At 37.0% G+C, this 121896-nt stretch overlaps 7 protein-coding genes across 10 annotated transcripts; 3 read left to right on the top strand and 4 right to left on the bottom strand.

Moving 5' to 3' along the window:
- Positions 1 to 4513: 4513 nt before the first annotated feature.
- Positions 4514 to 6631, bottom strand: elovl8a (ELOVL fatty acid elongase 8a). Its single transcript, XM_067362161.1, has 8 exons — positions 6555 to 6631; positions 6329 to 6395; positions 5885 to 6072; positions 5698 to 5778; positions 5537 to 5593; positions 5325 to 5439; positions 4822 to 4949; positions 4514 to 4744 (listed from the first exon to the last, which is right to left on the bottom strand). The coding sequence occupies exons 1-8, from the start codon at positions 6555 to 6557 to the stop codon at positions 4577 to 4579; spliced, it is 807 nt and encodes a 268-aa protein (XP_067218262.1). The 5' UTR covers positions 6558 to 6631; the 3' UTR covers positions 4514 to 4576.
- Positions 6632 to 7881: 1250 nt separating this feature from the next.
- On the bottom strand, positions 7882 to 11221 carry selenop2 (selenoprotein P2). Its single transcript, XM_067363424.1, has 5 exons — positions 11196 to 11221; positions 10812 to 11060; positions 8958 to 9170; positions 8657 to 8765; positions 7882 to 8565 (listed from the first exon to the last, which is right to left on the bottom strand). Exons 2-5 carry the CDS (start codon positions 11030 to 11032, stop codon positions 8308 to 8310), a joined length of 801 nt encoding a protein of 266 aa, XP_067219525.1. The 5' UTR covers positions 11033 to 11060; positions 11196 to 11221; the 3' UTR covers positions 7882 to 8307.
- Positions 11222 to 14726: 3505 nt separating this feature from the next.
- Positions 14727 to 19594, bottom strand: si:ch73-382f3.1 (uncharacterized protein LOC100151273 homolog). Its single transcript, XM_067363785.1, has 4 exons — positions 19224 to 19594; positions 18948 to 19101; positions 15842 to 16014; positions 14727 to 15753 (listed from the first exon to the last, which is right to left on the bottom strand). The coding sequence occupies exons 1-4, from the start codon at positions 19371 to 19373 to the stop codon at positions 15379 to 15381; spliced, it is 852 nt and encodes a 283-aa protein (XP_067219886.1). The 5' UTR covers positions 19374 to 19594; the 3' UTR covers positions 14727 to 15378.
- A 778-nt stretch (positions 19595 to 20372) lies between these two features.
- On the top strand, positions 20373 to 24754 carry toe1 (target of EGR1, exonuclease). Its single transcript, XM_067363252.1, has 7 exons — positions 20373 to 20845; positions 20935 to 20975; positions 21054 to 21150; positions 21235 to 21393; positions 21486 to 21745; positions 21836 to 21998; positions 24110 to 24754. The coding sequence occupies exons 1-7, from the start codon at positions 20732 to 20734 to the stop codon at positions 24752 to 24754; spliced, it is 1479 nt and encodes a 492-aa protein (XP_067219353.1). The 5' UTR covers positions 20373 to 20731.
- Positions 24755 to 25275: 521 nt separating this feature from the next.
- On the bottom strand, positions 25276 to 52214 carry tesk2 (testis associated actin remodelling kinase 2). 4 transcript variants are annotated; one of them, XM_067363729.1, is made up of 12 exons: positions 52162 to 52189; positions 50835 to 50907; positions 48819 to 49112; positions 43946 to 44067; positions 39509 to 39557; positions 33954 to 34100; positions 32877 to 32959; positions 31605 to 31689; positions 31425 to 31508; positions 31187 to 31273; positions 30278 to 30419; positions 25276 to 27241 (listed from the first exon to the last, which is right to left on the bottom strand). In XM_067363729.1, exons 3-12 carry the CDS (start codon positions 49038 to 49040, stop codon positions 26325 to 26327), a joined length of 1938 nt encoding a protein of 645 aa, XP_067219830.1. In that variant the 5' UTR covers positions 49041 to 49112; positions 50835 to 50907; positions 52162 to 52189; the 3' UTR covers positions 25276 to 26324. The 4 variants fall into 4 exon arrangements, with proteins under 4 accessions (XP_067219830.1, XP_067219829.1, XP_067219831.1 ...); XM_067363728.1 differs by lacking the exon at positions 52162 to 52189 and adding an exon at positions 51644 to 52155; XM_067363730.1 differs by lacking the exon at positions 50835 to 50907 and having other exon boundaries at positions 52162 to 52214.
- A 1242-nt stretch (positions 52215 to 53456) lies between these two features.
- On the top strand, positions 53457 to 59512 carry tmx3a (thioredoxin related transmembrane protein 3a). Its single transcript, XM_067363558.1, has 16 exons — positions 53457 to 53481; positions 53635 to 53689; positions 54071 to 54110; positions 54229 to 54352; positions 55113 to 55158; positions 55258 to 55338; positions 55449 to 55548; positions 55801 to 55878; positions 55970 to 56036; positions 57586 to 57681; positions 58004 to 58061; positions 58164 to 58217; positions 58326 to 58382; positions 58519 to 58648; positions 58753 to 58821; positions 59022 to 59512. The coding sequence occupies exons 1-16, from the start codon at positions 53460 to 53462 to the stop codon at positions 59229 to 59231; spliced, it is 1287 nt and encodes a 428-aa protein (XP_067219659.1). The 5' UTR covers positions 53457 to 53459; the 3' UTR covers positions 59232 to 59512.
- Positions 59513 to 59514: 2 nt separating this feature from the next.
- Positions 59515 to 65130, top strand: dsela (dermatan sulfate epimerase like a). Its single transcript, XM_067363557.1, has one exon. It carries the CDS (start codon positions 60632 to 60634, stop codon positions 64214 to 64216), a length of 3585 nt encoding a protein of 1194 aa, XP_067219658.1. The 5' UTR covers positions 59515 to 60631; the 3' UTR covers positions 64217 to 65130.
- The last annotated feature ends 56766 nt before the right edge of the window (positions 65131 to 121896 follow it).

The raw sequence follows: 121896 nt of genomic DNA, 5'->3' as shown, positions 1-121896 counted from the left end.
AATATTACTTGAAACTGTCTTTACTAACTGATAAAAGACTATTTATTAGGTGCACTGAAAGGAATAATATTATGCTGCGTTCACGTCACCTCGTTTTTACCGGAATCTTGAGATGACAACACGTGACGTTATATTCGGAGCTGTTCACGTCCTTTTGGTCCTTGGAATGGGAATTATACGTTTCCATGGCACCACTACCAACACCTAAATGAATCTACAGCGGCCACATGGTACATGTGGGAGCTCTCAGAAAACTCCCAGCTTACAAGCTGTAATTACGAGCTCTACGAGGACGTGAACGCTTGTTACAACCAAAAAAAGGTTGAGATAAAATGTTGAGATTAAAGTCATTAAAGTACGAGAAAAAGGTTGTTAAATTGCTAGTAAAAATTCGTTAAATTATGAGAAATATGTCATTAAATTTCGAGAAAAAAGTCGAGATAAAATGTTGAGAATAAAGTCATTAAATTACGAGAAAAAACTCATTAAATTACGAATTTGTTCTCATAATTTAACTACTTTTTTCTCGTAATTTAATAACTTTATTCTCATAATTTAATGAGTTTATTCGCAACATTTTATCTCGACTTTTTTATCGAAATTTAACAAAATTTTTCTCCTAATTTAACAAATTTGTTCTCGTAATTTAACAACTTTTTTCTCGTAATTTAATGACTATTCTCAACATTTTATCGTGACCTTTTTCTCGAAATGTAACATTTTTTTTCTCGTAATTTAACAAGTTTATTCTCAACATTTTATCTTGACTTTTTTCTCGAAATGTAAATTTTTTTTTCTCGTAATTTAATGAGTTTATTCTCAACATTTTATTTCGACTTTTTTCTCGAAATTTAACGAGCGCAAATAATTGGCCCTCTGGCTTGTCAATCACTGTCATGGCGTTCCTTGTGAGAGACGTGCGCGGTTGCGCGCTCCAGTAACTTTCCACACTCCACAGGCACCGCATGCAATGCTTTTGTCCGGAGACAGGAGTAACAACTGCAGATTATGAGTTACCTGCGGTGAGTCCGACATAATGAAACCACTAACACCACACAGCAAATTCCAGTGGTAAACACTCGTGTTCCAATACGAGTGTTTATGAGTTTTGGGAGGCATTCCCTCGAAATGAGCTGTGAAGGAGGGGGATTGTTCTTACGCATGCGCTCATTTCAAAAACTCAGTAACAGTCTTTGGTTTCTCAGTTGACGAAAAGATCCTCTTTATCACCTTTAATATATTAGGTGTTTTATTAGACAGGTGAGCAACTGTTTGGATATATTCATCAACAGAAAACATATCATTATATAGCTCAAAACAGTAAGTCTTTTTGTTCAAATCTCGATTTCTTGATTTTCCGTGAGTACCATGTTTTACCATGCCTAATATCGATCTAGCTTACTGCAGTGTGCAACAAGTGTCTCATAGTAGCCCCCGAGCAGCAGAGAGTGGCACTTTAACAACTTTCAACACACAAATGTATCTAATATGATAAAACAGCGCTGCATTACCCCATATACGCATGGCTGGAAAATATACGTCTGTGCCATAATAAAAGCTCCACTGCTCTTGAGCTGCATGTCGCGCTCGTTAGCAATCATTAGCAATCGCTCCAGACACCTCGTTCCGCTCCAATGGCTTTCAGCCACACTCTGCTTCATACTACTGCAATGTTAATAAATCTTTAATACATTTGCTCATCCATGAATATGATTTCTGCCTGAGCCCCATCAGATACTTTTCCACTGGCTGTAGATGTGAAGACAACACCTCCCATGATTCCGCGGAATCAAGGCGTCATCAAGCTATGCCTTTGTTTTGAACAAGAAATTGATATTGAACACAGGTGATGCATTCTGGGAAATGGAGTGTCCACAAAGCTTAATTTATTAAATCAATCAATCAATCTATAAATTTGAATTTTGAAACTGTTATGTGCCAAAAAGTAAGATGCTAACATAAAGACTACAACTACCATCTTCCTCTGCCATCCTTTGCTGCTCCTGAAGCAGAAAAAAATCTGGGGAAAAAAGTGTGACTGTCAAATGCAAAACAAAAGAAAATTGAAGGAGGGAGGTGAATAGATTCCTCATATTCTTTTCATCTTTACAAGCACTTCCATTTCTGTCAGTGTGCACGAGAGGCATTCTCTTCTTTCTCTTTATATGCCTTAACAAAGAGAGTCAGAGGAAAGAATGGATGCGACTTAAAGTGACAGCAACATTAAAGGATGGCCTTCATCTGGCATCTTGCAGGGAATGTGACATTTAGAGGTGCACAGTCTGTTTACTGCACTGGCCTATGGAATGCATGAAGAGTGGCCATTTTACAACACATTGATGGCACTGTGGGGAACGTAAACTTCAACAAGTGAAATGCTACCTAGGTACATTCTGTCAGAAGACTGACATGTTGGAGAGGAGCTTGTGCCGCTTTTATTTGAATGAGAGACAGGCAAAAGCTTTCACATATTAATGCGGATGCAGTGAAATCCTCAAACTGCATTAAAGCTGGACCTGAGGAACAAAACTATGCCTGTTCTGTGAAAATGTATTGCTCACAAATAAAATGCTATTTTTGAGATGCTATCAGTAGAACAAATAATAAAACTGAATTACATTTAGGAGGTAATTTGAAAGAGCACTGCAATTTTAGATGTCTGTAATGTCTAATTTTATTCAAGAAGCTAGAATGTTCTAGTGCAAAATAGTCTGCAATTCCATGCCATTACCTTCCCCTGCAATGAAAGGACATTTGCACTGTTTTGACACATGTCACTCAGGTGACAGGGTGCTGCCCAGTATTTTTGGAGTAGGCCTACACTTGCTATTCAGAGCTGGCAGGAACAATTTTTCAGGAGAAATCTTCTCGCTACACCATTGATTTTTTTTTCAGCACGATAGGCACGCCTGTGCACCATCCAAAATGTATTTGAGAAGGCCTTTTAAATTCCAATTCAATTCATACATTTGAAATGAGATAGAAAATACAATGCAGAATTGCAGTTTGATTTAAATGTAAATAAGTAAAATTAAAATGAACTGAAATTCAAAGAAGTGTACCTTTGGATAGATAGATAGATAGATAGATAGATAGATAGATAGATAGATAGATAGATAGATAGATAGATAGATAGATAGATAGATAGATAGATAGATAGATAGATAGATAGATAGATAGATAGATAGATAGATAGATATTTTGTAATAAATGTAAGTAATAAACATTATGTATTTTATAATTACATTTTACTATGGAAGAGGATTAGGGCCAAATAATGAAAAAAAAAATAAAACCATCTCGAGATTAAAGTTGTTAAATTTCGAGAAAAAAGTCGACATAAAATGTTGAGAATAAACTCATTAAATTACGAGAAAAAACCTGTTAAATTTCAAGAAAAAAGTCAAGATAAAATGTTGAGAATAAACTCGATAAATTACGAGAAAAAAATCTTTAAATTTTGAGAAAAAGGTCACGATAAAATGTTGAAAAAAAGTCATTAAATTACGAGAAAAAGTCGTTAAATTATGAGAACAAATTTGTAATTTAACGAGTTTTTTCTCATAATTTAATGAGTTTTTTCTCAACATTTTATCTCGACTTTTTTCTCGTAATTTAACGTGTTTTTTCTCGTAATTTAACAAATTTGTTTTCGTAATTTAACAACCTTTTTCTCGTAATTTAATGACTTTATTCTCAAAATTGTATCTCGACTTTTTTCTCGTAATTTAACGTGTTTTTTCTCGTAATTTAATGACTTTATTCTCAACATTTTATCTCGACTTTTTTCTCGAAATTTAATGACATTTTTCTCATAATTTAACAAATTTGTTTTCGTAATTTAACAACCTTTTTCTCGTAATTTAATGACTTTATTCTCAACATTTTATCTCAACTTTTTTCTTGAAATTTAACTAGTTTTTTCTCGTAATTTAATGAGTTTATTCTCAACATTTTATCTCGACTTTTTTCTTAAAATTTAACATGTTTTTTCTCGAAATTTAACAACTTTAATCTTGAGATGGTTTTATTTTTTTATTATTGCTTGGCCCTAATCCTCTTCCGTATTTTATGGATTAAATGTTTCTAAATATATTTAAAACAAAATATTTTAAGATGTTTGTGCCTTTTAGAGGTAACATTTAAAAAGGCAGAGGTACTGTAAAAGAGAGCAGCAGTAGAGAAGGCAGGGCCCTAAATAAGACACTCCCCCCAGCTACACTGTCATTGGTCAACCTGATCCAATGAGTGGTAAAACAAATGAAGTGTCACTGTGGGAGATTAGATAAATAAGTGAGTGAGGAGCAGAAGGTGGACTCGGGTTTATTTCAATTTGGCCAGATCACTAGAGCGTTGCAGGGTCTCAATCCCTAATGACCAGAGGGGGATGGGGGTATAGAGATTGTATGGACTCTGTTTGGAGGAGGGGAGAATACACAGACAAATGGATCTGAGATAAAGGATTAAACAGTCCTTAAGACAGACACAGCCGCCACATTCAGTCTGAGGGATCAATGGACACGTTTTTATTCAAACAATCAAAGTATACACATAAATATGTTCCATCTCCATGCTATCATGTCATCTTGGTCTTCTTGGAAAGGTAGCTCTGATAATAAAAGTTACTAAACAGAGCGATTAGGCTTAGGGAGTAACCGAGAACCACCATATTCATGGAGTCAGGGAAGTCACAGTCAGCATAGAGGTTGAACGCAGTGTGAATGGTCACAATAAAGAACTGGAGCTGAGGTGGACAAAGAAAGACAGTGACACAAACCCGACTGATATTATTTCTTTAAAAGATCATAATGAGAGTCTCACCAGCTGGAGAGAAGTGAGGTAGCGTTTCCACCACAAGTATTTCTGCATCTGGGGGCCCAGTGCTGCCAGGCCATAGTACATATACATCACCACATGCACAAAAGAGTTTATGAGGCCAATGAGGAATGCTGAGGAAGAGAGAACATCTTTAGTAAATCATTGTCTGCGTTGACACTTTAGAACATGTCGTTCTGAAGCAGATAAAATGGCAAACATCCATGAGATTTTTGCCATTTTATCAGTTGCCTGACATCAAGACAACACCACACACATTTTTCAGAATACGTTGATTGTCTATTTCTGGAGCAATATATCACCTAGTGGTGTCAGAGTGACACTACAACTAAATCAACCCTGATATGTTATTTCTAGGGTTAAAGTATATTTTAAATGTCGTCTCAGATTAATCTAATAGTCACAGTCTTGTTTGAGAGTATGGCATTGTGCTAAGTGGACTGCTCTACGTAAACACAATACTTTAACTCCGAGGTAATAACACTTACACTGCCCTCCCGCAACATACTTGACCCCTGCCCACCAGTTGAAAATCATGGTGCCGTGATGATACACATGCAAAAAGGTCAGCTGATTGTTCTTCTTCCTCAGAATGAAGAACATCTGATGATAATGACATTTACTTATTAATGTAATATAACATCATAAGACATTCATTAACAACGTGATCTGATATCAAAGGACTAGATCATTTACGTACAGTATCAGTAAGTTCAATAACTTTAGAGAAGTAAAACCACCAGCACACTCTGGCCATCTGCATGGGATCAGAATGGCACAACATTAACAAAGGCAATAATTGCAGAAATATTAACTTGTTTGGAAAAATGCAAATCATTTATATAAAAATAATTTGCTTACCCGCATTGCAAGGGGGTTTTCAGAGTAGTCCACAGGCTGACACAGCAAGCTGTAATTTGCCAACCAAGATGATGCTGTGAACTAAAAGCAAAACATACATATACATATAAAAATACATATGAATGAATTTATACAATGAATTAAATACATTATTTAATAGACCTATGTTAGTTCACTTGGTCCATACCTCATAAAACATATAAGCGGAAAGGCACACCATAGAAAAATTGTAAATAACAAGAAGAGTTTTGATGTTGACTGGTTCTCTACAAGCCATCAGTTTGGGGCCAAGCCAAATGATGACAAGGTAACACACGAAGATGCCACCGACAGGCAGAGGAGAATAAACCAATAGCCATCCATCTGTCCTCTTGTCTGTTGGGAATGAACGAATTGCATCATTAGCTCGTTAAATTGACTAATATAGTGGTTAAAGTAGTTTATAAAAGTATTTTAATACTGGTTTCGTAAAGAAGACCAATGTAGCCTACACCGTCGAGGTAACTGTGTAAAACAAAACTGTTGTAGCCTACAACTTGCGTTTTATGCATGTAGTTCATTAGCCTGTCGTATGAACATTTTAAAGAGCAGATATAAAGTAAAAGGTCCGATATAATTCCTTGAAAAATACCTCCGTTTTCTAGGACCCATTGGTAAAGTATCCGGAGCCTTTGCCATGTCGACGGTGATACGGACACCTGAGCAATTAATAATGGAGATGAAACGTGTTAATGTATACGCATATTGTAAAAAGAAAATAAAAAAACAAACAAACGAAAGCCAAACCCTAAAGTATTTAGTCAAGCTATCAATATCTGAGAAATGATATCTTCTTTAATTAAGCGTAAATGGCTTACCATTGCGCTTGATGTTCATTCAGTAATGCCCAAATATCGCCATCTATCGGTTTCCTTTAGGAACAGCGCGAGAGTTCGTTGCAGGGTGTAACTTCAGGAGTAACTGCGTAAAAATGTCAATTATGTTCGCTATTCAGTAGAGAGAGAACATGATGTTGTCAAATGAATTACGACACAGAGCTCTCGTTCAGCATAAATCAGAGGCTCAATGATGAGTTAAGGAGTTTACACATGGCATCCTCCCCGAGACGGATTACCAAAATCCCCTGGATAACTTTATTCCTTATCCTGAGCTATTTTGAGTGTACCTGCAAATGATTTTTAATTATAGAAATAATTTAAATATATATGGTGAATTACGTAAGAAACGTTTTTTGTTAGATTCGTGATGATTTGTAGCCTATAAAGAAATTCATTATATCCTTCATAAAATCTACCCTTTTAATTCATCTATTTCTAAATATTCTGATATTGATGAAACTTGCTCCTTCTGTGGTTTTGTTGAAGAAAAAGATGGCCATTTATTTTATGATTGTAATTTAACCAATACATTTTGGGCTGATTTAAGTTCCTATATTTTTACCCATACAAATGTAACCCATACCTTCACCCTTAAAGAAGTAATTTTTTACTATGAAAAACCAAAGCTGCTATCCCTTGAATATTTTGTTAATTTTTTTTTATCTTGTATGCAAAATTCTTCATTCACAAACAAAAGTGGCTTAAATATACCCTATAAGCTTTCTTCTTTTTCTTGATGAATTTAACTCCTTTCTTTTATCTCTCAGACTTATAAATAACAAAAAAAAAGTTTTTGATGCATTATGATGATTTGTTTAAAGATGTGATTTAACCTAGTTATTGTGCTTTTCTTTTGTTTATTATTTCATATTGATGTATGCAAACTCAGGATATTAGTTTTTTTATTCTTTTAATGATTATTCATTGTAACAGACACAATCACACTTTATTTCCCATATGTTCAAATTTTGCAATAAAAAATATCATGCACAAGTGACATGACACACACAATATATATATATATATATATATATATATATATATATATATATATATATATATATATATATTTTTTTTTTTATTAAAATAAATAGATTTGTGATGATGGAGCACTTATTGCTTTATTGGGTGTATCCTACCAGGTAAGTCCTATAGCCTCATCTTTCTATATCATTTTACAGTCTGGATGACCATAAATGACAGCTAGCAACCATGTAAAACCAGTAGCCTACTAATTTACCAAACAAATGAATTCGTAAGTTTAGCAGTGCAGCACAAGCTGAAGGTTTTGACAGAAAAAGTAGGCTAAACACATCAGATTCTGTATGAGATCATATGATGATGGAAATTAATTTTATTCAGCTCTTTACATCTTACACCACTCTAGGTGAACACATTCTCATAACATATCACATAGATAACATATTAACAAATACAAAGCAGTTATCATAATAAAGAGAATGCTTTAGTTCAGCAATGTCACATATTCCTTAAAAGGAAGGTGGAAAACTGAAGTAATGTAAATGACTGCTTTGCTCAACATCCGTATGCAGACCCCTGACTCAGGTTTAAAGTGCACACTTCATTAAGAACAATGAGATCCAACTTAAATCCCCCTTTAAGGTCAATATATGACAAAGCTCTGTATTACAAAAAAAAATCATTTTTTTTTTTTTTTTCATTTCAAATATCAAAATACAACAATTATTGGAAAACAAAACTGTTCTAAGATCTAATGTTCATGAGATGAGACATGAGAATGGTGGGTTGGCTCTTTTGGTGCTCGGGTCACATCTGTATAACCTGTTCTGTTTCTGTTATTTGAATAATGATGGTGATGATGATGCACATGTTGATGATGATGCTCATGTTGATGTTGATGATGATGATGATAATGTTTCTCATCATATACAGGCTCTGTATTGTTAGTCTGCTTGTTGTTCTCTCCTGTGGGCTCATTTGCATTGTTTTTGGAGAAGTTGGCATTTAGCTGAAAGAGAGTTTAAATAAATGAACATTTGCAAACATTTAATAAATATGGCACTTTCTGAAACTGTACATTGTCGAATATTGTCACTCACTGAGCAGTTGCATATATCTTTGTGGTATGTAGCCCTAATGGCAGCTTCTATATAAGGGTAATGAAGAAAGCTGTAGGGCAGGACAATGTGGAAGGTGAGATATCCACATCTATGCAGAAAAGAAAAACAAAAGAATGACCATGACAGTGAACACAATAAACAAGCTTGAGAAAATAACTCAGAAATTCTTTCTTTTGGGGAGCCTGCATATGAATACATAAAGAACCATGTGACCTTAAAGGGAAACTAGTCAAACTGGTCATATTAGTGTGTACTGGATTTAGAAGTGTTTTGTTCATACCTGTCATACACTAAGAAATCATCCTTGTCTCCCTCCAAGAGCTCCCAGACGTCGTTTTGCAGCGGGCTCTGCTGATACACAGGGATGCCCTCCGCCGTCCTCCTCTTCAGCTCCCAGTACATGGCTCTGGACTGCGCATCCTGCTCGTTGACGACCAGGAATGAAATGTTAGTCAGCTTGCCATTGACCAGCTTGTCACGCAGGTCTCCCAACCTTCCAAACCAACAGGAAGAGAAAACAAGCAAGGATTTAGTTGACTGAGAAATTTACCAAGATAATTTATAGTTCTGTTACAAAACAAAACTGTCCCCTTAAACGAGGAAATGAGGAAGGTCAGTCAACACAACGGCTGTCATTTGTGTCCCTCATATACATTTGCGTGAAAAGAAAAGTTTGTTAAAAGATAAATGTTATCATTGATATTTATTTATTTAACAGATTACAAACACATAAAACCAGAAATATAAGAAAGAAAAAAAGGGGGGAAAAAGTCTTATCCAGCATAAAAATAAAAAATCCATAAAAAATTCATGTTTCCTTAAGGTATCATTCCAATAGGTTTCTAAAAATATTTAAAGATGGGAGTGCTTCTAACATCATAACACTGCAAGGCAGTTTTGCCAAACAATTTATTATCTAGAAGAAAATCTAGTCCTATAATTAATATATATATATATATATATATATATATATATATATATATATATATATATATATATATATATATATATATATATATATATATATATATAGCCTATATATAGTACAACAGATCTTTCTGGTTCTCGAATCTGATTGGCTGAGAGCCATGTAATATTTTATTGATAACAGCACTCCCACCTTTTCACTGTTTGTATCACTCCGCTTGAAGCGACTGTCATGGCAGCCGAGGAAATCCACCATATTTTTTTTAGAAATACTACATTTGTTATACCTTGAACTGTAGCTTTAAGAGTTTTTTAGGCAATAATGTACTTGTTTAGACCTGAAATATGTGACTCATATTTAATCATAACACCTATTTTACAATTTGTTTAGACGTTTTCGGAGATGCGAGCTCCAGGCCGTCAGCAGCCGGTCAGTGCTCGTGTACCCGCCGAGAACAGCTTCATCTCGGCCAGTGTTTCGGGGATTTGCTGCTGTCTCTTATAGTAGTTAAACATGAGATATAATTCATTTTGGGTACATAAAACTGGCGATCTTTGGTCTTGTTAATCTATTAGTTGTTCCTGAGCAAATCGAATTGGGCTATGTTAAATGTAATAATAAGACTGAATTGTACAATTGTGTTTATTTCCTATTGTAATTTATAATGGCTATTGTTGTTAATTTAAATATTGTTGTTCAATAAATATTATTTATATAAATAATATATTGTATTTGGTTTTGAGAAAGGGTCCATTTGAGCGTCCAACAAAAATTCTACCACTAGTCCATCAGGACAATCTAATTCTGACAATATATATTTTTTAGAACAATGTGATGATATGTGCTGTCTACGAGAGTGATATTGCTCATATACAGTATATATATAGTATATACAGTATATATACAGTAAAATACATTAATAGATTCATAAATAAAATATAAAGATAAAACTATCCCATTGTTAATAAAACTGTAATAATTACATCATCATCCTTTTTCAGAATGGAACATTAAAAGTCACCTATTTTATTACTTATATTTCTCTATCTCAAAATGTTAACCTTGTTACAATGATTTTGTATAGTAAACAATTAAAAAGTGTAGAAATATCAGCATTAGGTCTAATAGCACCTTGTAGTTTCTTTCCTTGTTTGCTTAAAATTTGCCAAAAAATTACACGAAATTTCACAGCACAAGATTTCTCACTTGGCAGCCTGCGTGAGACAGAAATGTCAGCTCGCTTTAAGAAGAGCCACAACGACTACATTTCCCACAAGGTCCTTCATCGGAGTCTTGCCATCGATCTCCCACTGTGGGGCAGGCTTACAGATCCTGGAGCCGGTGCTTTCCTTCTCCACAAACAGTGGTGAAGCTCCCAGCAGAGCTGGAAATGCAGACAACCACAGAGCCCAGAGAGCCTGCATCATGCCTGCTGAACTTCACCCACTGCAACAGCTACAACAATCAGTTCCTCAAGTTAGCATACTAAAATACTACTTTGATGTGTCATTAGTTTGACATCTTAATTTTATCGCATACAAACACTAACAAAAAAGCAAAACTGACAGGAGGACATAGAGTTGCACAAACCTGAAGCTCAGTCTCTAAGCCTTCTCTGGAACAAAAATACAGAAATGAGGAAAAGTTGACTGTCCACACTTTTAAAGGTCTTTTCTGGACAAACCCTCCCCCTCAACAAACAGAACAAACCAGTAGGAGAGTGGATTTTTGGACTGGCGTACTACAAAGTTTTCTTTCGTGTGTGTGGGTGATCTAAGACAAATAAGATACACAAATACACTCTGGCTGATAAGAAACAAAATATTTTAGTGACATCTTGAGTGTTTTTATATAGAAAACATTTTGTGTCATATGCTGCATGGGTGAATAATATATAACATCAGTTAATAAAAGATTGCAGTTTTCTGTATATGCTTTTACAACATGGCTTGGGAAAGTTGAAAATCATGTTGGATCAGTCATATTTCCCTATGAACCTATAAAAGTGTCCAAATGCCATTTTAACGCTGATGCAATGCTTTGACGGACCTCTCGGATTACTTTAGTTTAAGGAAAGATTTAAATTAAAATGCAAGAGTGTCTTAAAATCTTAGGGTCAGTTCACGAGTGTTGTATAATTTCTTTCTCTCTGCCAAATGTCACTGTTTGCTTGAGCTAAACATTCAGTGATCATATCATCTGAAAAACAAGTGCATGTCTGTAAATTTGATGATGCAATGGATCCTTCAGTCTCCAATGTTTACCAATTACTATACAGCTTTGTTGAAAAAGTAATTTAGCAAGGATATTATTAAAATCTATAAGAATATACTTGTCTGCTCATACCTTTCCTTTAAAAATCATAAGAACATCACAGGAACTGCAGCATACTAAATAAATAAATAAATTAGAGGCTTTTTGTCTAGCTTCACTGTATGTACACAAACGTAAACAATCTGAACACTTTACACTGAAGAAAACAATCTTGAAAGATCTTATACCATCTAATGGACAGAGGAATTGATTTTAGTTTTGCAAACAGCAGTGCTTCATCCTTGAAATGATTGGGCCAAAGTACACACTTTAATCCATGGAGCAACAACCTTTAGTACACATTTAAAATATCTGAGCAGAAATGAGCACCAACACAAAAAAATAACTCTTAAAACACATAGCCCCAGTTTCACAGACAACACTTAAGCCTAGTCCCAGATTAAAATGGATTTTGTGCTGTTTTAACTAAAAGCAACCTGTACTGACATATCTTAAAATCCTGACTTAATCTAAGCCTCGTTTGTGAAAACAGGCCACCTTATTTTTTTAACGTGGAGGTAAGGTGTTTTCTGTGAGTGTGCGAGACTTCCGATTTATTAGCCGCTATAGGGAAGTAATGAGAAGAATATCAAAGTGCTGTAAACTGTAACCATTCCACTGAATGGGACATTGGACATTGTATGTATAAATATGTCTGAAAATTAACTCTAAAATACATTTTATTATTAAGCAAAATGTCCTGAACATCACTCTAACTGCAAATTTAAAAAGTATAATTTAAAACATTATTAAAAACTACTCAGAACACTAAAAAATAGCATTTGTTGCATGTCCCCACTATCTAAACCTAAACTTTATCATGAAATATAATCATTAAAATCTTTCAGAAATCTTATTATTTTTGCATTGTTGTGTGACTCCATATACTATCTTTGCTAAACAAAGATACATTTCATGAAAAATTCATAATATATTTTATAAAATACACATTTTAGTCATGTCCCTATGTTTTCACTCAGTCCTGTTACCTTCACACATTGCCCCTTCTTAAAAACTTGGAACATGCCCACATGACACATTTTCAACAGGAAATTGCATCATCTGGATCATAAGACCAAAAGTAAGTCCTCTCATTTTAATTTATGTATAATTGATGAAATTGTAACTATGACTGAGAAGGTCAATCTCAACGTACTGTCCTGATACCTAAATTATTTCTTAGATGTTATTTGTTTATTTTAATAATATTAACTTTAGGTAAGTCACTAGCATTTGCCACACTCCATGTGGCCATATGTCATGTATTTGATCATTTTTTGCTTAAAAACTCAATCCTGTTACTTTCAGTCCTGTTACTCATATGAAAAATAACAGGAGTGAGTAAAAGTAAGAGGAATTAATAGTTTTGTTGATTTAATTGTGTGAATATTAGTTGATATAACCTGTATCATGAGTTTACAGTTGAAATTACTTAAATTTTAGTCTTTTAGGATTAGATTTACAGTGTGAATACCATACTTGCAGGGAGCCACTCCACCACAAAGTGACTTAATCTTTTTGTCTTTCTCTTTCTTATCTTTTGTAGAAGATGGAGAGAACCTATACTATGCAGTTGCCAGAAACACCCACCCATAGCATACTGCAAGGGAAGGAGGGAAACACACCCACAACCCCCCCCCCCCCCTTTTGTTTTTCCTTCCCTCTCTCTCTTCTCCTATCTCTCCTTCTCTTTCCACCTCCTTCGCTGTGATGTACTACTAGCACATACTGTAGCACATCCCTTCAACAAAGAAATCTCACTCACACACATGTACATATGTACACACTCTTTCTCACACATGGACACTCATTCCTGTTACCCAGTGTTCATTCCTGTTACAAAGTGTTCATTCCTGTTACTAAATTTATTTATTTTTCTAAAAAAATAAAGTTAAACCACTGTTTTTGTCAGTTTTATTTGGTCCATCATTTATACAACTGTTAAATAAATTAAATTATTTTAGGTATACTTGAGGCTTCTGTCTTATTTTAAATAACATTTTTTGCGTTTTTTATTAAAATACACCTTGCCTTAATATAAAGTGATTTTTTTTTTTGTCACAAATATAAGTTATTTGAACAAATAACCAACCATTTCTTCAAAATAAACACTTTCTTGAGGTGAATACAAAGGAATTAATTGACATGCTTTTAAACATGCTTTTTAAATGGCACGAGTTTTGGTAACAGGGCTGAGAAAACATGCATCCATCTTCTGCAAGTTGCCTGAGATTGACCAATACAAATTTTGAATAGTTAAATATGTCTAGTATTAGATTCAGTGTTAAATAAATATAAAAAAATAAAGTTTAATTTTGAAGAGTTTCAACAAGCAAATGTTACCCATTCGGTGGAATGGCCCAAAACTATTTGCGCTACAAACCAGCGTGTTTATAATTAAGACAATACATTAAAATAATGGTAAGAAATACCAATTTGCAATATTAAGCAGCATAACAAGCGGTTTTGTAGTACAGCTGAAAATAACTGGAAGCGAATGACACCAGACGTCACACATTAAATTTACAAATGGCCACGCCCACTCTAACCTGAAAAAGATCGATATTCATTTTTTTTCCCCCATTTATTTAGTGCTTTAAACCCTACATGTTCCTCAAATCTCTTTAATAATGTGTTTGTGTGTGAACATCTCAGTAAAAAATGTTGCCTTAAAGGGATAGTCCACCAAAAAATAAAAAGATTCCGACACCATCTCGATCAAACCTGTATGACTTTCTTTACTGGAAAAAATAAGACACTTGACTAAATGAATACAAATGATAAAAACAGGAACCCTGGTTTGCAGACAGAAGTTTATTATTCAGATCAGTACTCTCTTTTTGGCAGCTGCATGAATCATTTGTGTGGTGGGTCTATAAATATGTGCAGTCTTTAGCTGCTAAATTCCTTCACTACACATCATAAACCAGATTTACACCACTTTAAAACAGCACCACTACCAATATACCAATTTAATATAGCTATTTTGACAGTCATATCGTCAATTATAACATTTACCAAATCTGATTTTTCACCTTCTTCTCACAGAAAGAAGCATGATCTTATCTAATATCTTTGTCTCAGTAGCAAAAATCAAGTTCAGAGTGACAACATTTGGATTTCAGGGCACATTTCATGTGTCTGTTGACAGCTGAAATTATTCCACCTAAATTTTCTCAAAATGTATAAAAGGTGCAATATTTGCATCAAGGGAGTGCAACTACACAGCCAGATGTAGCAAGATTGACATATTTCTTTCTTAGAGAAAAGAACACATTTAATAGTGAATCAGCTCCAGACTGTTGTGGCATTTATGCAAATGGTTTTAAAATGCAACAACAACAACAACCTAAAATAACTTAAACCAGTAAACAAACATCGTCTGTGAGTCCTGCCGTTGTTTCGCCTTTGGCTGGTTTAACAGTTAAGCATTAGCGCAGTTTCTTACAAACACCGCGTTTCAGGTCATGACCCCAATCAGTCCTTCATCGCTTGTCACGTTGCCCTCTGGACTGTCACAAGCTGTTATGATGCCCAGGCCAAGCTCTGCCAGTTCATCCTGCATACTTGTGGTCACCATCATTTTGGGCTCCAGGCGATTGCACAGCGTCCTGTAAGAAGGCAGGGGGTAGCCCAGTTCCCTGAGGTACTCATATCCTTTAACGCCTACTGCACAGCGGATTTTTCGGGCTGTCAGTAAAGTGTCATGGGACCACACTGCCCTCCGAGAACGTTTGGCTAATGTTAGGGCACGAATCTGATCCTCAAACAAGAACACCTGCAGCCCCTTTTCTATTTTACTCAGTTTGTAAAGACGTTTCTTCATCTCCTCTGCCTGTGTAAAAAAACAGAAATGACAAAATGTTACCAGTGTTTTCAATTGCTAATATTCTTATGACTCTTATGATAGGAATGACTGTTACCTCTCTCTGTAGTCTGACTGTGTGCTGCTGTTGCTGCTCTAGCTTGGTTTTATAATGCTGGCAGAGAGAACAGGGTCGCTCTTCCTCTGCCCTCTGAACTCCATCCTCCTCTGAATCCACAGGAGGCTGTCGGCGGGCATAACCATGATCCCCCATGTTCAAGTCCTTTTCCACTACAATAAAAACATAATTCATATTCATATGCAACAAAAAAAGTGACCTTAAAGGGATTGTTAATCCAAAAATTACTCATATTATATAAACAGTGCTGTATAAAGTTTAACAGATCACAAATAAATACAGATGCATTCACATCTAGGCATGTGACGGTATCAAATTTTGATGTTGCAATAATTGCTTAAGCTTTTATCACGGTATATGGTATCGCGGTATTGAAATAAGTTGCAAAAAAAGTTTTGTGATAGTATAACAGGTTTAAGAACTCTTTTTCTTTTATATATATATATATATATATATTTATATATATATATATATATATATATATATATATATATATATATATAAACTCTGAACATTTAAATACAATAACAGTACACAAATCATAAAGTAAAAAGTTTCAAGCCGAATAAAGTGCAAAATAATTATAAAGAACAACAGGAAACACTATATAAAGTCTCATTATTTAACATTAGTTAATGCATTAACTAAGATTAATAATGAGCAATAGCTACATTTGTTACAGAAGGTATTATTTTTTATTAATATTAGTTAAAAAAATACAACTGATCGTTGTTAGTTATAGCTCCATTAAAAATAATTACAACTTTTGACTTTAGTATTGTTAATAAACATTAACTAGAAATTAACATGAACTAAAATTGATAAATGCTATTTTAAATGCTATAATAAAAGTATTTTTTCATTGTCAGTTTGGTAATAATGAATTAACATGTTAACTATTGAAGCCTTATGTTATCAAGTGTTACTGAACAATAACAAATAATCAGAAAATTTTCAATCATTATAGGGCATGTTGTAGTATAAACATATTAAAATATAAATATGTTTAAGTTTGAAAATAAATAGCCAGTATTAAGTATTTGGTGCTGTGATGAACAACATTGCGAATACAAAAAAAAATGAATGGCTGTTTGAAGCATTTTAAATACTGTAGTACCGCAGCTGCTTTGTTAACAGGATTTCCGGGGTAACCGCTGCATTTCTGCTGTCAGAGAGTGAATGTGCACTTTCATTCAGCGCATCTCTTTTACTCGTTCTGCCATGTGCTTCTCATGCACGCTGGGTTTGTTTACATAGTGCGCGTGCCTCTTTGACGCCGCATACAGCGGTGTTGTGGATTTCATACGGTTGATAGGTAAAGTATTCTTAAAATGTAATATAAAAAAATAGAATAATTCGTAATAAATTATAATTCATGGCATTTTGAGTTGCCCACAATAGTAATATCGTGTATATTCATTATCATGATATATCGTATTACCGAATAATTCACATCAAAGGAGGTTTCCAAATATATACAAATAAATACATTTGTTGCTTTTAACATTTTTTTTTAAATAAAATTTTCAAGGAAATGGCTCAATTATACAGAGTCCTGGTAGAACATGAGGTGGGAGGAACAACTATTTGAAAGCTGGAAATTAATGCTGGAAACCATTGGCCCCGATTTATGTTTTTTTGTCAGGTTTTTTTTTATAATAGAGTTAAAGGTGCTCCAAGCGATCCTGGGTGGAGTAACTTCCTGTTGACGTTCGAAGTGTTGTCAAACAAAACAGAGGCTAGCTAGACCCTCAAGGGAACGCAATACTTTTGTGAAAGAATGCAAAGGTTTTAGGGCTGCACGATATATCGCATGCGATTGTCACGCGCATTTCGTCAGTAAAGCCGGTTCCCTGATTACCGCTAAATCGTCATCACCTGCTTTCAAATGGAGCGCCATTTAATAGACAGAGCCGTAGTTCACTGATAAGCCACGCAATATCGCGTTCATTATCGAAGGCGATTCATTTGCGATAATGAACGCGATATTGCGTGGCTTATCAGTGATCTACGGTTCTGTCTTTTAAATGGCGCTCCATTTGAAAGCAGGTGATGGCGATTTAGCGGTAATCAGGGAACCGGCTTTACTGACGAAATGCGCGTGACAATCGCATGCGATATATCGTGCAGCCCTAAAAGGTTTTGTGAGCGAATGCAAAGTTTATCAGGGAAATCCAACACTTTTGCTAGAGAAGGTAAAAGTTTTGCAAGTGAAAGTAAAAATTTCACAAGAAAATACAAAATATCTTGAGGGAATGCAATACTTTTTTGTGAGCGAATGCAAAGTTTCTTGGGGGAAACGCAATACTTTTGCGAGAGCACACAAACTTTTAATGCACGAATACAAAGTTTCTCAGGGAAAAGCAATACATTTGTTAGAGAACGAAAAAGTTTCGAGAACAAAAGCCAAGTTTCACAGTCAAATGTAATACTAAGTTTCGCAAGCAAACGAATCTCGAATGCAAAGTTACTAGGGAAAATGCAACACTGCAACAGTTTTGCAAAAGAAAGTAAAGTTTCTCAGGGAAATGTAATACTTTGCATTTACTCGCGAAACTTTTGCATTCTCAAAGTCTCTTGGCTGAAATTCAATACTTTAGCAAGAGAAAGCAAAAGTTTTGCGTGCAAAGGCAAAATATTTTGGGGGAACGCAATACTTTTGCAAAAGAACACAAATGTTTTGTGAGCAAATGCAAAGTTTCTCAGGGAAATGCAATACTTTTGCTAGAGAACACCAAAGATCTGTGAGTGAATGCAAAGTATTTTGGGTGATAGCAATACTTGAGCAAAGAATGCAAATATTTTGTGAGAAAACTTAATACTTCTGCTAGAGAACACAAATGTTTTGTGAGCGAATGGAAAGATTATATGGGAAACGCAACACTGCGAGAAAACGTAAAAATTTTGTGGGAGAACGCAACGCTTCTCTGGGAAACACAATACCCCCTATTTTGCGAAGGGATGCAAAAGTTTTGCCAGTGCAAAAATGACATTGCAGAATAGCATTGAAATATAATTTTTCCTCCAATCTCATATTTTTTTCTATTACATTGTCCCCTTAGGAGCACCATTATAATAACTTTACCTGGCTCATTTTTAACAGGTAGCACTACTTGAGGGGTGACAGGAGATGGAGGGTCGGGTACATTGAACAGTGTGGGGATTGCGTTTGGTTTGAGTTTCCTTCCCCCTGCTGGTGATCTGGCGATCTCCTCAAACTGGCTTTCCTCAAAGTGGTCCTGTCATGGAAATAAAGCTTTATGGCAAGAATATAGATATACAGTTATACCAAGAGGATACCAGAAGAATGACTTAATTGTTTTCTTCTGCAGAATTTAATACTGGCATGCTTTTCACTTGCCTGGCACAGTCTGGAGCAGGGAGTTGGTACAAAGTCACGCCGACAGTTTACAAGCCACTTTCTCATGCGCACGGGGTCTTTCGGGAAGCGAAAGAGCTGCTTTCCAATAGTGGTAGAGTTCGAGCAGTTTGGAGCGGAGCATCCACCCATTTTTATTTATATTCGCCAAATGTTTAACTTACCATCTGGCCAAAACAACAATGACACGTAGCGGTTTGCTAGCAGAGGACTTAGCAGGTGTATTATTAAAGAGACTTTAGACGTCAGAAAAAGAGATAGCAGTTGTTTTAGCAAATGCAAGCGATGACTTTACGGGCGGTCTCTTTAATGAATTGAGCAGAAAATGCTAGTATATTTTACTAGTAAGTGAAATGCAGAGTTTGTTTGAGCCAAAATGGCGCCGGTAGGCGACTTGATTACGTATTATGTGAGAGTTGACTTTAGTTTTGCCTGTATAAAATTCGTTCACATTTAGCAAATGTACACAAAGTAAATAGTTTTTTATGCGCAACACACATAAATTGTGACAAAAGTATATATTAATTAGTTAAAATAATATTTTGTCCAATGCTTTTTTTTAATTAACGATGAAAAACAACCGTTCAAAATAGTTTTTTACCATTGCAGTACACCATACATTCCTCATTTTAAGATCATTAATAGTATATTAATAGTAAATAGTGCTCGGATTAATAGTATTTTTTTATTGTATTTAGTTCAGTAATATCAGTTAAATACAGAAAAAGGTACCTATAACAGTTCAGAGAATGTGAACAACAATAAAACAAACAAAAAAAGTTAACACATGAGCAGTTACATAAATTTGAGAAGCTTTTTGTAAAACGTATTTTTATATTGTATTGTTTTTTTTATTTTTATTTTGTGTTCTTATGTTCGAAACGTACTCATTTTTTTTTTTTTTTTTTTTTTTACAGTATTACAGAAGGTAATTTATGACATGGCTAAACTTACATAGCGGCGAATGAGAGACTGCATTAAATATATATATATATGCTCCAATTTGCTCAAATAACAAAAGAAAAACAAAATATTGTTTTCAAAGGACCATTCAAAAGTAACGCTTCACCCCCAGTCCAGCAGGTGGTGGACACGAACATTATGGCAACCGCCATAAAGAATAGAAGAAACTGCAACCGGAAAAAAAACACACATGCTCACATGTTACACAGGCGATTGAACTTATGAAAGTTTTTGCAACACATTTACGAATTTGACGTTTAGAGTAGTTAATATAGAAACAGTCGGGGAAACGCGAAAGCCAAACAATTATTATAGTGGTATCAGATACATTATAGATATATTTGGTTATGTTTTGTTTGAATCTCCGTCTACAGTATCTTCATTGACAGCTTCATTATTTTGTTTCACTTGTATATAATGTATATGTTGACGTTTAGAGAGGTAATTTTCTGCAGTAAAGACCAATAAGAAAATCTGCTGTCTTCCGCAGATGTGTGGTATTGGTTAATTTATCAAGTGGACTTAAAATGTCATCCTCAATGATAGTCCCAGTTATAGATGTGCAGGGAAACAATTTCAAGGAGTTATGGGCAGCAATGGTGTTAGCCATTAAAACATCTTCATTCATCGCCATTGATACGGTGAGATTTTGTTAACACATTCTTTATTCAAAAACTCGTGTTTAATTCCCTAATGGAACAAGATGATTCATGTATGTGCTCTCTTTTAGGAACTGAGTGGTCTCGGATCAAGGAAAGCACTTCTGGCTGAGTATGTTGTGTTATTAAATGCTTATCCAATATAATAAATGACTGGAAAAGTGGTGATGTTTATTTTTTGCCTTTAAAGATCCATTGAAGACAGGTACAAAGCCATATGCCATGCAGCCCGCACACGATCTATACTTTCATTGGGGTTTGCTTGCTATAAAGAGCTTGACAACAAAGTAAGTATCTTTGATTAACATTTATTTCCCCTCTGAATTTATAAATGGATATTGCATTGATTCTTATTCATTTCCTGTTTCTAGGCTGACAGCACATACATGGTCCAGATTTACAATCTAACCTTGCTTTGCTCAGAGGAATACATCATTGAACCTCAGTCAGTGCAGTTCCTTGTGCAACATGGATTTGACTTCAACAAACAATATGCTGAAGGCATTTCTTATTACAAGGGGAATGATAAAGTGAGTATGACTGACTATAAGAAAAACGTTGAAAAAGATGCAGAGGTTTCAGCTTCAGAGACTTGAGTAGGTGTGTTTTGTGCTTCTTTTAGGGAGGTGATGCCCATGGGGTAAACATGCGGTCCTTGTTCGTAGAACTGCTTAGGGCCAACAAGCCCTTGGTGGTCCATAATGGGCTGATAGACATGGTCTTCTTGTACCAGTGCTTCTATGCCCATTTACCTGAGCGACTGGGCACCTTCACTGCCGATCTGTCCCAAATGTTTCCTTCAGGCATCTATGACACTAAGTATGCAACAGAGTATGAGCTGCGGTTTACAGCCTCATACCTGGAATATGCCTATAAGAAGTGGTATGTGTAATAATAATAATAATAATAATAATAAATTACATGTTTGTTCAGTACATGAACTTCAGTACTGTATTTTCTTTTCCTCCACAGTAAGCTGCAAAATAGCAGAGCCATTGAAGGAGGTGGTAATGGGAGTCATGTGTTCCTGGAGTTTTGTAAATATACAGGCAACATGCAGAGCTACATTGACTTCAGGCCTTGCTTGGACAGCCAGAATCAAGATGGTGCCCTCAACATCTGTGTTCAGTTCTCTGTGAGTTCCTCAGATTCATTGGGTTATACACTACCATTCAAAAGTCAGTAAGAACTTTTTTATTATTATTTGAAAGAAATTAATACTTTTATTCAGCATTAAATTAATGAAAAAAGTGACTTTAAAGGATTTTTATTTCATATGAATGCTGTGCTTTTTATGTTTCTGTTAATCAAAGATTCATAGATTAAATTTTTTCAGAAAAATATTAAGCTGCACAGCAGTTTTCAACATAACATAGCTTTACACAATGTAAATTGAAAATAGAATACAGTTATTTTAAATTGTAATATTTCACAATATTACTTTTTACTGTATTTTTGTAGCGTTGGTGAGCAAGGGACTTCAAAAACATAAAAAAAAAATCGGTCACACTTATATTCCAATACTAACTATTAACTATGACTTTTGCCTCAATAAACTCCTAATTACTACTTATTAATAGTTAGTAAGGTAGTTGTTAAGATTAGGTATTGGTTAGGATTAAAGTATTAGTTCACTTTCAAATGAAAATTAGCCCATACTCACCCACAAGCCATTATATGAGTATATGACTTTCTTTATTCTGATGAACACAATCAGAGATATTTTAATAAATATCCTGATGTATCCGAGCTTTATAATGGCATACTCCATATGGCTCCGGGGGGTTAATAAATGTCTTTTGAAGCAAAGTGTTTGTGTAAGAAAAATATCCATATTTAACAAGTTATGAAGTAAAATATCTAGCTTCCGCCAGACCGCCTTCCGTATTCAACTTGCGGAGAAAGTGTAAACTGGTCGCGTCAGTTACACTGTTTCTGTAAGTTGAATAGGGAAGGCGTGGGATGTATAAAGGCTAGCGTAAGCTTTTTGAACTGTAAGAGTTTTACACTTTCTTTGTGCATTGAATATGGAAGGCGGTCTGGTGGAAGCTAGATATTTTACTTCATAACTTGTTAAATATGGATTTTTTTTTTCTTTTTACACAAACGCATTTTTTCGCTTCAGAAGGCCTTTATTAACCCCTCTGGAGCCGTGTGGAGTATGTTTATGATGGATGTGGATGGAAACACTTTCTTCAGCTTCATACTCATTGATCCCGTTTACTGCCATTATGAAGCTCGTATGCATCAGGATATTAATATTTCTCCGATTGTGTTGATCAGAAAGAAGAAAGTCATATACACCTAGGATGGCTTGAGTGAGTATGGGCTAATTTTAGAATATGTTCATGCAGATAGTAATATGTGCTTTATACGTACTAATAAACAGCCAATATCCTTGTAATATGCATGCTAATAAGCAACTAGTTAATTGTGAGAATTGGACCCTAAACTAAGGTGTCACCAAATAAATCTTACAGACCACAAACAGTTACACTGTATTTAACACACACACATTCACACACACAAACACACAGTTGGTGGCCAAAAGTAACGTCCGGCCTAGGAAAATCTTTAGTTGGGCGGTCAATTGTTTTATTTTTGAAACAAGAAACATGCCAAATTTTGCCAACAATTTTTGACTAGGTTGTCATACAAAGAAATTATGAACACATGCAAAAATGAGAGAGAACTCATTATGTTGTAGCTTTTTGTTTTCTATGATTTTTGCATAGTAAAATAAAAACTGTAGCTGTAGTTTGCCTTTTTTGACAAATAATGTATTGTAAATAACATTTCGGTAACACTTTATTTCACAGTGTCCTTGTTACATCTTACATGTACTTACTATAATAATAAAAACAGTAAATTATGCATAATTGCATGTGATTAACCCTAAATCTAACCTTAGTTATATAGTAAGTACATGTTGTTAATTAATATTACTCAGTACTTATTTATATAATTTCACGGTAACAAGAACACCTAAAAATAAAGTGTAACCAACATTTCTTTAATGGCATCTTTTTATTGTCAATATTGAGTCCAGTTATTGTACTTTGCAGCAATTTAACATTGTATTTGAATGATATCATTTAGGGCTGAACGTAAATTATGTTATAATTTATAATAATAATTTTAAATAAAAAAAGTAATGAGAGATCTCAATTTTACTCACCCCTTCATGATCATATTCCTGACATTTTGTGACGTTGCTAATTGTTCTCTGCTCTTCTCTATTGCTAGGCTTATGGATGGTGTTCTAATGGCTCTTTGTGCACCATGTCACATGATACAGACCTTATAATCCAGCATGATGAGAAGATCAAAGAAGAGAAGAGGAAGAAGAGGAAGCGCAAGAACAAAAAGAAAGATTCTAAAGGGGCCTCTGAGGCATGCAGTTCCCCACAGGGCAAAAGGTTGTACTTTGAAGGGGCTGAACTGGACCAGGCGGTGCCCATGTCTGAACCAGCCCTCCCTGAACATCAGGAGAAGACGGAGAGCACAGAGCCAACAGATGCCACGCATGCGTTTGAACCTGGGAAAACAGCCAGCAAGAATGGAAATGAGGAATCTCAGCCAGAAACATCCGCCGAAGCTCCCGATAGACCAAAAGAGAAGAAAGTCGAAGGAGGAACTCACCGAGCAGGATTTGACGCTTTCATGACTGGGTATATTTTTGCTTATGCCAGAAATCTTACTAAAAACAAAGAAGAATCCAGCACTGCTTCTCTCATTCCCACATGTCTCAATAAGCTGTTCCTCAGTGGCAAGTCTGTTCCTCTAAATGTAGCCAAAAGCACCTTCTCAAAGTCTTCAAAGGCTCACGTGCACAAGATGGACTATGTTTGGGGGAAAAACACTGCCGTAAAACCTGAAGGAAATGCATAGAAACCTTTGATTTTAAGATTTCAATTTGTGTACATTTTTGGACAAATAAAATCTAAGTTTTCCTATGGTTTCCATTTTTTCCCCTTCTGATTTAATGTATATTTAGACTGTATCCTTAAAAGTGTGCTCGACCAGTTAGGCATTAGATATTCTCGCGTAGACTGACGGCAGAAGGTCGTTTCAATGTAAAGTCGATGTCCCTACAATAACAGACTGGCATGCAACTAATACATTCTCTTCACCTCCAATCATAAATCCCTTTAAGACTTAAGCGTTCTTCCATAGTCTTTGATATGGATCAGACGTTCAGCCAATGGTCCATGGGCATGACGTCTGAGGCTGAGATTAGGCATTAGACTTAATACTATATATATATTTTTTTTTTACAGTCTATCCTTAATACTTTGAAAGAACCATTTAAAGTGCCGCTGATGATGGTTTAGGTCTGCTACATGTTTAATGAATGCAAAGACAATAAAAATCAATTAAGACATTTTAAATTTATTTTTAACAAATGGGAATACACACATGCATTTAAACAATTAAAGCCATATAAATGGGGAAAACAAGTCCTGATCTGTCTTTGGTAGAAATATACATCTCTTTCTCATACATTTACAAATCTACAATCTAAAAGTGTTGAGAAAACAGTCAGGACTGAAAAAGCAGAAAAATATAGTTAAGAATAAACTAGCAAGAACTGACCATTTTCAACATGTACAGAAATCTCTATTCATCAGTTTATATAAACAACAGTTTAAACAGTTCACAGACAATGAAGACATAGTAAAATTATTTTTTCTCCTTATAAATATCAAAATAAATCCTCTCTATAAAACTATCATGCCTTGGTTAAATTCATTGCATAGAAATGTAGTGACATAACAGATTAAAAAAAAAGTTCAAACCATTAACTTATTTCAAGTGCAATTACAATTTTAAGTAGATACAGACATGGACTTTATTTTTTTATTTGAAGACCTGAGAGGTCAAAGTGTGAAAATTGTTCTGAAATTGCCATGGCACACACCGTTAGCGTAGGACAAAAACGGGAGCTTTTAAGATGCGAGACATGGAATGTTTGCTGTGGATTTTCTGCCAGGCCCATGCAGTGCAAAAACACACTCAATCACTTTTCTCAAAGAGATTTGAGCTCTGTTAACTTAGGAAAAACAATTCAAACACCTAGAAATGGCCAAAGCTGCTCACTTAAATATACACTGGATAAAGTTTGTGGACAAAATTTGTAATTAAAAAAAATAACTGTGGTGCAACCAATAGCATGTATTATACAGAAAAACAGAATGTGTCTCATCATTAGCCCTGTGCGAAGTGATGTCCATTTTATCTCCCTCTGAGTTCTACATAGTGTGATGGCAGACTTCTAACGCATGGACCGGATCAGTGTTTCACACCTCTGTTTCCTGCTCCCGTGTTCAGTCCAAGCCGCCCTTTTAGCTTAAGTTACAAGGGTTTCCTTCCCCCTCAAGGAACAACATATACAACTTATTACCATATTAAATATTGAATGAATATAATCTCTGCATGACCAAACTCCTTTCTAGGTCATCTAGATATCACATCTGGAGATGCGGCCTCCTGAAGATGAGGCTTTGCAGGCTGTGAGGACTATCGGACAGAGTTCCTCTGGCTCCACAGACATGCTTAGCGTGAGCGTGTTCTTGTTGGAGATCATCATGCCATCCTGGTCTTCAGCCTCCATGTCCTCGCAGAGGCCACCGAGGCTTCCGTTGTGAATCTGGCTGAGGATTGTGTCCTTTTCATCCGCAGGGCTTCCTCTGCTGCTAGAGCAGTCCATGGCCTCTGCTTCTCCTCCATCAGAGGGTATACGAGAAGACCAGTCCTCTGCCGCCCCGACTTCCTCCTCTTTGTCGGCTCGCGGCCTGTATGGAGGGATCTCGGTTACGGCGAACTTCTTAGCCCAGCTGCTTAGCGCTCTTTGCCGGCATTCACCGCTGGGCTGTCCGGCCTCGCTCCTAGACATGGGGTGAGATGAAAATAAGACTTCTGTGTGGGGGAGCTGGGGAGAGACAGGGAGCGAGCGGCATTGCCGACCGGGCAGCTGCCAGGGTTCTGTCCAGGAGGTGGAGCAGTTGTTCCCAGAGGCACCAGTGCTGATGTTGGCCTGAGGCTGGTATGAGCTTTGACTGCCGTGAGGCGAGTGCAAATCGAACATGAGCGAGAAGACCGACTTGCTGGGTACGTCGCAAAACTTGATCTTGCCACCTTTTAAGTCCTCTCTGGCACTGAAAGGGTTGACTTTCGGTAGCCCATGTGTGAAGCCCTTAGGTCCTGGGTTGTAGTAAGGGTCCTGGACGTTCACTTTGCGGGCGGGTTTACGAGAGAAAATGTCAGACTGGCTACGAGAAAGCCAGATGTTGCGACGTGGACGGGGGGACTTGGGTGGAATCTTGTCATCCTGAAAACCAAGAGGATTTAACCTCTTTATACCCTTTTCACCTGGACCTAAAACAACAATAAAAGAAGTTGAAACCACATTAGAATTATGTCTATGGTAACACTTTAGAGTTAGATTCTATATAATAACCTTAAGCAGTACATTAGGTAACAATATCAAGATTGGCTTGCCTTTTCGGAGATGGCAAGAACTGAGGGATTTGAAATGATGTACACATTTTATTACTCCACAGGTGAGTAAGCTAATTTATTGAGCAGATAAATTGCCATTTGTAGCTCTCTAACAGAGTTCATCGTAAAGAATTATCTATTGTGAAGGGTCATTATGGTTGTTGAAGCGCTATGCTGGAATTTATTTTCAAGGAAGTATCGTTTCTATTAATGGGTAGGGCAACAGTAACGTGTTCAGCTAGTCAGCTTAAGATCCTTTCCATCTAAACTAGTTATATCTCGTAAGCCTCGTGGTGAATGTTTTATGAGCAGTAGGATAACCAAAACAATGTTCTTCCGCAAAATGCATTGTATACATAGTATACCTTTAAGCACCAAAACTATTTTAAAAATTAATATATAGTAATATGATAATAAGAAATGCTTCTTGAGCAGCAAATCAGCATATTAGAATTATTTCCGAATGATCATGTGACAAAAGATTGTTAGCCTGGATGCCAGCCGAACTTAGCCCCGCCCACAACATTTTGAGGTCGGGGAGTTCGGTCTGGACTCGATCCGTAGAGGAGTAATTATGCCCGAACAGAAACTGTTCGGACCAATCACATTGTCAGGGCGATGATTGACAGATTATCACCAGAAACGTTATCAGTCACGTCACCAAAGAGCGCATGGGGAGTTTGATTGACAAGCGATCTAACCAACGCTGCATCCGCCATTTTTTCCGACAAAGCAGTCAGGAGTTAGAAGATTAACATCGGTGGAGTTAAACTTGAAAAATTGTGCATATTGACACAACATTAATGGACTAGTAGGAAGAGATGAGCGGTTAACGAGCCTCTTGAGCTGAGGCGCTACAGCAATCTGTCACGATCATGGTCACAACACATTAAAGAGCCACAAATTTTTTTTTTTTTTTTAATAACTACACAGTTTGAAAGCTGGGACTTTGTTTAATATCATAAGTAACCTGCTCTGTCTCGTCTGTCGATGTGTGGTCCGTATCCTCTTTGCTCCGCGATGTATTTTCCACTCTGTGGCGTGACAGCGCCACGGCTTGTCGGACAAAGCAACAGTAACTAAGGGGGGCGAGTCTTTGCGAAAGGTCAATTAGTTTACAACAATGATGGCTGTTGTTGAAGAACTGAGATGTGTAGATCCCGCCATCGCGTCCGTTATAGAAGATATCGACGGCGCATTCATTTTAAAAGAGGAACAGAGGACCGCGATCAAGGCATTTGTCCATGGGAAATATGTCTTTGCCGTCCTTTCTACGGGATTCGGCAAAAGTTTGATTTATCAGCTGGCCCCGATGGTCGCTAAGAAGAGTTCTGTTGACAACTATGCGTCGCTCAACATTCGTCACTTACTCTGTAGCTCTGATTGGTTGTAGGTCTATCCAATTGAGGTCTTTCCTGGATCGGTTGAAATACGCCCCCATAATCAAAGCCCAATGGAGCAGTATCAGACTCATATTCGAACTAGAATTGAGTATGACCACGTCAGGCTAAAAGATTGTAATGATGCTGAAAATTCAGCTTTCCCATCAGGAATAAATTTGAATGCATCAAAATAATATTTCATAATTTTACTGTTTTGTGGTATCCGAGATCAAATAAATGCAACCTTGGTGAGCAAGAGATCTTCAAGAAACTCTTACAGACCCCATACTTTTGAAAGGTAGTGTAAAAATAGATGTTCGTTGTTAGTTCATGATGATACCAAATGCATTAACTAATATACTAATATATACTGATTTCATTGACAAGTGTAAACACTATGGAACTATCAAAACTGCGCTCTATTAGTGTGAGCTGACCAGCCCGATACAACAAGATTGGCTCAAACAATGGCATGAGTTTGGGGGTGGAGCTAACCATTTGTTGATCAATGACAGATGTGAAAAATGTTCAGACAACACGTTTAAAAACAGTATTTCTGCTAGTCACCAAACTTGAACCAACACACTTGAACACTAGGGGGTGACAAAATCTGTTATTATGATTATGTGCAAGGCAAAGAGCATGAATCATGTTTAACATCAAAACTCAAAATACAGAGCTTTGAAAAGTATAGTACATCGAATAAAAAAATGTGCCTATATGCTTTAAAACATTTAAGAAACATTAGCGTTAATACTCCAATTGTAACACTTTACAATAAGGTTCATTAGTTAACATTAGTTATCATGCACTAATAATGAACTGCACTTCTACAGCATTTATTAATCTTTGTTAATGTTAATTTCAACATTTACTAATGCATTATTAAAATCTTGTTAACATTAGTTAATGCACTGTGAACTAACATGAACAAACAATGAACAACTGTATTTTCATTAACGTTAACAAATATTAGTAAATACAGTAACAAATGTATTGCTCATGGTTAGTTCATGTTAGTTAATACATTAACTAATGTTTAACTAATGAACCTTATTGTAAAGTGTTACCCAAATCTTTTTTAATATTATGACTATATGGAGACTGAGCAGTGAGATTGCAAAGCAAAGACAGAAGAAGTAAAAGCTGTGCATTAGAAGTAATTCCCATAAGGAAAGAACATCCAATCTATAAAGCTCATAGACAGACAAGGTTACGGTCTCCAATCCTGTTTGCTTTTCAGTCTACTCATTCTTAGAACTCATAGGCCCTGCGGTATTACATGGAAACATAGTGTTGGATGGTATGAGCAAAGCCTCAGGGGGCGACAGTATGTACTAGCACTCTGTCAAAGCAACTCACATCAAAGATGCATTCAAAGCACATCAAAGCTTTTGGTTTGGTGCTGGAAATGGTGAAAATAAATATAATGGAATGGACACCTGTAGTTTTCATGATCATATCGACAGTTTACAGGTTAGTCAAATCAATACTGGGAGTGAAATAAATATGCTTGCGTGAATAAACATACCTTTAGGCATGGGTTTTTTCTCGACCTCTCCGGCAGTTAGTAGCATCCTCTCCCTCTCAGAGTCATCAGCTTTCAGCTTTTTCTGGATTTCTTCCAGCCTCTTTACTATATCTGGGAATGAGGGCCTGAGCTTTGGATCCATCTGGGATATATGTGGAGGCAACAAGAACATAAAAACGCATCAGGATCTAAATCTGCAGGAGCTCCATGTTCTCATTTCTATTCTAAGAATGTTACACTGCCCAGATATTACAGTGGGACAGTTTCATGTTGTAGTTGCTTGTCTGTTGATTAACTGATATGGAATGTATAATTATATTATATTATATTATATTATATATTATATATGTACACTACCATTCTAAAGTTTGTGTTGATAAAATGTTTCCAAAAAAAAAAAAAAAAAAAAATCAAATCTGTAACACTTTACAATAAGCTTCATTAGTTAAACATTAATTAATGTATTAACTAACATGAACTAACCATGAGCAATACAGTTTGTTACTGTATTTACTAATCTTTATTACTGTTAGTTAATGAAAATACAGTTGTTCATTGTTTGTTCATGTTAGTTCACGGTGCATTAAGTAATGTTAACAATATTTTAATAATGCATTAGTAAATGTTGAAATTAACATTAACAAAGATTAATGCCGTAGAAGTACCGTTCATTATTAGTTCATTTTAACTAATGTAGTTAACTAATTAAATAATGAATTGTAAAGTGTTACCTAAAATTATTACTGACCCCAAACTTTTGAACAGTAGTTTCTATTACAAAACTATGAAAAAATAAATATTAAATAAATACAGAGCATGTGGTATGAATAAAGGTAGGATCGATTATTTGGTGCTCCCTAAAAAGCACAATAAGGATCATTAAATGGATTGATAAAGAGAAACTCTCACATTGCAACAGTTGAAGGCGAGCTGAAGGAAGTCCGGGGGACAATCTCCAACCATGTGCTGGAAGGCGTGGTAATCCAGGCCAAAGTTCTGCAAGGGAGCACATGATACGGGTAAATGTCATACTCAGGACAAAGAGGTTTTAATGACAAGCATAAACAAGTCATGTAGTTACAAATTTTTAATCACCAAAACATTTATTGTAGAGGCTTATAACGGTGAATTACTGTTGTGGACTCACTTCAGTGCGCGGTAGGTAGTCAGGATCAGCCTGTATCCTTGCAATGATCTCACACAAAATAATGCCATACGAAAAGACATCAGCCTAGTAATTAATACAGAGAAATGATTATGTGTCTTGATAGATGCTGGCATGAAACAAGCCTTGTGATAGAGTGCCGACTACAGCTGAGAATCTAACCTTTTCGTTATATGGCTCATCTCTTAACACCTCTGGAGCCATCCAAAATGGGGATCCCACCACAGACAGCTTCTCCCCCTCAAAACTGAACACAGAATAGTAGTCAAAACACTGACATCTCAAAATACTTTTGCACATTATATAAATAGAGACCCTTAAGCACTTAGTTCAGCTGAGGAAGCAGTACTTTGAAAAGGCAAGTCTTTCAACAATATGTGCTGAATAGGGAAGGGGTATCTAGATCAACAACAAGCTTTGACTAGTTTCTATTTTTTCCTTTGTTCAGTTTAAAGATTCAGTATTTTTAGGGGCAGTGCTATAAATAAACTTTAGCTGTCAGAGCGTTTAGCACAGTACTGTCTGCCATGTTTATTGAGCATCCCGCCACAAGTGGTGAAAAATCTGTCATGCTCACTTATGTCGTTCCAAACCCATAAGACTTTTGTTCATCTTTCAAAATAAAATCTGTTTTTAATAAGACCTGATTGCTTGACACAAGAAAACAAATCTCATTGGTTCTTGCAAAAGCTCAAACACGTTTACGTATTTTAGATGTTCTCTATGCATGACCATTAATTAATGTGTACGTGACTAAAAGCCTGAATTAAATGTGTTCATCATATAAAGTCTCTTCAGAAGATGTGGATTAAAGAACTCGATTCATATGGATTAATTTTACCATGTCTTTATGAACATATGGAGGCGTCAAAAAATAATTGATGACAGAACTTTCATTTTTAGGTGAACTAACTCTTTAAGAAGGTGTGTAGTTTAAAAATATAACAATTCTGTTAAGCTCCATCCAGCTTCTTTTGAAATCAAGAACATCTCTTATGTAAGAATCCCCTAAAAATCATCCAATTGGGGCCCGATTATACAGAGCTTCCAGTTTAATCAAATAAAAGATTAATCGACTAGTTGTTCAGGCAACCAAGAGACTATTCGATTTTTTTTTTTCATTTTTTTTTTTTAATGTACTAGTAGTAAGGAGGTCATGGGAGAGAACTGAACTGCTTTGGTATTATTAGCTCTCTTAAAAGTTGACTTTGGACGGTATGTTCCTTCCAAATTAGATAGCACCACCCCCTGCCAGTATTGCTTGCATCTCATCATTGCTTCCTTTCAGATGAGCAAAACAGAAGGATGCCCACTTTAATGTTTTATACAACAAAAAAAGCCACATTAAATCATAACTGCAGCTATAATCAGCATATAGACGGCAGAGTGAATGTTTTACTCTTTTTGTAGGTCTCCACGTTGCCTGTTACTCACTCATGACTGGGGATTTTCTCAGCAAGGCCAAAGTCTCCAACGATCGCAGTGTATCCATTCTCATCAGACTTGATTAGGCAGTTCTGAAAGGAACATCAAAAGGAAAGAAACGGTAACTAGAAGAACATATTGCTCCTCCCACAGGATCCCTTACACTTGAGATTCAGTCAATTAGAATCACTTAAACAGAAAGTAATGATGTATTGAAGAAGCCACAGGGGTGATTCCCACAGCGTATAATTATGGGAAGTCCCACAAGTGCTTAGAAGAGAATGCAACAGCTGGAGGTAGAGACAGCATGTCAGCGCATGCCACCAACAAGAGCACTGTGAAGACTAAATCAAAAGCACCTGTTACAGTGTTGACTGATATAGTCATCTAGTTTATAAAGTAACCACATTAAACCCACAGGACAAGTATACCTAATAATTGCCTACCTTCATGAGGCCAATAAAATTAAGCAATGTAATGACTGTTTACGACATAACATTCACCGATATTTGGGGTCAGTAAGATTTCGATTTTTGTTTTAAATAATCCTTTTATTCAGCAAATATGCATTAAATTGATCAAAAGTGACAGAAAAGACATGTATAATGCTACAAAAGATTTCGGTTTTCAAAAAAATTCTATTCTTTTGAACTTTCTATTCATCAAAGAATCCTGAAAAAAAAACTGTTTTCAACATTGAAAATGAGAAATGTTTCTTGGGCAGCAAATCAGCATATTAGAATGATTTCTGAAGGACATGTGACACCAAAGACTTGAACAATGACTTCTAAAAATTCAGCTTTGCCATCAAAGGAATAATGAAATGCATATGTTGAGCATTAGAGACTTCATTAACAAAATCTCTCATTGTAGTTTATTTATTGTCATGATTAACTCTCTGGAGTCGGGTAACGCGCCGGCGCGTTTTGCAGGATTTTTTTCACATTGCATAAGAGACATAAGTAATACATCAATTGAAACTATAGAATGTCTTCTTTTATTTGTGTACACTCAGAGTAAAAACAAAATGTTGTGCTTTTTATAAAATAAAGAAAACTAACATGATGCATGATCTATAGGCTATACCTTGGAGGTGAGATCTCTGTGAAAAATGCCCTTGGAGTGTAGGTAACTGAGGCCCATGGCGATCTCCAAGGACAGCTTGACCCGTGTGGCCCAGCTCAGGTACTTATTGCTGTCCAGCAGCTGCTCCAAGTTTCCACCATTAATGTACTGAGAAAAGAGAAGATACATCATGAGACAAACGTCACTGTTTCCATCTCTTTGAAATCCTAAAATGGCCCATATTGCATTCAAGATGGTACAATAGAATGACGGGACAAATTTGACTGGGTCCATAAAAAATGCAATGCACAAGACTCTGAATCTGATAAAATAATAATCTGATATGTACAACAATAATGGGCAATAATTAAATCTGTAGCAACTTTAATCTTTGCATCATGGGGATTAAAATGATTTTGATGGTCACAGTACTTTGTGTTTACAACACAAAAGTGAATCCAATCAGTTTCCTGTGGGTAAAAGTTTTCCATGCCAACTCTCCAGAGGATTGGTTTTCAAGTCACAAAAGCGTGCAAATTAGCAGAGCGCAGTTGGAGCTCTTTAAGTGCTTCTGTTTCACACAGTGAATTTGCATGAAAGTACCATCTAATAATTAGGCAATTATTCTGCAAGAGACATGTTAACTATTCTTTTGCAGCAGTAAATGTTTTATGTGCAATTAACTTTAAAACAAGTCTTTGAGATATTAGTTATTGTGTCACACATGCTACTAGCTAAGAGCCTGATGCATTCACCACAGGGCACTGATCTCAACAGTGTCCTAATTTTGGGCTGCCTGAAATGATCTCCGCTGACAGATAAAGGGCTCCACATTTAGCTAACAAAATTAGCCATGGCTGACTAAACAGAGGAGACCTTAGTATGTGGTCAGTGCTGTGAGATCTCACAAGCAGACAAGACGGCTGAGTCAATATGACAGCACCTTCCAGTTTCCCATAAAGCTTTTGTGCAGTGACCCGGCTGAGGTTATCAACAGACCTACTCCTTGGCCCTTGAATAAAATGACCAAATAGGTTATGCTCTTGTAGCTGGATGACTTGCATTCAAAGGCAAAAATAAAATCTTGCAGTACAACTCACTCTCTTAAAATTTGCAGTATAGAGCATAACCTTGAGATCAATGTTTACAAAAAAAAAAAAAACACCAGCCAAGCATCTAATTATCTGAATTCCCTGGAACTTTAAGTTAACAAAATGATCACTTAACCCCATCCCAAATGGCACACTCAGCCCACACGGTCCTCATTTAAGTAAACACTTTTCTATATGGAATGTTGGCAACAAAATACAGCGGTAGTTTATTCTGTGCACTAAAGTGTCTGATAATAGGTTACTGGGAAAAAGCAAATAGTATTTAGATGGTCATGTGATCTCAACATGACACCACACGAGACGAGCTGGTCTATGTAAAACATAACAGCTTTAATTAAGTTACTGGATTCTTTATCTCGTGTGTGCATATGATTTTTAACAAAAAAATGTTTTTTATTTTAAAAAGAATACTTATAATTCTGCAAAAACATTAAACTGATCAAAAATGACAGTAAAAACTTATACTGTTAAAAAAAAAAAAAAAAAAAAAAATTCAAACAAATGCCGTTCTTTCCAACTTTCTATTAATCAAAAAATATTGGGAAAAAAAAAAAATTATCCACTTTGATAACAAGAAATGTTTCTTAAGCACCAAATCAACTATTAGAATGATTTCTGAAGGATCATGTGACACTGAAGTCTGGAGTAAAAGTTAAAATTCTGAAATTTTAACATTAGAATTTAAACTTAAATTACCCTTTAAAATATTAAAATAAAAAAAGTTATTTTATACTGTAATAATATTACACAATATTGTTGTGTTTTTGATCAAATAAATGCAGCCGTGGGCATGACATTTAAAAGAAAAAAAAAAAGAAAAAAAAGAAATAATGCAGTGATATTAGGAGGAAAGGTGTTAGTTTATGTTGTTCCTAAAACAACTGACATACAGTCTTGGATATCCTGGGCTAAATATATAGGCCCACTCTTCAGCTTCTTGGGCATGTCTTTTTTTGCTCTGTTTACCTCAATTAGCAGATAGGTAGCCAAACCACAGCCAATCAGTAAACTATTCAAGGGTTCAAATAAGTGCAGAAAGTATCCTTACCAAGTATACAATTAGTAAATATCTAATTATCTGCATGTCTGCATGTATGAAGACCTGCACATTTGTACATGGTAACCTGTTAGCTAAGCCAAATCACGCCATGTGGCTAGCTGTCCCATCTAATCCCATTTCTCTCTCTTCTTACAGATCTGATCTCACGCCCAACATCTATCCTGAACCCAGGTCAGGAAATCTTTCCTCTGGAAGTGGCCTGCTTCTGCTAATTGTTGGCTTCATCTTTTAGAGGGTTAAAACTAACCCTACATCACACCATTTGATCAGTGCTGACTATCTGACACACTGCCAGACTGATTAAACTGAACAAAAAGGAACAGTCCAGGTTTGGTCTAAAGCTGTGTTGTTCCAGGTGATTAGGTGACTGATGTGTATGCCTAAATAGAACAAATCCTCTTGGTGAAACGATAACCTTGAGTGTGTTGAAGCAGCCTACAACGGAGAATGAAAACCTTCCTGCAAGGCTGATTTCAGAACTGTTGAGTGATGAGAGAGCTCATTTAATACACTGTCAACTCACTCAGCATCCTTTAAATGAAGTGTCTCAAGGGCAAAAAAATGACTGGGAATTCTTAATGGCATGAGCAACATAAGGCCCCAGTGGCTTTGAAAAATAGTATAATCCCTCAGCAGGCCAGTGATTACCACTAAACTAATACCTTTTTCTGTCAACATGCATCAAAAAAGCAGAGTAAAGGTCACAGGGGCCAGGGCTACAGCAAGAACAAAGGACCTGCAGATTAAACTATAATGGAAATACTAATGCATCACCATGTCACATATCTAGATCAGGTGTCACAGACACACTAGTACATAGTGTTTACCAGTTTTTTTTGTAGTGAACTACAGTATAAAACTAAAAATATGTGCAGCTGCATAGATTTTACTCCTCATGACTATGTAGTTTTCCTTAAGGTGCAAATCGGTTGATTCATTTTTAATTAAAAGGGAAATTTTGTACATTAAAAAGTACTCAATTTTCATTATTCTTAAAAGACTTCCCCTAATGCAGTGGCCATCAACCCCCACTCTGGAAGCCTCAACAAACTTTCAAGGTGGCCCCAAGATGACTTAAAATAAGACAAAACAAGCATTAAAACAAGACAAAACATCTAAAAAACCCTTTTTTTCCTCTTATGAAGAACCAGCAGGTGTTCCACTATGTTGGAAAACCTGGATGTACGTAGCCTAATTCCATAAGTGTGATTTCTCACACTTTATTAATAAATCAACAAAATCCTAATTAAATCAGCAAAATAACGGAATGGACATTTTTTTAATGAATATACATTTTCATAGTTATGCCAGGCTCTAAAATATTTAATGAGATAAAAATTATGGGTTCGAGTTTTCTTTTTTAAAACCCTTAACCTTAATCCTTATTTGGTACATCACTAATCACTGCAAAAGTCATGGGGTCTTTGAATTTTATTGTGGACAATGGGGGGCCATGGACTAAAAAAGGTTAAGAACCACTACTCTACCTAAAAAAAAAACAAACAAAAATAAAGACTTCAGATTATTTATTGCATCAAAGGTTACATGCAAGGAAAAGCATTGCCCACATAACCTGAACATATAGGCTACTATATACTATACACTATACACGTGTAATAAACGCAGTGCATTTGTGGATGCATACAGGAGAGATGTGCTGTCTTTTTCCATAGTACATTTGACTTGATGCCTGCAATTTATTCCTTGTTTTTAAAGATTTATGCACATTATTTATATTCCACATTACACTTATATATATATATATATATATATATACACACATAATATAATATGTGTGTGCGCGTGTGTGTATATTATATTATATTATATTATATTATATTATATTATATTATATTATATTATATTATATAAAGCAGGATTCAATGAGGGCGAAAAAGTACAGAAATGTACCCCTCTTTCCTCTAATCAATGTTAATCTTTAGCATAGGACTATATTGCACAGCAACATTCATACAGGAATAAAACACTCAGACAGTTTGAAATGGTAAAAATACATCATGCCTTAGGGGACTGCCAGTGGGCTCTCTAATAGAATACTTCCCCTCGGGCCACAGCGAACAAAGAGTAAACTGTTCAATGTCACAGTGAGTCATTTGATTCACAGGGGGAAATGCCACAGATTTAGGAATCAAAAAGGTACACTGCGAGCACTCTTAGACCAACTTTTTCTAGCAATGCACGTATTATTCAAGAACAAATTCAACACAGCGCTATCGGTACAAAAGGCTATGTTTTTACAAGTTATCTTGTTGCAACACTATCAAATGTGATAAGGCAGTCTTGTTTTAGGTACTGCCCATTAAGGGTAGGTGATATATACCGGTAGACACAATTAACGGTAGATAATTTATCAACCGGTAGAGATTTGGGACTATAGTCTCAATCACGGTGAAGCTCACATGACGTTGCTGTGCTGCACGGTCACAAAAGCGTATAATTTGAATGCGTTTCAACCAACACCTGTGAAGAGACGGCGTCAACTCCTGTGAGGACTTCAGATGACGCACACTCTGGATCATCATGCACAATTATTGTTAACATGTGCACATGAACCTGCTGCTCAGAGTGTGCGTGAGTAATGAACAGTTCTTTTTGCCGCCTAATTGGGCTTGAACAGTCAAATACACGTCTCAAAATGCCCATCTTTGCAAGTATCCTCATAAACAGTCATTTATTTCTTAAGTGAATGTAAACAGTTAAGAAAGAAAACGTGTGTAATTATATTCGATCTGTGCATTCACTCTTAAAGTGACAGCAGCCTAATAAACCTGCTGCTGTCTTATCAATGTTAATCAAACAAGAGAAAAAAAAAAAAAAAAATCTCTCACTGCTCTTTACTAAATCATTTTTGTAACTTTAATAAACAAATGTATATTTAATTTACATAGTGAAGACTATGCAGTATTTTTTTTTTTATATATAAAATGTGATTACTTTATACAATTTATGTAGTATTTTTTTCTAGTGCATGAAGTTTTTCAGGTAGGCCCATTTCATGTGTGTCTTTGTTCTACTCTAGTTTGTTGTCCTATAGCTTATTAGTTTCCTTGTTCTTATTTTATCTTTATTGACCGTTTTACTTGTCTTCACTAAGCTTGAGAGTTGTTTTTTACTTAGGCTAGTATTTATTTTTTGTAATATTGAAATTGATGACAAGAATAATGAAACTTCAATGGCATCAATGGAATACTATAAAATTTAAAGAAAGTTTTTTATTTAAAGAAAAAAAAAACAGCTATATTATGTTTTAATTTATATATATATTATAGTTATTTGTTATCATGAAATAAAATTACTCAAGATTTTGGACATATCGCCCACCCCTACTGCCTACTGAGATGTGTTATGAATGAAAGCTCTTAGTCTGAGATGATGTTGCTTACCTCTGTGAGAGCATGGAGCTGACCTTCCTGTACACACACCCCCATGAATCTACAAAATCACAAAAACAAAGAGGTTGATGTTAGTTTAATGCTCTAAAGCAGTATAAGTTACAGAAGATTTTAAGGATACCAAAAAACCTGCATAAAAAGTAAAAAGTCAACGTGCAACGGAATAAGCGCAAATTCAGCAATATCGATTAGACAAGATGTTGTCATCTACATCAACGCTGACTTTCTCTGAAGCTGCTGTCCAATAGATTATTTTATGCTTTATGTTCATTTCTTGTGTCAAAAAATGGCTTTTACAAATGACACCATAAACTCAGACAGGTTTATGACACTGTACATCAACACTAGCTATAAAATGTGAGACTGTCTCCAGTCGACTGGAGAGTGAAAAAGAACAAAATGGCACAGTAAAAGCAAGATTTCTGCTGTGAAAACAAATAGCTGAAAGGGTGCAAAAACAAGTTTCATTATTTTAAAGAGAAGCAAAACATTACAAATACAGGACTCGACAATCATTAGCACTGATAAAATATGATGTTTGTTAATTTCAAGATTTGTTTTATTTGGCATGCACCACCACACATGCAATTCACATGTGGCATTCACTATGTAACGAAAGGTGAATGAGTGACACTGTGAATGAGCAGCGTCAGACAACACAGATATGAATGCGTCAATACAATAATATTACTTCCATTGTTATAAAAGATTTTCATTTCAAATCAATACTGTTCTTTTGAACTTTCCATTCAAAGTATCCTGAAAAAAAATGAATCACTATTTTCCACAAAAATATTAAAGGTGCAGCGATTTTTCAGAATCATTGTTGAACACTCTTGATATCTGAAATCAACCCAAACAAACACACTCCGCCCCTGAAATGCACAAACACGCATTGCAAGAGTGGATGTCTCTTTATCATAACAGGCTGAAAGCTGCTGTTTTCTGTTTTTACAAAGCATTTGCTATTAATAATAGCCTATTACTGGTGTTATTTAATGCTATTACTTTTTGGCTAAGAAATATTTAGCATTTCTTTTTTTTTTTATTATTTATGAGTATATAGGATGTGTTTAAGATAAGTTTGTAATGCGTTTTACAACGGTTTTACAATGTGTGTTTTTCAGAAATTGCTTACTGCACCATTAGGCAGCACAACTGTTTTTAACATCAATGCCAATAGGAAATTAGCATCAAATCAACATATTAGAATGATTTCTGAAAGATCATGTGACACTGAAGACTGGAGTAATGATGCTGAAAATTCAGCTTTGACAACACAGGAATAAATTACATTTGAAAATATATTAAAAATAGAAAACAGTTATTTAAATTGTAATTCACAAGATTATACTGTACAAATCACATAATTATGTTTAATCATATTTTTAATCAAATAAATGCAGCCTTGGTCAGTATAAGAGACTTACGGTGGCCGAGAGAGCTCAACGCACTGCAAATGAAGAAAACATCTTCATCAGTTTGACAACACATGCTCTGCAAAAGTCCACAACACATATAAATAGACAAACGCACTGCAAAAGTCCACAACAAATAGACAAACGCGCTGCAAATAGGACATACCAGGCCCAGCGATCTCAAGCCCTTCTGTGATGATCTGAATAATGATGATGATGATGATGATGATGATGATGATGATGATGATGAGGGTGATGAGGCTACTTTTACAATTAAATTAATAATTTAATTTGCCCTGCAATAATTTATAGCGCATCACGCATAACCAACGCGATGTAATAAGATTAACTAACTCCTCATTTAAAAAAAAACAACTTGTAACACCTACATCTCATTTTTTTCAATACTTATTGGCCACAAGAGCAATATTAAGAAATAAATTAAGGTTAAATAGAGTTATCAGAACATGTTGAAGTAGAGCTCTCATCGCTGAGTTTTTGGTTTCACTTTCTGCAGTGAATAACTGACTGAGATTTGAGACAAAAACAAGTAAATTATTACCAAAAAAAATATTAATTTATTATTAATAATATTTTTTTTAAACGCAAAATAATATTTGCATGTGTTGTGGACTTCTGCAGTGCGTTTGTCTATTTGCATGTGTTGTGGACTTCTGCAGCGCGTTTTGTTTATTTGCATGTGTTGTGGACTTTTGCAGCGCGTTTTGTTTATTTGCATGTGTTGTGGACTTCTGCAGCGCGTTTGTCTACTTGCATGTGTTGTGGACTTTTGCAGCGCATGTTTTGTCAAACTGATGAAGATGTTTTCTTTATTTGCTGGTGTTTTTTCTATTTGCATGCATTTTCTTCATTTGCAGGGCGTTGAGCTCTCTCGGCCACCATAGAGACTTCTTTCAAAAACATTAATAAAATCTTACAGACCCCAAACTTTTGAAAGGTAGTGTATGAATGACAGTAGTATCACTGTCGCTTGTGTTATCTGATGCACCACGTCAGTTCCAACACCACAGCAAAATGTCACAAAAGGCCATTAGCAGAGGTAAAATTTTCAGAAAATCATCAATTGCAAGATGACAGTAAGAACAGTCAGAGAGATCAGATTTATATACAGACCAGATATATGTCTAGCATGGGGCCTACATGATATAGCATTTCACTAATTTGTTCCCAGCCATGGCACAACATATCAATGTCTCCGAATGGCCACCTCACACGAGTCATTACACAGGATACAAATTTGTCTGTGTTTTCAAAGTTATGGCCCCATAAACCCCAGGCCTGGCTTTTATTGCAGGTCTGCGTTGGGATTTCTTCAACAACGATCTCCTTAGCCTTCTTCTCCTGTCTGCGCTATAGTCCCTCCACCCCCATTCAAAAAGATGTAACAATGGTGTGATTGTAAACCACACACAGACCCTCTCTCTCTTTCATCCACCCACAAATTCACATTCTGCTCTACAAACAAGAAAGCTTCACAAAAATCATTCTAGATGGCATTTTGTCATATAAACATAATTCAATAAATGTAACAAACAAATAATAATTGAACAAATAAATAAAATAATACATTAATAAATAAAAATAATAAAAAACAAATACTTAAGTAAACACCACATCTGAACTACTTGTCCAACATGCTCAGGTCCAATTCCCCATTTCATCCTCAGATGTGGGCAATCTCAGCTGACAATACTCACTAGGTCTACACTGAGCTGATGTGGAGAACCAAGAGGAGAGCTTTTTGATCTCAATGAAATCTAAACTTAGGATGTTGTTTCACTCCATCTATTTTTAATGGATTTCTGTGGAACGGGGAGGAAGAGGTCATCCCAGCGTTTCCATTACAAAAGGAGAGAAAGATTCACGTTGAAAGCAACACTCCCACAGTCTCACTATTTAAAGGACTGCATAAATTGAGCCACTGGCAGTGCATAAAGCGAGGCACAATTTGTTCAAAGAGTAGGAAACCTAATATGTATTAAGCTACATCAGTCAATGCTTTATATGAATACTGCAGTCGTGTTTTTCTTTGAAACACATGTTACTTCCATCTTCCCATTTAGTTACAAGCTCGTTAAATGTACTTTTATTGGCATCAGCTTCTTAGTTTCTTGTTAGTGAGAACCGCAAATGCAATCACCAACTTCATAAACTAATCACACAGAGACACATGGCAGCAGAGAAAAGAACTTTTCTCCACGGCAGCAGAGAAAAGGGCACCAGGGGCCAAAATCTTAAGAAAGTTCCTAAGTTCCTAATTATTTACCCTCATGTCAACCTTTGTTCATCTCCACAACACAAATTAAGATATTTTAGATGAAATCCGAGTTTTTAATTTTATTTTTATCCCCCATAGAAAGCAACGAAATCACTACATTCAAGGTCCAGAGAAGTAGTAAAGACGTTGTTAAAATAGACAATGTGACTGACTACAGTGGTTTAATGTTATGAAGCGATGAGAATACTTTGTGTGCAAAACAAAAATAAAAATTTTATTCAACAATTTTTCCTCTTCTCTGTCAGTGTCCTATGCAGTTGACGCAGTGCAGAGCTTCCGTGTTCACGTCCGAACGCCGGCTCAGTATTCTGTTTATGTTCACTTCAGACATAACTGCGTTTACATAAATACTCCACACAATGGACATTTTGACAATTGTGTGTGTATTCAACCATTGAAGTGCAATAAGACTTTAAAGAGAACTGATTGCACGATCGCATGCTGAGAGAGCTCTTTTTCACAGCTTCATCACTCGAAAGTGTCAATAGTGCTTTACTACATGTATATATTTCTACATACACTGATATACACAATAAACCAAAATCTCTACCGATAGACATTTTGTACCATTGTCAGAATATATACTGTCATACCACCCAGCTATAATCAAATACACATAAAAAATATGTCAGTGCTTTTATAAATTTACAGTGAAGTGAAACAGACCGAGGGAGGACCCATTGCGATAATGGTGCTAAAACTAAAGCAAACCTGAGTATGTTGGGGTGGGAGAGTCTGTTCATGAGCTGAACTTCTCGCAGCATGTTGGCACGATTACTGCTCAGCTTGTTCATCTTTAGTGCCATTACCTGGTCCGAAGCTCTGTGACGCACCTAAAACAAAGAAAATGAGAAATGAAGCGTTCCATCGCAAAAACCTCAGTCTCATCTTTTAAATGAGCATTTTTAATCAGGCTCCTCTGTTTAGGTTCAGTAATTTCACTTTAATGGCAATGAAAAGGTTGTTAGTCAGTTATTAAAGGTCCCGTTCTTCGTGATCCCATGTTTCAAACTTTAGTTAGTGTGTAATGTTGTTGTTAGAGTATAAATAAAATCTGTAAAATTTTAAAGCTCAAAGTTCAAAGTTTTTTGCAAAAACCTCCTAAGTCCACCTCTTTGGACAACAAGACACAGTAAAACGGCCATTTCTGTCAGTTTTACAGCAGCAAAAGGAACACTGTTGTGTTTACTTGCTACTTGTGAAATCCTGTCATTGCCACTGTAACGATGGACAAAACATGAAAACATAAAAACTTGCCGCTTAGCAATTGAAAGTCGGCTCATACACACCATCATTCATCGATTAAATCAAATGATTTGATTTGAGTCTTTCAAATTCTTCTGTGGATTTTGATGACAAAGGGAAGTGACATTTAACGGTTTCTGGCAACGAACCGGTATTTCTGAATGGGCTGGCGCTGGAATTTAACATATTTGAAGCAAAAGTATCTGATGAACGTATACTATGTGCGAAGAGCGTTCACTCACTATCTCAGTTTTGACTGAGGTGGCATTTAACGGCTTTTGCATCTGAACTCTTCAAATGCTCTTACTCTGAATTTGAACCAGTGTTCATTTTGACAGCAAATTTTGATTTAGTTTTAGTCAGTCTTTTGACTAAAATGCCATTTAGTTTTAGAAATATTTTAGCCATCTGAATTGTATTAGTTTTAATCATACAGACAAAATGAAATGATTAACTCTTCTCTATGTTTTTATATGCTCTGAATGTTCATCTTAAAAGGAATATAAAAAAATGAAAAGAATTTTGTTCAATGCATCTTGGCCCATTGCTTCTCACTAGCTACTAATGATTATGGGTATTGCAGTTAAGTAATAAGTAATAACCACAAAATTATACCAACAATACCACACGGGAAGTGACATACATTATCATTGTTAAAAATCTACACAATCAATATTCTTGCATGAGATGAAGAATAGAACAGACAAACACTACCTGTGTGAATGACTACTGGCCATGTGTTGTTATGGGTTTCACAACATTTCTAAAATGTGCTTCTGCAGATCCGTTTTCCTAGTTTCCTCTTTGTGCTTTCATCTTACTGACCAATAAAAGAGACAAATATCAACCACAGGATATCCTCATGAGCGCCAAAAAAAAACAAAAAAAAATTATCATTTTGTATGTCTGTAAAGTGCTGACTTCCTCAAACTGTATGCAGATATAGAAAGATAACACAGCTGAAGCATTACTCAAGAAATTCAGCGCTAGGGAACCATTGAATGTTTTAAGTTCTGTTAATGTTGTAGACATAGCAACATAATATGAGCATTTCCTTTTATTTTAAATACGTGGTGCTGACTGTACTGCAACCAATCTCACTTTGGGAATCAGCATCCTAGGAAGAGCCCGTTTCGTGTGCCCACCTACAGCGAGAGCCGCCTGTCAGACATGGACCCAGATGCCTCCTCTACAGCACCCGAACTCTCAATCTGTTCTGCTAATATAAAGTCACAGCTTGCTGCCCATGCAACAAATCCAGTGTCCAAGGAAAATGTTTTGGTTCCTCAAACATAGAAGGATTACCAAATTGAGCAATATGATTATATAGGGAGTCTCCATAGTGCTGTAGGGTTTTAAGATGTTTGTTTGAGCTTATCACATGGATACAGATTGAAGCTCATGTTCAAATAAACTGAAAAACGCTATTATTGCATTAGCTTCCCAGACAGGTTATTGCAGACCCTCATCACAGCTGGTATTTGGCTCAGCGCATTACCCCTGCCTGTGCCACATGCAGACACCCCCTGCCTGCCATCCTAAAGTCATTCACTATGCTTTAAATCCCAGCCACCTGTGTGGGGAAGGGAGGGAATATTCTTAATGGATATACATAACAATCCACTAACCAGTAATGTCCATCGTTTTCAAAGCAAGTGGGTTCAAGGGTTCAGACAGCAGCTTAAAAGGGCTCCATAATTATTTATTTACACAGAAACAACAGCTAAAGTACTTTTCGCTTTTAATTTACTGCACTTTTTTCACTATTGTAATAAAAAAAGACAAGTAAATAAATAAATATATATATATATTTTAAATGCAACAACAACAAAAAAAAGGTACTTTTCCAGACCTCATTTTGTTATGTTTTTAGCTTCACACATCTGAGGCAATAAAAGTTTGACTGAATGCAACAATACATTTACACTGCAAAAAAAAAAAAAAAATTTGCATGTTCAATTCAAAGTTCACAAAAGGCTTAAACATTTGCATTTCTTGGACACTCGCTTCAATAAATAAAACTTGTCACAACTTGTCACTGGGGCAACTTTGCATTTTATTTAGTCCTAAAAAGGTTCTCTAAAAGGTACTAACATGCACTTTTAAGGGGAAGATAAGGTACAAAGTTGTTCTGTTAAGGATACTGCCCTAGTGACAAGCTGCAGTATCCTTAAAGTTAGAATGTTTGCAAAGTGTACAGTTTTCTGACATGTGGATATTATCTGAAGCAATATAAAAAACATTGGTAACAGTTTTGTAGTATCTGCTCTAGATGGCTTATAATAAAAGTAACAATCTACTCTGAATAAACAATTAAAATAAGCCAATTGAGACTTCATAGTTGTAGGGTCTACACTTTATAGGCCCTGTTTACACCTGGTATTAAGATGCATTTTGGTTGATCAGATCACAAGTAGACAAGGGAGACACATTCCCATTTATACCTGGTGTTTTAATCCATCTTTTTTGTCTACTTTCGACCACAGAGCTGTCCTGATTTCTTTGAGGGAAGGGTCTATGGGGGGTATATGTATGGGCTTTTCAGATCTTTTGATCTAATGGATGAAATAAGCTCGCCCAATTTACATAAGAATGTGAAAGGAGATGATGGAAAATATACGGAGAGCAGAAGCTTTTGTTTCTGCTCTGATAGCCGTAAGACCACAGTGAACGCTGTGAGTACGTGTTAGAAATCATGAATGATGTCTGGCTAGCGCACTTCCCATAATGTTTAGGCAATCTTTTGGCTGAGCTGATCGCTAAATGACTAATAACTAGCCTAAGAATCTTAGCTCATTTATGACAAAACACACAAGCTAAACCAAAACCAGAGTTCCAGCAACATTTGAAAAGTGCCGGTACGCAAAACAAAGTGAGGTTACCCCTAATTTGAGCATTGTCTATATGTTAAATGATCTGTGCATTAAGTCTTCGAGTGTAAATGCAAAATAACAGACCTGCCACCTTTTTTCTATGTAATGTGTTGCTTTTATTTGAAAAGTTAGTAAGGAAATGAACAACAGTCACTCAGTGACTTTTAATACATATTTTTAAATATAAAATAGTTCTAAGTACTTTGTTTTATAATCTGTCAGTGATAAAACCTCAAATCTCATGAATAAAAAGGATAAGTTAATATTACAAACTGTTTCTCTGCATATATTTTGGATTTATTTATCGCAGTTCACATGTGTTGAGTACTCTGTACTGTGTGTACCACCAAAGACCATTTTTGACCGAGGAAAAACCCTGCTTTCATTGCTATGACAGAAGAATTGATCTTAGTAATGGGCATCATGATGATGCACTCTTCTCCCAGGGCTTTTCTGACCTCAATTACTCACAGTGAATATAAACCCTCAGAGCCTACCCTACTACTGATGCTCAGCATCAAGGGTAGTACTCAATTTAACTTAAGAGAACTTAACAACTAAACATTTATAAATTACAAACTCTAATCAACACTGCAGGATGCTCTTTGTAAACGCCAAAAACAAAAATCTGACATGACAATGTTCACTGGGACAATAGGTGCTTCAATGAAAGGAACCATTGAGAAATCAGGAGGGGTCAAGAAGATGCTCTAACTCTAACAAACTCTGAAAGCTACTTTACCCAGTGCTACAATGGTTACTAGGGACTAAGTTAAACTATCCTATAACAGGTTAAAGAATCTAAAAAGGCTTTTTAATGGACTTTAATGCCTTTATATGACAGGATAAGTGCATAGAGACAGGAAACTATTGGGATGAAAGAGAAAAGAATGGGATCAGGACATTAATCAGGCCAGATTTGAACCTGTATCACTGTCAACCAATGACAAGCATTGCTATGCAATACTTTAGGCCCAAAATAATCTAAACAGACTTAAAGCAGCCAGTTTTACCACACTGAAAGCTGGTCATAAAATGGAATCGTTCCCAACCTTCGAACACAATGTTTCATCTTCACTGTCATTGCTAGGACCAGCCCTATACTCTTCATTAATTGCACAAGTTAACTTAATATTGTAATCCAATAGCAAGTATTCGATCATCATTACTAAGCTAACAACATTCAATTTTATATTCCAAAATCTGCACATCTGACATTCCAACCTGGAAGGCAACTCATCCGCTCAATTACAAGATTAACCTTCTTTTACTCCTTTAGGACGTCTTCCACTGAAACTCTATCTTTGAGAAAGGCTACACAACTTTCACCTCCTGGTGTGTAAAAACTAGGAGTTATCAGACAGGTGAAATGACTATAATTATTTAAGTCAGAACTCAACTATGAAGGCCAAGTGACTAAGAAATAAAATCGAAATTAATAAATTGTCATCAGACAACAATCTTACCTTGTAGACCTCTGAAAAAAACCCAGAGCCAATCCGCTCGCAGATGAAGTCATCAAGTCGGGTCAGGCAAGAAAAGGCACTGATGAGGGCACGATAAGATGATGGACACACCCTGTCCAGTGATGCCGGACCGGTTTCTGCTCCTCCTCCACAATCCAGGTCCTCCAGTCGATCTGGCCTTGTGGGAAACCCAGCAATGGAGTTCCGTTTGCTCCGCTCCATTGCTACTGGTGCAAAAATTAATCTGGTCGATTATCAATCAGCGGTTCACATTTTTGATGGTCTTTTCCAGACCTACAGAGGAATAAACAGATGAGTAAAATATTGTTAATAACAGTATGTCCCATTATATTGGCCATTCTTTTAACAACTGAATATGTATTGTTCACTCAAATAGAAGCAATCTATAGTGAAGGAAACCAAACAAACAGTAGACTGAAGAGTAGATTATGAAAAAGATTTATCTTAATATGCGTCACAAAATATATTCTATTTTCATTTAAAAGTCACAGTGCAACAGAACATATTTACTTCTGTATTGTGATGTACATTGAAGTAAAGCGGATTATTGGAAAAAAAAATGTAGAATAGAAACTTGGTTCAATCCATCGGGTGTTGATTGGATGGAGGCAGATCTGAATGTGAATTTGCAGTAGATTGTAAGACAAGGGGTGTTTTATGTAGTGGGCTAAATGATTGGAAAAGTTATACATAAGAAATCTGTCATTTTTCGTAGGAGAATGACAGGGTAGAGAGGATATCACTGAATAAAGTTGTTATTTTTGTTTTGCGCACAAAAAGTATTTTTGTCGCTTCATAACATTAAGGTTGAACCACTGTGGTCATGTTGACTATGTCTTTGCTACTTTTCTGGACCTTGAATGTGGTCATTTTGTTGCCTTCTATTGGAAATAAAAACTCTTGGATTTCATCAAAAATATCTCAATTTGTGTTCTGAAGAGGAACAAAGGGCTTACAGTTTTGGAACTACATGAGGGTGAGTGATTAATGACAAATTTCATTTCTGGGTGAACTAACCCTTTAAATTTCTTACAATATCCAAACAAATAATATACTGTGGCATGAAAATGATTCACCTAGACTAAATTCTCTGTAAAAGAACACAGAATCAAGCCATTCACACTCATTTCCCCTCATTCATCACAAAAAAACGAAACAAAAAAGAAAAAAAAACAAATAGAGGACGGATATGGGATAAACTGTCCCTGCAACATTCCAGTTATAAGCTTGGAAATGAAATAGAGAAATAAATAAATAACACAAAACTCTGCCAGGATCTAAACACTGCCTTCCCACTCTTACAGTTCAGTGCCACACCCCAGTAAAAAGCCACTTTAAAAGGACCATAACATTCACGCAGGCCCTAGGCCGCTCAACAGCTGGCTCTACTCACTACATTGTGATAAATCAACTCAGTCCATTTATGTAGATTCCCCCTGTGATTTTCAAAGTTGCAATCATGGCTAACCTTCAATAATAATTAAGGTGGACGGTCCCTCTGTTTTTGTTTCCATAAACACTCACCCAATTATGTCATTTACTGTAGAAAGCAACAGAAACTGCTGCATGTTCGGAGTATGTAAGAAGGACCACTAAAGACAAGCCCTAAAACAGCTGTTCTGATCATGATTCCAGTGGCAACGATCCACATAGCTCATTTCAAACTTGACCTTCAGTTGGGACAGCCTTAAGGGCAGCCAACACTCAATGTTCAGCTTACTGCATGATTTGACCCATATACCAATCTCTTTCCATAAATAACACTCCCAGTCTGGAAAATAAGCAGGTCACACAGGGTCAAAAATGATGCACTAGGCTACTACAAAAGGGGTTCCACCAAAGCAACAACACTGTTAAGCTAACTAAACATTGCACAACAAGAGATTATTTTGATTTAGCAGCACTACTCTAAAATCTGACTCGTGATCTCTAGCAGCCAAAAAGATACACAAAAATTCCAAAAGAGGTTGTAATGCTTTCACATTCTACAGGTACCTTAAATCACGTGATCAGACAGAGCGACCTCGTTTGCTTGCTGATGATGTGAAAAACAGCATGTCTGACATTCCTAAGATTAGAAATAAGAAATGAGAAGGACTTGACCATCTTGTACAGACATTTTTCTGCTCATACCAGACATTTTTTGCATGCATTTGACATACTTTACAGTGGGAAAACAGTAAGGTGGCGTTTTTCATGAATCTCCTTAACACTTCAAAATCTGCCCAAGATGTTGCTAAGAAGTGCTTAGACGCAAATAGGCCTATTAATGACCACACTTAAGACACTTTACAGGTTTAAACACACTTCCCAGGGTCAACATATAAAATTACAATAACGATTTTGCTGAATTATTACAAAACCATCCCCACCATTTAGGCTAATCAACGAGAACACATAGGGTTAAGGGAACTATGGCAACGTTTCCTAACAATCAGGCTGAATTTGCTTAACACACTAACTGTGCGTGATAAACCAGTCATGAATCATTGTAACGTTTTTGCACGCGCTTGCGTAGTTACTAGGGAAGCAGAAGAAAGCGGACGCGAAAACAAATCGGAAGTGCAAGTGTTGCAATCCGAGATCGCATAATTGATGCTGACCGAAAGTAAACTCTGTTACTGCAAAATAATAAGCGCGAGAATACCGCTGAGAATAGTGATCAGGTGCAACTGCATTGCTGTCATTAAACTGTTACTCATAGGTGCACCAAAGCGCTTTTTAATTGTTTACGCGCCTGGGTATCAAGTTTAACGTACTTTAAAACCAAGAGGAAAGATCCTGCACAAAGTTAATTGTCTTACCTGGTCATCAGGCTTGAAAGTGAAGCAAATATTGTGGCAGTCGAAAGGCCTCACTTAGTCCCATTGCATTTTGCAATTGCAAACGAGCGCCATACACTACAATCCATATATTTACATGCAGGTATAGTTGCCTGTTTCGACCAAGCGTCGGCCAGGCTACATTTGAACTCCAAGACGAACTAAACAACTTTTTGAGCGTCTTATATGTACCGTAACTAGAACAAACTTTCCGACAGAAACGCAATTTCAGCGTGCACAAGTAGACAACTGCGTATGTTTTGTCGTTCTGTCCACAAACATGAAGCGGTCAAGAGAAAATAAATAAGCGCGAGCTCTTTCTAGATAGTGTTTCTATGTCCTGTCAGGCTCTTCAATCGGTTTCTATACTCCAAACTAATTTAACGAGCAGTGAATCCTCAAAGACGTTATTCCACGTAGGGTGAGTGAAAATACAGTGAAGTAAATTCAAGAGACAGCCACTTCCATAGCAGTTGCCTCTCCCCACGGACCAAACTTACGTTTTCATTTGATGGAGACAGACGTCAACGACGGCCATAGAGATACAAGAGACTTCTTAAACGGTGTTATTTTGAACCAATCACTGGGGAGGCAGATACCACTGTGGGCGGGTATTTTGATTGATTGACTTGTCTTTCCGCAAATCAAAATGTCTCCTCAAGGTGCAGTTGTCCAATGATAGACTTGATTGTATGGCATAATAAAACACATAAACAAAAGTAGATTCACACCTACTAAAAGGTTATTAGGACATATTCTTAAAATCTCTGTGTGTTTTAAAATGCATTATGGTATTATGGGTTCGAAAACAATTGTAGGCTAAGAACAATAAACAACTGGGAGGGAAATGCATTAAAAACATTTTAAGTATTTATTCCGTTAGAAATAAGAAAATTACTATCCCACTGTGCGTAAATTGTTATGGATAAAGGATTAATGTAATGATGCCCACATATTTTAGCACAGCTGTGCCTTCCAATAAAACACGAGGCAGCTGTATTCTAAATGAATTATTATGGCGCCATCTTTTGGGAGAGAAAGCAACGTTTTTCAAGGGAATACAATATAGACTACAATATGTAGAGTTGTCAGTTGTATGATAATAATAAACCCACTTTATATTAAGTGTTCTAATGTTTTTAATTGTTTGATGCAGTGCACTCATTGTAGTCCAACTTCTGTTTAAAAATGCCTGCACGTAATAACATAATGTAATATAATTCCTTACAGTTACACTGTTGAACCCAAACTCACTCTTAAATCAATCCATAACCGGTTCCTAATATCACCCACATTCCACCTCGAAGTCTTTTGATACAAACCCATACAAACACAATAAATACACTGTAGCCTATTTATTGTGTTTATTTTATTGCTGAACCTAAGTAAATAGCAGTTAAAGACACTTAATATAAAGTGAGAACGAAATGATAACAACGAGAAGAATAAAGTGCATGGGAGAGTTTGCTTGGTAAACTGGTTGTATATGATGCCAAACACATTATTTAAAGATTTAACAGACATTGTTAATAGCCTACTAGGTCTATTGGGACTGCAGTTTTCTTGTGTTTGGTATAGGCTAGAAAATACAAGACTGAAATCTAATTTAAACTTAATTGCACGATGATGAAAACTTCACCACTTCAATTCGAGGCCGTATTCCTCAGGGCAACTGGGGTTAATCTAGTCAGTCGGTCAAGAGCTTACTACCAGTCTGATGATTATGTCCCTAACCCAACACAGACTCTGCTGTCTGTATCATTAAACGATACTACGACAAGATTCAATGATAGCAAGAATGAAAAACGTAATACTTACAGGTAAGCTACTGTATGAACGTCTAGTAATTGCATACACCATGTTTGCTAACATCAAACTGCAAAATAGCAACTAATCTTATTAACACGACCGATTGACACGTTACCGCATGTCATTGCATTTATATTTATTTATTTATTTATTTATTTCGATAGCGCTTCTTTTGGTCATTGCTGTGGTGTCAGGATACGTGGAGGAACTCGATGACAAGTAAGTGTTTTACATTGTAAAGGAAGTGATTGTGTTTTAGTAGTGAAGGTGTTGCCAATGCAGTATAGTTATTTTTGCTGCGTAGATTACTGAGATCTTGAGAAATGGCACTTTATGAATTTGCTTAATAAAATGTGGTATTGATGAAAATTTATGTTCCTAATATGGTATATCATACTATATTTATTATGTGGGAACTATTTTATAAAAGTATATAGCCACACGAGGCTTAATGCTTCATTGTAAATAGTTAAGGGCTGCTGGCAATGCTATCAAGGCCTGTGGTTTGACATATTGCATTGATAGATAGATAGATAGATAGATAGATAGATAGATAGATAGAATGTGTGACTGAATCAATTAAACCGTTCACTTTTACAGGTTTAATGAATACCGGCGGAATGAACTCTGGCTGGTGGAGGTGAGAGTGTATACAGTGTAGTCTATGCAATTTTATGTTGTGTGATATGTTTATGCAAATTTGTAACATGTCAACTGTGTGATATCATTTTTTATTATTATTATTATTATTATTGCAGTTTTATGCTCCATGGTGCACATACTGTCACACATTTGAGCCAATATGGTATGAAGTTGGTGCAGAGCTGAAGAGTCTGGGCTCTCCTGTTAATGTCGGCAAGATGGATACCACACTGCACACAAGTAGGTTCAGTTCACGTGTATACAAAAGTGTGCATGTTGGAAAGATTTGATTGCATTGAATGCATTCCTAAAATTATATTTAAGATTACCAAGAACTGCATTTGTGCCATTCTCCCCTTAGGATACTTAGATGAAATATATTGTGCTGTAGCTTGGTTTGAGATGACAGTAATGGTAATGCCACACCAGGCCATTGCTTAGCAACCAATTAGTATGCTACTTAAATGGCAGGATAGGCTTACCTGCTGTTTAATGGGATTAGTTAAGCAGGCCTCATGCGTTCATGAGACTCAGTTCGTTGAACATTGTCTGTATTGAGTCTGTATCTTGTGAACCAGATGGCCATATGGCATAAGTTGCATTTCAGCAATTAGAAATCCTTTTAGTTTGCTTGGAATTAGGTTGTTCAGTGTCTACCTTTTGCTGGCATTGTCTTCCGACTTATAATCTTCTTATTATTAAGTTCATGCATAAGCTTTCTAGCTAAATAAAATGTAGTCCATGTCTTGTGTTTTACCCCCCACCATGGGTACACCTTGTTAGTAATTAGACTAGATAGTAGTGTTTAAAAAAAATCAAAGCTAATTAACAATAATTAATTGTGATCTACTAATGATATAGCTAACTAATAACAATCTTCTAAGTATGAGTTCTAGCATTATTATCTCTGTATATTCTGAAATGTTTCTCTACGTATGTATAAGTACAAAATAATAATAATAATGCTTGCAAATAAAACAAGATCACTTTGTGTCTTTAGATATTGCTTCAGAGCTTAATATTCGTGGATATCCAACCATAAAACTGTGAGTTAATGCCTAATTATTATCATATATAAATCTCTAAATTATAATAACCAAGAACTGTTCTTGCTGTATTTGACTCTGTTTTGTTCTTTTAATAAGGTTTAAAGGAGATCTGTCTTTTGACTACAAAGGGCAGAGAACAAAGGATGCTATTATTGAATTTACCAATAGAGTTTCAGGGTAATTCTGGAGTAAATCTTACCATAATGAATTGTATTATGTTGTCTTATGTCAGTGCTAGTTACAATTCTTTTCATGCTATCCCCTTGTCCTTTTTTAATTTAATCTAGTCCTGTGGTAAGACCACTCTCTAGTGTTCAGTTGTTCCAGCATGTGATGAGTCGTCATGATCTTATCTTTGTTTACATTGGAGGGGAGTCGTTTCTTAAGGTAAACATGTAAAATGAATGTCTGTCATACTGTATTTATGAACAATGAATGACTGAATTTTGATGGAATAGGAATGAAATGCAAACTAATGAACACTAGAGCATGAGTTCACAACAACTACTGCTATTAGATTGTATTTAAACTGTGTAAATATATATTTATTGGCAGGTCATGCAAAGATATACAGGAATGGTTTGTATTCAAGCTGCAAGTGAAATGTAGTTTACAAGTTTTATTTTGTATTTTTTACAGAATGAATACTATAAAGCTGCAACTGAGTATATTGTCCACACTTATTTTTTTTCTGCATCTGTGAAAGTCCTTCCAAAGGTAAGACTTTCTCCTTTCAGAGGAAAATACCTCTGTAAAAATAATCAACTTAAAATAAACCGAATCAATTCATTATTGATTTTCTCCATAGGCAGTCACTCTGCAGGATGTTCCCGTTGTTGCTGTGTTCAAAGATGGGACGTACTACCTCTACAATGGTAAGATCCATCACTTTAGTAAGTGAATATCTGAAACTAATAGGCTCTGTAAGCAGCAAAATAGCAATAGTCTCTCAGCGTCTGAGCTCAAGGCTGTTTCCTCTCATTGCTTCTCGAAGGGTGCCATTCCACTCGGGCAGGGAGGGGAGGTGGTAGTGAAATGCCAGGGCATCGAGGCAGAGTGTCACTAGGAAAGGGCACCAATAATGGGAATTAGGCAGGCGTGAAGAACGATGCAGCACCCTCAAAACAAACACTAGCCCATGACAGCCGTTTATCCTCAGGGTGTTGATCTGCTGGACTTCCCCATTGTTGAAGAAGGTCTTTTGGAACCAGAAGTTTAGCAGGAAAGGATTAGCACACTCAACCTGGACCCAGAACACTGCACTGTCAGACGAGTCCTCCACGATATGAATAGTTAACACATCCATGGAGCAAGGTTAAAAGATAAAGTGTAGAATGTGGTTTTTCAAGCAGATATTATGTATTAACATCTTCTTGATCGCCTAAAAAGAAATAAAGATTTGATCAGAATCATATAGGATCAAATTACAACCCACACTTGTCTTGTTACTACTACTAAAAAAACACCTTACATCCATGTAATTGTTTCAACTTAGAATTCAAACTGGAGGAAAAAAAAAGTTTGCCATTCAAATATAATTCAAAATAATTGCTTGTTAGATGTAAAAAACACTAAAAGAAAAGCTTGAGATCTTGAAATGTATTCATCACACACTACAATTCCTTAACACTGTTGAGCATATATATCTGTAATAGTATTTGGTCGATACTGAAAATGCACCAATAGGCAGTCCTTACCTGGTTTTATTTACATTATTTAGTGGTTTCGTTTCATAACAGAGATCAGATGATAATCCTTCTAAAAAACAAAGCATAAACAGACAATAAAAGGCAAAAAAAGTTCCAACAAAAAATGTTAAACAAATATTACAGGTCACAGGCACACGAATATATCTGATATGAAAGTACATTTACATTTGCACCACATCATTTGGCACACAGGGCACTTTATTGCTGGAATTCGGGATACTTTATTAACATTAAAAGTACTTGTTATGTTAGAAGTACTTACCCAAGATTTTGCACAGGTACATAAGAAACAAGTGAAAAGATTTTTGTGAAGACATTGTAATTACAGTAATGAGTTTCTTACCATTCTACTCCAAATTACGAGAATACAGAGACAGTAAAGCATTCCAGCTCTTCTCCTTCATGTGGCTTATTCTGAACATTCGTCTGGGCTATCATCCAGTACACACCCTTTAAGTCAACAGCTTGACTGTGTGCAAGTTACATATTTTGCATAATTTAATGCACAGTGGACAGAAACACTTTGTTTGATAATAAAATGAAAGCTCATTTGTTTCTTAGGATTTAAGAGATGAGACATTTCTGAGTACTTTAACTTTGCATATTGTTTGCACAGGTTTGATGATGACATTTAATAAGTGTAGGGCTACATGTAATACATTAAATGTACATGAAGTAATAAAAAGTTTAATCTCTCGTTTTATCATTTCTGTAGAATCTAATGGAAATCTGTCTTCCTGGATAAATCGAGAACGTTTTCCCTCTTACTTCCAAATCGATAGCTTTAGTCTGTACCAGATGGGAGAACAAAGTAAGCCTGTTTTTCTTTATGATCATATATATATATATATATATATATATATATATATATATATATATATATATATATATATATATATATATATACAATTATTTCTTTTGTCTTATTTTCTAATAACCTATTAAAGTTAACAAACCACATTGTAATTAATTAACACCATTTCTATGTAAAACAATACAACTGCTAGATGACTTTCTTCCAAGATACACTATTTATGTGTGAAAACGATGCTTTGACAGATTGTGATTGTGTGAACTTCCCGTGCATACATAATTTGTTGTGTTGCTGTTTATTTCTCACACTTTCCTCAAAGGTAAACTTGTGGCATTGGCAGTAGTAGATGAGAAAAATCCATCTGAAGAAAGCATTCGGTAAGCAACATTAGAAAATGTGCACCAAAGACCTCAAAACCATGACAATAGCCCATTTTTTCCCATTATTTCCACTGCAAAACTCAAAATTGCTCTCTTTAGCTACAAAACTCTGATGGAAAGGCTGTCTACTGAATACAGAGATCATTATAAAAGGTAGGTAGCAAATTTATATGCACTATAAAACATGAAGAGAAGGCACTTGAAATCTGAGTTTATAAAAATTATTTGTTAACGGCAGTTTTTGTGTCTGTTTTCTCCTAGTGATTACCAGTTTGGTTATATGGATGGTAATGAATATATTAACGGTTTAATTATGGGGTGAGTTGAATTGGACACAGATTTCTGCAGGTGCAAAGTGCAAGAAGTGTATTATGTGAAGCCACTGACATTGATGAATATAAATTCTGTGTTCATATTTTTGTTCAATCACCACTAATATATTTTTTCTTCTCAGGGAAGTTGTGATGCCCTCCATAATTGTGCTGAATATGACTATTGATGGATACTTTCTACCAGAAAGTAAGATTGAGACCATTGAGGATTTACTTCTCTTTCTCAACAGAGTTCTGGATGGCAGTGCAACGGTATGAGGAGCGAAAGTGTTTTCTTCTCCATTTTTTTCTGTCAAAACTCCTTCTTGCGCAATACAATGGGCCTTTTCTAATAAAATTCCATTTACCTTAATCAGCTACTCGGAGGAAATGGGTATTTGCAGTGCGCTAAGAGAGCTTTCTATAAAGCGAAGTCTACTTTGGTGGTGAGTCTGACTTACACTCTTTATTATTTTAGCAGAAGGGTAGATTTATTCTAATTTCATTTTTTCCCAAATATTTACTAAACGCTTAACGCACCGAAACCAGAACACACGGCTGATCACATCCTCATCAAATATTTACTTGAGGCTAATATTTAGGTCACTGTTGTCCTAGTAACTAATATAAATCTCCTCGATCTCAGTTAATGTTCCAGACAGCTCCGGCCTTCTCCTGTTTTGTGGTTGGACTGCCTGTGGGTGTAGTTGTAATGATCATCTGGGGTATATGTACTGCTGTACCAGTAGATGATGAAAAACCCGAGGAAGGAGCTACAGCCAGTCCTGGGAAGAAGGCAAAAGAACTGCAGCCTGACAACACAGAAAAAACCTCTGAAGCAAAGAAAGAGGATTAACATGGACTGTTTATTAAGGATCATGTTAATTTGTTACATATCATAATGTGTAATACTGTTTTTCCCATTTTTATAAATTGTTTTTCCAGTCTATATTGTGGAAATATAGTTTGGTTGGTTTCGTTATCAAATAAAGTTCAAATAACTTGGATGAACCATGATTTATTTTAAGCATCCATCATATGAAACAAATCTCTCTTTTTTTTTTCTTTTAATAAAATAAATACAGCAGATAGACTGTAACATATGGCTATATATGTATGATGTACACGAATAATGTGTTCAAATTCATGCTGAACATTTTACTGTATTATGCTGGAGATCCCTGGGTATTTTTTCTTTAGTTTTTGTTCTTAAAGTGTGTGTGTGTGTGTGTGTGTGTGTGTGTGTGTGTGTGTGTGTGTGTGTGTGTGTGTGTGTGTGCTTCAAAGTCAACTTGCTTAACTATATCCCGACTTGTGCATAAATTACATTAAATCATAACTATAAAACTGTACTTTATATTAGTATTGCAATTTCGTTTGATTACTTGGGCTACTTGTAAATAAAATACCGAATACCGGAAATATGGTTTAATAAAACCACTGGTATAACGACGCCATCTATCGACCATACTAAAAATTGTTAATACCGCAAGTGATAGTTGTACTAGATAACTTTGAGGATGGAAAGGGAGACTTGCCTTTTAACACTGTGACAGATCTGTAATGGAAGAAGGATTCGATGGAGGAAACTTATCCCTATAACCTAAAAAAGTTACCCTGAAATGACTTGAAAGCATATGGATTCTTCAAATCTGTCTTTGCTTCAGATCAAATGAGAAAACATCACACTTAGCGGTAAATTTCCTTCACCTCAAAGTGGATTAATGGATTATCTCGCTTCTCGTGTCACAAGATGACTAAAAGGCATTAACAGTGACTTTACATGGCGTTGTGAGCAGTTACCGCCGAACGGTGCAACTTTCTCTGGAAACAGTGGATCAAACTTGTAATGACGACGGATAATGAAAACGGAAGTTTCTTTGACATCTCTGCATTTATGATATTTCCGTTATGGCACTTTGGGCGGATATCGTTTTAACTATTGGCGAGAGATGATATTAATAGTTTTATCCAGTTAAATACTATAGCAGCGTACAAAAAATGCGGAAGAATTTTGTTTTGCGTGGGTTTATCAAGTTTTAGTTTAGCCGGAACACTATTTATGGAGCAAGCATGTTTTCTCAACGACATTTAATACTCGCAACATAAATGCAGCTATAGACACTTGGGGTTTTGCCTCAAAGGGAAATAATATCTGCAGCCCTGCATGTGAATTAAGTTGGAGTAAAAACTTTTTTTGGGCGCTTTGGAGGAGGAGCTTTCAAAGAGAAAAGCACCACATCTGTTTCTTGGATCATGGTCATGGAGAACATGCAGAGGTCTGCGGTTCTGCTCTGTGTCTTGGCTGTGGGACTTGCTTTTGGTGGAATTTCGTCTGCTTCAGAGAGATATGTGTCTTTGAAAGAACACCAAACAGACAATACCACCTTGTCGTCACACCTTCACCCCAAGCTATACTTTGATCAGACAGAGGTGGATTTGATGAAACAGAGGGCCACCACCACGCATAGACACTTATTCAAAGTGATTCGAAATGCAGTTTCTGTTATGTTATCCAATGCAGCTGCTTACCAGCCTCCAGTGAACCATGAGGATTTCGGCAAGAAATGGAATGAGATTTATGGCAACAATCTGCCACCTCTTGCACTATACTGTCTGCTTCAACCTGACGATGCTGCTGCCTCTCAGTTTTTGATTGAGTACATGGATAGAATGGTGGAGTATCCAGATTGGATGGTGTCCAGTGCCCCAAATGATGAGGTTCCGATTGCTCACTCCCTCACTGGTTTTGCCACAGCATATGATTTCATTTACACCTTTCTTGACACCCAGAGAAGACTGCGATATCTCACAAAAATACGATCTGTTACTGAGGAGCTTTTCGAGCTGTCCAAGCACAGAGGATGGGGAAAACAGTTTCTACAGAACCACCAGACTACTAATATAATAGCCATTCTCATTGGCGCTCTTGTGGCAGGGGAACATAGTGACCCAGAGACCATGATATGGAAGCAAATATCAGTGAACTACATGGAGAAGACCATGTTCCTTCTCAGCCACATTGTCGATGGCTCTCTCGATGAGGGAGTTGCATACGGTAGCTACACCGCAAAATCCATCACTCAGTATGTTTACTTAGCCATGCGTCATTTTCAGATAGACAACACGCAGAACAACTGGCTCAAAGCGCACTTCATGTTTTACTTCGCTACACTGCTTCCTGGATTTCAACGAACGGTTGGCATTGCAGACTCCAATTATAACTGGTTCTATGGGCCAGAAAGCCAGCTTGTATTTCTGGATGCATACGTGCTCCGAAATGGCTCAGGAAACTGGCTGGCGGAACAGATTAGGAAGCGTCGTCCTAAAGACGGACCCATGATGCAATCAGCTGCCCAACGTTGGGCTACTTTGCATACAGAGTACATATGGTATGACTCTGAGTTAACTTCAAAGCCTCCACCTGACTTTAACAAAGCAACCATGCATGTTTTCTCCAACTGGGGTGTGGTGACGTATGGGGCAGGGTTGCCTCAAGCTCAGGGTAATACCTTTGTGTCATTTAAATCTGGAAAATTAGGAGGGCGAGCGGTGTACGATATTGTCCATGCCCAACCTTATTCTTGGGTTGAAGGCTGGACAAACTTCAACCCAGGGCATGAGCACCCTGATCAAAACTCCTTCACTTTTGCACCAAATGGACAAGTGTTTGTCTCTGAGGCCTTGTATGGTCCTAAATACAGCTATCTTAACAATGTGTTGGTATTTGCCCCCTCACCCACCAGCCAGTGTAATCAGCCATGGGAAGGACAGTTGGGGGAATGTTCAAAGTGGCTACGATGGGGAGAAAAGGAAGTTGGGGAAACCGCTGGGGAGGTCATCGCGGCTTCGTCGCATCAGGACATGTTGTTTGTGAGTGGAGAGTCTGCTTCGGCCTATTCATCCGCCATGAAGCTAAAGAGTGTGTATCGGGCACTTGTGCTTCTCAACTCTCAAACATTATTCGTGCTGGACCACATTGAGAAACATGAGCGCTCCCCTCTCACTTCCCTAAGTGCGTTTTTTCACAACCTAGACTTTGATTTCAGATATGTTCCTCACAGATCGTTTGGAAAATACAATGGGGTTCTGATGGATGTATGGGATGCACATTACAAAATGTTTTGGCTGGACGCGCAAGGATCCAGCCCCGTTGCCAGGATACAAGAGGCAGAACAGGCTGCGGAATTCAAAAAGAGATGGACACAGTTTATAAATGTGACCTTTCCCATGGAGAACCCTGTCACTAGAGTAGCTTACTTGATGTATGGCCCGTACGTCAAGGTCTCGGACTGTAGATTCATAGACAACAGTAAAAATGGAGTAAAGATATCAGTGACTCTTAATGACACAGAGACTGTTGTGTCAGTTGTAACAAACTACAGAGACATTGAAGCTAGACACAGTTACTTGGGCTTTGCAGGCTTTGCCAAAACAGAAGAAAATAAAAGAATAGTTCAGTTTGGCCAGGGAATTCAAACTCTGCCAAGTCAAGTCACAAAAGATTTTGTGTTTGACTTTGGATTGGTGGTAAACATCTCTGCGATACTGACTTTATGTTTTGCTTTAGCTTTCATAATAAAAAAAAGGAAATTTCATGTGTCGTTCAATATGCTAATTCATTGCACTCTGATCTGTGTGCTGTTTTTGTGGGTGACTGAACTTTTGTCTGTTTTTTATGGCTGCGAACAGCTCTCGTGCTTATTTAAATCAAAAGACAGCAGCATATATGATGGAACAGACTCTAGCATCCCTGACCTCCTCCCCGTCATCACCATCACATCTATGCCGGGCTCGGGGGCAGAGATCCTTCAGCACCTTTTTGATAACAGCTCTGACTTTGTATACCTCCGGATCCCTTCCATCTACCTTCGGTTCCCCGTGTCTCCTTTCATCTCTCTGGTGGACGCTTGCGAATGGTCTGGAGCAGATGCGCAAAATGGACGATTTCGAGTTATTCAGGGATGGTTCCACTCCATAGTCCACAATGTGAAACTGCACCTGCAGAACATTCAATTGCACCAGAGCAATGACGAAACAGGGAATAATGTCAAAGCAAAAAGCCAAAGAAACAGAAGAATGCTGCTGTCAGAGCAGACGAGGACAGGAAGCGGCAAGCGTACCCATATGGACATCGGATACATACAAGAGCTCAGGCAGCACCTGGTAAAGTACCCAAATGCCCGGCCGGTGCTGAGCATGGGCAGTGGAGGCTGGTTCTTGAAGCTTCCTTATCTTCAGCAGGTCATAGGTCGCTCACTTCGCTCAGTTCATGTGGTCAGAGACCCACGTGCATGGATTTATCTTATGCTCTACAGCAGTAAGCCAAGCTTGTACTTTCGTAAGAATATTAAAAGGCACATCGCCAACATTTTTAAGCAGAACATTGATGGTGTGGATCAGGGCTGTGGTACAGTGGACTCACATTTCCTTCCTTTAAAGAAGATCCTCTCCCAGCCAGATCCCAACCCTGTACAGCTGCTAGCTCAGCTATGGCTGGCTCACAATTCAGCAGGACTCAAGGTGAGCGCAAGCCTGCCTTCAAACACTTACCTTATAGTCAAATTCGAGGACGTTGTATATTTTCCTGAAGAGACGGCGAGAACGATACATAACTTTATTGGAATACCTGTTGCACCAGCTGCATTAAACCAATTAACATTTGCCACGTCCACAAATTTGTATAATCTGATATATGAAGGAGATATATCACCTGCCAAAATCAACATGTGGAAGACCAATATGGCCATAGATGAGATTAAACTCATTGAGGATACATGTTGGCCTGTGATGGAGAAGCTGGGTTATAAAAGACATACAGTCAGTCATTCTTTTTTGTAACAGTTTTTATTTTTTATTTTTCATATTACGCCAAAAGATCATTATTGGGGAAGTATCATTATGTTTCCTTCAAATGTTCATCACATGACCAATTGTTTTGTGCTCCAATTCCAGAACATTTAAGCAATGTTTATATATTATTTAAATCATACAGACAAAACAGAGTCTAGAATGTCTAGATGTGCTAAAGAACAAAAAGTGATTGCTCACCACTGAAGATGAGCAACAGATGCAAGTCTTGGATCACAAACACATTTAGTTTGACTGGAAGACAAGATTATGGTATTTTCCACCAGATGGATGGCTAACAGTATTTTCCAGTTTTATATTGTGGGATACATGCTATTGTAATTATGCTATTGTGAGTGAAATGAATGTAATTTTCAGTCATTTTTCTACTATGAGACCTTATTGTTTGCATTTATGAGATCCAGTTCATGTGTAGGTCTATAAATGTGCAAAAATGTGTTCACTGTGACTGTACAATCAAATCTCTTTATTGAATTGAAGGGAAACATGTCACATCATCTTGCCAAATCAATTGTCATTTTTTAGTACTGTATGTGAATATTTTTTCCCTGTTGTTTCTTTGCACCTCTATATAAACTATATATATATTAAACACCATTAGCAAATCCGTCTTACTTTTCTGAAATATTCATTTGCTCGTGATGAAATCATAAATGGAACATTTAACAACCCAAACAAGTAAAACCACAAAACATCATATTTCTCATCTTAATGGGGAAATATTTTAATGCAGTTTTAAGAGACTACTAGCACGAAATGTTTTAAAAGTCACAGTGCAAATGGATTTTCCATGGCACCACATGCATATGAAGTGTAATCATCACTGTGGGATAACTGAAATGGAGGAAAATAACGACAATTTATGTGATACTTTTAAAACATTTGCAAAGCCTGCTTTAGTGTGTGTGGTGTTATTTGCAGAGTCATTCCTTTGCACCCAGCATGCTATCAGACTGAACTCAGCAAGCAGTTCTTCATAGGATATAGAGTCTGTATGGAGAATATTAAGTTAAATGCTTAAAAGCAAAGCCAGTCCCTATATTAGGCTATATGCTGATCATGTATAGGTCCCCAGCACGTCTACTCTATGGTGAGGTTTTTTTTACTATTATTATTTTATGTCTGGCATAAAGAAAAAAACGAAGAGTAAACATGGTAAAAGGCATGAATACAGTGTGATTTGAATTGTGAAGCAACAAGTTATCTCTCAAATTTGTTTAACAGTATCAATAGTGGCAAGTTGAATGTGGCAATTCATTAACGTACACATACTTCTTAATGGTACAAATAGATGGTTCAACATTACTTACGTGACTTCTGTGGATAAAAAAAAAAAAAGTTTAATAGTCAGTAACAGATCTTAGAAAAGAGGGGAATTAAAGATTTTTGCTTGCAATTCAAGACATAGAATTACTCATAAAATGTCGCCAGCAGAGGGCAGCAGATAAATAAAGATCCAACAACGTGCTTGAGCAGAAATATATTATCAGGTCCTTCACTACTGTTCGCATCAAATCATGTAAGAACTAAAAAAAAAAGCTTGCTCATTGGTGCCAACTTCACGTTTCCTTTTTACACTTCAAAATACTTGTCATTTACACTAATAAATCTGGGATGAGTCAGGTCTTGAGCAGTGTGATATATTGTGAATCTTACCGTGGTTTCCTAGGTGCTAACCTAATACTTTGCAAATGTGTTTAATTCAGATGAGCCAAACAGTGACTGTGGGTTAAATACAGACTTACAGAAACAGCTCATGCATTCAAATGAACAAATCATGCCTTGATGCTAGGTAGCTCACTAGATTTTACCAGAAAATTGATTTGTTTTCAGATCATTGTATTGAAACCCTAGAACCGTGGCCTTCTAACGCATCTCATGAAAGGGATTGATAGTTTTCCTGATTAGCAGACAGTTCTCGTGCCTTCTAATGCACCGGTGCCTTCAGCATGAGCCAAAAGCCCGGCTAGTGTTTGATCATTCACACTGGGCATGTACCCGTGGTATCGACTTTGATGAATTAGGTGGTGTTGTGAAACCAGAGCTATTTATTCTTCTTAATGTCAAGCCCTTGGAAAGAGCATACTGATAGGAACATGTTTTAGCATTATCCATTGCAATGAAGAATGCACACAGGCTCTGAAGGAGAAGATAAACGAACTTCATTCGGTTTATGGTCATGTGGTTTTAGTGGATGTTAAATTTATACTAATAAATGTATCGCATGATAAAATTAGTATCTGAGATTAAACCTCATGGTTTAGGCTTTTCCCAAAAGAGGGATCTCTCATGAAGTTGACAAATGCACTGTTAAATACTATGAACTAAAAATATGATTAGTGAGTAATGGCAGGCTCTAGAGGACTTCAGACCAGAGTTTCTTATTAAAAACACTGGAGGTAGCGGATACACAGGCCTAAAAGAAAACATGAAATGAGTCACGTGTAAATGTACCTGTTTACGGACAGTTTTCAAAGTCTACTTCTAAATCTGCTGCTTTCAAACCATCTGTAGCCTCTCCTCCTTTGAATCAAACTAGATACAATCTAAATGCTAATCAATTTCAGCAACTAGCGCTTTTAGGGCTGACGGATTTTCTGCCGCACTCTCTGGTGTCCAGGGGGACCGGTGTGATGAGGCTTTGTTGGCGTACTGGAGATCAGTGGACCTTTAACACTTTCTCTTGTGAATAAAAAGTTTTACTACATGTTCTTCCAGAATATTATTATCATACTAGAAAAAAAAAAAAAAAAAACATATTCATAACATTTATGCAATGCTTTTAAATACAAATATCTGGTCATGTGGACAATAAAATACGTTTTGCATCTGCACCCACATTATCACGTTACGTATTGAACATCTAGTGTCTTAAGGGACAGGCAGAACACACAAGGTAAGTAAGACAGTGGATAAAGTGGGATCCATACTCCATTTTGGAGGATCAATGCTCCAGGAGACCATGAGGAGAGAGGGATTACGTTAATAACACTAATAACCATGGCTGGGTCTTTAACTATGCCCATCTCTGAAACTCAGCACACTGAAAGCCTCTTTATAGTTGAACTGCGTCTTTAATTTCATCTCTGCAAATAATTAAAGTTACTTTGAAGAGCTGTTTACACTGTAAATACTTCTGATTGCAACTTTATATCATCGATTGGTATTCATTGTTTCTTAAGTATGCCGTTTAATTGAGATTGAGGCCATTATTATTACCTAAAGACTTGTCTAACCCCCCACTAACATAGGGCATAACACACCCAAACATTAATTAAATCAGGAGCCGTGTCCTCCGGGCACTGTAGTCCAGTTCACTCTGCGGAAGGGCAATTTGAACATAACCTCAATCTGGGATTTTTCCCAAATGAAATAGTGAAACCACCGCACACAGTAATTAAGGAGACAGTGCCCCCTGAGTGCCCTCATCCTGGCCCTGCATCAGCTCACAGGCCTTTAATATTTCATCAAGATCTCTCCAGCTCTCACCTGTGCTTGTAGAGACTCTAGCCAATGCTAGAACAATGCTTTGCTCTGTCACTCTCTCAAAACCATTAGTTTGACCCCATAGACTCAGACTGTCACCCCTCCAATATGGCAGCAGTTACCTGTTACACACATCTTTCTAACAAGAAAGACAGGATTCGGTAAACTAGGATGATAAAATAACACAAAAAGAGAGAGTTTCGTAAGGTAATAATCAAAATTAAACAACACTTAGTTCAAGTCGTCATTGAATCATTCACTCGTGTCATTCCAAAACTCAGAATTTGTGCTCTGCATTTCATCCATCCAAGTGCTCACACACAGCAGTGAGTATTCAACACACACACACACACACCGTGAACACACACCTGGAGCAGTGGGCAGCCATTTTTTGCTGCGGCGCCCAGGGAGTGATTGGGGGTTAGGTCAAGGGCACTTCAGTTTTTGGTAATGAGAGTGGAAGAGAGCGCTGTTCATTCACTCCCCCCACCAACATTTCCTGCCGGTACTGAAACTCAAATCCATGACCTTCGGATTACAAGTCTGACTCACTAACCATTAGGCCACAACTGTACTGTCCACTCTCTTTTTCATATGATGAAAGTGAATGGTGATCCAGGCTTTCAAGCTTCAAGCTATTCATTATAATATTGTGGTCAGATTTTATTTCAGATTTTTTTTTAAATAAATATATTATAAATTCTGAACAAAAATATTATAGAATATTATATAATTGACAATTCTTATTTTTTATGGAATATTTTAGCAGGGCTTGTCAATGTCAAAATTATTGAGATGGCCAATCAGATCAAAGTAGGCGGGGTTTACGTTCTCTTTTGGCTTGTGCACAGTCTTCACACAGATCAGCGCATCAATCCATCTCTTAATGCCCTTGTGGAGGCTTTTCTTTCTGGTGAAATCATAAAACAAAATGCACAAACATGTCCCTGCTCTTGATATACAATTATTGATGAAAACCCTTTACAAGGGCATATTAGAACCCACAGCCTTTGATATGTTCAATCGAATGTTTTTACAAGATGTAATATAAGTCTAAGGTGTCCCCTGAATGTGTCTGTGAAGTTGCAGCTCAAAATACCCCATAGATTTTTTTAAATTAATTTTTATTTTGAGGCATAATTAGAAATGCGCCGACTCAGGCTGCGCCCCCTTTAATTGCTTGCGCTCTCCGCCCCCTCCCGAGCTCTCGACTCTATCACTGCATAAACAAAGTTCACACAGCTAATATAACCCTCAAAATGGATCTTTACAAAGTGTTCGTCGTGCAGCATGTCTAATCGCGTAAGTATGGTATTTATTTGGATGTTTACATTTGATTCTGAATGAGTTTGATAGTGGCTAATGCTACACTGTTGGAGAGATTTATAAAGAATGAAGTTGTGTTTATGAATTATACAGACTGCAAGTGTTTAAAAATGAAAACAGCAACGGCTCTTGTCTCCGTGAATACAGTAATAAACTATGGTAACTTTAACCACATTTAACAGTACATTAGCAACATGCTAACGAAACATTTAGAAAGACAATTTACAAATATCACAAAAAATATCATGTGATCATGGATCATGTCAGTTATTATTGCTCCATCTGCCATTTTTCGCTGTTGTACTGGCTGCCCTTGTGTAATGCCTCGATCATGGGCTGGCATATGCAAATATTGGGGGCGTACATATTAATGAGCCTGACTGTTACGTAACAGTCGGTGTTATGTTGAGATTCGCCTGTTCTTTGGAGGTCTTTTAAACAACTGAGATTTATATAAGAAGGAGGAAAGAACAGTGTTTGAGACTCACTGTATGTCATTTCCATGTACTGAACTCTTGTTATTCAACTATGTCGAGGTAAGTTAAATTTTCAATTCGATGGCACCTTTCAAGACATGGTTACGGCCTTGTATTTCAGTGTTTATTATAACTGATTTATATGTGCCCTCAGTTATTTTTAATCAAAATAAGTTCTCCCTCTTGCAGCGACATCTCTTCTCTGATAGTGTGTTCACTGGTGTAAGGGCAGGGCAACCTGTCCCTCACATGAGGTCACAGCGATAGCAAACCACAACCATCCAATCAATTGCTGATGGACAAAATCAAGTCCTGGCCTACATTTTTCTTGTTCAAGAAACCATTTCACTTTGATATAAGTCACAATAGGGAATATAATACAATTCCAACATCTGTTTCATACCAACTTTAAGCATCATAGATATGAGTCACACTGACAACCACTCTGCATTTGGTGAGATGTAAAATGTCAGGACTAAGAGGCACCGGTTGGTAATATTTATACAGCAACCACACGGCAATTTGGGGATCACAAGCTTTTGATCTTTAAACTGAGCTCTCTAAAAGCTTTCCGTTTGAAGAGAGCATCGGGTCTCAGCAGTGCACGGGGAGCTAGTGGCAGCAGCAGTGTTAGTAAATCATAAGAGTAAACAGAGATGCTGTGGTATGGCAGTCGTTTGAGTGAGAGCCGCACTCCTCTGGCCAGAACTACTCCGGCGTACCTATCAATCACAGCCTGTGATGAGTGCTGAACACATCCACTCACTCAGTGGAACCTCTGCACATCAAAGTTATGGGTCACTCGTATGGAGCACTCTTTCCCATGAATACTGCACTTTGGAGTCATAATGCCGCTTTTACCACATATGTTGGAAGTGGCTGCCATTGAGACAGGTTATATAGTGGATGGGGTGATCCATTTCTCTTTGCAGTCATGATATCGAAATGTGATGAGGATGAATGTAGAGGAACCATTTTCATTTATCAAAACAGCTTTTTATATTGTGTCTGAGGAGCAATAACCCATTGTTTAAAGGAGATGTAAAGGAGAACCAAGACTCAACAAACAGAGACACTACATATTTATCTCTTAAACCTTGCCTTCAAGCAGTTATTATTCTTCCCTGAGGTGTCTTTATACCATGAAACCATGTATTGCCATTGATAACAACATAATGGCCCGAGAACCCCTTGACATATACATCTTAAACCATCTTTGTGTGTTTTTGTTCCCTTTCAAAGTGAAAACCACATGTCCTACACTGTCTCTGCGGGTTGCATAACCTCAGCCTGCTGCGCATCTAAGAGCGGGGAATTGCGGAGACCGGAATTACGAGGATATGCACTACAAGCTTGCCGATGCACAATATTATGAGCAAACCCGCCTACTGCGTTTGAAAATATAGGTGACATTTCCACTTTCAATGCAACAGTATCACAATATTTTGATGCTTGCGTTAAAATATGATAGATATTATACATTTAATGCTAAGAATATTTAACCCCTATAAAGCCTATCATATTTGATACATGAATTTCTAAAGGTGTGATCGCATTTACCGTTGTTCTGTGAATTTTCACTGGTGAAATTCCATAGGAATCCACATGATCAGGATCAATAGAAAGCTGCTTGGTTTGAAAGTGACTTCTGTATGAGCTGTGCTTCATACATACTATTAGACAATGGACATTTCGCCAAACTTTTGATAATGTGGTCGCACCTTAAAGGATTAGTACACTTAAGAATCAAAATGTCCTGATAATTTACTCACCCCCATGTCATCCAAGATGTTTATGTCTTTCTTTCTACAGTCGAAAAGAAATTAAGGATTTTGAGGAAAGCATTTCAGGATTTTTCTCCATATAGTGGACTTCAACAGTTACCCACAGGTTGAAGGTCCAAATCGCAGTTTCAATGCTGTTTCAGACAGCTCTACCTGATCCCAGCCGAGGAATAATTAAGGTTTCTGAAGAAAACATTCCAGGATTTTTCTCCATATAGTGGACTTCACCAGTTACCAATAGGTTGAAGGTCCAAATTTATATATACATTTTTTTAAAAATAGTTTTTAACCACAAATGCGTGTCTTGAAGGCATAGGGCGAAAAACTCCCTTTCCAATGTGATTATGTAATGCGTGGTTCTTTGCAGAGCTAGTGCAAGATGAGCATTTGTGGTTAAAAAGTATATCATTTTTATTTATTATTTTTTTGGAAAATGACTGATCGTTTTACTAGATAAGACCCTTATTCCTTAGCTGGAAATATGTAGAGCCCTTTGAAGCTGCATTGGAACTGCAGTTTAGACCTTCAACCCTTTGGTAACTGTTGAAGTCCACCTTAAGGAGAATAATCCTGGAATGTTTTCCTCAAAAACCTTAATTTCTTTTCAAGTGAAGAAAGAAAGACATAAACATCTTGGATGACATGAGGGTGAATAAATTACCAGGCAATTTTCATGAATGTGTCTGTGAAGTTGCAGCTCAAAATACCCCATAGATTTTTTTAAATTAATTTTTTTAACTGCCTATTTTGAGGCATAATTAGAAATGCGCCGATTCAGGCTGCGGCCCCTTTAATTGCTCGCGCTCTCCGCCCCCTCCTGAGCTCTCGACTCTATCACTGCATAAACAAAGTTCACACAGCTAATATAACCCTCAAAATGGATCTTTACAAAGTGTTTGTCATGCAGCATGTCTAATCACGTAAGTATGGTATTTATTTGGATGTTTACATTTGATTCTGAATGAGTTTGAGGCTATATGCTCCGTGGCTAATGCTACACTGTTGGAGAGATTTATAAAGAATGAAGTTGTGTTTATGCATTTTTTATGCAATTTTCATTCTGAAGTGAACTAATCCTTTAAGACCTTATCAACTTTATCAAAACTTTGATGAAAAACCTGTTGTATACAGTACACTTCTAAATGCCTTCTGCCCTCTGAATGATAGTTCATACTTTAGGCCTTTTACTATAAATCTAAAAACGTCTACCTTCTGGTTGTGGTATGTGTCTTTTTACTGTGAAATCTTTAATGATGTTTAAAAAGTATAACTTTTATATTGTTAGTAATAACTAAAGATGGACATTTACTGGCTGAAGCAACTTAGGTTTACTTGATTATCCATATATTTTATTTTAGAAAAAAATCATGTTACAATATATGTATCAGATTTGACACAACAGGCTTTTGAGGCATCAAGCATCTCTCAAACACTGCATTAAACTATGTTTTGCTTTAATAATAAAACAACTAAGCATTTAAGTATCATCTTCCTAAGACATGTTATTGGGTTATTAGTGTGACTTTTTTTCTTTTTTGAGTAGTCTATACTGTTATATATAAAAAAAATCACATTGATTTACTATCTCATTGATTTTTATCAAATTGCATATCTGTACAAATATACTTGCATATTTTTTTTCTCAGTTTGGGCCTCTGAAGAAAAATTAGTTTTTTTTTCTTTTTTTTTCTTAGAGTGTGCGCTCCGTATTCTCACTACATCATACTATATGGGCCTAAAAGCCTGATATATATTTTGTATATACTTTATACTTTATATACTTATTTGTTAAAATAAAACTTATACAAGACACAAAACAAAAAAACACACATGAAAACCTCAAATTCTGGATGTGTTTTTAGTTAGGTGAAGGTGCAGAATTGTATGTGTGATATTGTTTATGGATTATGTTGTCTATGTGGTTGAACTGTTGAATTGTAAAGTCCAGGAATTGTAGTTCTGGATTGTTGCTGACTACATTCATTGTACATTCAATGCATTTCTTTGTCTATATAATTTGTGTTCTTCTATTATTTTTTCCCTCGCTTGTTTTGTTTTTATGGAGGACTTGAATAATCATGAAGTTAGAGAAACTTTTAACTAATTTCTTGCTTTTTTTGTGTGAACCATTTTTTAGAGGTTTTTCAGGTTATTGATCCTTCAATGGTATAGAATAACGTAATTTTACCTCAGTTTCACAAGTTATTTATTAATTAATTTATTTTTGCATGGTTTATTTGTAATCACTGATTATTTACAGGTTGCCTAGTTACAGCCTGCCGTTATTGCGCCTGCAGTTATTGTGGATAAAACCGAGCCTCCTGCAAAACCCAGCAGTTCACCTGCTGTGGGGTTTCATACACTCCTTTAAAGCCCATCTGTAACGGTTGGGACTTTATCTGCTCTGTGGCACTCAGGACCCTCCAGGTGATGACTCACCCAACTTGTGAAAATGAAATCTTTTCACAAGCTGCCTTATTGTCAAAGAAAGCTGGCACAGGTGCTTTAGTTTTGTGTGTTAGAAAAGTTGCTGCATCAGATGTACACATGTTGGCAGGGAATCATGTTGCAGTGTCAATTTTATTCTGTCATTTTCATATCAAAATGGATGCTTTGTGCAAATTATTCTTAAAATGATCAATGTTTTCAAAATCACACTGTTTAAAGTGCTATCTCAGTGTGGGTTCAGATTGTGTTTTACATTTTAGCATCTTAGCATATAGCAAACATGCAATTAGACCTCTTTAGCTCAAAATATGTATACATATTCATGTAAAAGCACGAGATGAGGCTCAGAAATAGACGTTTAAGGTTGGCAGCTTTTAAATCCTCAAAAACATGAATGAAAGCAATAGCCGTGTGGTGGAACAGTGAAGATTAAAACCTAATGTGTCTTCTGATCTGTATGTCATGAATTTTACATTATTCATTCTCTCTCTGGAACTGTGACAGTTGCATTTGCTTATGTGTGATTTTGATTGGAAATCTGAGGACTATTCAGCATGCTAATAGGACAATTCCAATTCTAGACCAATGGTTTTCCCAGAACGCTTCATCTTTTTTAATATTCCGTCCAATTTGTTCTCAATTTTGTGTTGCTACCCACTTTTTTCAGAGCTCTGCTATTAAGGAAATATGCCTCTCTATGTCTTGGACTACCAAATTATAGTCCTTCATTTTGAAATTATACATTTTATTCCCTTTTTTAAAATCAAATTTGGTACAGTAGCAAAATTACATCAATCCTGAAGAATAGTTTGAAGTGTGATTTCGCCGATGGAGCTAGTAAAGACATCTCTTAAAATGCCTCGTTCCTCACAACTCGCGAATCAACAGCGAGTGTGCAGAGTAAATCAAGTAAGTGTCATCACATTGGAAGATGGTGCACAAACCCCAGAGGATAAGCTGCTATTCCAATAGATACATTTTCATAAGTTCATAGCAGCTCCAAGCGACAAGTCTAATAGATTTCCTCAATCAATTTGCAGAGGCAGAAGATATTATCCTGAAGAGCGTAATCTTATGAACTGTGATATGATAATAATGGCTTTTCTGTCTTATTGATCATCTGATACGTTCAGGCTTAGGGAGTAAATACAAAGAACAGTTGGTTTCCATCTGTTTGCATGCACACATTGGATCACTCAATCTTACAGTACAGCACATTACATGAGAAACTCAGGGTTTGGGATGGCGTTCCTTTAACAGTGAAAGGTTATTTATGAAATCAATTATGTTTTAAGGCACTATACGCTCTGTTAGCCTCTTTTGTGGGTGGAATTTTGATGCAGACTAATGAATGGAGCTTATGAAATGTCAGTGGTGAGATTTGGTGAACGCAACGCTTATTATACTGATGTGGCACCAGCAAAGAAGCGATTGGTGTTTGTCTGTCTGACCCTTAACTGAGATGATTTTCATGCTGGTTACACTTTTAATTAGAGAGATTATACTGTAATTGAGCTGCTACAAGGCTGTCACATCCCTCCGCTGCAGAACGTGCAGTGCAGCTCAGGCAAACGTTGCCCCTGGAGACCACAGGGCAAATGCTCTAAATCCCCTCAACAAAATATTCATGTAGAAGACAGAACATAAAAAATGGGGGAAACAGAGAAATGGCCTTTGGAAAAAGGGAGAAAAGCGAGGCACATGTAATTCCATGTGAAGTCTTGTACTTATTTCTATCAGGTGGCTTGTAAACTAACAGCTCCAGGGGGCAAAGAAGATGACAAATATTGTTCATAATGGTTGAAAACTAATGAAGCGTGAGATGCCAGCAAGAGCTTGGAGGGGGCCAGGGGCGATCTTACTCTGTTGTGTGAGTCCCTCCCCTTTCTCCCTACCATTTTCTGTACATTCCCCTCCTTTTCTGCTTCTCTCGAGAGCAGTCTCCCTATCGTTTTTCATCTCTTTTCCCTCCACCTTCATATGCAGCGTTTCTCTCTTTCTCAGCAGGCTGCTTAGAGTGTGGTGTTCAAGTAAATGGAACATGCTGTAGACATGTAAGCCTGCTAACAAACAAATATTAAACTATATATAATGTGCTTGTTTAATTTAATGACTCTCTCTAATGCATTTCTTTCTTCTGCAGAATGCATATGGTTTGGAATGACACAAGGGTGAGTAAATAATGACAGAATTTTTACTTTGGCTGAACTACTGATCTTATAAATCATAAGAAATTTAAATCAAAAATTGAGAAATTTAATCAAATTACATGTATGTTTTTGAACTTATACTGTTACAGTATATGGTGGTAGACAAAGCACACGAAGGAGAATCCAATAAACAGACTTTTTAAATGAAAATTATTAGGAGTACATGGGGAAACCCCCGGAGGTCATGGGCAGGTGCAGACCGATAGGATGCCTCCAGGGTGGTACCGGCCATGCAGGGGACCAGTGGGAGCTGGCGGTTCAGACAGTTCAGGGCGCCATGGCAGCCACTACGGCAGCCATCAGACGTGGCGGCGGCCATCTTGGGAGGAGGCTCAGGAGTGGCGACCATCTTGGGACAAGGCTCAGGAGTGGTGGCAATCTTGGGACGAGGCTCTGGGATGGCAGCCATCTTAGGACAAGACTCTGGAACGGCAGCCATCTTGTTCTCTGGACCGAGGTTTTGGGTGATCTTAGGAACCACAGACGGATGGAGTGAGGCACACTTCAGCACTGACCTGACCGATGTAATTGCTGGGTCTGTAGCTTTGGCCCCCAGGTCAGCCCTGTTGGACATCCATTTCCGTGCATGGGGGAATGCCAGAGGACAGAAATGGACCAATCCGCTTTGGAGCAGTATGTGAAGGGAACCGGTTTGGGGTGAGCTGGTGAGGCCATGTGTGTTTCTGATGGGGCTGGATAAGGAAAATACTTCTCTGCTTTAACTTCTTCAACTTCAAAATTTGAACCATTTAAATAGAGAATAAGATTAATCGACTCAACAAGAGAGAAATAACAAGCAGGTCCGTTATAACGAATTGTATCCTCACCCAGTCCCATACAAAAACACACAATGAGGGAAGCGTCAGTCCAGCTCACCCAATGGGAGAGCTTGAGAATCTCCTCCAAATACCTCTCCAAAGGACGACCATTCTGCCTCAGTTCCCACAGTCGGTCCTCAGCCAGGATCATCTCGTTGTGGTCGGCTCTTCTGTTACACTTCATGGCGGTAGACAAAGTGCACGACAAAGGAGAATCCAATAAACAGACTTTTAATGAAAATGATCAGGAGGAGTACAGGGGAAAACCAACCATAAAAAACACAAATGAGAACAGACAAAGACTAAAGGAAAACACAGGGTATATATACAAGGCAAACAAAGGGAGAAACTAACAAGACACACCTGAAATGAGGACACTAATCAAATTAGAAACCATGACAACTAACTAATGGCAGGAAAACTAAACAGAGGACTTATGACTAAAGCCGCGCACACACTTAACGATTGTAAGGCCGATTATGAATGTAAACTGATACTTATGACTGATCGCGCTCAAACGCGTCCGGTCAGAGCCAGTTGCATTCAGTCTGCGATTACAGTCGGTGTTCAAATGTATAAGTATTTAAATCTGCTTCATTTGCAGGAAACAATCGCTGTATGTTGAGCACAGTATTAGAATGTTTTAGCTAGTCGTTAAATGTGTGCCCGAGTTAACAGAATATAGTGCAAAACAGACAGACAAGTGACATATACACTGTAAAAAATTAATTTAATGATTTATCAAATTTTTTTTTTTTTTTGTCAAATCAACTTAGATAATTAATGTGGTTCATATGGCATAATATTTTGAGTTTCTGTTGATTGGTTAAATCACCTTCATTGCATTAACTCAAATTTTTAAAGTCCTCCTGTAGTCAATAATTTCATCCCTTAAAACTCATCTTCGATCACCAAAATTACATATTTAAATGTTTATTCCTCAAAAAAATCGTAATGCCTTAAAATAGCTTGAATGTAACTCTACACCCTTGCCTCATTTAATATACATGGATCTATGAATATGATAATTAGCCCCGCCTCCATTCACTTGCACGAGCTCAGACGAGATCCACTATGTCAACTTACTTGGGTAAACGCTGCACAATGGTATCGCTTTTACACATGATGGTAATTAATATAATTAGCCTTTTGCTTGACTACAATATTAAACAACTAATAATGTGTTGCTAATGTTACACAAACCATGTTCCCATTCGCCATCTCAGACAGCTGCCTTCTAACAATCAGTATCCTAAGAAACGCTTTGAACAACTCAGAAACTCGATGGAGAAAGGCTTATAGTTCATCATAACATCGTAATATACATCATACACCCGCCGTATTGCTAAATCTACCCGATTTTTCATATCAACAGAAAAATATACTGGGATAACCTGGGAGTCCCTTGCCTGGTCAGATAATGATTAGACGGTCTTTGATTTACTGCAGTTTTAAAGAGAAAATACTCAGCAATGGTGTTGACTTATGAATTTGCACATGGTTTGTCACATGTTAAAAACACCAGTAGACCTATGAACAACATTAAAGGTGCCATCGAACATTTTTTTACAAGATGTAATATAAGTAATTAGAAATGCGCCGATTCATGTTGCGGCCCCTTTAAATGCTCACACTCCCGCCCACGGAGCTCGCGCTTGCCTTAAACAGTGCATAAACAAAGTTTACACTGCTAATATAACCCTCAATATGGATCTTTACAAAGTGTCCGTCATGCATACTGCATGCATGCTTCAGATCATGTGAGTATTGTATTTATTTGGATGTTTACATTTGATTCTGAATTTAGAAAGACAGTTTACAAATATCACTAAAAATATCATGTTATCAATGATCATGTCAGTTATTATTGCTCCATCTGCCATTTTTCGCTATTGTTCTTGCTTGTTTACCTAGTCTGATGATTCAGCTGTGCAAATCCAGACGTTCTGCCCTTGTCTAATGCTTTGAACATGAGCTGGCATATGCAAATATTGGGGGCGTACATATTAATGATCCCGACTGTTACGTAACAGTCAGTGTTGTGTTGAGATTCGCCTGTTCGTCGGAGGTCTTTTAAACAAATGGCATTTATATAAGAAGGAGGAAACAATGGAGTTTGAGACTCACTGTATGTCATTTCCATGTACTGAACTCTTGTTATTTAACTATGCCAATATAAATTCAATATTTAATTCTAGGGCATCTTTAAAACCTTGATTTTCACCACAGGGGGACTTTAATTTCAATTAACTCAAAATTTTAAGGCAACCAGGTAACTTACTTTTTTAAGTTAAGCCAACAATTCTTCTTTTTACTGTATATTGAAATATGCTCCAAGAGGCTAAAAATTCTCCTTGATAATTTCCAGTTGGATAGTTACAGTATGCTGTCACGAAAAACATTCCTTTATGAATCAAAAGAGAGCTGTGGCCTGGCTCCTCAGTTCGATAGTTTGCTCGTCTGCCTCACATTCTGAAGGTTGCAAGACTGACTCTTGATCAGTGAAAAACAGGATCCATCAGTGTTGCAGAGACCTCAAACGATGTGCAGGGCAAGACGTGAGTTTGTCAGTTGCAGTGTATAAGCTGTCATGGTAGACGGATTCTCCCATGAGAATTAAGCATCACTCTAGTTAAAGCCCTGCACACTAGCCTTTTGGTTCACTGTCTAGTGCAACAAATTTAAAGGTCCCAAGTGAAAATGTTGTTCAGAACAAAAAACAAATCTCTCATGTTACAGATGTTCTTGAGGATTAATAATATACGTATAAATAATTATTATGATTGGCATCTGCAGAGGGCATTGCTGCAGTTTTTCTGACCACTGAGCTTGAATATTATGAATTTATGGATTGTATGGTAGGCTATCAACTTGAATTTACAATAGGTATCATATAAACTATGAACAATAATTTTACAGCATTTATTAATCTAGGATAATGTTTCTACTGATGTTCATAGGCCTACATTTACGCATTTCTTGTCCACAGTTTTCAAGCAGATGTATAAATCACTAAATTAAAAATTATTAAAAAAAAAAAAAATGCACAAACTAACCACACAATGTTGAATCTAAATTTAATGACCAAGAACAAATATTTTAGCAAAATGTATATAAATTTAGATTTTTAGGGCTTTATTACAGTCCATGTGTTGTCACATCCAGCTCCGATTAGTAGTGTATGAAATGAATTTCCTTCTGCATTATTGACAATGGACAGCATCAGCGCGTTTCATGCTGACAGACATCAGTCACTGTGCACTGCAACCGAAACAGTAGCCAACTTTTACAGTTCCTCCTGACTCAAAACAAAGAGCTTATGCTGTGTAACTTCACGCAGGGGCGTAGCAACCGGGGGGGACGGGGGGGACGGGGGGAACACGTCCCCCGCACTTTTAGAAACAGGTGATTCTGACCCCTGCTATTTTTTATTTTTTTGGATCCAGCGTGAATATTTCCGGCACCGGCAGTGTTCTCTGATTTGTTACTTAGATTTGAGTGAACTAACATTCAGCCAATCACAGAGTGAATCATCTCTTGGGCACGTCTGCTATGAGCTTCAAATCTCTTGTTGCTGTTGTGAGTTTTCGTTAGTTCATTCACTTTGCTATTAGGCCGTCTGGGATAAAATGCACCCCAGAAAAAAGCAAAGGACGATTACATCCTTTTTTCAAACACACACTGTAAGTATGTTACAGTATGTCGGTTATTGGTTTCTTCTGTCTTTTGTTGCCAACGTGCTGCTCGCGGAGTAGAATTATCCTTTCACAATAAATAAAAATTGTTTTGCACCGAATATATTAAAATACTTTATCACATTTAAAATATATATATTTTTATACTTTATGTAAATATTCTACTTTATGTCCTAACTGGGGCACGTTCAAGCTCACACCGGTGCGCAACGTTTTGCTACGTTTTCCAGGTTGAACGACATGTTTCCTGGAAACGGTGTGCAACGGGTTTGAGATACGTTTTCTCTTGTTTGGTAGGTGTGTCAGAAATGTCAGCCCAATCAGCGGCAACCTGTATATAAACCACGCGGTATTAAAGAGACAGCTCGCACACTGGGTATTAATGTAACATAAAAATACTTTACTTATATATTTTGCTGTTGTATTGTGAAGGTACACTTTAATAAACTTTTCTATACTCCTCTGATTATATAATGGTAAATATTACAATATCAAAGCACAACAACAGTGATCAGCATTAATGATAAGCCTATTAAAAAATAAAATAATATAGATCATAACAGGTATTGGAGGTAAGAAGTGGATTATCCTTCACCTGAAATGTTTGTCTTTTCATCCTGAAATGCAAGGCAAGTGTTGTATCAAAATAATTAGAAGATTCCACAAATCCCTTCACTCAATTGGGATGTTCTCTTTTATTCTGGACGGCAAGGGCAGTGGCTGTAACATCGAGGGTAGGCTACTTTGCAATATTAAACATGTATTTATATCGACTTCATCAGGCTCCGAAAATTCTTCAAAAAGAACACAAAGATTGGCCTTCTCAGATGCCATAGTTGCAACGCTTGCGTCATAACAACAGGGTGTTCAACGCGCCACCGTTTCCGTTTAAAAAACGTTTTGCAACGTTTTGTCGGGGCTGAACGCAGCCCTGGTCTGTCGAATTTGTCAACTCGTAAAATACATACGATTTAGCAAAAAACGTATGAATTAGTACGAGTGAGGTCGTATGAATTCATACGATTTAGCCACCTCGTAAAATACGTACGAATTGCCGTGAGATCGGGTTGGGTCAGTAGGAAAGGCAGGCTGTGACGTCACTGACAGAGAGAGGGGACAGTTGCTCAACCTCTCCAGAATGTGTACAGGTGCGATTTGTATAAAAAGAGCAGATTGACTATTTTAAGGCAGTGTTTTCTTAATTGGAACTGCTTGCCAAAATTTTAAGCAATTACACATCAATTTAATTCCTTAAAACAAAAGATCAACCATCAATCACCTTTATTTAGTGCTTTTAATAATACAGATTGTGTCAAAGCACTGAACAGTATCAAATAGGAGAATAGAGTAATTTATAATGACAAGATTAAACACTGAATTTCCAGTTTAAGGCATTTTATTATTGAATGCAGAGACGTCATTGTCTAGGTCAGCTCAGTTTAAATAGGATCTGTGTAATCAAATCAACGATAATCGCTAGAAAAAAAAGATAACATTTTCTATTTTATGTTCAAACTGTTAAATAAAATTAGTTTTATGTATAAAGGCTGTGTGTTCCAATAGTGTTAACTACTGTATTAATTAATGTATAATTATAATTATATTAATTAATGTATATTAATGTATAATTCAGTTTGGAAGTTTTGATTAAAAATCTCACTTCGATCTTGAAAATATTAAAAACTTGTAAATACATTGATTTAGGTTCTATTGATATATTTTCATAAAATGTATGCTGTATAAAATTACTGTAGATGTAATCTGTATACTCATTTAACACAACTATTAAGAAGTAAGAAAAGTTATTGTTCAAATGTAGTGTAACTGAAATATTTTAAATATCATAAAATATCTTTATCTAAATAAAGTATAGATGGTGTCACATTGGTCTCAAAGTCCTGCAGTATATTTTTAAATTTTGAGGATGATTTCACAAAAATACCTTCCTGTAAGCTATCACGGCATGTTCCCAAAATTGCCACTAGGGTGCTGTAAAATGCCAATCGGTATTTTATTTAGAATTTATTATTATGAATATCAGCTTTGGGTCACATCACCATACAGCTGTCCCCCCCCCACTTTTAAAATGGCTGCTACGCCCCTGACTTCACGCCATAACTACTGTAATTTGGAAGAGATGGAAACCTGTTATGTTATACTCGGAGCAGTTTTTGACTCGAATTTATGCATTTCACTGACAACGCTATCAACACTGAAATAAATCTGCAGCAGTCAGGTGGTACATGTCGGTGCTCTTTAAGTTGTTTATGTTCATTATTATTGCAATTTACGTCTCTCGTGACACTTTTGTTTGCTCCCTGCTGTACGCATTCATGTGTTTTGTAAGAGGCGTGGCCTTTGGTGACACTGGGAGGGTGGGATTCTATGCTTTCAAAGCTAGCCTCTCCGAAAATGACCTTAGCTTTAATGATTGTAAATCACAACAATCCCATGGCTGCAGTGGAAGTTTTTTATGCTATTTGAAGCTTCTGCTTTTTGAACGTGGTGAGAAAGGCCGATTACGCTTCATTTGTTTTGCACTTCATCTGATTGATGTGCATACACGTGATTGGGCTAGTTCGATGTAAAGTTTAACGGAGATTGCATTCAAATTCGCATACTGTATAGTAGGCAGAGCTGGGTAGATTACTTATGAATTGTAATCAGTTACTGATTACAAATTACATGACAAAATTTGTAATCAGTCATATAATCTCTTAGATTACACATTTTTGGTAACGTAATCTGACTACTTTTGGATTACATTTAGATTACTTTTGTGCTAACCCTTATTTGATGTCACATATATTGTAGGATAATCTTGTACTATTTTGATGAAAATATATTAGAAAAATATAGAAAAATAGAAAAATATATTCCAAAAAATATATTCTATTCACTAACAAAAGCCTCAACAGATTCTTTTTTAAAATGCAATGGACAGTTAATACTTCAAAATACTAACACTAATGTACCTGTTAGTGTTTGCTGATAGTAACACTGAATAAAACAAAATCACATCTTATGTTTTTAAAACATATTTACTTAAAATAAAGTACATTTAGAAAACAGCAACATTATAAAAACAAATATTGAAAAACATGAAATTCACAGCAATATCACTGCTACATAAAATATTTAATCTATATTTCATATATAGTATTATTATTATTTAATATATATTCATCTATATTTCCCCCTCATCGCTGGAAAAACTTGAAGAATCACGAACATACAGTATATAATGGGAAGGTTTATTATGAAAAAAATATAAACGTAAAAAAAAAAAAAGAAAAATTATGAGAATCAATGAATTGTAAACAACTTACTGCAATTGAGTAAATAATATGTAATCATGTATTCCATAAAAAAGTAACTGTAGTCTGATTACAAGTACTTGATTTTTGGAATCTGATTACGTAATCCAGATTACATGTAATCCGTTACTATCCAGCTCTGATAGTAGGTAGCTACTAGGCTACATTTAGTTTGAAACTGTTGAAACTTCACAACTGTTAAAAAAGTACATTCTATATCATATGTGTGTACTAGCATAGATGTATAAATACATAGATGCCTCAATAGTGTCTCTGTGTCTGTTTCCATGGACTGCTATATAAACCATCTGCCAAAAAGGTCTAATCCCATCCTGACCACTCAAGAGCAATTTGACTGTGCATCTGCAGTTACTCACATGTGTAATGGACATAGGTTGGTAAGAGTGTAAACCTCACTCCCCTGATCTCAAGAGGTATTCTAGCATCTGACGCTAGAGACTGCGGTCTTATGCTAGCCTCCTTGTTAGAGCACCCAGGTTAGAGTCCCACTTAAAGTGTTACACATGTATGAATATCGATATCTGCAATTACCCAACATTAGCAGATGATTTTCACAACATTTAGTTTATCATAAATGTGATAATTCTGCACATGGTTATTGCATATTGAGTTGTAGGCCTACATAAAAACACAAAACAGCACATTCTCATCTCTGAAAGGTTATCCTATTTTGTCTGGAATTTATTGCTCTGTGGTTTTTACAGCCATAGGCTGCACAATGCTGTGACATTTTCGATGAAAATTAATTGATTTATTAGTCTGAGTTATGAACAACATCGTGTTAACCATACCAAGATGTTGTGTGCGTCAATGTGAGCGGTACAATGTGGCATCTATGGTGTGTAGTATGGTGTGTAGTCACTGTCATGTGACCTAGTTGCGTCACTTTACTGCCAGTTTACTGGTCAAATCTCTCCCGTAGCCACATGGGATAGAAAATTGTACATCGGATGCACACTTCAGAACCTCGCCAGAATTAGTAGGTCATCTAAGTCCTTTTCACCAACTGTTTAATGAATACTACATGAATTCAGACATACTACTCGGCTCACATACTGCTTTTTTTTTGCCTGCTATATAGTGTGGAAGAAGGCATATTCAGATACAACAACACTTTTTGGAAGGAGGACCAGCCTTTATGTAAAATTTAAACATTTGTGTGAATTTTTAAGGATATAATTGTAAATTGTACTTTATAAAATGGGGGAAACATGTCTCAAAGGCATAAAACACAAACATCTGTAAAACACTGGACATGACAAGCTGCGTTAAACTATGTGCTTTTGTTTGTACAATTCAAGCTGCAATTCACTTTTATTATTTTTCAGATGCATTTTATATAAATGCAATTTTCATTATTGTAAAGTGTCATCACTGGTGGAGATTCTCTGTGCACAACACACCGACCCGGCTAATCAATCAATAATGAAATTTGTTGTTATTTTCATTAGCGATTTTTATACATTTTATTGCTGCAGCTGCTAATTAATTATCAGAGTAAGTTCTTCCACTCAGTAATATATTTCATTATTATTTATAACATTATACATTTTATAATGCAGCTCATTAATTCATAGTTGCTCCGGTTAACATTTACTTTGTGTCAGCAGGATTAGTTTGCACCATCTCTTATCCTACAATCCAATGCCCCACAGCCTCTACTCTTACAACTTATGATTTTTCTGGTTTCCACCCCCTACTGTTGCTGCAGACATATTCAATTCACGCCTGCACTTTTGCAAGCTAAAAAAAAGAAAGAGAAAGAGAGGAAAAAAAAAAGCTCAAGATGACAAAACAAAGCTGACTTTCACAATTCATTCATCTCTGCAGGCTTCAGACGAAAATGTAACGAGAGCTGCCTGTGTGTCTTGCACCTCAGCTGCATCGATTGACTGATTAATTCCATAATGTTTCAGAGTTTTCTCAGAATAGACCTTGCAATGGACTTGCATTTGATAACATATCACACAGCATTACAAGTTTATGACAGGTTTGGTATTCTGTGTGGCTTATAAAGATCTAATTGCATTATTTGGGTCTGGTCTCTTCAAAAAGTAATTGAATTATCCATCGGTACCTTGAGACAAAGAGAAATAGAAAAACTGTAATGCATTATTCATATTTTGCTCTGGAAGCTTATTAAGTAAAACAGACCACACCATGTTTATGATAGCTCTTTCATTTGTAATTATGTATGCGCTTTTTGTTTCCAGGAAAAGAATATCCACTGCAAAATGCTAGTTACTGCATGGTTTTACTTTTCATTCAGCTTGAACTGTTAAATTACTCTATTAACACAAATTGCTGTTTGTTAGTAGAGAAGAATCTATTAAACATAAAATAGACTATATGCTTGTAAGACATGTTTGCGGCTTCAGCTTAGCAATGTTTAAGTGACAAATAAAGCATGCATTGCCATTCATGACAACTTTGAACCTTGCAGCACCGCCAAATTCCAGTGAACGACTGATAGAGTACTGTATGAATACAAATGGATGAGATGCAACCGCAAGGTTGATTACACTAATTTGATCTGCTATTCATAAACAGTTCTATCACATGCTCTTGACAAATTGCTTTTTAGAAGACAAGGGGAAAAAAGACCTAAACAATAAAAAGCAAACCACCTACACACTTGAATTGGAGCACATAACAAAGGCTTATGCTACAAAGTAGCTGGGTGATCCAAAAGTTACTGTGTGTGTGTGTGTGTGTGTGTGTGTGTGTGTGTGTGTGTGTGTGTGTGTGTGTGTGTGTGTGTGTGTGTGTGTGTGTGTGTGTGTGTGATTCTTTATTGTCATGACTCCAGCTCATCTTGCTGAGATGACAGAGTTTCTGTTGGAGGTCACGACTGAGTCAGAGCTCAAATGGGTAGTGAGCTGTTGGAGAAATATTTAACACAGTCTTGAAGTTCTGCAGCAGACTGCCCATTACAGCACCAATGAAAGAAGAACCATTAGTTTGAGGGTCATTGAGACATACTGTAAGAGTGTCCATGATAAAGAAACAGCTTTTAAAAGTTCTAACCTAGTTTTGAAATGTACTCTCTTTATATTCATGTTGGCTTCATAACATGGTTTTGAAAAACTTTGACAGTTTTTAAGAAAAGTTGACATTTAATGACAAGTAAAAAGTATCACATGCTGCCTTCAAGCCATGTCATAATTACCATAATTTCGAGATGAAAACGTGTGATGTTCTACTCTGAGTTGTTGTGGCAACACTATCAATGCCTAAATGAATCTGCAGCGGTCAGGTGGTCCAGTGGTCATGTGGTACAAGTAGGAGCTCTCCAAAAATTCCCAGCTTACAAGTTGTAATTACGAGTTCTACAAGAATGTGTATGCTTTTTACAAGTTGAAATCTCATAATTATGGTAATTAAAGGTGCCCTAGAACTTTTTTTAAAAAGATGTAATATAAGTCTAAGGTGTCCCCGTACGTGTCTGTGAAGTTTCAGCTCAAAATACCCCATAGATTTTTTTTAATTCATTTTTTTAACTGCCTATTTTGGGGCATAGTTAGAAATGAGCCGATTCAGGGTGAGTGGCCCTTTAAATCTGGTGCTCCATGCCCACGGAGCTCGCACTTGCCTTAAACAACATAAAAAAAGTTCAAACAGCTAATATAACCCTCAAAATGGATCTTTACAAAGTGTTCGTCATGCAGCATGTCTAATCGCGTAAGTACAGTGTTGTACAGTGCTTGATTCAGCTCTGCACAGATCCAGACGTTCTGCCCTTGTCTAATGCCTTTCATAATGTTGGGATCATGGGCTGACTTATGCAAATATTGGGGGCGTACATATTAATGATCCTGACTGTTACGTAACAGTCGGTGTTATGTTGAGATTCGCCTGTTCGTTGGAGGTCTTTTAAACAAATGAGATTTATATAAGAAGGAGGAAACAATGGAGTTTGAGACTCACTGTATGTCATTTCCATGTACTGAACTCTTGTTATTTAACTATGCTGAGGTAAATTCAATTTTTGAATCTAGGGCACCTTTAAGACACGTGAACATTTGAATGATTAAAAAAAAAAAAAAAAAAGATTTTACTGTAAATATTTTTGAAAAAGTATTTTTAACAAATTCATGACTAATTAATAGAAAATACATATAATGTAAATTGAAAATATCATACAATAAAAAAATAACATTGAGCTTAAACGTGATTATCGCTTAAACGTGATTCTTAGTGCAATTATGAAATCGTAAAGGCTGCTATTATTTTTTTATGTGCAGCTTGTCAATGAAGTATGAAGTATGAGTTTCTGTGCAAGAGCGCCCTCTGGCTTTCAGAACATGAAGCATTTACTACTGATCACAGAGCCGTACAGCTCTGACAAGCTGCGCATAAAATAATTGCAGCCTTTGCCAAATCGTGTGCAGTTTAATCATGATAAATCATGCAGCCCTGATAAAAAGGTCAGATTGTCTGATATTTTATGAGACCTATTGATATTTACACACATAAGAGTCTGCAGGGGTCCCATCTATGATATAATTTCCTGATATCTTTTCTTTCTTTCTTTTTTTCTTTTCTTTTTTTTTTGCTTGTTGGTTGGACTACAGGACTTTCCTGTGGCAGACAAATGTGTTTTTAAATATTGATAAGTAGTGAAGCTGTTTTATTAAAATTTTATAGGCCAAAGTGTGTCTTTCTTATTAGGACAGTTGTATCACACTGACATTTTTTACTTTATGCCAGCCAGAAATAAAATGAATTTAAAAACAGCAATTAAGTAACATCATAGAAGTGGTGTATTCAAGTCATTTTTCAAGTCTTTTTTTTTTTTTTTCATCATGCCATTGATTCATAAATGTTCATGATTCATAAATTGATACACAAAAATTCATTAATCACACAACATGGAAGAGAAGCCATGGTAAGAGACACTTTAAGACAATCACTGTGCTGGCTTAAACTACACTTTATGCTGTTATTACAAACTTCAATATTAAAGTTTTAAACATAATAATGATCTATCTAAATGTATTACTGAGGCTCTGCTTCCTTGGCTCTGGTAATAGAATTCGTCCTGATAGAACCTGGCAGAATGATGCATGAATATGGATTGGCAGGATTACGGAGCAGTGTCACCCTTACAACCCAGGACACAGATAGCCGTAGATGTGATTTTTGCAACCTCATCCTGCCAGGAGTAATTCAAATTCAGAGCATAAATGCAGAAATGTATTTGCTATTCATAGTTCTCGTGGGCACCTTTGCCATCGATATCAGCTTGACACCTTTTTGGCGCTGTTACAGCCGAGAAGTCAGAAATGTCCCATAATTCTATCCTGCCCCTCTCACTCACTTTATTATGAACTACTATATAAGTCCTGTTTTTCATGACGTTGAGAGAAAAACATGAGGGCAGCAGTGTTCGCATATCCAGTAGTGACAGTTGTTCTACAGAGCTGTTTTTGTTTGCGGCTGAGTTCTGGACAGATTAAGACATTTCCATTGTTTGAGAAGAGGAAGAACACAAACATTTGGTTTTGTGACTGTTTCGAATAAAAGATAAAAAGACTTGATTCGACCAAAGGCAAATTTTCTGCTTCAGCTTTTACCCATTAAAATGACTTCCATCTCTTTTTGACAAAATACATTTAGTCTAATTTAAATCAAAATAGAGGAGAGTGGGGATGGTTTTAACACTTTTTTTTTTGCTTCATTGTAATTTTTATGCTTTTTATGTGCTGCTCATATGTAATATAATATTTTATCTACTATAAATTAAAGTTGTTTTGAAATCTGCAACTTCAACTGTGTAAATAAACAAGTACAATGAATGCTGTTGTTTCTGCCCATCCCACCACAAGGGTGAGTAACATTAATTATGGTGGGTTGTTGAAAACTTGGGCAGCAGTTTAAGTTTTGTATACATTTGTTTTGTTAATCAAATTTACTTTAAAAATGTCTAAATATTTGTATACTAACTTTTCACGTCTTGAGCAGCCAATCACGTTCTTGTATGTTGGTAGGTGAATGGAGGCGGAGTCTTGTGGTTGAAGTTTGAAGTTTGAAAACTAAAGACTATAGAGTCGTTGACTGATGATTCATGGCAAAACGTAAATTTAAAAGCGAGACTCTCAACGGAAAAGAAACTTAGGAGCCATTTCCACGAGAACATTTTCAACTGAAAACGGAAAACTTTTTGTGGGGTTTGGCTGTTCGATTACATGACAAAAGGTCGTTTTGGGGGCCTGAAAACGCAAACTTTTGAAAACGGGTTTCAAAGTGCAAGTTTTTGAAAACAATACCATTATCATCTCTGTGTAAATTACAAAAACGCAAATCTGTGAAAATGGTGACGGCATGCACATGCATATTTTGTGTATAGTCTATAGGCATTGGCAATTTGGAGCAAGAGCTCTGTAAAAGAATGTGCATGTGTAAACGTGTAACGTGTAAACGTACCCTAGGTAAAAGAAAGTGTGATGAGAGTAGTTAGATGGATTGCATGGTGTTGTTATAGGCTCTTTTTACCAGTCTTAAAGGGATAGTTCACCCAAAAATGAAAATTTGATGTTTATCTGCTTACCCCCAGGGCATCCAAGATGTAGGTGACTTTGTTTATTCAGTACAAATGATGATTTTTAACTCCAACCGTTGCAGTCTGTCAGTCGTATAATGCATGTCAGTGGGAACTCCATCTATAAGAGTGAGAAAAACATGCACAGACAAATCCAAATTAAACCCTGCAGCTCGTGACGACACATTGATGTCCTAAGACACGAAACGATTGGTTTGTGCGAGAGACTGAACATTATTTATATAATTTTTTACCTCTAAAACAATTATGTCCAACTGCCCTCCACATCCGGTTGGACATAGTGGTGCACACACAGAGAGAGGTGTGTTTCAGAATTCACGCAAAAACACTGAATTGATTCCTCCTTGCGCTTGAACGGACACGTACAATATTAAAATACCGTTCTCTGCAAGTATTCTTGTAAACACAATCAGTTATGTCTTAAGTGAATGTAAACAGGTGAGAAAGATATCGGGTGTGTATCATTATATTGGATCCATGCATTAGGTCTTAAAGTGACCTATAAATACCTGCTGCTGTCTACATCATTAATGTTACTCAAACAAAACACAACTTTAACAAAAATTAACTTATATTTAATTTATACAGTGAACACTATAGTGTTATTTTACATTTAATGATTACATTTCTTAACCTGAATGCTACTGTTAGACCTTACTTTATTTGTAACTTTGTTATATTGTATTTATATGCTTGCAGATTTGTGTATTTGTTCTTATTTTATCACTTGTCTTTAATAATGTTTAATTATTAAAAGCTAGATTTTTGGTATCAAAGTATATAAAGTGGGCTTTAAGTAATAAAAGAAAAGCAAAGTTACATTACCCCCCCACCCCCCAAATTTTTTATTTTTTTGTTTTTTTTGCTGATCCAAAATTGATCCGATCTGTGACTCAAAAATCGTAATTTCATGCATTTAACGCATTTAATGCATTTCTAATAATTTTCGAACGTATGCTCGTTTTCCGCTTTCACTTTTGCTTTCAAATTCGTTCGCATTTAGCAGAGAGCGAGAGAGGGAGGGGGCGGTAACTTGTTTGGGGGGGCATGGCCCGTGAATGCCCCCCTTGGCGCCAGCACTGGGTCAATTTGAACGAGTCATTGCGGTCTGATTCGCTCTCATTTCCTACAGTTAGTTCAAAAAGGAAAAGGTTAGTTCAAAAATAGACCAAAAAATTCAAATAAAACAGCAAATAATAATAATGATTATTATAATCCTCTCTGTCTGTTCAGACATGACATTAATATTTGGAAAACGTTTTGAGTAAATGTTTTTTGCCAATCAAATCAAATATAATTATCATTTATGGTAATTTATTTTCATCCCCATTTCTAACTAATTTCTAACCTGGTACAACCTCCCCTGTATAAATGTATTTGGAAACTACATTTATAGTTCTTATGTCAAAAGAAGGGTATGATGTTTCTACTTCTATATACTATTTAAAAGAAATTAACTTTAAAAAAAAAGAAAAAGAAATTGCGTGACGTTTTAGTGTGTGACAATCTTATTGTTGACTGTCTGTGCTATTGAGATATGGCATTCCTCAAAGTTCCTCTAATTGTAGTGATTAAGAAATTGTCTCTGAAAGTCTCTTCATTTTCTTTTTTCCAACAAAGACTAGAAGAACAATCTGTTCAGGCTTGACTAAATGCTATTTTCCACTCAGTCTAATATTACTGAGCAGCTGAACGCAAGTAAAAGTTTACTGGCATTTCAGCGTGGACTGATGGTGAATTGCTGTCTCCATTTTCGAAACCCTGAAAACAACCAGGCTGCATGCCAGGCATTGTATTGTCTGATAGCAGATGTTTACAAGAATAGTGAAACATCTTGACATGTCACAGCCATTTCATCATTTTTCTATGTAGCTAAATCTGGCCAAGAATCACCTCCTGTGTGCCTGGAGAACAGCCTGACAATGGAACTAATATATAAAGTCCTCCAATGAGAATGACAAACATGGAATATCAAATTTTGTGTACTGCCTCAACAAAGAAGCGGCAAGGTCTGCGAGTAGCTCCAAGGTGACTAGATTGGAAGATTGGACAGGAAACTTGCATGTTCAGGGCAAATTTACTGCCAAGATACTCAACAGAGGGTTTAAATTTGAGCGTGACGTGCCACAGATTTGCCAAGCAAATACCATTAGGTGTTGAGAATTAATTGTATCTTTTCAGGAGGGAGGATTTTCAAATGCAAATGTCAGCTCATTTTAGCAGGTAATACAAAACTGCCAGAAGGCACTCGGAACGCTGTCTCTCATCATTAAACCAAGCTGCCGGATTTATTCACATTCGCCCAGGATCTGCACTTCCCCAACAGCAGCCGCCGTGATCTCCCTTGTCATTTTCTTTCCTTTTCCCAAACACGCTACTCTTACTAAATTGATTTAGCTCGCTCCCTCATGACTCTTTGTGCTTCATCATTCAGAGCGATAAGTTTAATTTGTATGTTATCGCATTAGGGGCCTTATTATTGCCGCTTTTGCCAATTAGTTCACATAGTCGATGTGAAAAGACAGAATGGAGCACAATATTGCTCCACCATACAGCTTGTGAAAAATGACACCGGTTCACCCGGTAACTAAATTATGACCTGCATCAAACTATGAGCAATGCACACCGATGCCTGCACCTGATTAATAGATGTACCACACCTGTTTAGACATCGTGCATGAAGAATTCACCACTGATAGTCACGCGAATGGGTCGCTCTCCGAAAGATCAAGCCGTGACTGCTGGGACTGAGACAGTCTGAGCATTTTATCTGCCCTGGCTCACAGCCAGCGACACGCTACAGATTCATTTAGAAGTAATGGCTTAGCCAAAGCGTGTGTGCGTGCCCGAGTCAGGGAGGGAGGAGCCCCGATGACTGGAGTGGAGAGCTATCAGTTTAATCTCCCTTTTCATCAGGAATCGATTAACTGGTCCAATAAAATTAATTACGTCCAGACTTCAGCATAATTACCAACATGATGGCTGTCTCCCAAAATTTGGATTGAATTTCCTAGATACAAAGAGAAACTCAAATTAAAGTGGAAATGGAAATGAACATGTATGTAATGTACTGACGTGAACGATACGGGGGCTCTGAGACTCACACAAGGGACACTTACAGAATCTCTGAGTATTTGGCACACGCTCCTTATCATATCAAAGCTGTCTTTTTTCACCTGTAATCTATGTAAATGTCTATGTGATGTGACAAGCAGTGCTAGATGTTTGCACAGTGTTATCGCACCAGCTGGTAAAATATCCTGATGCGGTACTGGATGCAGTTTATGGAAAAAGTTGATGATGTCCTGATGGGCTGGTTTGATTTTGAAATGACTTCCAGGAGGTAAATAATTACAGCTTTAGGCTTTGCTAAAGTATACGTGGCTGTAACTGAGTTTGAGTGTCTTAAGGTGTCATATTATGAAATTGTGATGTATAATACAAACATTATCTTTTGGATAATGTTTCCCACTCTTAGTTAAATAGGATTTTTTTTATAAATGTGCCTAAGAAAAAAAACCATGCACAAAACATTAATATGACGGCACATGCTAGTCGATGAGTTGAATCAACTCCAAAGCAACTACATAAATATATCCACTTAACGTTCAGAAACGTCCAGATGCATTCTATAAGTTGTAACTTCCTGAGTCTCTCCATCAGTATCTGACTCCGGTTTGAACAATGCAAGGCTGAACACCGCTAACGACAATCGTAATTTTGGCTGTGTGAGATTCTCCAGTTTTGTTGCGGTTGAGTATCCGAAAGCTCTGTGCTCTTCTGGAAAGGGGGCTGGGAGCAGCAGCTCATTTACATTTAAAGGGACACACACAAAAATGGTGTGTTTTTGCTCACACCCAAATAGGGGCAAATTTAACAAGATATAATAAATGATCTGTGGGGTATTTTTAGCTAAAATTTAAAGGGTTAGTTCACCCAAAAATGAAAATGATGTCATTAATGACTCACCCTCTTGTCGTTCCAAACCCGTAAAACCTCCGTTCATCTTCGGAACACAGTTTAAGATATTTTAGATTTAGTCAGAGAGCTTTCTGTCCCTCCATTGAAAATGTATGTACGGTATACTGTCCATGTCCAGAAAGGTAATAAAAACATCATCAAAGTAATCCATGTGATATGAAAGGGTTAGTGAGGATTTGTTGAAGTATCGAAAATACATTTTGGTCCAAAAATAACAAAAACTACGACTTTATTCAGTATTGTCTTCTCTTCCGGGTCTGTTGTATATCCACTTTCACTCTACAGTGACACTGCTTCTTCTTCTTTCCTGTTTTACGGTGGTTGGCATCCAGCTTATTGGTGCATTACCGCCCCCTTCTGCTCCGGATAGTGACGCTGTTGACGTGTTATCTGGTGCGCCCGAGCTTCGTTTACAGTCTGAGGGAGACGCACGCTGTATTCAAGCTATTCTACATTGTTTGTATTTTGGTATTGATATATTTTTTAAAATGGTGCGTAAGTGTGCATGTCGCGAATGTCCTAACCCTCTATGGTACGCAATATGATATCAATGAGGAAAAAATTATTTGTGTTGTTTTTCCTGCTTAAAATTGTTCACTTTAACAAAATCAATAAACATTTTCATAATTTTTTTATTTATTTAATTTTTATAAGTTTGTTGCCTCGAGGCAACATTGTACCACAATGGAAAAAATTAAACATTTGGCATTTTCATGTAGAAAAAAGAAATATATTTATTGAAAACATTAATTTCTTTAACTAGACGCTTAAACAAACAAATTTATATAGTTTTTAATGTATTAAAAGTTTCATATTTAATAAAAAGTAACATTTTATATCCAGCTGTTGCCCTCAGGCAACATTGTACCATTGTGGAACACAAGTATTACCAAACCATCATACCTTTATGTTATTATATCAAGTTATCATATCCATATTCATCCTCATCTCCATCTTCTCTCTCATCCTCAGTCTCTTCCTGACGGATTGTCACTAAGATTTCATCTTCCTCATTACAGTATGACCCCTCATTAACTCCTCATCCTCACCCTCATAAACTGGCTTTGCTACCTGTGTTTTATACCTCTTTAAAGTGCTATAGAAAATGTGCGGATCATAATATATGCAGATATGGTATGTGAATTAGTATTCTTATAAGTGCATTACAAAATCATGTGAAAATTCCAACATATTTAGATCATTTTAACTCTTTTCCTTACAAATATGATATATTTGTATTCAAACTTATTATACCTGTATGGCTTTATGCGATTCCATTATGGTACAATGTTGCCTTGAGGCAACATACAGTTTTTTGTTATTTTCTCTAAAACATTTGATGATATATAATGTAAAGTTCTTAAAAGTACTTCTTTACTTGCCAGTGAAGGTGACTCATATTTTTGTGGGTGATTAAATGGTTACAAACAAGTGAAAAAAGCACTTTTCAATGGAGAAAATATGGAGTCATGTGACATGTGCACGTGCTGAAACAGGACACAAAATGGACCCCTGTTGGTCATGTTTTGGTCTTTTTTGCACTTTTATTTATTAGTATTTGAGTTATTCTGTCCTGAGATATGTTTGATCAATCAATTGGTGGCTTATTTTTTAAAAAAACAAACTAAAATAGACCATGTTGCCTGGAGGCAACACCGTACCATAGAGGGCTAATCGCGTCACTGTCCGGAGCAGAAGGGGGCGGTAATGCACCAATAAGCTGGATGCCAACCGCCATAGAAGAAGAAGAAGCAGCAGCGTCACTGTGGAGTGAAAGCGGATATACAACAGAACCGGAAGAGAATACAATGCTGAATAAAGTCGTAGTTTTTGTTATTTTTGGACCAAAATGTATTTTAGATGCTTCAAAAACTAACCCACTGATGTCACATGGACTACTCTGATGATGTTTTTATTACCTTTCTGGACATGGACAGTATACCGTACATACATTTTCAATGGAGGGACAGAAAATCTAAAATATATTAATTTGTGTTCTGAAGATGAACGGAGGTCTTACGGGTTTGGAACAACATGAGGGTGAGTCATTAATGACATCATTTTCCTTTTCCATTTTCCAGACACATTCTGGGGACACCAGAGACATATTACATCTTGTGAAAAGGGGCATAATAGGTCCCCTTTAAGATATGTCAGTGCAAGTTGCTTTCAGTTAAGACTGCTCAAACATGCATTTTAGTCTCGGACTAGGCTTAATGGAAAACGAAAATTTGATGTTTATCTGCTTACCCCCAGCACACCCAAGATGTAGGAGACTTTGTTTCTTTAGTAGAACACAAATGATGATTTTTAACTGCAACCGTTGCCGTCTGTCAGTCTTATAATGCGAGTGAATGGGAACACAATCAATAAGAGTCGAAAAAACTTGCACAGACAAATCCAAATTAAACCCTGCATCTCGTGATCACACATTGATGTCCTTTGTGCGAGAAACCGAACAGTATATAATTTTTTACCTCTAATACACCACTATGTCCAACTGCGTTCAGCACTCGGTTATGCTGAGTTCAGACTGCACGATGTTCAAAGTAATCGGGTCACACTGTTCTTTTCACACTGCATGACTATCTTGGCCAGCATTCAGTCGCTGCTGTGTTCACACTGCACAATGGATCGGCGACAGAAGGTTTCACACTGCATGACTTTACAATAGGAAGAATCGCCGACAACTCTGTCTGGCACGCAAACTATGTTTCACAACCAAACACACGCGAGATGTAACAAGGTAACAACGCAATATCACACAAGACCGGAGTTATTATTATTATTATTAAAAACGGTAGCCGGCAAGAAGCTTGCAATATGAAGCTTGCAATTGCCGGTGCGCTGATTTGCAGCAAAAACAAGAAAAAGAAAAAAAGAATATGGAGGAGAAAATGGTTGGGGAGACTGTGGATTGTGTGTTCTGCAATGAGAGTTGGAGGTAAATACAGAACATTTGTGCTGCTGTTGGATGGTCAAGCAAATGTTTGTGCTTTGTTTCTGTTTGATAGAATTGTAATGTTTATGTGAATGAAGCCATGCTTGCTGATATTTTGGCCTATAACTCCTCCCCGAACTCCCCGCTGCTCTGTATCTTGCTCTCTCATTGGCTGTCGGTCATCGCCGATGTAGTTTTCAGTCAGAACACTTTTCACACTGCAGGATTTTGAATCGCCGACAGGTCCAGATATTTAGCATGCCAAATATCTCACGGGCGTCGGCGACTCGTCTGCGATTCTCTCAGATTGCGTCTTTGCTCATTCACACTGCATGATTGTCACTTGCGTGAACAAGCTCCAATTTGCCTGTGATTTCGGGCATTTGTCGGCGATTTCTCAAAACCTGTCGGCGAGCCAAAATCGGGGCTAAAATCGTGCAGTCTGAACTCGGCTTTAGTGAGGTCTGATCGTGCTCTGACAATGGCAGTGATGTCTCGCGCTTATACTTCAATGAGTGCGAGACATCACTGCCGTTGTCAGATTGCGATCAGACCTTACTAAGCGAGTGCTGAAAGCAGTTGGACATAGTGGTGTATTAGAGGTAAAAAATTATATAAATACTGTTCGGTTTCTCGTACAAACCAATCATTTCGTGTCTTAGGACATCAATGTGTCTTCACGAGCCGCAAGGTTTAATTTGGATTTGTCTATGCAAGTTTTTTTGACTCTTATTGATTGTGTTCCCATTCACTCGCATTATAAGACTGACAGACGGCAACGGTTGCAGTTAAAAATCATCATTTGTGTTCTACTGAAGAAACAAAGTCACCTACATCTTGGATGCGCTGGGGGTAAGCAGATACACATCAAACTTTCATTTTTGGGTGAACTATCCCTTTAAGCCCTTGTCTGTGAAACCAGACATCACAATATATTAGCACAAACAACCACATTTACACAACAGTTACATTTGGTGTTAGAAATTTAGTTATGGTGAAGTAATAAGTAGGATACTATTGTTCCATAAAGGAAATATTTTTCAAGCTGGTATGGATCACGCAAAAATGCAAATTCTGTCATTATTTACTCACCCTCTCATTCCGAATGCATGTTGTTTTTTCAGAGGAACAAAATAACATTTTTTTTTTAAAGATTCATCACATCGTTTTTTCCACAAAACAACAGTTCATGGTGAACAAAAGCTGTCAAGCTCCAAAAACAAAGCATTATAAAGACACAATAACAGGAGTCGATAAAGTTACAGTTTTTTCTCAGCTTTGTCATGTTGCAACACTCGCCTATATCCTGTCGCCAACGGTCGCTGTCGTTCATGTTGCCAACTCTCATTGAAAATAAATGAGTTCAGGTTACATTCCCGGCCAAGTCGCTGGAGGTGTAAACAGGGCTAAAGGGTGGGGAGAAGGTGAAAAATGGTCACATAAAACTAAATCTCGACTGTTTTGGTTGCAAGAAACCTTGATGAACATTATAAAATGCTAAAAATGTATGAGCCAGCTTCATAAGGTCTCAGGCTAAAACAAAAGCATTGTGTTTGAAAATATGTGGGTGGAGTCAATAGAGAAATGCAAGAGAGTGTTGATATTTCAGGGCACTTCTTACAGCTTGCCAGTAACAGCAATTATGGCACATGGAAATCATCACAGTTCAAGCACATAAAACAGTCCCATAATGCTGTGTTCCTGATTACATCTCTTAACAAAGCCTGTCCTGTTTGTTTATTCACACCAGATTTTGGACCGAAATAAGCACTTTAATTCAAGACCACAAGCCATCATGTTTCTGTGAGTATATTCATTATATCAGTGAGGAAGTTTAACCACAGGGCTGCTGTTTATGGTCATAATTCACAACCACAAGCTGTCATGTAGGAGGCTGCTCATTATATAAATGTGTGAGTTAGACTGTAAGAGAGATGGTTGCAGACACCAGCAACAAAACCCTGTTAATTATATTTCTCCTGACAGGAGTGTAGGCTGCACCACAAAATTAAATTAATAGGTTTTAGAGCAAGCTGTGAAAACAGCAGGACAGGATTTCAGACATGGTCAACACACACCTACACCTGAAGGAGGCTCAACTATATTTGCTCTGCCACAGCAAGTGTCAGCTTTAGTACTGATATACACAAAGATCTGGATTTCGTGGTTGGCCTAACAAAACAAAAATTTGTTTTATAGTGTGGGTTTGTGGTTATTCAGTCCTTGTTCTATCTAACAAGACGCCCAACAAAACAAAACAGCACTTCATAATGTGGGTTTTAGGTTATTCAGTCACTGCTTTTATCTGACAGGAAGTACTGCAAAAGCTAAAGACTGGTGTTAAAGGATTAGTTCACTTTAAAATGAAAATTTCCCCAAGCTTTACTCACCCTCAAGCCATCCTAGGTGTATATGACTTTCTTCTTTCTGATGAACACAATTGGAGTTATATTAATAAATATCCTGATGCATCCAAGCTTTATAATGGCAGTGAACGGGACCAACAAGTATTAAGCTGAAGAAAGTGCATCCATCCATTATAAACGTACTCCACACGGCTCCAGGGGGTTAATAAAGGCCTTCTGAAGTGATGCGATGCATTTGTGTAAGAAAAAATATTCATACACAGCAAAATTTAAATCAACTCTGCTCAGAGAACATATGGTCCCTCTCTAAATAGTGTTAAAATAACACTGAAGCAGAGTTAAAGTTAATGAGATAATTAAACAATTAAGTGATGATTGTGCATTATTGATGAACACCTGCTGTTAACAAGCAGAATCTCTGAAGAAAAGAGAAACACAAGAACTACAACTGACTTCAGTCACAGCCTTATTAATTGCTTAATTATCTCATTAATTTTAACTCTGCTTCAGTGTTATTTTAACACTATTTAGAGAGGGACCAAATGTAATCTGAGCAGAGTTGATTTAACTCTGGGGATTTTACTGTGTATTTAACAAGTTATAAAGTAAAATATCTAGCTTTCGCCAGATTGCCTTCAGTATGTAAATCTAATTTTTCATTGGAGACTTCCCAGGTGAAAAAAAGTACACTTCCAATGTACTTAAAGTGCTCTATTTTTGTGCACTAATTTTGAACTTAATATACTAAAAATTCTTCTTAAGTACTTAAGATAGTATGCTAAAAGCACATTTGAGTTCATGGCGTCTCAAAATAGCACAGTTGAGTACACTTAGATGTTCTTAAGATTATCTTAAGTACTAAAGAATTTTTTTAGTATATTAAGTAGTGCGTGAAAATAGAGCACTTTAAGTACATTATGGAAGGGTACTTTTTTCACCTGGGTACTAAAAACACATCAGGTAGGCTCACCTGATAACATTTTATAAATATATGATTGATCATGCACTGGTTACAGGCGTCTTTGTTTGGAGTATTCTATTTTATTAAAGTACACCTAATGTGTATCACAGAGGAGCAGAGCCACTGCAACACAAACAATTTCATGTTTTATAAAAAGGCAGTTCTGAGCCAGTTCTCCTCTCTTTTTCTTTTGTTAGTTTTCCCCCCAAGCATGTTTACTATAGCTACAAAAGAGTGCGGTACAACACACATCTAAAGACAGACTTGTGTAAGCAGCTGAGGACGCCTGCCCCAAACACTGATGGAAATCAAAAAAGCCTTATGGTGTTTTTCCGCCTTTATGGTACATCATGTATTATGTGGCAATGGAAAAAAAAAAGAAAGAATTCATGCCTCAAAGCTTGTAATAAAATGTTATATGCATAATATTTTGCACTGAATATCAAGTCAAACCAAAGGAAGGTGAGCGATGTCAATAATACCGCCAGCCTACCACCATCCTTTCCCTGGAGGTTTCACTTGTCTTTTTTGATGGTGGCGTTGAGTTGCAAAGGCCCTACTCAATTTCAGCACAACCATTCCGTGACCACAATGTCAAGAGACAGCCATTTACCATTTGCAAGTTACCGCAGTACCTTAGGCTTCAAATAGATGGATAGACAGAGAGCTGGGATTGACAAGCTTTACATGTGCTGCTGTATTCAAAACAGTTAGTTCATAGTGTGATAGATGGCGTAAGACTATTACACAGTGGGCATGTGTGCCATATTAAATGGAGCTTTCTATCAGGGCCTCATGAAATTGGTTTTTCATACTCTGTGCTTAGTGCTCTGAGCCTGTTGACCTTGATTATTTAGTTTCATTCAAATATCCATTGTTGATCTCAGGAGCGATGCAGCCCAACTGCCCAGAGGACCTACGCAAGCTTAGCTGTTCCCACTTCTCACAGCTAGGTTCTGTTTATAAGCACTCATTATCAGCATAACACATGCATGACTCAGATTAGTCAGTTCACGGTGACAACAACTTAAGACACAATTAATCCAAAGAAGCTGATGGGCTGTGCCAGAGGGATGACAGTTTAACAAAACGAGAGGGTTTGGCGATACATCTGTCTGCGCTTGTCTAGTCCAGTTCAGAGAGAGAGCAGCACTTCTCCTTAAGTTAGTCACCTAGTTTTCACTCCATTTATTTAGAGGCTTTAGGTAGTGCTGTTAACAGGGTTAGACCCTTTCATCCTCACGAGTCTGTCATCACCTTTTACTCCCCGTCTCTTCTTGCTGCTCTCCTGCGAGCTATCCTACTTCTAACAGAAGTGCTGCGCACATGCCTGCATTCACACACACACATACACACAGGCTTTTGTAGACAGATGAATGTCTTGCACTAGTTGTCAAATGGAGCATCATGTCTACTTTGACCTTCATAAGAGAAAAAATGAACATCTAGGGAATACAAATCTAATGTAGCTTGTCCATTATTAATGACTCTATGCAGATACTCTTTAGTCTATGAGAGCCCATGATGCAATGGGAATTGAACATATGTCCAAAATATCTTCAATGTCTCAGGGAGTGAATGAACATCAAACAATAACAAGATCAAGTTTGTCCTTCTTGACACTGAGATTTGATACCCATTCATTTAGAAATGACTCAACCGACATGCCTACAATTAAGCAGTATCATAGAGTTTTATTTGGATGGGACTAGTATTACTTATTCTTATCACACAATGTTTGTGATTTTAGATACCGATTCAGATGGGACTAATATCTCTGTGTTTATTACAGAGGTGGGAGTGTGTGGTTTTTTTTAGATGTGGATGTTAAGGAAGGTTATGTGCTGTGCTTAAGTGCATCATGACCTTAATTAAATAAAGAAGTGGCTACTTATAATAAACTCACAGAACTGAGCTGTGAAGTCTAGACATGTTTCTTCCCTGACGCTTGTATTAAAATTAATATAAGAAGTTTCTGCGAAAAGTAGCCCTGCCTGAATAGGGCTTTAATCACAGCATAATTTAATCTAGCATTCAGAGCAACAGCTTTTATACGACAGTTCAATAAAAGTAGGTTAATATTGATTAACTTTCATTTGAGGCATTTGTCTATTTGTGCTCTGAAAAAAAGAGAGAGGAAAAAAAAATACTCAAAAGCAGCATTGCTGCATCTCCAAGCCAGTAGAGGCATTCCTGAATGAATGAGTCAGGAATGGGGTTAAGTGAATAATTCAAAGACTCACTCATAATGACACTAGGTGAGTTTTGTAGTATAAGTAGTGTGAGTAGTACGTTCACACTGAAAATTCCAACAATAAGGAGTGCACTTAAAGTGCAATTCAATGAAAAAAAAAAATAAGAGTGGGATGTTGGACACTTTATACACTTTGGGCCCTATTTTAATGATCTAAGCGCATGGTCTGAATTTCATGGCACAGGTGCACATAGGGCATGTCCGAATCCACTTTTTGGTAGTTTAATGACAGAAAAAATGGTTGGCATGGTCCAGAAGGGTTGTACCTAGACTCTTAATGAGTCATGGGTGTGTTTTGTGCGTAACGTGCAATGAACCAAAAAAAGTGTCATCTCCCATTACCTTTCAAATCCTGGTGTGCTTGCACCATGGCAGAATATAGGCACCCTCAACCTGACAAGTCAGTTTAAATACATGTGTGTATTGCCACGAATGGTCAAATAATAAGCCAACTTCATTCATCATAACTGCAAATAGATCATTCTGATACATGCAATAACTATCCATTATGACATGTAGGCATTTTTATCTTTATGTAGACAATAATAATCTTTTACATTGTAATTTAATTGTGTGCTGCTGTGCATCCCTGTGTGTGTAACAAGCAGAGTGTATGTGTGTTTCAATGGAGCTACGATCAACTTAAACTTACGATGCTTTTGGGAAACGCTGCCCAGGTTTTTGTTGGTCAATGGTGCAGCTGTTTTCATTTGCCTCAGAATAGCAACACACCAACAATGCACCTGAACACACCTTCAGACCAGCATACACATGGGTGAACAGATGAGCGTGAGTGAATTTGCTATTTAAACAACGTGGGCGCTGGACGTGAAAATAACTGCGTTGGGCTGAAACTAGCAAAAAAAACACTTGCGTCGTGCCTTGCGTCACATGGCACTGGGTGTGGCCCGTAGTGTTTAATTATGTAGCTGTCTAAATGACATACATTACGTCATCAAGTATGATGGCAGAGTACATTTTGTTAATATATATATGCATAGCATGTCATTTGGGACACAACTACTTGTTTCTTTCAGCGTTTTGAATGAATTGGTTCACTTTCCGCCAGGGTCAATGGGAAAAATCCCACCACTAATGTACTGATTTACAGCCTGTTTGAAATGTGTGACACAGACAAGCAGAGTGATACAAACAGTTAAAAGTCCCAGTGCTGTTGGACTGTACAGTACATCAGCACTCTAAGAAAGTCTGAAACTTACTGTTTTATAAAATGAGTTATATAATCAAAGTATGACTTCATGAATAATACCTCAGTTGCAGGCAAAAGCCATATTTCTTCTATCATTCCTGGGCAGAGGAACAGGATGCTATATTTCAGTAGCTATATTTAGGTGGATGTTATTGATGGATGAGTCTTTATGCGTCTGGCCTCTGAAGGCATGCCTGGGTTTGACACTGAATCAGTCGGTTAGTGCTGACCCACTTTCATTTCTTATTCCAATAAAACATTGTTATTATTATTACAAGCATCAGTATTATCCGCATAAATCATCTGCAGGGGACCCCGTGGCTATCACAGACACATACCCCATCGAGTGATATAGTGCTCCCCACAAAACAAAACAAAACAAAACAAAACACACAATGACCCACTTAGATATTCAACAAGAAGCCACTCTGCCTCAGTGTGAAACTGCAATTAACTCAGACCAATTCAGAGGACACAAACCATCAGAGATTAAACAGATGCTGCCATGGCTGAGAGGTGCAAATGTTGTCATTCCAATAATGATTTAGCTCAAACCACGCAAGAATTTACAAGGCCATTCTTATTTGACAATTAGAAGACTTTCTGACCAAATTATGAGCACAGTGGGGTACATTTGGTCTGAATATTAAATGCATTCCTAAAAGTGAAAATTAATTAAAGCTATATTTTAAAGAAATGGAAGTATCTAATTTAAGGCTTAAAATCACCTTCTTTAAATTCGGTGTAATTTGTCATGTTTTAAAAATGAGTATATACCAGTATTGTCAAGTAAAATTTTTTATTTTTTTTCAGGGGCCGCATCACTTCACCAGACTCTCATTAGGGAAGGAAACAGCCACCCATTAATTAGTGACAGTTAGCATTAACATGAAAAGGAAAAAATCATTAATTAATACCACAAATTATCCAAACCTCAGGAGATTTCTGTAACCTTACTAAGGTTTCAAATGCCTCCTTTTTTTCAGAAGCCACCCAGTCTTGTGATTTGCTGAAAATAGCAGTCTCCTTTCCTCATCCATCTACTCGTGATTAGTCATTTACGACAGCGAGCTGGATGAGCCACATGGCGTAATGAATGATGAACAAACTGTGTGGATACATGATTGGTGTTGTCGCTGATTGATTGTCTCCACTACAACATCGCTGATTCTGTTAACAATAATAATATAATTACTTTTGAGAATATTGACAACACACACTGACAAAAATTGTTTCTTTTAAGAACTTTTCACATATATACATTCAAATATTTTGAGATATCAACTTCCTGGAAGTCAATGTCCAGCTGCAGTGATTGAAGTGTGTAATCTCTGGGCCATTAGCAGCAGCAAACAGAATGCTGGTAAGTGTGAGTGTACAAAAACAATACAGAAAAATCATATTATTTTGAGTAAGCATTAGTGTAGCTCATTCACAACTTTGCTTGATAGGCTGTATTACTGGCTAGATAAGGGAGTTTAACTAAAGTTATAGCAGTTTAATTCATTACCGCTGACTGTGTTCGTGAAAGCTTTAATGCTAAACCTCGCCCAGAAAATGAATGTTATTGTCCTCATCGCAGCTTCATGCTGCTTAATGTTTTGTATCTTATCTCCACAAGACTGTGCTCACATTTCTCCTGTTGTATTATTTTAATTCATGAATCATAAAGATAAACTTTTGCGTTTTTTTTAAAAAAAATTCATACAAAATATATACATAATTCACATATTTTAGTGGGAAAGTACATCATAGGGGCAGTCGTGGCCTAACGGTTAGAGAGTCAGACTTGTAACCTGAAGGTTCCGGGTCTGATTCTCAACACCGGCAGGAAATTGTAAGTGGAGGAGTGAATGAACAGCGCTCTCTTCCAACCTCAATGCCTACAACTGAGGTGCCCCTAAAGCACCGAACCCCCAATCGCTCCACGGGAACCGCAGCAAATGGCTTCCCACTGCTACGGGTGAGTGTGTTCACTACACTGCAAAAAAGAATTGTTGGTTTAATGTAAAAAAGTAAGTTACCTGGTTGCCTTAAAATTTTGAGTTCATTGAAATTAAAAATTTAAGTTAATACAATGAAGGCAATTGGTTTAATCAACAGAAACTCAAAATATTATGTTATCTGAACCATATGTGACCTGATCCAGCAAAATGAGTCACAGTGACCCAAATTTCAAAATTGAGATTTTGGTATCAATGGAAAGATGGGACAATAAGCTTTAAAATGATATCCTAGTCAAAGTCATACCTTGAATAGTTTTAAAGATATTCCCATTTGAATTATGGTCGTCTGCCCTCTTTTTCAAATTGAAAACCTGAGAAAATCGCTTTTGAAGTTTTTTGCCTGTTTTTTGTTGATATCTTTCACAATCCATTGCATTTAAAGGGATAAACTATTTATTTTACAGCTTAATTTGACCAAAGACATTTATATATATATATATATATATATATATATATATATATATATATATATATATATATATATATAATATAAATGCTAAACCAGGCTGAAGCTCAAATTATTTGAAAGTATATACTTATTTGAATTAACCCTTTAAGACCTGAAGGCTTTTTTAGAGTTTTTTTTTTTTTTTCTTTGAGCGACACACACAAAAGTAAAGACTCATAACTCCAAAACTCTAGCAAGGAGAGTCAAAAGGTAGATATAATTTGTTAGAAAACATTTTAAATTTTATGAAAATATAAATTACATTACATTTGGACATTTTCTTGCTGAGAAACTGGGCTGATAAAAGACAAAAATATATATACTTTTTAAAAAAAAATATATTTTTTTTTATTTGACATGGAATAACTCAGGAACACAATAAGATTGCTAAAAAATTCTTTTTTTGGTGATGCTCTCCTATATGTGAGCTGCATCTGGTTCAAATTTCGTGGTGATAGCATAAAGAATAGTTTGAAAAACTGTTGTTCATTTTTTCCGCAGCCAGGTGGCGCCAACGGGCTGTAAACTCCAGTTTAGAGGTTCTTCTCAGCACTCGTTAGGAGTTTTTCAAAATGGTTAGATGCATTAAAAAGATGAGATTCTAAGCTTTAAAATGATATCTATTTTGTGTTATTCCACGTTGGAAAACGAACATGGATGGGTCCGGGAACATTGGATACACGCTGCATCCCGGAGAGATGAGAGACATGTTTTTAGCCAAGTATGTTAAAATAGAACGTTGCGACTTTCGACTCATTTCGCCAGAGCGGGTCACATATTAATAATCTAAGTTGATTTGACAAAAAAAAAGTGATAAATCATAAATATTTTTTTACAGTGTACTCACTGCTGTGCACTAACGATGCGTGTCCACTGGCGTGGAGTGAGCAGAGCGGAGCAGAGCGAGCGTTTTCAATTAATTCCTATGGAAGTTGAGCTTCATGCTCGCTCGGTGCATTATGGGATTGACAGCGGACCTAAGAAAGCGTTGAGAGGGCCGAGAGCATCAAAAAGGTTGGGCAGTTCTGTGCTGGAGTTTATACTGGATTTAGTGCGTAATCATATCATATCATATTGTTATACACATTGGACATTTTGCAGATGTTATATATAGGCTATAAGTTAAATGCAGTTTGGATGCTTTCATTGTGAATATACTAGCTGGATTTAAAAAAAAAAATTATAAAATTGATAGGAAATCTTCACTTGGGGCATTTGGAAACAAAGCTTGCCTATTTCCAAATGTAATCGCGTACATCTCTGATGATTATATTGATTATTTATATTGTATATATTGATTATATTTGAAAAAAAAAAAAAAACTGATTAAACACACTTGCTAGACACACCCCAAAGAGGAGGCTTTATAGCATTGCCAGCGGCACTTTGAAGCTGTAGTGGACACTCACCTTCACTTGAATAGGGTAGGAGTATGGGTTACCATACTTAGCCTTCAAGTCACTTAAATAATAAGAGAAAGATTTAGAACCATCTCTGAATTCCAAAAATTGTGTGTTAAACATTTACATATAAAATATACTTCAAGATAAAAACAAGCATTTCAGATGTGTTCTTTTTTTGTGTGTTTGTGAAACAATGAGGTTCTGAGAAAGACGATGGTGGCCATTATAGCCTAAGAACACAACAAGGCATCTTTGGCCGCGCTTGCTGACACCTGAGTATCTGAAATGGGTTGATTAGTAGATGCAGGTGTAGCAGTAATCAATGAACATGCCCAGGTGCATTGTAACACAGGTGCAATTCTTTTGTATGGATAACTGAAATCAGGGCTTTCGGGTAGCAAGTAAAAGACCTCCAGCTGGTCACAGAGCAGCGTGTGGCTATGCCAGGTGCTTTGACAATAGTGTTATACAAACTACCTGACCTATAAAGGCCTGTCCACACCAAGAACGATAACTGTAAAGTTAACTATAACATAAACTAAAACTATAATAGCATCCACACCAGAAGATGATAACTTTCTGGTTATTCTAGGCGAACACTGCAGTTTTGTTGTCTGCCACTTTAAATGCTTGATTTATTTTTGCAGCGATGTCTTATGCAAGAACTATTTATGGTTCCTCAAAGAACCTGTTATTTTTCCAAGTGTAAAGAACACATTAATAATCCAAAGAACCTTTTCCACTATAAAGATTTGTTTGTGTAATGGAAAGGTGGAGTGATGGATTTTGATTGGCTGTCAATGTTTTTATCATTCATCAGCTGGAAAAAATCATTCTGAAATTGGTTCCAATTATATTGTTTCTTTGTGCTGTTTTCAATATAGTTGTGTTGTGGACTCTGCTATTCTTTTATATTTAGAATTTTTTATCTTTATTATTATCATTTTTGGTGTGAATAGGCCTTAAAATAAGGTTCAAACTTGTCACCAGCATGTGTCATGTCATATATTTGACTTTCAAAAAACAGTGACTAGGAGCGCAGTGTTTAAAGAGGAAAAAACAGAAGGACGATATATCAGGGTTACATTTGTGTTTGACTTTATGGGCAATCACTGGTAATTAGCATCCTCATCTAAATCATTAGCCAGGAAATTAATCATAATGGTTGACCTCATAAACTTAGCGCATGAACCACATTATGACTTTTCACAGTTGAAAGCACCACACTTCATGTACTCCTTGACCCCTTCTCGACTATTTTAATGGAGAGGCAATGAAATAAATGAATAGACAAAATTAAATAAATAAGAACATACCTCGTACTGCGATGGTAAGCATGTGATCATTTTCATGCCTACCTTAGAGAGAACTATCAAGTCATGCACTCAGCAAGCATGCAAGCACATCTCCGGAGGAGCCCGATTTACAAAATGGCATAAGATCAAACACAGAACTTGAGATGAGGTTCAAATGCATTAATTAGATATGAACTACAGAGCTTTCATTGAATATTCAACATCTCTCAGAAAAATTGTTAGAATTATTCAAGAACTTATTCATGGTTATGTCCCACTGATATAAGATGTACTTCTCAGAAATACAGAAGTAAGAGACGGTTCTCACAAAACGCAGTAATGCTGAACATATTGTTCGACACAGAGGCATACATGACTGTCAAATATCAAATTTAGTTTTGGGCTGCAGGTCACAGTCCAATGGAACAATCATCACATCTCTTGACATGGTCTTTCTCTGGCTGTTCAGGTCACTCTGGGTAATGATCCACAAATTCAGTCCTTTGAGCAAACTGACCGGTCTGTCGACCAACCACAAAGACAGCGAGAGTATTATCACAATGGTAGCTAAGACATACTGTATCTTTTCTTCTGTGTCCAGACGAAAATGAGAGACATTCAATATTTCTTTGTACCTGAATGAGAAGAATTAGCACACCACTGAGCTTTCATAATAGAAATAAAACTAAATATATATTCGGTCTGCATACCTTTTATGATATTTTAACTTTTCTTATCCTTAGACAAAAAGTCTCACCTAAAGTTTTTTTTTCTTCTTCATAATTTAATTGGTCAGATAAAAAAGAGTTTGTAAGCAGCATGATGCTTTAAAATTGAGATTGCTGTTTTTTTTTAAATGATTAAGGCTACGTCCACACGAAGCCGGAGCTTACCCTAAACCAATCTTTTTTTTTCCTCGTCTCAAAAAATATCTGCGTCCACACGAAACCACTGAAACAACTCAAAACGATGTAGTATACATGCCAGACCATTATGTGGCGCTGTAATTCTGCCACAGAAATGCAATTAAAGCAGCGAAGAAGACTTGGAGCATACGCATAAACCTTGCGCGCTAAATACAAACTTTAGCAAAGCTTAGAAATAACACTTTATTTTGGTTCAGTAGCTTCTGCAGCACGAACGCAAGCATGTAGAGTCGGCTATTGCTGTTGTTGGTGCTGTTTTGTGGTGTTAGCGCGTCTGACTAGGGTCGACACGTGGGGTGATGATGTCATCGTTTCAGAAAATATACGGATTGCCCCGTCCACACGACAACGCCAAGCCGGCGTTTTCAAATTTTTCCACTCTGGCACCCGGTTAAAAATACCGGTTTCACCTTTCGAAAACGCCGGATCCGTGTGGACGAAACGCCTATCCGATAAAAAATTTGTGCGGTTTCACTGAAACGCGTCTCCGTGTGGACGGGGCCTAAATGTTAATAAGTATAAACTACTAGTTTATCTCTGTTTAATAGGATTGGAAACCTGTTCTATTTGTGCTTCTTTTTTTTAAAACAAATAACCAGAACCGAATTACATTTTTGCATTCTTCCTCCGATTCAGATGGGACATGTTTGAGGACATTTTAGGCAATTCCAAATGAACAGTAAATAGGGAGCAGACAGTGAACGCCGTGTAGAGGCCCTGTGAGTCAGAATGCAGCTATAGTTTCCATCACCCAGTTCTGAACAAATGATTCTCATAGTAAACAAACAGCTTACAACTGATTTCAATTAGAGTATCTGCACGCCCTGATTTTGTTGACATATTTTGTTGATCCTTGAACAACATTCCTGTCCGAAAATGTAATCCAAACCATATCCCTACCCATAAACCTAACCCCACCCATAAGTTATCCCTTAAATCAGGGAAATAATTAGGGCTGTCCTCGACTAAAGATTTTTCTAGTTGACTAGTAGTCGTTCATTTGAGCGATTGGTTGACTAATCGCACATGTATATTAATAAGCCATATAATTCATAATAATTAGCCTTTAATTGCATATATATTGCATACATAAAGCTTGCCACAGCGCACCTGCAAAATGTAAAGTTGCTACTACTTACATGTTTCAAATGATAAGCCATATTTGAGGTCGCTTGATGATATACGAACGTTTGGATGGATTTCCTGCCCGACATACTGTAATTACCACAAGGACCCGCCATTAACAGTCTGTCCCTCACGGATTGTGTGACTTCGCCATGAGTTTTTTTCTGCGACTAACCGACTAATGAAATTTTTGGTCAACTAAGCCTTTTCTAGTTTACTAACGATTAGTCTTAAAAATGATAGGTGAACAACATTGATGTAGATGCACCTAACCACAGTTGTAAGTCTAAACTTGACATAAATTGAAGACCTCATTGTGTGAAGACTTAATAATGTAAAAACCACATACCACCACAATAAAATTTACAATTCTCCTGATTTTCGCACACTTTTCAAAACCTTATCTTCTTTGCCCTCCTCACCCCCTCATCAACTCTAACAGTTGACGACTTTGCCACATTGTTCATAAATAAATCAACAACCATCAGTGGCCAATTCTCCACATACTGACAAAAAAATATCTTAACTGCAAACATACACATTCTCCCCTTTTGGAGGCAGAAGTTTCCAAAACGTATCCTTTCCAATCACCCTACTACCTGTCTGCTTGATACTATCCCCACTCATCTCCTTCAGGCCATTTCTTCAATTGTACCTGCACTCACTCACATTATTTACACTTCTCTTCACACTGGTACATTTCCCACAGCATTTAAACAGGCTAGGATAACCCCACTGCTTAAGAAACCCACTCTAAATCCAGCACTTAGAAAACTACAGACCGTTATCCCTTCTTCCATTCATTGCAAAGACACTTGAGAGAGCTGTGTTCAACCAACTGTCTACCTTTCTCACACAGAACAACCTCCTGGACAACAACCAGTCTGGCTTCAAGAGACTGCCCTGCTCTCTATTAATGAAGCCCTGAGACTAGCAAAATAGGTTCCAAATCATCAGTAATTGTTTTGCTGGATCTGTCTGCTGCTTTTGACACAGTTGACTGCTTTTGACACCAGATCCTCCTGTCAAACCTCATGACAAAGGGCATCTCAGGAACCGCACTCCAGTGGTTCAAGTCTTACCTCTCAGGTAGGTCCTTCAGGGTCTCATGGAGGGGAGAGGTGTCTATATGTCGCAACATCTTACTACTGGGGTACCTCAGGGCTCAGTGCTTAGACCACTTCTCTTCTCCATTTACATGTCATTTCTAGGATCTGTCATTCAGAAAAATGTTTTTGTTTTTTTTGTTTTTTTACCTGTTTTTTTCATGCTATGCTTATGACAGAGAACTCTACCTCTCATTCCAACCAGATGATCTGACTGCATTACAGCTTGACTGACAGAAATTTCTGCCAGGATAAAGGACCACCACTCAACTCAAACTTGCAAAGACTGAACTGTTTGTTGGCCAAGAGCTTGTTCTATCCAGACTGGGCTATTGTGATGCTCTCTTGGCAGGCCTTCCAGCATTTACTGTCAAGCCTCTGCAACTGATCCAGATTGCGGCAGAAAGAGTGATCTTTAACGAGCTGAAGAAAGCGCACGTCACACCTTTCTTCATCAGTTTGCACTGGCTGCCAATAGCCGCTTGCATCATTCAAAACTCTGATGTTTTCCTACAAAACAACCACTGGCTCTGCACCACTATACCTAAACTCACTACTTAAGACTTTTGGGCCCTCCAGAAGCTTGCTTCTGCAAGTGAATAGCGCCTCCCTACATGCACTTTGCTAGAATAACTGGGACTTGACACAGCACTTGCATACTGTTGCCCTATTGTTGATTTGATTGCTTCTATTGTTCTTATTTGTGAGTCACTTTGGATAAAAGCATCCGTTAAATGTTAACTTGTCCCTCAAATCTGATTGGTTGATTGGAATGTTGTTCCAGGATCAACAAAGATGTTGATCCTGGAATATGTTGCACCTGGAAAAATCAGGTTCTGCAGCCTCTTTGTCTGGTTGTTCATGTTCAACATTTTGTTTAGGATGCACATTATATTAGTAGTATTTAAAAAAACAAAAACAAAAAAAAACATTTTTTGTTTGTTTAGTATAGTTCAGTATAATGTACACATATAGTATAATGCCAATTGCATTTTTCAACATGGTCTCATGGGAGAGACGTACCCATGGGCACATTTTCGCAAGACACAAAATTACGAACCAGCGCGTACGTCTCGCTGCAGTTTCCGACAGAAACGAATGCTAGAGGCCGGTAAAACGTCAATAGGCGCTTTAGCTCGTTTTCACACACAGTTTCGATGACGGCCGGGGTTGGATTATGGATTCATAAAGACTCGTTTTCACGTCTCCTCGCGCAATATGATGTTACGACTTCAAAACGCTTCTTACCGGAGTGCCCGATTTGTAAACGAACGTACTTCAGACTTTCCGGCTCTATACGTTTTGCTTTTTTTGGCTGTAACCAAGCTTGCCCAGTAGCTCAGCCGATATGGAGTTGGATTTACGACGTGGAGTCGATTTCCCCCCCCACCCCTGCCTGGGTACGAATCCTGTGAAAGGCGACTGACGGCAAAAAAAGATAGATCTAAACGAGCTGTAAAACGGTACGATCGCGGACGCTTCTTACATCACGTTTGCTTTTGTTAACGCCATCGGGTAGGTTTAGGCGTAGCGTCGGTGAGACATTATTTTAAAAGGAAATGCAGCACAAATGTCAAATCGAGAACCGCGGCGATTCGTCTAAAAAGCAACATTATAAAAACGTACCACATTCACCCTATTATCTGAAAAAAAGAAGAACACGCTTCACATTTCAGAGCGAAACTGCAGCGATATGTACTCACTGGTACGTATTCGTCATGAGACCAGATTGGTTTTACACTCGTACTCGTTTAGATCTCTCTTTTTTTGCTATCAGTCACCTTTCATGGGATTCGTACCCAAGCGGAGGGGGGGAATTGACTCCTCATCGTAAGTCCAACTCCATATCGGCTGAGCTACCGCTTGTACAAGCTTGTTTATGGCCAAAAAAAGTGAAACATACAGAGCCGGAAAGTCCAAAGTACGTTCGTTTACAAATCGGGCACTCCGGTAAGAAGCGTTTTGAAGTCATAATATCATATTGCGCGAGGAGACGCGAAAACGAGTCTTTATGAATCCATAATCCGACCCCGGCTGGTACGTAATTTTGTGTCTTGCGAAAATGTGCCCACGGATACATCTCTCCCATGAGACCAGGTAGTGTAAAACGGTACGATTGCTGACGCTTCTTACGTCACGTTTGCTTTTGTTAATGCCATCGGGTAGGTTTAGGCGTAGCGTCGGTGGGACATTATTTTAAAAGGAAACGGAGCGAAAATTCGCGAACCGCGGTGATTCGTCTACAAAGCAACGTCATAAAAACGTACCGCATTCACCCTATTATCTGCTCCGGCAAAAAAAAAAGAAAAGAAAAAAAGAACACGCTTTTAGCGCCACTCAGTGGACATTTCAGAGCGAAACTGCAGCGATATGTACTCACTGGTACGTATTTCGCGACTCGTGAAAACGTGCCCACAGGTACGTTTTCGTCATGAGACCAGATTGGCATTTATGCTGCATCTAAAATGACTAAAGTCAGTGTAAACTGTTAAATTCTTAACATTTCCCATTCTTACTGTTCAGAAATTGCAGTTACCATCAGCTGTCCAGCTCTTAATACAGCTTTACATAGTGTATAAATGCTTCACACTTATTGCGTTAAGCTAATGCAGTGGTGTAGTGACTGGCCCAGAGAATCAAACTGCTTTCATACACTGCATTTCAAATACAACTTTTAGATGTAATTACTGACCAAATATAATAACTATCACTCAAAACTTTCTTTCAGTTAAGTAAAGCCGGTAGTATTTGAAGCCTATCCCATTTGTTGCACTGGTTCCAGACAGTGCTTTAGAAAACTAGCCATGACTTCATTCGATCTCTGTATGCTCTTTCTTCCCACTTTTCTCTCTCCTGGTTGTTTGTGTGATATGATGTGTTATTGAGATACTGAAGTGTAGGGAAGTAAAACTTGCCGTGTGATAATGATTAGACTCCCTTCCTAATACAGCAGAGGGGGGCATGACAGGCGGTGCGGATGTGAAGTAAGGGGTTGATGAAACCAGGTACTTCCTCTGCAGTCATACACTTCAATAAACAGATCAATAGTGTTGTATGAGCATCATAAAAACTGACACAGAGCCAAAAAAGCATTGTTGATTTTTTTGTTTTGTTTACACGATAAGATGGTGATGCATCCAACATATGGTCGATGACCTTTGAAAGCATGCCCACTAAAATATTAGTGTCTTTGACTCCAGCTCATGTTCCACTTAAAATCTGGCACAACAAGGGAGGCCGCCAAAGTTCGGCATGGTGACAGTTATATATGAGTGAATCATAACCACTTTAGGGCGTAATTTTCTCCACTTCGGCTTTTGCTGAGATTCCATTCTGCTGTCTTAATTGCCAAGCGGCACCACTTACATTAAGTGCACTGTGCCCTTGTCACAGTAATGCTGAGACCTAGTCACTCTGCATGCAAGCAGGAACAGTTTGATTGCCATTGTTATTTCTGACTCTATTCTGGCCACTTTGCTTGCAGTATAATCAGAGCTTCTGAGAAGTGCTTGGTAGACAGTGTCATGCTGTGTGTTTTTGGACCTGTGAGCTTTCTTTCTCCTCCTCTCTCTCTCTCTCAGGTGCGTCTTTGGTTTGTCGAGGTTATCAGTACTCTCTGTTTACCCCCCTGCAGAACTGCATCCCCACCTCTATGCGACCGGCCCCAGCTTGCCAAAGACCATTACAGAGTCTAAGCTTCAATTTCTCTCAGTAAACACCTGAGACCGCAATGTGTTTATATTCCCAGCAGTGTGTCTAGTAGTCCTGGTTGCTGAGCTAAATGCTCATCACGTTTAAACAGTCAACAATGCTGTCAAAATTCTTCACGTTTTCGCAAAGACATCTTTTTTGCATGCAACTTTATGCAATGACAAGGACTTTCCATCAGCTGGTTGTGGTAAATCAATTTGCTGTGTGGTAAATACAAACCCGATTGTTTTCTAGTCAGACATACTGTCAAGAGCGCCATTAATCTTCAAGCTGCCAGTGACTAAATGTCTGAGTAGCGAGCCGACAGTTTTGCAGGAACAGGTACGTTTTCTTTTAGCCATGTCAAAAGTAAAAAAGAAGGAAAGCCCCACGACTGAAAATAAAGTTAGAATATGAGGAATGAAAGACCTTGGTGAGGCAAGGGCACTTAAAACCTGGAATTCAATTTTTGGGGACAGATCTCCATTTTTCTTGACTTATTCTAATCCAATTTCTTTTATTCCAGCACATCGCTCTCATTCCCTCCCTCCTTTTGTCATACACACATTAGCGTGGTGGCGTATGGAAGGCAGGGATTATGGAAAGTAATGATTTTTCAGGGCCTGATTTTCTCCCGCTGGAGTCCGAGAAGGAATTAACTCGTATGGGGTGGTGTAGTGGTGGGGAGAAATACCTGCCTACAATGACACACGCCGGGAGAGGTGACCGCGCGGGGATTTCAGGACGTGATTGAATTGCGGCATGTGAAAAACCTAATGGTGCACATTTTCTGTGTGAATGATCCCATAAATCCTGGGAAAGGATCCCAGGTAGAAAAACACGGCTGGCACGGACCGGCGCAGGATTGGATATTAATGCTGTAGTAATAAAGTGTGTCTTTCCCTCCAAAACCACTGTCCTTTCAAAGTGTGCAATCTGTTCATGATAAAGCAATGTCAATAAATCTGAGGGGAAAACTGATGAAACATGCTGCTAAAGTGTTGATGTTGCTGTTGATATGCAGTGAAATGAGAGCGGTCAATATGTATAAGCCTGTTTCTGTCTCGGAGTAAAAATTTCTCATATAATTGCAAGCATATATCTCACAGTTTTGACTTAAGGGGCCCTATTTTAACGATCTTTAAAAGCCAGTTGCGCTTGCGCCATGGCTGATTCGCAGACCATCAGACCATCTATGGGACAAACCTGATTACACCAAAGCATTTTTATCTTTATACACAAAATAATAATCGTTTACATAGTAATCCTTTTATTTTTTTTTTAATATTTGGCATGTTTATGTGCTGCTGCGCGTCCCTGTGTGTGTAATAAGCAGAGTGTATACGCGCCTAGAGGCGCATATTACTAACATGCTCTTTAAATGACTGCGTCAGGCTGAAACTAGCAAAAAACACTTACTGGCGCTGCATTGCGCCAGGTGTATGATAGGGCCAAAGATCTTACAATTGCATCTTCAATGGTACTTTATTTTTTGCAGTTCACTTTTTTGCTTATGTAAGGACTAATTGACGACGGGCCGTTGAATTCTTAGAAAATAATGAACACCCGAGGTGGTAATGCGGCCATGACGCGAAGCGGAACCTGCATTATTTTTTACGAATTCAACCCCCAGAGTCAATCATTCTGCTTATACTATGGTTACAACACCTCAAGACACTGTTCAGATGTTGTATTTCAAGAGATTTGTCAGGTTTTTGTCCTTAAAACACTCTTGTGTGTGGGACTAATTTCTTACGCATCTCATTCCAAGCCTCCAATGCTAATTCCAAAATGTAATTTCAGAACTATTAATGGAGGCTTGAGCCATTGATAGCAGAATAATACAGTTGATACAGTTATTAACGCAGAGAGAGAGAGAGAGAGAGAGAGAATAAGTGTGAATTAGCCAACCTGAGTCTGTGTCTCTCTCACAACAACAGCAGTCTCTAATAATAGCGCAACTGTATGCTTATCTACCTCAAGAACCGCACAGTTATTACCTCGCTGGTGAGAAATGTCACGTAGCTTTTAATGCTAAACTATTTTACTGATTACTTCGTCAGAGCAGCGCGGACGTTTCAGTGCGAGTATGTGTCCGTACTGTGCGTGCACGTTTGAGTGAGAGAGCGAGTGCGAGAGAGAGTATGGGCTTATTAAAACTTTTTTTTTTTTTTGCGACAAAAAACCATGACAATAATTTGTCTTTTTTTTTTATCCTATTGTTTACTATATTTATTTGCTTGGTTGTAGGCTGTAAGGACCTTTTGAAATAATCATGGTAAAGTGATATGGAACTGTAATGCGGTCAAGACCTGCCTGGAACTACTTTAGCCGTGCGTTTCCCTGAAAATAACTGCACGCTTTAACATGCGGTAACTAATCAGATTTGAGCATTCAACAGCCCCGTAGTATACAGTTGCAACATTATATTTCACAATTGCATCTTTGTTTCACAATGTGACTATATTTCACTATAATTTTATTTTTCAATTTTGCAAATATAAATCTCCCAATTGCTACTTTATTTCTTGAAATCACATCTTTTTTGCAGTTGTAACTTTATATTTTGCGATTGACTATTTCTCATAATTGTGGCTTCATCTCAAAATGTGACTTTATATCTCCCTTTCAACTTTACCTCACGACAACCTTTTTTATTTTGTAGTCTGAGGCAGAAACAGACTTCCACAGATCTCTAGCATAATATAGAGCAAGAGAGCCTATATATAGGGAAGAAAGAGAAGTGCTAGCTAATAATAGTTAAGTGTCTTAACATTGTACGCACCCATTTTCTCTGTCTAGGAGACTTTCATATCCATATCCAATGTTTTTCTGAAAAAGTTCTGCCCTTTTGACAGCTTCCTATGCCACCTTCTGAGTCGTAGGTGGAATTGTGCGGTAAATCCTTTCTCTGGACTCACTATGCAGTTGATGCTTTTTCTATGGATTTAGAAGGAAAACTTGGAATAGACAACAACTCAAAACACTAGAGAAAAAATGTATTTGCATAAAGTCACCAATAATTTTGCCTTGTGCAAACAGGGATTTTTCAGTATCGCTGCGAGAGCTACAAACATAGCATGATGCTATCGGATTTCCACAGTGGTGGCAGTGAGCTGGTTCAGTGTGAAGAATTAGGTCAGTGTGACCATAAAGGTTCATGTCTTTATTGCCACGGTGACTTTCCCCTGAGAATACTGCCAGCCATGCACTTTTGAGCATTAGTTAAACCCTGGACAAGGCCAAACTAAACGCAGGTGGTGGCACAACTGTGCTGACAACATAGTCTTTTCCATAGGTTTTCAGTAAGAGCAAACAGAGCATTCGTTCTCTTAAAGCCACCTTGCTTCAAATGAGCATGAGATATTAAAAGCATTTTACAGCCCAATTAATTGCCTTCACATTGTAATAAGTACAAAATGTATCCCTCTGGATTTAGGCGGACCTAGTTAGCTGTTAAAACTAAAATTACGCAAAGCTATTAGAAACCGTTCCAAAATTATCTTCAAACTGCACACGGAGTGAAATAAACCTAATTTTGATGAGTTCATATGGCTCAGGGAACAATGAAACTGAGTTTAAATCTCAAAATCAAAAGATATTCCAAAAGCTGACATTTAACAAGCCTAATATGATCTCCACATTCCTTCTGGTTTTCCTTCAGGATTCCTTCAGGGAGCGTTCAACCCTTGAACACATATAATAAGGTTTCTCCCTTCAATAACAAAATAAATTCAACAAATTTATAAGTCTTTTTAAAGACTACTGAAGATGCAGTGGCAGCAAATCCTCCCTGGATTTCTTCATTTCTCCCAGCCAGGCAACTTCTATCAGAGCAGAGCATAAGAAATATACACCACCAGTATGGTGGTAATGAGCACCCTTTCACAAGAGTGATTTTTGGTTGTTCGTGTGTTACTGTTGTCAGTTTATTTCTTGTAGTGTAGATGTTGCTGTCCGAGGCTTGACAAGAAAAGTGATCCAGAAAAGAGGGAACCATTTAAGAGTTTCTTAAACAAGAAGTTCAAGTGCTGAAGCTTAACAGCTGTTCTACTGTGGAAGGCAAGTGCACGACTCATTATCCAACTGTCTACCGAGACTGTTGTTGGGGAATTATTGGCACTGGCATATCATTAACAAGGATGCTTCAGTGCAGTGCACTGCTGAAAGACACATTCATAAGAGCCTTCAGTCCTGCAACAGCTGAATTCAACCTGCCTTTACATGAACAAGAAGATTTCAGCAGTTGTCTTTATATATTTACCTTTGGGTAAATTCATTATGCAGGAATTCTCTTACTTGTGCTATAGGGCTGTTGTTATATTCCTGTGCAGTTGTGGCCCTATAGCAGCAGCCATGAGTTTCATCAGTAAGGTTTTAAACTGTCAAATTTTATTTGGAGTGTTTCTTTGTTTTATTGCTACACTATTTGGCATGTATTTATAAAGGCTTAAATTTGTGACGTAGGCGGAAGTACCGAGCAAATGTTTACAAAGCAAACGTGCTAAGATTAAATCTAATGGCCTTTACCAAAAAAAGGTAAAACAACAATGTCGGACGATTTTGAAGTTGGAAGAGAAAATTTGATTTTTTCGCCCCTACCGCGGTACTTCTACCTACGTCACGCGTGATCTTTCCAACACGATGACGTAATACGTGGCACATCGCAGAGCTATTTTATTATTATTATTATTATTATTATTATTATTTTTTAGAAAAAGACAGATCTAGTTTCGCTAGATAAGACACTTATTCCTTGTCTGGGATCATGTAGAGACCTTTGAAGCTGCATTGAAACTGCAATTTGGACCTTCAACCCATTGGAACCTGTTGAAGTCCACTACATGGAGAAAAATCCTGGAAAACCCATAATTTCTTTTTGATTGAAGAAAGAAAGACATAAACATATTGGATGAAATTGGGGTGAAAAAATTATGGGGAAATTTTAAATCTGGAGTGAACTAATCCTTTAAGGGACATGATCACGCATTATGAGGTTTGGTATAGAGTCACTTTTCTATTATTCAAAGATTAATTTAAACAAAACATTCAAGGTTTTTGAAAAAAAAAGGAGAGAAAATGAGCTAAAATATTATAATCTACACAATTTCTATACAAGTTGTTTGTGTAATATTTTAAGTTTTTATGCTGGCAGATATTATTCACATTGTGAAATAGGTCTTGAATATATCAAATATCATGACATCAAAGATGAATGAGAAGCAATAACACCACTTGAATTTTGCTCATTTTAATAGCAGATTATTTGTCCTTTTATGTAATTATGTTTCACACCTGTTCTCACATGGGACCAGATAGCTACCAAGACTGTGAGATTTGTGGAGTGTGTGGGTAACCTATTCAAATCAACAAGTTCTCTCAGTATGAATGCAAATAGAATCTTACCATCCTAGCAGAGAACAGAGCCTGTGTGAGGTTCAGGCAGACAGTGTATGGTCTGCGGGGAGTACTAACAATAAAAGCTCAGTCCCAATGGACCCTCAAGATGGCGGCATTAAGTCTGTGACCACACAGTGTACAATGTTACCAGGATGTTCCAAGGATTTAGTCATTAACTCAAGTATTAGAAAGCAGAAACAATGGGAAATATTTAATTTTGAACTAATAACACTTATAGTTAACATCAAATTTTGTTTAAAGTTTATGTTTAATGAGCCCATGCAGCCACTGCAATCCCTCTCAGATAACTGAATGTCAATCTCAAGAGTATTAGAATAGGATCTGGTAATCTTCCACTATAACAAGATGTATATTTGATTGTGAAACACCAGTGA

Source organism: Chanodichthys erythropterus, chromosome 16 (assembly GCF_024489055.1).
Source record: "Chanodichthys erythropterus isolate Z2021 chromosome 16, ASM2448905v1, whole genome shotgun sequence".
NCBI classification, from domain to species: domain Eukaryota; kingdom Metazoa; phylum Chordata; class Actinopteri; order Cypriniformes; family Xenocyprididae; genus Chanodichthys; species Chanodichthys erythropterus.
This window is presented reverse-complemented; position numbering and strand designations above follow the sequence as displayed.

What these genes read in the sequence shown, in the direction of transcription:
- elovl8a (XM_067362161.1), bottom strand. An exon ending in AAAACCCCCTTGCAATGCGG is followed by an intron (nt 5,594 to 5,697) that starts GTAAGCAAATTA and finishes GATCCCATGCAG; the next exon opens with ATGGCCAGAGTGTGCTGGTG. An exon ending in TTATTGAACTTACTGATACT is followed by an intron (nt 5,440 to 5,536) that starts GTACGTAAATGA and finishes CATTATCATCAG; the next exon opens with ATGTTCTTCATTCTGAGGAA.
- dsela (XM_067363557.1), top strand. Translation starts at nt 60,632, where the DNA reads ATGGTCATGGAGAACATGCAGAGGTCTGCGGTTCTGCTCTGTGTCTTG.
- toe1 (XM_067363252.1), top strand. Translation starts at nt 20,732, where the DNA reads ATGTCATCCTCAATGATAGTCCCAGTTATAGATGTGCAGGGAAACAAT. An exon ending in ATTACAAGGGGAATGATAAA is followed by an intron (nt 21,394 to 21,485) that starts GTGAGTATGACT and finishes TGCTTCTTTTAG; the next exon opens with GGAGGTGATGCCCATGGGGT. An exon ending in GAATATGCCTATAAGAAGTG is followed by an intron (nt 21,746 to 21,835) that starts GTATGTGTAATA and finishes TTTCCTCCACAG; the next exon opens with TAAGCTGCAAAATAGCAGAG.
- si:ch73-382f3.1 (XM_067363785.1), bottom strand. Translation starts at nt 19,373, where the DNA reads ATGGGTGGATGCTCCGCTCCAAACTGCTCGAACTCTACCACTATTGGA. An exon ending in CCTGCTCCAGACTGTGCCAG is followed by an intron (nt 19,102 to 19,223) that starts GCAAGTGAAAAG and finishes TTTCCATGACAG; the next exon opens with GACCACTTTGAGGAAAGCCA. An exon ending in ACCTGTTAAAAATGAGCCAG is followed by an intron (nt 16,015 to 18,947) that starts GTAAAGTTATTA and finishes TTTTTATTGTAG; the next exon opens with TGGAAAAGGACTTGAACATG.
- tesk2 (XM_067363730.1), bottom strand. Translation starts at nt 49,040, where the DNA reads ATGGAGCGGAGCAAACGGAACTCCATTGCTGGGTTTCCCACAAGGCCA. An exon ending in TCCCACCCCAACATACTCAG is followed by an intron (nt 39,558 to 43,945) that starts GTTTGCTTTAGT and finishes GTGATTTTGTAG; the next exon opens with ATTCATGGGGGTGTGTGTAC. An exon ending in ACAGAGATCTCACCTCCAAG is followed by an intron (nt 32,960 to 33,953) that starts GTATAGCCTATA and finishes TGTTCCTTTCAG; the next exon opens with AACTGCCTAATCAAGTCTGA.
- tmx3a (XM_067363558.1), top strand. Translation starts at nt 53,460, where the DNA reads ATGAAAAACGTAATACTTACAG. An exon ending in GGATACCACACTGCACACAA is followed by an intron (nt 54,353 to 55,112) that starts GTAGGTTCAGTT and finishes TTGTGTCTTTAG; the next exon opens with ATATTGCTTCAGAGCTTAAT. An exon ending in CTGTGAAAGTCCTTCCAAAG is followed by an intron (nt 55,879 to 55,969) that starts GTAAGACTTTCT and finishes TTTTCTCCATAG; the next exon opens with GCAGTCACTCTGCAGGATGT.